At 40.2% G+C, this 144179-nt stretch overlaps 9 protein-coding genes and 1 long non-coding RNA gene across 10 annotated transcripts; all 10 read right to left on the bottom strand.

Moving 5' to 3' along the window:
* Window positions 1-12341: 12341 nt before the first annotated feature.
* LOC309709256 (uncharacterized protein) lies at window positions 12342-17342 on the bottom strand. Its single transcript, XM_082537810.1, has 10 exons — window positions 17256-17342; window positions 15947-16237; window positions 15630-15863; window positions 15420-15524; window positions 15095-15313; window positions 14512-14595; window positions 14259-14465; window positions 13626-13971; window positions 13473-13530; window positions 12342-12885 (listed from the first exon to the last, which is right to left on the bottom strand). Exons 1-10 carry the CDS (start codon window positions 17308-17310, stop codon window positions 12748-12750), a joined length of 1737 nt encoding a protein of 578 aa, XP_082393936.1. The 5' UTR covers window positions 17311-17342; the 3' UTR covers window positions 12342-12747.
* A 19195-nt stretch (window positions 17343-36537) lies between these two features.
* On the bottom strand, window positions 36538-42653 carry LOC309709434 (uncharacterized protein). The gene is made up of 9 exons (XM_082538055.1): window positions 42495-42653; window positions 41978-42283; window positions 41670-41903; window positions 41472-41576; window positions 41151-41363; window positions 40711-41052; window positions 37909-38242; window positions 37760-37817; window positions 36538-37646 (listed from the first exon to the last, which is right to left on the bottom strand). Exons 1-9 carry the CDS (start codon window positions 42616-42618, stop codon window positions 37413-37415), a joined length of 1950 nt encoding a protein of 649 aa, XP_082394181.1. The 5' UTR covers window positions 42619-42653; the 3' UTR covers window positions 36538-37412.
* Window positions 42654-54109: 11456 nt separating this feature from the next.
* LOC309707886 (uncharacterized protein) lies at window positions 54110-60244 on the bottom strand. The gene is made up of 5 exons (XM_082535453.1): window positions 59823-60244; window positions 59588-59645; window positions 59237-59370; window positions 59074-59131; window positions 54110-54345 (listed from the first exon to the last, which is right to left on the bottom strand). The coding sequence occupies exons 1-5, from the start codon at window positions 60152-60154 to the stop codon at window positions 54232-54234; spliced, it is 696 nt and encodes a 231-aa protein (XP_082391579.1). The 5' UTR covers window positions 60155-60244; the 3' UTR covers window positions 54110-54231.
* Window positions 60245-64412: 4168 nt separating this feature from the next.
* On the bottom strand, window positions 64413-72296 carry LOC309707885 (uncharacterized protein). The gene is made up of 5 exons (XM_082535452.1): window positions 72107-72296; window positions 71598-71903; window positions 71290-71523; window positions 64947-65051; window positions 64413-64792 (listed from the first exon to the last, which is right to left on the bottom strand). Exons 1-5 carry the CDS (start codon window positions 72159-72161, stop codon window positions 64554-64556), a joined length of 939 nt encoding a protein of 312 aa, XP_082391578.1. The 5' UTR covers window positions 72162-72296; the 3' UTR covers window positions 64413-64553.
* LOC309708651 (cell adhesion molecule CEACAM1-like) lies at window positions 69306-70831 on the bottom strand (the record flags this gene model as incomplete). The annotated part of the gene is made up of 5 exons (XM_082536883.1): window positions 70726-70831; window positions 70300-70641; window positions 69803-70139; window positions 69653-69710; window positions 69306-69539 (listed from the first exon to the last, which is right to left on the bottom strand). Exons 2-5 carry the CDS (start codon window positions 70532-70534, stop codon window positions 69306-69308), a joined length of 864 nt encoding a protein of 287 aa, XP_082393009.1. The 5' UTR covers window positions 70535-70641; window positions 70726-70831.
* A 6407-nt stretch (window positions 72297-78703) lies between the features above and the next one.
* On the bottom strand, window positions 78704-81602 carry LOC309709329 (uncharacterized protein). The gene is made up of 5 exons (XM_082537892.1): window positions 81270-81602; window positions 81130-81187; window positions 80779-80912; window positions 80623-80680; window positions 78704-79210 (listed from the first exon to the last, which is right to left on the bottom strand). Exons 1-5 carry the CDS (start codon window positions 81599-81601, stop codon window positions 79097-79099), a joined length of 696 nt encoding a protein of 231 aa, XP_082394018.1. The 5' UTR covers window position 81602; the 3' UTR covers window positions 78704-79096.
* A 789-nt stretch (window positions 81603-82391) lies between these two features.
* On the bottom strand, window positions 82392-84327 carry LOC309707884 (uncharacterized protein). Its single transcript, XM_082535451.1, has 5 exons — window positions 84118-84327; window positions 83678-83983; window positions 83370-83603; window positions 83176-83274; window positions 82392-83029 (listed from the first exon to the last, which is right to left on the bottom strand). The coding sequence occupies exons 1-5, from the start codon at window positions 84197-84199 to the stop codon at window positions 82788-82790; spliced, it is 963 nt and encodes a 320-aa protein (XP_082391577.1). The 5' UTR covers window positions 84200-84327; the 3' UTR covers window positions 82392-82787.
* A 21126-nt stretch (window positions 84328-105453) lies between these two features.
* On the bottom strand, window positions 105454-106104 carry LOC309709110. The gene is made up of 3 exons (XR_014277426.1): window positions 105871-106104; window positions 105640-105744; window positions 105454-105504 (listed from the first exon to the last, which is right to left on the bottom strand). It is a non-coding gene; the product is annotated as an uncharacterized lncRNA (long non-coding RNA).
* Window positions 106105-109635: 3531 nt separating this feature from the next.
* Window positions 109636-118701, bottom strand: LOC309708237 (uncharacterized protein). Its single transcript, XM_082536062.1, has 9 exons — window positions 118535-118701; window positions 112984-113265; window positions 112665-112898; window positions 112455-112559; window positions 111585-111788; window positions 111150-111482; window positions 110507-110825; window positions 110355-110412; window positions 109636-110193 (listed from the first exon to the last, which is right to left on the bottom strand). Exons 1-9 carry the CDS (start codon window positions 118587-118589, stop codon window positions 109987-109989), a joined length of 1797 nt encoding a protein of 598 aa, XP_082392188.1. The 5' UTR covers window positions 118590-118701; the 3' UTR covers window positions 109636-109986.
* A 352-nt stretch (window positions 118702-119053) lies between these two features.
* On the bottom strand, window positions 119054-127487 carry LOC309708238 (uncharacterized protein; the record flags this gene model as incomplete). The annotated part of the gene is made up of 4 exons (XM_082536063.1): window positions 119054-119584; window positions 126798-126902; window positions 126974-127207; window positions 127292-127487. 4 exons carry the CDS (start codon window positions 127485-127487, stop codon window positions 119562-119564), a joined length of 558 nt encoding a protein of 185 aa, XP_082392189.1. The 3' UTR covers window positions 119054-119561.
* Window positions 127488-144179: the final 16692 nt, after the last annotated feature.

Genomic DNA, 144179 nt, shown 5'->3' with positions numbered 1-144179 from the left:
TTCACCTCTCCTCACTATTTCCCCTGTTTAAGGGCACAACACAACCAGCCCATGATACCTTATCCAGTGGGACTGTGAAACACTATTGCATTTGAGGCATTTGGCCATCATTCTGGTACAAATGAATCTTGATTCATTTGTCCAAATATTTCATTTTTCCAGAACATTTTAGTAAATAAACATGAAATACTTGAAATAAACTCCGGATCTTTCTTTGCTTAATGTATCTTGCTATCAGATATCCAGTTCCCTTTTGAGCCTCTGAAAATGGGGGACCGTATAAATATGATTGTATTTCCTGAACCGTTTAAGTAATTCTTTTATTAAAATGCCTCAATTGAAGATGAAAGTTGTTACAAAAATTATTTCTTTGTCGAAAAACTCATTTGTATATAATTTTAAAACTATTATATTAAATCAAGCAAAATGCCAGTTTTTACTTTTGATATTTTAACTATAGTTATTTTTCATAGCATTTACATGCTTTTAATTAAGAACAAACTTTTCATTGTAAGGGAATATTTTAACATTGTTATATAACCGAGAAAGATCTGAATAGTTCTAGCGCTACTGCTCATATTGAAATATTAATGAGTAAAGTCTGCTGACTGAGGAGTTTAGATTTACCTGTGACAATCAAAAAGACTCCAGGCAAATCAGACTGTGTCCATCCTTCATGATCTTTGTTGAATCTGAATGTGTATCCTCCTGAGTCATTCTTCTTCAGGTTGTTGATGGTCAGGATGTGTTGGTTCTTCATGTTGTCCTGATACTCCACACCACCTGCAGCCTCAATCAGCTCTTCAACTTCCACTTTATCTTTTCTCCATTTTTTACTCCAACATTTAAACTCTGGCTTCATGTTGTCAGGATGTGAGTATTCACTTGTGATGTTGACTGAAGATCCTTCCAGAGCACAGATTCTCCTGCTGACATAATTCACTCTCCAGCAGTTTTTATCCTGAACACCTGACATATAGATGGAAGATTTAATGTTGTTTGATTGGTCTGTGTTTCATTATTAGTTGAAAAGAAAAACAGATTTGACACTTACAAACTTTTTTAGATTGAAGATGTGTGTGACCTTTAACTCCACAAGAGAATGTGTCTGTTGAAGAGTTATGAGTTGAAAAATGTTGATTCTCATGATAGTTTATTTTGTTGTGATACCACATGTAGACAGCTTGATGGTCAGTCAGATTACAGCTGTTGTTACAGGTCAGTGTGACAAATCCCAAGGTGGAAGAAGCTCTCTGAACATAAACCTCTGTCGATCGAAGATAAATACACTTCTCGTCACTATTTAGATATAATCATGCGGCTCATTTAAGTCACATAATTGTGCAGTTTAAACGAATATGATATAAAGGTTTGGAGAAGTGTTTATACAATTTGTTTGTGGAAACTTCACCTCTAGGGTATGTGATGGAGCACGGCTCATCCACTGATGTCTGATTATAAGAACACATGTTTCCATAAGCATAAGTGACACTGAAGCATGTCTGTGTGATGGAATCTGGACAAAAAGAAATGAGATTTAATATTTTTACTGAGGTTATTTTTACAGTTTTTTGCTGAAGGGTTTGTAGGGACTATAAACATCATGACTCACCCACAGAGACTTGAGGGGCTCTGAGATCCTCGTAGCCTTTGACAGCACAGGAGTATGTGACTGCTTCCTCACTGCTGAGCAGCTCTTGGTACCAGGGAGACCAGTCCTCATAGAGAAACTCTCTGTTCTTGTACCAGATGTAGGCTGCAGGCTTTTCAGTCAGAGGACAGCTGCTGCTGCACATCAGTGTTACTGTCTGTCCCTCTGTGGCAGGAATCACCTTTACCTGCAGCTCTGAGAGGATGATGGAGAACAACTTATACAATGATGTCATTTGGAAAGTAAGTAATAAGTAAAAGTCACTGTACCTGTAACTACTTGGAGAGTAATTCTGTTTAGCCAACAGTTTCCTGCACTGTCTGCAGTCTTCATACAGCAGTAAGCATTTGCATCACTCTCTCTTAGATCATTGATGGTTAAAGTTGGGATTTTCTCTTCAGACATGTTGTATGTTACACGTTGTCCATCCACAGAGAGCTCACTCTGAACATACTTGTAACCATCCCAGTCTATAGTGAACCATTTTCTGCTTGAAGTCAGATGTTGATGTGAGCAGTGCAGATCCACTGATGAACCTTTGAAAGCACATATCCTGGTTTCTCCTCCATTAACATCTTTAACAGAAGGGAGTTAATAAATGTTTTTATCTTATTAATATGTCTTTGTTATTAATTACTTAATAATTTTCAGTACTTTACATTAGAAACTAATCTAAACTAAAATTCCTCATCTGTAAATATTACAAGATCTTTTTCTTAAGTTAATATTAACTAACGATTTTTACATAAGAACTCATAAATAATCTCTGATACCTGAAATGTAAAAGATGAGACCCACAAGCAGACGACCAGCATCTCTCAACTCCATTGTTGTTTTAGTCCAGACTTTGAGCGTAAAGCTGACAGTAAAAGCTCAAACCAAAAGATACAAAGTGAGTCATCAGACAAACTAAGCAGTACTCTTTATCAGAGCGAGGGGTGGGCTGCTGGTTCATATTCTTTGGTTTCACATATCTTGCATCTTTGAAACTAAAAGTAAACTTGCTTCCTCTTCCTTTGAATCGTTTGCATCCTTAAATGCTTTGTTGTAGCATGAATATTATTTTAATCTACATCAGTTCAATTCCTCAATAATAATGCTTTTAATTTATTTACTTGCTGCATGCAGTTGTGTTTTGAATGCATTAAATATTCAGTTTATTAAATATAAGTTGTTGAACAGAAAGGTGTGGAGGTGATAAACTGCTGAGCATATCTCAGTATGACAATTTGTAATAAACACAGCTGGAGCGATTCAGACTTTAATCTACTGTGACTATATTTTGTTTTAAAAAATATGAAACAATGAGCTATGGGGAACAATTGATTAAAAATATCTGAAATGTGTTTGAACTCTCAGACTGAATTGTATTTTCCATTTCTATAAACATTTATTTATGAAGCACTTTTAACAGAAACTCATTTTCACTTTCCTATCGTTAATCACACAATAATATTCTGTAACTAATTGGACCTGAAAGTCGTGATCTATGAATCATACAGTATTAACTCATCCTGTCGTTCATAAGTAAAGTTACTCCTGTTCTTATATCAGGATTCATGTATATTATATATAAAAACACCCAGCACGCCCCTGCGGGCGGTTTATCCTTCAAGCTCGGGTCCTCTACCAGAGGCCTGGGAGCTTGAGGGTCCTGCGCAGTATCTTAGCTGTTCCCAGGACTGCGCTCTTCTGGACAGAGATCTCCGATGTTGTTCCCGGGATCTGCTGGAGCCACTCGCCTAGCTTGGGAGTCACCGCACCTAGTGCTCCGATTACCACGGGGACCACCGTTACCTTCACCCTCCACATCCTCTCGAGCTCTTCTCTGAGCCCTTGGTATTTCTCCAGCTTCTCGTGTTCCTTCTTCCTGATATTGCTGTCATTCCGAACCACTACATCGATCACTACGGCCGTCTTCTTCTGTTTGTCTACCACCACTATGTCCGGTTGGTTAGCCACCACCATTTTGTCCGTCTGTATCTGGAAGTCCCACAGGATCTTAGCTCGGTCATTCTCCACCACCCTTGGGGGCATCTCCCATTTTGACCTCGGGACTTCCAGGTTATACTCGGCACAGATGTTCCTGTACACTATGCCGGCCACTTGGTTATGGCGTTCCATGTATGCCTTGCCTGCTAGCATCTTGCACCCTGCTGTTATGTGCTGGATTGTCTCTGGGGCATCTTTACACAGCCTGCACCTGGGGTCTTGCCTGGTGTGATAGACCCCAGCCTCTATGGATCTTGTGCTCAGAGCTTGTTCTTGTGCTGCCATGATTAGTGCCTCTGTGCTGTCTTTCAGTCCAGCTTTGTCCAGCCACTGGTAGAATTTCTGGATATCAGCCACCTCCTCTATCTGCCGGTGGTACATACCATGCAGGGGCCTGTCCTTCCATGATGGTTCCTCGTCTCCCTCCTCTTTCTTGGGTTTCTGCTGCCTGAGGTATTCACTGAGCACTCGGTCAGTTGGGGCCATCTTCCCAATGTATTCTTGGATGTTCGTTGTCTCATCCTGGACTGTGGTGCTGACACTCACCAGTCCCCGGCCCCCTTCCTTCCGCTTAGCGTACAGCCTCAGGGTGCTGGACTTGGGGTGAAACCCTCCATGCATGGTAAGGAGCTTTCTTGTCTTTATGTCAGTGGCTTCTATCTCCTCCTTTGGCCAGCCTATTACCCCAGCAGGGTACCTGATCACGGGCAGGGCGTACGTGTTGATGGCCCGGATCTTGTTCTTACCATTCAGCTGACTCCTCAGGACTTGCCTGACCCTCTGCAGGTACTTGGTGGTTGCAGCTTTTCTAGTGGCCTCTTCATGGTTCCCATTCGCCTGCGGGATCCCCAAGTACTTGTAACTGTCCTCTATGTCTGCAATGTTGCCTTCTGGTAGTTCAATCCCCTCAGTTCTGACTACCTTCCCTCTCTTCGTTAATGATCTCATTAATATATATATATATATTAGAAAGAGGAGGGAGACGAGGAACCATCATGGAAGGACAGGCCCCTGCACGGTATGTACCACCGGCAGATAGAGGAGGTGGCTGATATCCAGAAATCCTACCAGTGGCTGGACAAAGCTGGACTGAAAGACAGCACAGAGGCACTAATCATGGCAGCACAAGAACAAGCTCTGAGTACAAGATCCATAGAGGCTGGGGTCTATCACACCAGGCAAGACCCCAGGTGCAGGCTGTGTAAAGATGCCCCAGAGACAATCCAGCACATAACAGCGGGGTGCAAGATGCTAGCAGGCAAGGCATACATGGAACGCCATAACCAAGTGGCCGGCATAGTGTACAGGAACATCTGTGCCGAGTATAACCTGGAAGTCCCGAGGTCAAAATGGGAGATGCCCCCAAGGGTGGTGGAGAATGACCGAGCTAAGATCCTGTGGGACTTCCAGATACAGACGGACAAAATGGTGGTGGCTAACCAACCGGACATAGTGGTGGTAGACAAACAGAAGAAGACGGCCGTAGTGATCGATGTAGCGGTTCCGAATGACAGCAATATCAGGAAGAAGGAACACGAGAAGCTGGAGAAATACCAAGGGCTCAGAGAAGAGCTCGAGAGGATGTGGAGGGTGAAGGTAACGGTGGTCCCCGTGGTAATCGGAGCACTAGGTGCGGTGACTCCCAAGCTAGGCGAGTGGCTCCAGCAGATCCCGGGAACAACATCAGAGATCTCTGTCCAGAAGAGCGCAGTCCTGGGAACAGCTAAGATACTGCGCAGGACCCTCAAGCTCCCAGGCCTCTGGTAGAGGACCCGAGCTTGAAGGATAAACCGCCCGCAGGGGCGTGCTTGGTGTTTTATATATATATATATATATGATTATGTAGCCTGTCTCTAGTTACTTTCTTTAAGGGTAACCATATGCAACCAGTGTTTGAGTTGTCTGATTGAATTGTATTCTGGCTTTGAAGAGGTGATATTAATGTTATTGTTGCAGCCCTGTAGTGGTTTAACTTGTCACTTGTCCTGTCGTATTCTTGTTCGTTTAATGTCACTGCTAAGTGTGGCTCCACAGTCAAAACGTCTGCCAGTCTTTAGCCTTTTTTAGCCGCACCCAGAAGGAAAAATAGGATTTGAACCATAGAGGTAAACACTGGTGACAAGAATTTTGTTTTAAATTCACTCTGTTTTTGTTTTTGTTTTTTGGTCTTACTGTGCTGCATGAAACACTATCATATATAAATAATTAACATATAAAAGTCATATATATCATGTATTACTTTTATAAAATAAGTACTTTACTTGTTGCTGTGTCAACTTTAAGATAAATCCAGACAATTTTGGGTGACTTCTTGAAGTTGGTTAGCAGTTCAGGCCATGTCCACCAGAGGACACCATTATAACTCTTCATCTCAGCAACATTTTCTATTGTTCTCTGCCTACTTCTTTTCAAGTTCACAGACAAGATAAGTTAGGTATAAATATCTGTAGTTATTTCACTATCTTATGTTGCAGATTTAAAAAAAATGGTTGATCTTTATTTTTGTTTAAATAATTGGGCCCCACAACGTAAAAGGACCCAATTTTACTTGTATTTGTTTTCTGTCATTTGCATACAGTTACAGTGGTGGATGCCCAAAGTTTGGAAAAATAAATTTAACATATATACAAATGATCCCTGTAAGCCAAACGCTCAGGCTTCAGACTTTATTGCCTTTGTTTTTCTTTTCTTTATTAAGGTTATCAGTTTCACTTCTCGAACAAATCGTAACAATTTGAATTTTTACAGGTAATTTTTAACAAATCATGGTCTACTTTCAAGTAGTCAGAGCCTTCAGTGAATTTTACAGTAAAACATAAATAACAGCTTCAATACTTCATATGTATTGTGTATGTATATTGTTCTATGCAGTATCTTCCATTACTGCTCCTAGAACTGCACGCTTCTGTACAGAGACCCTTGATGTTCTGCCTGGAATCTGCTGAAGCCACTCATCCTGATTTGGGGTGGCAGCTCCTCATGCTTCTATTACTACTAAGACAATTTGGACTTTACCTCCAGTTGGTCCTTAAGCCCCTGGTACTCCTTGATTTCATTGTGTTTCTGATTTCTGATCTTGCTGTTAGCTAGAATTGACACATTTATCCAACTATGGTCCTCTCGTCCTTGCAAACCACAAATTGGTCTGGTTAGTTATATATTATATATATCATATTATTATATTATGTTATATATATTCTGTATAATTTTGTCTTTATATGACCCTACACCCTCCTGAGAACCAGCTGTGGCGAGAATAAGGCACGGTGGGACCACGGAGTATCATTCGGATATGTACATCTCAACACAACACACCCAAACCCCTGAATCCCCGTGTTTTAACTAGGCGGGCGTGATTAAGGATGCCGTGCAGGTGCATCCGCCCTCCCTTCACGGCACCGCAGACCACGCCCCACCACACCAGCCTATTCATTTATGGCCTCTGTAATGGACATTTGTTTTTGGTCACATTCACAATATATGGAAACACAAGTCCATTTTATTTATAAAAAAATGTGTGAAAACAGAATGACAAGTTGCTAATACAATGACATGAGTGACATGTGTGATCACTCCAGCTTTACATGTTCTCTCCTCTGCCTGTTCCTGTAAAAATAGCAAAAATTAAAAAAAAAAAAAAAAAAAACCCTGACCCTAAGAGCAATCATGTGTCCCGTTGGTGCCATTCTAGATTGCTGGTCAGAAAGATTTCTGGTGCCAGTAAGCAAAGAGACAATGCCCCGAGATTCATTTTAATTATGCAACACCTTCAATTTGATGACAAGGGCACGCGGGCAGAACGGGTGAAAACAGATAAATTTGAGGCAATCTCTGACATCTGGACACGCTTCAATGAGAACTGTGCTAAGAGTTTCATTCCAGGAGAACACATGACCATAGATGAACAGCTTTTCCCTACCAAGGTTCGGTGTCCATTCACACAGTATATCGCAACCAAGCCAGACAAATTTGGGATCAAGTTCTGGATGGCCACGGATCTGGAGACCAAATATGTCTGCAGTGCATCTACTTGGGAAAGGACCCCAGTCGTCAGAAGGAAGAGAGGCTGGCAGAGAACGTGGTCATGAAACTAGTGGAGCTGTTTTTGGATGATGGGAGAAACGTCACAACGGACAATTCCTTCACTTCACTGTCGCTGTCGCACAGACTACTGCAGCGCAAAACAACGTTACTTGTGCCAAGTAACGTTGTTTTGTGGACTTTATTCACTGTGCCGGTGAATAAAGTCCGCCGTGAACTTCCTCAAATTGCAAAAGACACTGCACAGCGAGAGGAATTCTCCACTTCAGTGCTTAGAAGTGGCGGTGTCTCCTTCACAATTTATGGACCTAAAAAAACCAAGACTGTGTGTGTTCTTAGTTCCATGCACTAAGATGTGACGATCAGTGACGGCAGAAAGAGGAAACCCAAAGCAATAAGAAACTATAACCACATGAAGGTATGCGAATGTGTGTATAATTTTACATCAGTGCTACAATGTTTTCTGATGTGTGCTATACAGGCCTATAGAAAAAACATATACTCATGACTCTCTCTCTCTTCTTTTACAGTGTGGTGTAGACGTGTTGGACCAAATGGCACGCATGTATTCTGTAAGAGCAGCAACACGCAGGTGACCAGTAGCGGTTTTCTACAATATGCTGAACCTGGCGGTGGTGAATGCCTACATTTTGTATAAGGCATGCACAGGGCGGACAGGCAAAAGAAGATTGTTTCTGAGTCTTCTAGCTAAGGAACTTTGTTGCCGATTCAAGCAGCACAAGAAAATATTAGCACAGAGTGTGTGTGTGTGTGTGTGTGTGTGTGTGTGTGTGTGTGTGTGTGTGTGTGTGTGTGTGTGTATATACACCGTGTATACAGAAGGTAATCAAGGCCTTTTACAGCACAGGAGAACTTGTCTGTTGAATAGCTTTGAAATGAAAATTGTTGATTCTTGTAATTTCTGCTTTCTGAGATGATAAATATAGTTTTAATGAGTCACTTTGACATAATGTATGTAATTTTATTTTTGGTGTTTGGTGTTAAGAAAAAGGAGTAATTAAATATGGCTTGCTAATACATGTATTAATAAAGGTAATATGTGAGCTTTATATTTTTTGAAGAAAAATGAGATCAAACTAATATATTAGAGGTTTGGTGGAAGATGTTTGCTTATTTGTGAAAACTTCACCTCTGGGATATGTGATGGAGCACGGCTCATCTACTGATGTCTGCCTGTAAGAACATATTTTCCCTTTAGCATAGGTCACACTAAAGCAGGTTGCTGTGATGGAACCTAGAAACAAAGAAGTGATCCTGATTGTAATGATTTGCTGTATGACCCATTCTGTTTGTTTTGTAGCAACCATAAACATCATGACTCACCCACAGAGACTTCAGAGGCTCTGAGATCTTTGTAGCCTTTGACAGCACAGGAGTATGTGACTGCTTCCTCACTGCTGAGCAGCTCTTGGTAAAAGTGCGTTTGCATCACTCTCTCTCAGGTCATTGATGGTTAAAGTTGGGTTTTTCTCTTCAGACATGTTGTACGTTACACCAGGGCCGGCCCGTGGCATAGGCCGTATAGGCAAATGCTAAGGGCGCCGTCCATCAGGGGGCGCCACGCCAGTGCCACAAATGTTGAAAAAAAAAAAAGTTGGTACTATTATTTCTAAATACAAAAAATAATCCCACGTTAATTAAAATGCAAAGTAAAGCTTATTTAATAGAAATATTATTTGTTACAACATTACACTACACTGCTGATGTAGGGGGGCGCCACCTAAAATCTTGCCTAGGGCGCCAGATTGGTTAGGGCCGTTTCTGCGTTACACGTACAGAGAGCTCACTCTGAACTTACTTGTAACCATCCGAGTGTACAGTGAACCATTTTCTGCTTGAACTCAGATGTTGATGTGATCAGTGCAGATCCACTGATGGACCTCTGAGACCACAGTAATAGTAATTAATTAGTTAATTAATTAATTAATTAATCCAGCATAAATTCAGATTATTAATTTACTAAATATGTAATGAGTAAGTAACGTAAACCTTACTTAATAATCACTTATAGCTAAGATGTACAAGATGAAACCCAGAAAAGTTTAATGAGCATCTTTCAAAAGATTCATCTTCATCTTCGAAGCATAAAGTTCACAAAATCAAAGAAAGGGAAAAGAAAAGACATAAGAGTCAAAGAAGAAATCTCAGCCTTTTACTGGTGGGAATTTTAAATGTTGATTATCACCTTAGTAAATATACATTACTTTTTAAAAATTTGTGGTATGATTTTAACGGTTCTTCCTCTCAACTGATGTGGTAGTGATAGTCAGTTTTGCCAGGAGATGGCAGCGTAGCTTAAGTAAGTGTTGCTAAAACCAGTCGAGATATTCATGAATAAATTTAAGTGAAGCTTTGAGCTCCTTTTACCACTTAGCTGCAGGTGCATCTACGAAAAATATGAGTTTGAATTCTTTACTGGTAACTGGTCAAGGTGTGAGCTTTACCTCAAAGTCAAGGTCACCAGGAAGTTTAAAAAATAAATTAATACAGATTTTATACAGCTTATTCTTCTGTGATTTGTGAGTACAGAGGAAATGTATACTGACTGTGACAGCGTCATTTGGCTGTTGCATTCCTTCTCTTTTCTTTTTGTCTCGTTCCTCATTCTCACTCCAGCAGTTTCAAAAGGCATCCAAGTCACTGAAATTTTCCCTTAAGCTGTGCAATAAAAAGAACCTTTAATACAACCAGACCATCAAGAATATATTAGGTGCAGCTGAGATGATGGTGATGATGAACCAGTTCTGAGTCCTCTGAGTCTGGGATCAAGATTTTTACCTTCTGTTCCATCCACAATAATGTACAAAGTGATAATACCTAAAATAGAACATTTATTAGAACTGAACACATTTATTTGTGTCCAGTGAAAAGTTCCTGGATTTTAGTACGCCTGATTTCAGACAATTTACTGGTTTGCTTGCCTTTATATGAAGCTAAATCTGACAAAGTTTTGAGGCTTCCTCTTATTTGGTGTGAGAGAGCCTGACAGAGACAGAGTGTCTCAAGTTCAAGAGCTGCTAAGTCTTTAAATATCTTAGTTTCAGTTCCTATAAGGAACTGCATCATCGCAGAGGAATTTTGGCCAACCCTTCTTTACAGCATTGCTTCAGTTTGCAGACATGTTTTTATGCACATCCCTCTTAATGACTCAACACAGTTTTTCCATCAGGTTAAGGTAAATGGCCTGCATTTGTATAGCGCTTTTCTAGTCCATAGGACCCCAAAGCGCTTTACACTATTCAGTCATTCACCCATTCACACACACATTCACACACTGGCGATAGCAAGCTACATTGTAGCCACAGCTGCCCTGGGGCGCACTGACAGAGGCGAGGCTGCTGGACACAGGCGCCACCGGGCCCTCTGACCACCACCAGTAGGCAAACACAGGGTTAGTATCTTGCCCAAGGACATTTGGCATGCAGCCAGGATGCAGCCTGGGATCGAACCACCGACCTTCTGATTAGTGGCTGACCTGCTCTGCCACCTGAGCTACACCTTAGTCACACCTTAGCTATTAAGAGTGGCTCATGGTCAAAGTTCCCATTCATTTTACCTGAATCCCTGAATATCTCACTTCATAATCATTTATTTTCTTAATACATTAATTTCAACTTCCTGTGTCTCTTCCTCACTTTTTTATTGGGATTGTTGTCCCTACAAAAGCACCCCACTGTGACTGTGAGGGCTTGTTAGTAGTTGTTACTGATTGTACTGCTGACAGTGCAGTGACAGCAGCCCCAACAGCTAACATACCGATTCTTTTGATTTTACTATTTTTTCTTTTTGTTTTTTGTTTTCTCTTAACTTGTCAACTCTTATCCTTTCTCATTTCTTCAAAATTAAATTCTGTTCTTCAAGGTGCGTATCGCAGATACGTGAGGGCCCGGGTGCCTTAAGATATATGGCGTAGCAGCAGTTCAGCTGCCCAGTTCAGCCCTGGTGTCCTGGTTCTGTGTAGGCAAAACTGCCCATATCATCAGCCCTCGTTCAGTGTATATGACTTGTGTGCTTAATTAGTTTGAGATGCTCTCCAAATGTGGTGCTGTTCATTATTTGTATTGACCATATTTGTTCAGTCTTTTTCTAATTGCACTTAGATGAATATTAATATTTAACATGCTAACTGAGGCCTTTGGAGTCTTGTAGTTCCTGGGGGGATTTGCAGTTTCTCTGAGCCTTATGTGGTCTGACTGGGGTGAATTGTCTGGGACGTCTGCCCCTATGAAGATTGGCAACTGTTTTGAATGTTTTTCACTTGTCATCTTTGTTTCATCTTTCTCATTGTATAATGATGGACTTCAAATTGTGTGAAGAAAACACTTTAGTGTTAAAGAGTCCAAATCTGGTACTTAAATACAATTGAGAGGTCATACAGAACAAATAATGTCAAACAGTGAATCTGCTCTTTACTTAAATAGTTCATTCCTACCTGAAAGGCTGAACAAAGATTTTAATTTTGTGAGTCTTTCTCCAGACAAACTGCATTCAAAGCAGCTCAGTTAAACATGTGACATGGCTACATATTATTATATGTTCATCAAAAACCTGACAGTGCTGACAATGAAAGCAGAGACAGGGGACAGTGTTAGTGGTTATTTTGTGGTACAGACAAAAACCTAACAGAAGACAAACCTGCGGACACAATGGCTTTGATGTTTTTATTAGTGACACCCAAAGCACACAAAGTAATACAATGTCTAACAAAGTTATCAAAAATAGCACCCTTTAAGTGGGTGATCAGTAAATGCACACTCGTGGGCTTTTGGACATAGCAGAATTTTTAAACGGTTGCGTCATTTTTTGCAGGTTTTTGTGACAGACGTACATCATTACCAAATATGTTTTAATTCAAAAGCTTGAGAATTTCTACTTGAGCTTTTCAATTTCAATTGATTTCAATTTCTACTTATTTCTACCTTTATTTTATATTCCAGTGAAGAAAGTGTAACCCACAGACAGATCCAGATGCTGCAGTTTCTCTGCTGTGATGGTAAAGTAATATCACTGGAGTTGAAATCATCATGGTAACAAACGTTTCTTTATTGAGCATACAGTGGCTCAATGGTGGAGTAGAGGTCAGCTGTGTGGTTCTCACTGAAGTGCAGTCTGCTGTAGTGATGATCATCCTGCTCTGCTGACTGAGCTGAGATGTTTTCATACATGGAGTCAACGTTCATCTGAGGAGACGAGACAGTTCTTATAAATTTATAACAAACTGCATCAATAACTCATAGCTGGTTGTTTGTTGTTTGTTACATTGTCACTGTACTGCACTGTCACTGAGATTCTCAAATACAACCTGTCTGACAAACTGAAACAAGTTAAGAGACCTAACCCCCCCAAAAAACAACCTCTAAAGAACTTCAGGTCTCAATTGTGTCAATTAAGGTCAGAGGTCATGATATAACAATGAGAAACAGACGGGACAAAAATGGCAATGAACTCAAAAATTATTTTTCCTGTCAGTGGTAAACATCACGACTGTTCAATGTCCAATCAATTACAAATCTAGTTGAAGATGATATTAATGTAATGTGTGGTAAGGATTGCTGATGTATATCTGACTTATTTGATACAATGATGAACATGAACATCGGGTGTAGGTAGGGACACTGAAAAGAATGCTACAGTTGGTTACTCAGAAAAAGGCAGACATATAATAAGTTTAAGCTTTTTTCCAGAATAAATGATCGTGTGAGGAAAAAAGGAAAGATGAGGGGATGTTTTTCTAACACAGCAGAATTATTTGAATCTTATTTCGTACCTGCTGCACTGATTCTGACATTTCTCCTCTTGGAGACTGACTGGAAGTCTTCTTTTTTCTGTTGCATAAAAGAAACAAATCAGTGAATGGGTAAAACATTTCACATCACACTTTAAACATAACTGGTCTTAGAGATAACACAGTAACGTTCACCTGATCCACCAGCAGACAGTGAGAAGTATTAAAACCAGCAGAGCTGCAGAAACTCCTGCAGCTGCTGGTGTCCATGTTCCTGTGATACTTTGGACAGTGAGAGTCTTTGGAGCAGAGCTGATATCTTTGTTGGTTTTCACAGCACAGGAGTAGCTTCCTGCATCCTCCCTGCTGACTGGGTCTAGGATCAGATGTTTGTTCTGGTTCTCTCTCGGGGTCAGAGGTCGACTGTTCAAGTACCAAATGTAGTTTGTGTTGTCAGTCAGAGGACAGCTGGTGCTGCAGGTCAGTGTGACTCTCTGACCCTCTGTCACCACTGCAGAAGGACTCATCTTCACTCTCAGCTCTGAAAAACACTCAGACTAGTCAGTAAATGTAACACAAAGTAGTTCTCATTAAAGATAAAACAAGATTTGGTGCTTTTGGTTTTCACTAACTTCTGAAGAGTGCAAGAAGCAATAAAAGGCAAATATCTGTAGCCTTTTGACTAAATAAAATATTTCTTATCGCATCATCAGCTGAGGAAAATTCATGCATTTTCATCTTGTTAATTCAGCTGAAAGCATTGCAGAGGATTTTGTGTTGACTGTTATTTTTATTATTTTTATACGAAGAAAGACAAACCATAATTACCTGTGACAATCAGAGTAACTCCAGGAAAATCAGACTGTTTCACTTCTTCATTTCCTGTTGTGATGGTGAACCTGTATTCTGCTGAGTCATCTCTCTTCAGCTTCTTTAATCTGAGGATGTGTTGGTTCTTCATGCTGTCATCATACTCCACATGATCTGCATCCTCAGTCAGGTTCCTCCTGACGTCCTCCTCAGCATTTCTCTTGACTTTATTTAGACTGTATCTGCTCGTAGTCAGGATATGAGTATTTACTGGAGATGTTGACTGAAGATACTTCCAGAGCACAGATTCTGCTGTGGACATAATTCAAACTCCAGCAGGAATCATCACTAACACCTGAAATATCGATGAAGTAGACAGAAAGAGTTAATAACTGTCTGGCAAAACAGCTCAACTTTATCACAGACATAAATGATTTCCCTTGATTAGGAATTTTCAATCAATTTCTGTGCAAATATTTTATCAGGACCTATAAGATATACAGTATATTACTGATTCAAAAGAGCTGTCTTTAGGGAAAAAAAAGATCAGTGAATTGATTATTACAAAACCCATCTGAATAAGCACTGACAATTGCCAAACGTAACAGAGATTCACATCTCATACAATAATGAATCAAAACCCTGCAACGGCAGCCGAAAAATGCAAAAGAACAACATCTGTGACTGTTTCAAAAAAATCAAAACATTATCAGAAATTAAAAATGATGTTTAATGTGTCATCATTGTAGCATTAAAATTTACAGTGTTTCTGTTATTGTGGTCAGATATTCTAACAACAACACAGAATTAGAACAATACCAAGTACCAAGTGGAGAGACAATAAGTTTACTCACAGACGTCAGCAGAGCGCACATCCTCAAGACCTTTTACAGCACAAGACAAACTTTCTGGATGAGAGATGGAAAACTGAATTTGTTTTCCCTCCTGCACTGTAGGCTTTCTGGTCTCATACCACACAAAGGAAATCAGAGGCTCAGTCAGAAAACAGCTGCTGTTACAGGTCAGTCTGATGTGACCTCTGTGTTCAGCAGGAGTCCTCTGGACATGAATTTCTGTTGGGAGATGATGAACACATTTTCCACCAGTTCATCGCTGTCATGTCAAATAAATTAAGAAATAAAAATGAAGTTTCAAAGTGCAGTTTGTCCAGAACTTCACCTCTGGGATATGTGATGGAGCAGGACTCGTCCACTGATGTCTGCTGAGAAGAACACATTCTCCCTTTAGCATAGGTCACACTGAAGCAGGTCTCTGTGATGGAACCTGAGAAAAACCAACAACTTCCAGTAAATTCATTAGAGTCTGAAGAGTAAAGTGTTTGTGTTTAACATCTCATAACATGATGAGGAGGTGTCCATCATGACTCACCCACAGAGACTTGAGGGGCTCTGAGATGCTCGTAGCCTTTGACAGCACAGGAGTATGTGACTGCTTCCTCACTGCTGAGCAGCTCTTGGTACCAGGGAGACCAGTCCTCATAGAGAAACTCTCTGTTCTTGTACCAGATGTAGGCTGCAGGCTTTTCAGTCAGAGGACAGCTGCTGCTGCACATCAGTGTTACTGTCTGTCCCTCTGTGGCAGGAATCACCTTTACCTGCAGCTCTGAGAGGTCACATGACCAACATGAATACACTGATCATTCATAAACTCATTCATTTATGATGCATTTGTAAAAAGAACTGTACCTGTAACTAGGAGATGAATTCCACTTTGTTGGCACTTTGATCTGTCAGCAGTTTTAATGCAGCAGTAAAAATTTGCATCTCTCTCTGTCAGATTATTGATTGTTAGAGTGAAATTACTCTCTGCTGACATGCTGTACTTTACATGTGTTTCATCTGTGGAGAGTTCAATCTTGGAGACAGTCAAGTGTCCAGTGTACCAGCTATTTCTTGCAGTGGGATGTTGATGTGAGCAGGGCAGATTCACTGATGAACCTTTCAAGGCACAGATGCTGTTTTGTTTTCCCTGAACACCTTTAACACAACATGTGATTAGAAAACATGGTGAACATTTATGCTAACTTTCTTTTCTGTGCTAATCTGTGATGACAGCATGTTACACTGAAAAAAAGGGGATTGGTCATCTCTTGGATTTATGTAAGCATCTTGCGTGTATTTAACACAATTGCCTTATGCTTTAAAGTTAAGTGTAACTATATAGTGTAGAAACTACATGACATGTAGAGAGGGTAGATTAAATTGTTCATATCATGTTCGAGTGAACTAAGTCAGTAATATAGCGATGTTGAATCTTGCGACTTTCCTCCCACAGTTAAAAGTCAAAAGAGTTAGGTTAGGTTAATTGGTGAATCTAAATTACCCATGAATGTAAGTGAAAATTGTTGTTTGTCTCTATGTGATAGACTGGTGAGCTGTCCAGGGTGTACCCTGCCTCCTGTAACCTATCACTTCAGGGTTATGCCCCAGCCCCTCTGCAACCATGGATAAAGATAGGAGGAAGTTGTAGATCCATTTCATTTTTATGCTAACCAGACTCTAGACTTTGTTGAACATTATGTAATATGAAGACAGCATGTAGTATTTAAGTGACCAAGTAGTATTGGGGTAAATGTTATTGAATAGTGTTGAAATAAAATGACAACATTGCGAAGGATTAAAATATTCCAAAAGCTCACCTTACTTCATCTAAACATGTTTCAATCACGTTTTATCAACACAAAATGCACAGGTTTATTGAATATGAGTAAGTTGTGTTGATTTAACTCAGTTGTTTAAGTTTCTGCCAAAGCAAAACAGTTGTGTGCAACCAATGTCCACTATTGAATTAAGTAAACCCAATGTGGCCTTTTTTTCAGTGAGAAGGATCACAATCTGGTGCTTTTATACGCTGGAGAATTCAGAACACTAGAACAAGTAAAAATCCTGTTAACTGGGAATCTCCTGTTTTCTGAAATGAACTTTTTACATCTTTTATCTACATTCCTGACACATCATTACTTACTTGTCATGAAGAGAAACAAATTATTCCTACCTGAGAGACACAGAATGAAACCCATAAACAAACATCCAGTTTCTGGCAACAACATGGCTGCTGCAGATTTTTACTTCTAATCAGAAAAAGTTGGCTATATGAATATTTTCAAGGCCTGATTACTACCACTGCTCATATCTAACTTGATAAAATATCAGAAGCATTAATCAATCAACATCCATCTAAGAGGAAATGTTAAATTCAGAGTATTTCTGCAGACAAACTGCGTTCAGCTTTAACACAATCACTTCCTCATTTATCTATCATTTCTTCAGATACAAAGAGACATAGTGTAGAACTGATGTATTGCTGCAGGTATTCAACATCACACTGGATATATATTAATGCAATTCTTATAAATGTTTTACTCTATAGAACACATTGACTTTAATTATTTAAACTAAACTAAGTCTATAAAGCTGCAAATTTTGTAGAAATGATCCTGCTCTGCTGATTGAGCCGAGTTGTTTTTATACATAAGATGAGAAATCATCTGAGTAGACAAGACAGTTTTTATAAATTTATATTAAACCTGCTATCATCATACTCCACATGATCTGCAAACTCAGTCAGCTGTTCAGCTTCCCCCACAGCATTTCTCTTGACTTTAAAAGTGGAATTCTGATTCTTTGTACCAACATTTAGACTTTATCTGATTGTAGTCAGATAAGCTTTATTCTTCTACCTTATTCTAGTTGCTCCGACCATTGCTGGTTAACTACTCCCTCAGTTTTCAGCAGATTTTCACCATTCAAATTTTCAACTGTTCTGCTCTTTCTGCTAAAATGGCCTGTATTTATATGTGTATAGCGCTTTACTAGTCCCTAAGGACCCCAAAGCGCTTTACACAACCAGTCATCCACCCATTCACACACACGTTCACACACTGGTGATGGCAAGCTACATTGTAGCCACAGCTACACCTCTTTTCAGCAGAATTTTTACTTCTTTTCAGTACAAATCTCAATCTCTTCCGCTCTTTTCAGCTCAATTTTCTGTTTCTTCTGCTCTTTTCAGCAGAATTTTGAGCTTTTTCACCTTTTATCAGTGATAATTGTTTTTGTCATTATATCTTTGGTTGGCATCAGAACTGGTTTGGCTCAGTGGGATAAGCAGCCGCCTTGAGACCCGGGGGCGAAAGTTCGAATCCCACACGTGTTCGCCCGCTTGCATGTGCTCAGCTTTCTCGATAATCTTCACTGTACCCTTTCAAATGCAAGCAGTTTAGCTTTTACAACTCTTTTCAGCAGAAAGTTCTGCTTCCTCTGTTGTTTTCAGCAGTTTCCACTACAAACTAAACACAGTTGAACAGCAGCAAAATCACTTCCTTCTTTATTTCTTATGGTTCCTGTTGTTTGACTCTTTGTTGCAGTCTTGAATTCTTACTTCACATTTTAAAGTTTAAGTTGCTGTTTAGACTCTTTGCTTTCTCTTTATCTCTGTTTTAGAAATGAGCTCTCTGTAATGTAGGGCATGTGGGTTTCAGTATGAGTAGCTTTAGTCATCTCCCCCCACCTGTGTTTCCATCTGTTGCCTCCCCCTGTCTTGCTCTATGTTTGTGCACTGGACACTTTTGCTTCCTTGTCTCGTACATTTTGTCACGTGGTTCTCTTATTTGCTAATCATAACATGACTAGTTTTGTAAAGATTAGATTTTTAGTGAAGAGTGTCTGTCAGTATTCAGAGGACAGTGTTTCTCAGTCAGAACACATATGAAACCACAAGGACAAATTCAAACAGTAACCACATTTATTGCCGTAAATGTCATTACAATTTCTTTGGAAAGCTATGAGGGATGTAAAAGTGACTTCACGTGGTTTTGGGATATGGTGCATAAAAGAAATGTTGAGAAAATGTCACTCAGCTGTTCTCAAACACAAATTGTTGTGATCGTCATCTTTCAGTTGTGACATATGTTTCAATAGCATACATTTTATAACGGAAAAGTTCAAGAACAATTTCTGTTGTAATTTATGTTCCAGAGTATGAAAACCACTGGCAGATCCACCAAATGTGGTGTCGCTGCTGTGTTGTGGAAGCTATCAGAGAAAAGGGCCCTTTAAATCACTATGGTAACAAAGTTACTTTAGTGAGCAGGCAGTGGGTCAATATTGCAGTAGAGATCAGTTGTGTGGGTCATAGGTAGGTGCACTCTGCAATAATGAGTTGGGATGTTTTCATATATTGGATCAGGGTTCACCTGAGGAGGAAGACAAACAACATACTGTGTTATAGGTCATTTTTCTCCTCATTTAAATATTTTTACTTTATTTGCAGGTGATACTCTGACCAGCAGGTTTGTGAGGTGACAAAATATAAAGTATAAAATCTGTGAAATTCCTTTGCTATAACAATTATAAGTAAGTAAAGTAGAACAAACAAATAGATAAGTAGATTGTGTCGCTCATTAAAATGCAATAAGAAAAAAGAAATACATTGATAAAATGAATCTGAAATTAAAATGATTGAATTCAGATAAATAAAGTGTACATTTAAGCTGTGTTTATATATATTCATAACGGGGATGAACTTCACAGTAAAGTTAGGCTCTTGATGACTGCTTTCAACTGCTGTTTTTTCCAGGGTTGACTAGTTGTAGAGCATCCATTTTTAAAAATGAAAAAAATAAATAAAAAATAAAAACAATCAAACAAAAGTGTCAGAAGCCAATTCTAAACAACTGCAGATAGCAAGACCATCATTTCAAACAGCTGTATATAAGTGTAAGTATATTTTTTTCATGTGTGACCACTTTGCCTAGGCCTCGAGGAAGACCTAAACTGTCACCCTCAGATGAGAGGAAATTAGTTAGGATGTTCAGGAATAACCCAGAAACCACCAAAAATCAAGCCAGCCATAACCTGGAAACTGCTGGAACACTGTCCACAGTGAAAACATGTTTTACACTGTAATGGACTCAGAGGATACTGACAAGAAAGAGCTCCTGCCTCAAAATTAACCCCTTTAAGCTTAACCGAAAATTGTAGCTTCCCATATCTAAACGCCATTTTTTTTTTCTGGAGAACAATTTTGTCGTCAAATGAGACAAAAATTGAGCTATAAATAAAGCAGCCTTACATTAAGCTTTATAGCCTTTTCAAAGCCCCAGCCTCAACCCTATTGGAAATTTGTGGAGTATGCTTAAAAGCCAGGAACACGACAGGAATCCAACAAATGAAGATGAATTCCACTTATATAAAGATAAGTAGTCAAATATACAACCAGAAATATGCCAGACTGTTGTTGATCTTTACTAAAAATGTCTGGCTAAGCTGCAACCCGCTAAAGGACATTTGAACAAATATTATTGGGAGATATGTATCTATTTGAAGCTGTTTGTAAAATCTAAAGTCTAAAATAAATGCACTTAGGTGTTTTATAAACTTAATTAAAACACTTTATTCCTGCAATAATACCACGCTTGAAAAACAACAGTTGAAATCAATCATTAAAACCCCCAAATTGCTTTGACATTCATGCCCACAATAAATGTATATATACTTAAAATACCTGATTAAATGATAATTATTGCTAATTATGATAATGATTATAAATAAAAAAGTAAAATAGAATAGAGTTATGTGAACAAAAAATAAGGTTGACAATGGGGATTTTTTTTTTCCAATTTCAGCAGCATTGTTTGTGTCTTGTTTTGTACCTGCTGTTTGTTGCCCAGTGTTGCACTTCTTGAAGGCTGGTTTGAAATCCTCTTTTTTCTGATTTGTAAAAAAAGAGCAAATATATATATGTATATATATATACATACACACACACACACACACACACACACACACACACACACACACATGTGTATATATACACAACTAAAACAATATCAGATGAATACTATTGATCTGAATGAGATCACACTTTTGCTCACCTAACACACCAGCAGACAATGAAAGGTATTAAAACCAGCAGAGCAGCAGAAACTCCTGCAGCTGCTGGTGTCCATGTTCCTGTGATACTTTGGACAGTGAGAGTCTTTAGAGCAGAGCTGATATCTTTGTTGGTTTTCACAGCACAGGAGTAGCTTCCTGCATCCTCCCTGCTGACTGGGTCTAGGATCAGATGTTTGTTCTGGTTCTCTCTCGGGGTCAGAGGTCGACTGTTCAAGTACCAAATGTAGTTTGTGTTGTCAGTCTGAGGACAGCTGGTACTGCAGGTCAGTGTGACTCTCTGACCCTCTGTCACCACTGCAGAAGGACTCATCTTCACTCTCAGCTCTAAAAGCAAAAATTTAGGGTGAGTGTTATTTTTTTTCTGTGCAAACTTATATTTGTATTCCACTACTGTTTTTTTATGTGACTTTAAATGTTTTTCTATTAAACTAAAATATGAAAATATTTTGAAATGAGACCTTTATGTTGACAAAAAATAAATAAATTAAAAAAGCATGTTCAATTATCCAGACAATGTGTTGTTCCAAGTGTTTCCCTTCTGTTTCCACAGTCAGTCATGTCCCCATTACTATTTCCCTCTGGTCCCCATGTCAAGCCTGTGTTTATCATAATTCCTGTTTCATTTTGACAGCCCCTCATCCTGTGTTCATTGTGTTCAGTTTTGCTTCCCCCATCATAGGGGTCAGGAACCTTTAACACCCAAAGAGCCATTTGGACATGATTTCCACGCAAACAAAAACACTGGGAGCTGCAAATACTTTTTGACGTCTAAAATGAAGATAACACTGAATATATTGTTATTTTACCTGTATGCTTTGTGTAAACAACTAAGCTGTGTTGCTTAAATCTATGAAGTGCTACAGAGAAAATTACTTTTTTATTTATGTAATTAACACATTTTGAACTCTTAAGGAAATATAACAAAAGGAAAGACACCCAACTGAACTAAAATGATCCAGTAAACAAAAACTGTTGTCAGCCGCCACCCTTATATCTCCTTTGGGCTTTTGGAGCCTTGACCTGACTTTTAAAAAAATAATTTGAAAAACAGCACTATGCTGCTAAAAGATGAAAAATAGATATTTACAAAATTCAGCCTAAATATGTATTTTACCTGGTTAATGTGTGTGGCGGGGCGTGGTCTGCAGCGCCGCTGCAGGGGAGGCGGTTGCACCTGAGCGGCACCCGCGAGTGTGACGCTTATTTTGAGCAATCAAAAAATAATAGAATATAATTTTATATTTATATTTCAATATCACAATAATCTTCCAATTTAGAACTACAAGTTAAAAAAAAGAACTAACATTAATGAAATACACTTCAGCTAATTACTTAAAAAAATAATTTATTTTCCCAAACCACGCAGAGCCGCACTAAAAGGACTAAAGAACCGCATGCGGCTCCGGAGCCGCAGGTTGCCGACCCCTTCCCAATCCTGTTAGTCAGTATTAGATCGAGTCGTATTCAGCAAATAAAGTTTGCTTCCTTTGGTTTATTCCCCTATATTGTTTCTGAATCCTGTGTTTGGGTCCTGCCTTGGCTGCTGCACAGCTGTACATGACAGCTGTAGATCAAACAAAATAACAGTATCCAGGTTGATCAAACCTGAACCATAAACACCCAAAGTGAAAATTGCAACAGGCATGTGAATACATCTTATAGAAAGTAAAAGGCATTTCTCCTGCATAATAAGTACTATTTTCTACAATATTAAATGCAATTTTTCTGAAAACGTATGAATTCAGTTTTAAATACAGGCCTTTTCCTTGTAATGATGATTTGTAGTGTGACGTTGCCAATTTCACCCAAACTGAATATTTCTTCCACCTCTGCTCCTGTTCAGACATTAATAAGTAAAGTCTGCTGACTGAGGAGTTTAAATTTACCTGTGACAATCAAAAAGACTCCAGGCAGATCAGACTGTGTCCATCCTTCATGATCTTTGTTGAATCTGAATGTGTATCCTCCTGAGTCATTCTTCTTCAGGTTGTTGATGGTCAGGATGTGTTGGTTCTTCATGTTGTCCTGATACTCCACATGACCTGCAGCCTCAATCAGCTCTTCAACTTCCACTTTATCTTTTCTCCATTTTTTACTCCAACATTTGAACTCTGGCTTCATGTTATCAGGATGTGAGTATTCACTTGTGATGTTCACTGAAGATCCTTCCAGAGCACAGATTCTCCTGCTGACATAATTCACTCTCCAGCAGTTTTTATCCTGAACACCTGAAATATAGATGGAAGATTTAATGTTGTTTGATTTTTTTGTATTTCATTATTAGTTGGCAAAATATATTTAACACTTACAAGCTTCCTTAGATTGAAGACGTTTGTGGTCTTTAACTGCACAAGAGAATGTGTCTGTTGAAGAGTTATGAGTTGAAAAATGTTGATTCTCATGATAGTTTCTTTTGTTGTGATACCACATGTAGACAGCTTGATGGTCAGTCAGATTACAGCTGGTGCTGCAGGTCAGTGTGACAAACCCTGAAGTGGAAGAAATTCTTTGAACATAAACCTCTGTTGAGAAAGGATAAACAAACTTCTTGTCACTATATTTGATATAATCACACAACTTATTTAATCATATATTATTTAGTTAAATGAATATGACATAAACTTCACCTCTGGGGTATGTGATGGTGCACGGCTCATCCACTGATGTCTGTTTATAAGAACACATGTTTCCATAAGCATAAGTGAGACTGAAGCATGTCTGTGTGATGGAATCTGAACAAAAATGTTAAATATGTTAAATATTTGTACTGAGGTCATTTTCACAGGATTTAGCTGGAGAGTCTGTAGCAACAACAGTCATGACTCACCCACAGAGACTTGAGGGGCTCTGAGATGCTCGTAGCCTTTGACAGCACAGGAGTATGTGACTTCCTCACTGCTGAGCAGCTCTTGGTACCAGGGAGACCAGTCCTCATAGAGAAACTCTCTGTTCTTGTACCAGATGTAGGCTGCAGGCTTTTCAGTCAGAGGACAGCTGCTGCTGCACATCAGTGTTACTGTCTGTCCCTCTGTGGCAGGAATCACCTTTACCTGCAGCTCTGAGAGGATGATGGAGAACAACTTATACAATGATGTCATTTGGAAAGTAAGTAATAAGTAAAAGTCACTGTACCTGCAACAACTTGGAGAGTAATTCTGTTGAACCAACAGCGTCCTGGATTCTCTGCAGTCTTCATACAGCAGTAAGCGTTTGCATCACTCTCTCTTAGATCATTGATGGTTAAAGTTGGGTTTTTCTCTTCAGACATGTTGTATGTTACACGTTGTCCATCCACAGAGAGCTCACTCTGAACATACTTGTAACCATCCCAGTGTATAGTGAACCATTTTCTGTTTGAAGTCAGATGTTGATGTGAGCAGTGCAGATCCACTGATGAACCTTTGAAAGCACAGATCCTGGTTTCTCCTCCATTAACACCTTTAACACAAACTTTTATTAGCAAACGGATTTATTGTCTTATCACCTGTCGTTTTTTTCTATCCTTAGAATGTAAATAAGTAAATTATTTTTAGGTATCTTTTTACAAGGATGTATAAATAATTACTCATACCTGAAATGTAGAAGATGAAACAGAGGAACACATATCGAAAACCTGTCAGCAACATGTTGGTTGGAGACCAGCGTGGAAGCATAACGTTGACAATAAATATAAAAGTAGACGCGATTTACTCACATCTCAAAATCGCTTGAAAAACAGAAGGGCTCGCATGACTGTTTTATGTTCAGTGGTTTGGCACACAAAGCACCTTTGAAACTAGACATGAACGTCCTTCCTCTGTGGTTCTTTTGTTCTCTGCAGGAAGTGCAATGTGGTTTAGTTGTCTTACCCTTGAATATTTTAGATGTTCAGGTAACTTTCAGTTCTCAATAAAGTGTTAATATTATTCCCCTATATATATATTTATATATTTATGTGCTGTGTGGCTCCCACCTAATGGAGTGATGTGATATAATGAAACATTCAGTCCTAACTCATGTCAAAATGTTTATACAAACATTATTACAAGGCATGTTAAAATAAGAATAATAATAATGATGATGATATTATAAATCATAATAATAACAATAATAACAATGGTGGCCATTTTGAAAACATCAGCATTATTAAGGATCCATCTAGCTTGTTCTACTCTTTAGCAGTTTGTGGTCTGCCCAGCGTAGGTTGCTATTATCACAGCACATGATCTCAGCAGCAGTTTGTGCTGCTGAGATCATGGACATTTGGTTAGTGCAGGTTATGTTTCCCATAATATTCTGCACTGTTTCTTTATATTCTCTTTAAGTTAGCATGCAAAAAGACCAGTTTTGTTTTCTAGAAAGTGATTGTGATCACATGTTCTGTTTTGGCTACATTGTTACAGGTTAGTTGGCTGTGTACTGTCATACTGACATCTGTATTTGCAATTGTCATACTTTGTAAATCCAAAATTTCAATATAGTTTACATACACACATAAACACATAATGAATATGGACAAAATGTGTATGGTCTCAGCTGTCATGTGCAGGTATCCACATTCAAATTGGATAAAGGGTTTAGGAGTTTCAGCTCCCTAACATGTGACACCTTCTTATTAAATGGACCAAAGGTATTTGAACATATGACTCAAAGTGTTTTTACATGTTGAGGTTTGTTGATTTTATTATGACATATATATTCCTGTATACACTAGACATGTAATCATAGTTACTTTCATAAATTGTGTGTAATCACACACACATTTGCATTAGTTTTCCTTACTGGTAAACCTTAATCAAAATCTCAATCACCATTCTTTTCTCCTGACAGACAACCACCACATTCCTTGATGAGGAGCAGCTGTGCAGGATGTGAAACAAGGCTACCAACTGATTTTAAAATTCCCAATAAATAGTCAATAAATATTTAAACTTCTTGTGTGCAAATCCATGCTTAAAGTTCAGTGCTAAATAAAGTGCTTGATAAGGTGCTTTTAATAAAGTGAAAGGTGTGCTCTAAAGTGCTATACAGATAATATAATATAATTAAAGCTGCAAGCAGCGTTATGAGGGCCCTCGCACCCTGGCGTGTCGAGCCACGCCCAAAACCTAATACCAGCATGTCCGATCTGATGTGACATTGATGGATTTCATGCATTTAACCACCAGCTAACATTTCATCTTATTCAACCAGGATTATAGTCGTCCCACTAGGTGGCGCTCTAACCATTATGTACAAATGGCATAACAAACATATCCGAGCTCGAGTCTAATCATGCCTACGACCTTTGGGAGAGATTGGACATTGTGTTTTCGAGTGACAGCAGATTACTGCTTTTTGGCGAGTGATTGAAACTCCACATGCCGCCATGACCACCCCGTTTCCCTGAACGTAAAAAGCTTCGCAATTTAACATCACAAAGGTCTTTAGATTCCACACACAGGAAATTGCATCAATCTGATGAAATCCCTTGGAGGAGTTCGTCAAAGAACGGTGCCTGAAAAGAGGGGAAAATGTCGCCAAAATTACACATTCATTTTAAAATGGCTGACTTCCTGTTGGATTTGGGATTTTGCTCCAAGAGACTTTTTTTGTACATCTTGATCCCTCCTATAACCTTCCCAGATTTCAGACTCATACATAAAACACAGAGCAGGGGCTGATGATTTGAAAGTTTGTAGGGGGCGCTGTGGAGCCATTTTGCGCTATTCAAGGAAGGTGATCACATAACAACAAAGCCTTCGTCCCATTGGAGGTGTGTGGGCCCAATTTCAAGACTTTTTAAACTTTCCAAGCCCCTCAAACGCCACTTCATTGTTCACGGTGAACCGCGTTGCCACCAGGGTGCGCCGTTCAGTTTAAAGTCACAATTTTCACACTGAAGCATCATGAGCAACTGATGGTGATATTCACCGCTTTTGAGGTGGCCACGATGAACCTGTGAAAATCAGTACGACAAAATGAAAGACATGACATTTCCTGTTGCCACTAGGTGGCGTTCTGCGTATTCCTGACAATGAGCACATCAATCTATTCAGGGCGGGTCTGACACCATGCCTGTAAAGTCTGGTACTGATCAGACTGGATTTCATTGAGTTATACTAATTTGTTTCTTCATGGCAAGACATCAAAGTTCGCCATGCTGCAGGGTTCACACCCTTTCGCGAAAAGTCACAGTTTTCACTGTAACCCAAGATCAACTCCATAAGGCTTTCCTGGAGAAATTTGAGGCTGCAGATGTCACCCATCACAATACTGTACCCCAAAGTGTAAAAGCGCCACCTAGTTCCTACTAGGTGGCGCTGTCCTTGATGTCAAATATGGCAGTTGAAATATGTTCAGGGGTGGAGCCTTATCATATGTGTGCTCTTTGGTCCAGATCGGACAATGTATGAGGGAATGAGAGGCAATAAGATTTTCATGGCGAGTCATCGAAATTCGCCGTGGCGCCACCACCACACCGTATCACGAAAAATGAAAAGCTCCGCAATTTAACATGACCCAGGTATGTAGTTGACACTGACCAAACATGAAGCTTATACGACCAAATTCCAAGGAGGAGTTCGAAAACGTTCGAGGCATGGAAATGGCAAAATTAGAGCAAAAATGTCACCTTCACTTCTAAATTGCGGACTTCCTGTTGGGTTTGCATCAATGGGCCCACAGACTTTTTTGTTTGTCTTGGCATGATACACATGTGTGCCAAATTTCATACATGTACCTCAAACGATGTGGTTGTAGGGCTGCATTTAACAAAGAATAGGTGGCGCTCTAGAGCCATTTCCCAGTGCTCATATGTAAAACCATTAAAATACAAAATTTTTCACGAGACCTGGCATGTGTGCAAAATTTCATGAGTTTTTGAGCATGTTTAGGCCCTCAAAAAGGCCCTTGTTTTGCCTGAATAATAATAAGAAGAAACGGAGCAGATACAATAGGGCCTTCGCACTCTCGGTGCTCGGGCCCCAAATATAGTAAGGGAGTCCTCTTCCTTACACATATATACTCATATATACTATGCATACTCACAATGAAGTCTTTATATAGTGGAGTCACTGTATTAAGCAGTTAACCTGCATACTCAAATCACAGGACCCATATATTTAGGTTAAATATAGTTTAGTATTATGGCCAACTGTGATTAGTCCAACAAAGGGAAGTGCCAATTTAGCTTGGCACTGCTAAAGTATGTGCATATGTGGCACCCTGAGTATTTTGAGCATTAAGAACAAGTCTCAGATGTGTTCCTTATGTGTTCGTGCCCACCCCCCATCATCTTTGTTGTGACAATAGTTTGCATCATAACACAGAGCGAAAAGCTCATTTGCTCCCACCTGATGTGAAGTTAGGGCGATATTTAGTTTCGCCAGTAGGTGGCAGTGGCGGTTCAGCCAAACGGGTAACTGGCAAAATAATCCTTCACAAAAGTAACGCAGGCCAGTTATTACAATGGAAGCCGCCAGTAACACTGAATTGTTTTGCTGTGTTTCAGGTGAGAGCAATATACGAGAACTACATACATTTATGTAAAGTTGATACTTATTTAACATGTTTGGAGTGTAATTCTTGTTTATATGGTGTTTGATGTGAGCGAATAAGGGAGTTGTTTCACGTTATCTGTGGGTAATGCTAGTAACATTTGTGCGCTAGCTAAGTCATGTTAGCCTCCTGCATTAATCTCTGTAACCGTGTTGTTCCATGAGTAAGGTGAAAGGAAACAGTTAGCTGGTGTCAGTTAAAGTTATAGGAAATAGACCAGCCAGTACATGTTATGTTGTCTATTGTTTACTGGTCATTTTCTCTGTGTGTTAAGGGCTGATTAATACATGGCCATTACACGTAATGACACAAAAGTAACGCAGGCCAGTTATTACAATGGAAGCCGCCAGTAACACTGAATTGTTTTGCTGTGTTTCAGTGCAATAAATCTTCATGTGCACCTGAATGAACCCTGTCGTCCTCCAGTGTGTAACACATAGGACCCTTCTCATTATGCAGCTGCCTTTGACTGTGCAGCAGAAACATGCAGCTGTGCTTAACTGGACTGCTTCACGCCGTATGCAGCCCTTTAACCAGCTGTACAACTGAAGCATGTAGCTGTTTGGATAGCTGTAAAGCAAAGGCCTGCAGCCCTTTCTGGGGCCGTGACACAAATGCATACAGCTCTTTAAATGACGGTAAAGCCGAAGTGTACAGTCCTTTCAATATCCTTATAAGCAAATATACCTGGCCTTTGCAGGGCATGTACCTGGAATTCTGGTTCTTGCCTCAAACACCAGAAGCGAACAAGTAAACCCTCACTCAGCATGGATAGCAGTTTATGTCTGGCATGCACGCCCAACAAAATTCTTGAATGGATTAACTGATTAACTGCTTTTCTGCAGACTTTCAGACTCACTTTGGCCATGGAACTGTCAAAGTGACCCAGTGCAATGATGGATGACAGACTGGTTTGCAAGAAGTTATGGTGTAGGGTCGTGTATATCATAAGTGGAAGATGAAAAGAAAAAACAAAGGATGAAAGGTGTAACAGGGCGGCCCTTAGCGGCTGGAAACACAGTGAGATGGACCAAGGCAAGTGTAGTGGAACAAAAAGTATTTATTTGCTATACAGCTCTCCTTAACTCATCGAGCTTCTTCACAGCACAAATCCCCCCTCTCCAATGACAACTGGCAGCCTTAAATATGTTCAGCTGTCAGACTAACCCAGGGGTGGGCAATCTCAGGCTACGTCCACACGTACCCGGGTATTTTGGAAAATGCAGATTTTTCTATGCGTTTGCACCTTTCGTCCACACGTAAACGGCGTTTTCGGTCACTGAAAACGTAGATTCTAAAAACGCCTGCCAGGGTGGATATTTTCGAAAACTCAGTTTTTGCATTTACGTGTGGACGAGAAAAACTGAGAAAACGCAGCGTCAAAGGTGTGCGCTTTTTTTGACGTCACACTGTGCGCCACGTTATTGTTTTGATCAAATTAATTTCTACAGTACTGTTACTTATACTCTCTGCAGTGTTTAAATGCTTACATATGCATAAACAGTTACTGTCCCTCCACACATACAACTCGGTTCTGCTTCTATGCCCCATCTTTGTTTACTATTTCCCACCGAGGCTTCTAGACTTCTGATTGCCCAACATTTCTACACGGTTAGGAATATATCGCCACCTGTTGCTTTGGCATGTTCCTAGCAGCGTTTTCCTTCATTTCTGCGTTTACGTGTGGACGGGATTATTTTTTAAAATGAAAACGGAAAATCTCAGTTTTCAAAAATACCCATGTACGTGTGGACGTAGAGTTAGTCCACGAGGGCCGGTGTCCCTGCAGTAGTGATGGCCCGCTTGAAGCTGGTGCTCCGGAGCGTGTGTCGAAAAAAACAACACACTGGTTCAGAAGCACTGTGTCGAGGCTTGCTTCGTTTGGCAAAAGTCACGTGACCAGTGACGTCCGAAGCTTCATTACGCACGTAACTGCTTCGGTACCTGATTCAAACGGATATAAGGAAGTGAATCATCCACGGGATTCGTGGAGTGTGTTGATGGTGACAGAGAGCGAAGAGGTGACCATTCCACTGACAGATATGGAACCAGCAAGGAAGAGAGGACGTTCTGGCGTGTGGGAATATTTTGAGTTGATTTCGGTCAATCGGGTAGGTTTGCCAGCTTTGTGTTCTTGTTTGCCTCTGTTTTGCATTTGTTTATTTTGACTGAAAAGTTCACAAACCTTGTCTTTACACACACACACACACACACACACACACACACACACACACATATATATATATATATATATATATATATATATATATATATATATATATATATATAGCCTGGGCTTGAGGAGATCAGAGGTAAGGCACGTAAATTGGTAAGCTATTTCCGATCTAGCACAACAGCAAAGGAGAAGCTCTGCCAAATGCAGCAGCAGATGGGCAGATCACATCTAAAGCTCCTTCAGGAGGTTGATACCAGGTGGAACAGCACATACACCATGCTGCAGCGTCTGTATGAGGAGAGAGAGCCAGTTAGTGCTGCCCTTGTCTCAATGAGAACAGATCTCACACCTGTCACTGCTGAGGAGTACCACTCAGTTAAAGAGTGCCTGGAGGTGCTTTCTCCTTTTTACACAGCCACTACTGAACTTTCTGGAGAGCAGAGAGTATCTGGGTCCAAAGTCATTCCACTTGTCTGCATGCTGCGGTATGCAATTGCTAAAAAACAACCTCAAGTTCTGGATGACAAAGCCCGCCAGCTGTGCATGAACCTCACAAGAATGCTGGGTGAATGTTCGTCTCACTTGGAAACAATGAGTGTCATGACCATTGCTACCCTGCTTGATCCAAGATTCAAGGCTGTGGGGTTTTGCAGTCAGACCAATGCTCAAGCTGCAGTGAGACGTCTGACTGCAGAATGTGCCACCATCATTGAAAATGAAAAAGACCAGATCATGCCCGTCCCTCCTATCCCATCTACCTCGTCACAGCCAGAGCCAGCAACCAGTTCTGCAACTCAGTCAGGTATGGCTTTTGTTGACCTGAAGTCCATAACACAATGACAGGGTTCCAGCATATTCTAAAAATGTCTCAATAGTAAGAATATGCTTTAATATTCTCTCACGTCATCTTGGTGGCTGTCTATGTTCCCCCCTCTGCTAACCCCACAGCTGCATGTGACACTATCCACTCTGCCATAGCTCGGCTACAGACTCAGCACCCGAGTGCCTTTATTGTGATCTCGGGTGACTTCAACCATGTATCACTGGACAATACACTACCAACATTCAAACAATATGTGGACTGTCCCACCAGGGGAGAGAAAACTTTAGACTTACTGTATGCTAACGTCAAGGATGCATACAGCTCCTCCTCCCTCCCCCCACTTGGTAGGTCAGATCATAACCTGATTCACCTCACCCCCCGCTATGTGCCAATTGTGAGGAGGGAACCTGTGACCACCAGGACTGTTAGGAGGTGGTCAGAGGAGGCAATAGCGGAACTACAGGGCTGTTTCGAGGTGACCGACTGGGAAACACTCTGTGAGCCTCACGCCGAGGACATCAATGGGCTTACTGAGTGTATCACAGGCTACATAACTTTCTGCACCGACTCCATTGTTCCAGCTCAGACTGTTCATTGTTACCCAAATAACAAGCCGTGGGTGACTAAGGACATCAAAGCCCTCCTCAACAACAAGAAGAGGGCTTTCAGAGGGGGCAACAAAGAGGAGGTGAGGAAGGTCCAGGTGTTACTAAAGGACAAGATCAGAGAGGCTAAGGACAATTACAGGAGGAAGCTGGAGTGGAAACTCCAGCAGAACAGCATGAGAGAGGTGTGGAGGGGCATGAAGACCATCACTGGATTCAGGCCAACCAACAGCAGGGGAGCTGAGGGAGGTGAGAATAGAGCCGACGAGTTGAATCTGTTTTTCAATAGATTCGACACCACAGTGTCTGCTCCCACCCCCACAACCTCACCTGCAGTCAGCCTGGAATCCAGAGCCACACCACTGTGCCAGCCTCTCTCTTCACATGTTGCCTCCTGTGAGATTCCTGACACCCCTCCCCCACCCATCACCTTCACTCATTACCAGGTTGAGATGCAAATGAGGAGACTTCACTCAGGCAAGTCTGCTGGACCAGACGGAGTGAGTCCCCTTGTCCTCAAGACCTGTGCCCCCCAGCTGTGTGGAGTCTTTCATAAACTGTTTATGCAGAGTCTGAGTCTGCAGAGGGTCCCGGTGATGTGGAAGACATCATGCCTCGTCCCTGTACCAAAGACGCCTCGTCCCAGTGGCCCCCAGGATTACAGGCCCGTGGCACTGACCTCCCACATCATGAAGACCCTGGAAAGGCTCATCCTGGACCAGCTGCGACCCATAGTAAGACCACATCTGGATCCCCTTCAGTTCGCTTATCAGCCTCGTCTCGGAACAGAGGACGCCATCATCTACCTGCTCAATCGTGTCTACACCCATCTGGACCAGCCGGCGAGCACTGTGAGGGTCATGTTTTTTGACTTTTCCAGTGCTTTCAACACCATCAGGCCGACCCTCCTGGGTGATAAGTTAGCAGCGATGCAGGTGGATGCTTCTCTGGTGTCCTGGATTGTTGATTACCTGACAGGAAGACCACAATATGTACGTCTCCCACAGTGTGTGTCTGACAAGGTGATTAGCAACACAGGGGCACCACAGGGGACTGTCCTCTCCCCCTTCCTCTTCACCCTCTACACCACAGACTTCAGCCACTGCACAGAGACCTGCCATCTTCAGAAGTTTTCTGATGACTCTGCGGTGGTTGGATGCATCAGCAGGGATGATGAGACAGAGTACCGGGCTGTGGTCGACTCCTTTGTCACGTGGTGTGAGCAGAATCATCTGCAGCTCAACGTGGCAAAGACCAAGGAACTGATCGTGGACTTCAGGAAGACCAGGAAACACTTGACCCCTGTTTCAATCCAGGGGGTCAGTGTTGACATTGTGGAGGACTATAAATACCTTGGAGTACACATTGACAATAAACTGGACTGGGCTAAAAACACCACAGCACTTTACAGGAAGGGCCAGAGTCGTCTCTATTTTTTGAGGCGACTGAGGTCCTTCAACATCTGTCAGAAAATGCTGAGGATTTTCTATGAGTCTGTTGTGGCCAGTGCGATCCTCTATGCTGTTGCATGCTGGGGGAGCAGGCTGAGGGTCGCAGATGCCAACAGACTTAATAAACTGATCCGTAAGGCCAGCAATGTTGTGGGGATGGAGCTGGACTCCCTCAAGGTGGTGTCGGAGAGGCGGATGCTGTCCAAGATAAAGACAATGTTGGATAACACCTCCCACCCACTCCATGACATGTTGGTCAGTCACAGGAGCTCGTTCAGTGAGAGACTGAGATTACCGAAAAGCACCACTGAACGACACAGGAAATCATTCCTGCCTGTGGCCATCTCCCTGTACAACGCATCCACTTAACACACTGTTTGCTGCTACAGCTACACATGTTTCTTTTCCAACTATTTATTTATAAGTGACTTATGTATGTATGTATATATTGTACTATTCTTAGTTAGCGTATTGTCTGTCTTGTCTTAATGTTGGTTTAAAATGGAGCACTGTAACAAAAAATAATTTCCCCCAGGGATCAATAAAGTATTCTGATTCTGATTCTGATTCTGATTAATATCCCAAAGTTTCAATTCCGTTATTGGAAATATGTGACTATTAGACGTTTCTTAACAAAACGACAATCTGCTTGTCGAAATATAAATTTCATTAGATATCTTTAGTAACACTTACAGTTGAATATTCACATGTGATGTCATTTTAAAATACATCTGGAAATGTCAGTCTACAGAATGTGCAGCTATTTAATTCCGTTAGTCTTTCAGGTGAACAAAATCGGTTTTTATTTTGCTCTCTTCTGGCTACTGAGTCCTGTCTCAATATGCGTACTTGTGCATCCTTGCGTTCTCGTGTACTCGTGATACGTCATCAGTCGGAGACCAAGTACTGTTCCAATTCAAAGTATGCATCAAGCCGAGAACGCGAAAAAGTCCCGGATGTTTTCTCGCTCCGCCTGTTTTATCGAGCATGCATCGGTGGTGACTTGTGTGGACTTGGTACTAGAGATGGCACGATACCACTTTTTTATGTCCGATACCGATACCGATATCATAAATTTGGATATCTGCCGATACCGATATGAATCCGATATAGTGTTTTTTAATCAACAAAACTGTTTTTTAAAATATCTTGCTGCATTTTGCAAGTCTGCAAGTTCATACTCAAGTTTAAAACAACAACTACACTAAAGCTATTCTGTTATACCTGTATACAAAAAAATATTTCATAGTTCAGCAATACTGATCAATCTAATAAACTTAGACCTACACCATCCTCCCTATTCTGGTATTTTAAAGAGTACTTAGCGTAAATATTAAGCAACCTAACTAATAGGGTTCCAACTCCCAGCAACAACAAAAATAAATAAATAAAAAATAGGGAACCACCCCTCACGCGCCACCTCATGATGCTTAATCGACGTAATCAACCTTAATTTGATGCAGTGTGAAAAAAAATGCACAGAAATCAATTATTTTTCAAGAAATATTAAATAGATTCAACATGTTTCTTCAACAAAATTGCAGACTGCACAGATGGTACCTTCCCAAAGGAAAAAGTACTATAGCTTACTAGGGTATATATATTAGACTTAATAGTCACTATATACAGTAATTGACTTCTATTCATTTTACATCAAATTAAAACTTTGTGTGTCAGATAATTATTTATTAAAAGCTAGACATTTTAAATGAGAATAAGAAAGAAAAGTATGTCTTTGTGCCCCCTTTTCCCAGTTAATGCCCTATCGGCCCCCCTGGCTAAACTTTGCTAGATCCGCCCCTGCACAGTTACCAGCGTCAGCTACGTAGAAAAAGATCCTGGTGTAGAAAGTAATATTAAATAAATTCTAACAACAGCTTATCAAGCTTAAACGTGCTGCTGTTGTTCAGCCGCTGGTTTCCTCTTTCTGGTGCAAAGTGGGCCAAAAACAAAGACGGACTCGCGACAGAAAAGCCGATCAGCTGATCATTTAAGCAGTTTCACGATTGAAGTAGCAGCCGGAGAGCGAGAGGCAGTCGCTCGTTAAGCTTAACGTGGGAATGCTTTACAAACATTCAGAGATGGACTTACACACTTGCTTTACTTCTCTCGGGGATAACTTTGTCGGAGATGAAATGCCAGGTTGCTAGCGAAGCTCCAAATGCTATCCAGACCACCGACAGGTCCCGCATGCCACAGCCGCTCTATCACGTGATGCATACTGCTCCGACTGCTAACGTTCTGAGGTGAGTTACGGCGTGTTGCAAGTTTTGTGAGGTGCTTTCGTGATATTTAATGGATCGGATTACATTTTTTATTTTTCTCCGATATCCGATCCAGTCATTTAGGTCAGTATCGGACCGATACCGATACGTAATATCGGATCGGTCCATCTCTACTTGGTACAGCTAAATATCCCAGAATGCATTTCATCCAAAACTCAAACGCGGCAATGGCAGACGAGCAGGGCTGAAAACTTTTAAATATTTCTCTTGCTGGGTCACAAAATAAACTTTTAAGTTATTTTCAAGCAAGAATGTAGCTGTGTAAGCTTCAAATATCTGCTCGATTTATCAAGATATCATATATTTCCAAACGTGCTCTGACGTTTTCAGAGACGTCTGTGACCCGCCAGCTCCATAGCAGACAGTGAGGTCGAGGATCACTAGAGCCGGCGAGAACCGCGGACTCCTGGCACATAATTTTCAACCCCTACGCAGTCTTTTCGCTAGTCAGGTTAAACAAACCCCAGCAGCTGTCTATTGTACTAAAATAAAAATAAAGGCGTTCTAACATCTCACCTGCTTGTTTTTATTAAGACATACATGCACACTATTTTTATTAATAGAGATTTCGCTACTGAGGTTAAACATGATATATAAGTAACTTAGATCACTTCTAAATGTTAATGTTTGGTTTATTTCAGTGTTCAGTGGCAAGTCTGGTCTCGCCGAGAACGCGAGTACATACTTGCCAGTACAGTACAGTACCAGTGGCAAAAAGCAGTGCTAGGTGGTAATACGCTGTCTAACAGCTTGGATAGACTCCAGCCCCTCCTCAAAACTAAAATGGACGGATGGAGTATGCCGTCTGGAATAATATTATAAAATTGTCTAGGAACGAACTCAAACATCTAAAATCGTAAAAATGCTTCACATCAAAACTAGACTATCTAAAATCAACAAATGTAAAACTATACAAATGTGTTTAATATATAGCTCTGAATGAATTCTGCAATTTTGCATTGTGACAATATCACGGGCTATAATGCAGGGAGATTCGCAAACATGTCAGTGTCCTCTGCTATAACAGCACATCTATACACACGAGGGGCATCCCCACAGCAAACATTACAGCTGTTGTATCCCTTCTTTCTTGGAGCTATATTGTTTTTACACCCTCTCATTGTGTGTAATTGCTCTCAATGTCAGAAGAGGGAGACAAAAGGCAGATTAACTTTTACTATGATTGTTTTTTTTTTTTTTACATGACCATGAATTATTACATTAACACGAGTAACATACGAAGCCAATCAAACTGGCTAATCTAGTTGTGTTGAATACAGAAAAAAAATGTATAAATAATGTGAAATATAGATTCAAGTACAACACACAAAAATTTAAATGAGAGGTGCAGAGGTTTGTTAAAAGGCTTGTTCGCCGCAGTGTACGTCTGCAGGTCTTTAAGTGTCATCTGTTTCTGTTGAAATGACAACAGATTCTCCATCAGAGCTCGTTTCATGTCTAAACTTCACAGCAGCATAATCAGCATGCTGCTCTTCTCTTGGCTGAAGTGTCTCTATGGTGGAAAAAAGAGGATCTGTGTGGTTTTTGAAGAAGTGGACTTTGCTGTAGAGGACTTCATCCTCCACCTGTGGCTGAGCTAAGACGTCTTCACACGCAGGATCAGGATTTAGCTAAGAACAAAAAGCGATACATCATAATTCACTTAAAGATTTGACTCCTTTGACTCTGTAAGAAAGATCATTCAGTATGAAAATGTGTTTTCCAACTCCACAGTAATCTTTACCTCCACTATGTTGTTTGATGTTTCGTTTGTGGAAGACTGACTCGTAGTCCTCTTTTTTCTGGTTATTGAAAGTAATAAACAGAAAAAATAAGTGAGTTCATGCCAGAGATAAAATGTTGTCACTTTGAATCAAACACACTGTTGCTTACCTAATCAAAAAGAAGAAAAAGAGAACTATTGAAACCAGAACTATTACAGAAACTCCTCGTGTCCTTCCTGTGATACTTTGGACAGTGAGAGTCTTTGGAGCAGAGCTGATATCTTTGTTGGTTTTCACAGCACAGGAGTAGCTTCCTGCATCCTCCCTGCTGACTGGGTCTAGGATCAGATGTTTGTTCTGGTTCTCTCTCGGGGTCAGAGGTCGACTGTTCAAGTACCAAATGTAGTTTGTGTTGTCAGTCAGAGGACAGCTGGTGCTGCAGGTCAGTGTGACTCTCTGACCCTCTGTCACCACTGCAGAAGGACTCATCTTCACTCTCAGCTCTGAAACAGGAACATTAATAATGACAGATGTTATATGTTAAGATGAAACATTACACAATTGCAACATGTGCTAGAGACTGAATCTGAGTGAGTTAAGCCAAAAAGCAGACTCTTTAATCCCCCATGCACTGATAAAATCTAACATTGACTTAAGTTCTGTACTTTTATGACATTTACGAGGGAATAGTTGCTTTTTTAAACTCCACTCCATGTACAATGTATGACAGCCTGAGTTAATATTTACTTTAAGGTTTATCCTACCGTTGCATCCTGCCTGTCCAGTTGCTTCTTTTTTTGTGGGTCTCCGCCTTGACTTTTGTCTTCAGTAACTGAAACTTGCATTGTGCTTTGGGTCTTTATGTCATGATCTTTGGTTTTATACTCAGTGTTTTCTGTTTTGGACTCAGTAAATTTTCTGTCTGACTTCGTTCTAGTTTTAATTTAAACATTACATTTGCTTATGTTCAGTCGTCAATCTTGTGTTGTATTCAAGATTTCTTTGTTAGATATTCTCAAGTTTTTCCTGCCCTCCTATGTTCTCTTTGCCTCGTCTGTGTTTCTTTTATGTTTCCTATGTTTCCCATGTTTAGTCAGTTGTAACTTTGTGTTTAATTTGCCCTGTCTAGTTTGTGTTTCAGTCAGTGTTAGTCTCCTGATTTATTTTGATAGTTTTTTGTCCTGTGTGTAGTGTTCAGTTTTGCTTCCATTGTCATTGGGCTGACTTATTTGACCTGTGCATTGTTTTGCCCAGTTGTGTATTTCCTGTCAGCTAGTCAGTGTCTGTGTTTCAGTTAGTTTACTCAAGCTGTGCTCTGCTTCTAATTTTATTTCAATCTGAGACCCATCTCCACAGTGACATCTGCTGGCCAAATTGACTATCGCCACAAATTGATAATGCTGTTTTGTGAAACAAGGATGCAGACAAGCACAATTCTAAACAAAAATACTTATTAAACCAGACTGTCAATGATGGTGAATAACACATGTTTTGGAGAAATCCCCACACAAACATTGCAAATTGAGACTGTTAGAGACAGCTGCTGGCTTTGATCGTAATAAACAATAATTCGCTTTATAAAGTAAAACATATAGAGAAAAAGTTGCTGTATTTAATCTAATAATCACAAGTTTTCAGCTGTTTTTGTCTCAGTCAGCTTTGTTTTTTACTCACAGGACTCAAACTCTGGATGTGTTATCACCTTTTTAATTTTGTAGGAGGCTCCTAGCCGCCACCTGGCTCTGAGGGTATTGTTAACGAGTGACAGGAGAAGAGAGCAGGAGATCAACAGACAGATTGGTGCTGTGGCTGCAGTGATGCAGACCCTGCACCAGTCTGTTGTGGTAAAGAGAGAGCTGAGAGAGCTTAGCGAAGCTCTCAATTTACTATTAAAACTACGTCCCTACCCTCACCTATGGTCAGCAGCTGTGAGTAGTGACCAAAAGATTGAGATCCAGAAATGAGCTTCCTCTGAAGGGTGGCTGGCCTCTCCCTTAGAGATAGGGTGAGAAGTTCAGTCATCCGGGAGGGTCTCAGAGTACAGCCACTGCTCCTTCACATCGAAAGGAGCCAGTTGTCCCACCGGGAGGAGGCCCTGGAGCGGACCCAGGACACGCTGAAGAGATTACATCTCTTAGCTGGCCTGGGAACGCCTTGGTGTTCCCCTGGACAAGCTGGAGGAGGTGGCTGGATGGATGCATAGATGGATGGATGATGGATAAGAGTTTGTGTCAGGTAAGGTTTACACACAGTCAATCAACGCTAGAAGGGGGCGTAGCTTTAGCTTTTATTTTTAATAATTAAAAAACTACTTAAATGAAAATACTAAATGTCTTTTCCTTCTTTAAAAAAAAGTTAACATTCATCAAAATTTTATTGGTGAATTGTAACACTCCATTTCATGCACATCTTTAAACCATCCTCTGCTGAGTGACCTCTGAACCACGAAGAAACTTTCCTTAACTTTATACTGCTGTGAGTCAGAGCTGAAAACTGTTTTATTTTCTTCTTGAAAGCAGAGGTGTTTTTTTTTATATTTAACAGCAATCGAGAGCAAAAATATTGATGAAATAATATGAGTATTATTGATGAGTATTATTTTCTTTTATAAACAGAACCTGTAGTATCAAAACAGTAATTCAATAAATAGAAATAGCTCTGAAGCAGCAGGTATGCCACCTGTTGAAACTGTGGTGAAGGGCAGTTTGTCTGAACACCTTTGGACCCGACTGTATATAATATTAAAACTATTATGATTATCTACAATAGAAGCCAACTTTTACTTTTGATATTTTAACTAAAGTTATGTTTCATAAAATGCACATGATTTTAATTAAAAGCAAACTTTTTCATTGTAAGGGAATATTTTAACATTATTAAAGAACAAAGAAGGCTCTGAATATTTCTTCCACCTCTGCTCCTGTTCAGACATTAATAAGTAAAGTCTGCTGAGTGAGGAGTTTAGATTTACCTGTGACAATCAAAAAGACTCCAGGCAGATCAGACTGTGTCCATCTTTCATGATCTCTCTTGAATCTGAACGTGTATCCTCCTGAGTCATTCTTCTTCAGGTTGTTGATGGTCAGGATGTGTTGGTTCTTCATGTTGTCCTGATACTTCACATGACCTGCAGCCTCAATCAGCTCTTCAACTTCCACTTTATCTTTTCTCCATTTTTTACTCCAACATTTGAACTCTGGCTTCATGTTATCAGGATGTGAGTATTCACTTGTGATGTTGACTGAAGATCCTTCCAGAGCACAGATTCTCCTGCTGACATAATTCACTCTCCAGCAGTTTTTATCCTGAACACCTGAAATATAGATGGAAGATTTAAAGTTGTTTGATTGGTCTGTGTTTCAGCGCTTGAGTTCATTATTATATATAAAATAAAATATGTTTAACACTTACAAACTTCCTTAGATTGGAGATGTTTGTGAGCTTTAACTGTACAAGAGAATGTGCCTGTTGAAGATTTTTGAGTTGAATAATCTTGATTCTCATAATAGTTTTGTTTGTTGTGATACCACATGAAAACAGTTTGATCATCAGTCAGGTTACAGCTGGTGTTACAGGTCAGTGTGACAAACTCTGAGATGGAAGAAGCTCTTTGAACATGAACCTCTGTTGAAAAAGGATAAACACACTGCTTGTCACTATATTTGATATAATCATACATCTTATTTAAGACATATACATGTATTGTTGCAACAAATATGATATAAACTTCACCTCTGGGGTAGGTGATGGAGCACGGCTTATCCACTAATTTCTGTTTATAAGAACAAATGTTTCCATAAGCATAAGAGAGACTGAAGCATGTCTGTGTGATGGAATCTGAACAAAAAGACATGATGTTAAATATTTGTACTGAGGTCATTTTCACAGGGTTTAGCTGGAGAGTCTGTAGCAACAACAGTCATGACTCACCCACAGAAACTTCAGGGGCTCTGAGATGCTCGTAGCCTTTGACAGCACAGGAGTATGTGGCTGCTTCCTCACTGCTGAGCAGCTCTTGGTACCAGGGAGACCAGTCCTCATAGAGAAACTCTCTGTTCTTGTACCAGATGTAGGCTGCAGGCTTTTCAGTCAGAGGACAGCTGCTGCTGCACATCAGTGTTACTGTCTGTCCCTCTGTGGCAGGAATCACCTTTACCTGCAGCTCTGAGAGGATGATGGAGAACAACTTATACAAGGATGTCATTTGGAAAGTTATTAATGAGTAAAAGTCACTGTACCTGCAACAACTTGAAGAGTAATTCTGTTTAGCCAACAGAGTTGTGGTCTGTCTGTAGTATTCATACAGCAGTAAGCGTTTGCATCACTCTCTCTTAGATCATTGATGGTTAAAGTTGGGTTTTTCTCTTCAGACATGTTGTACGTTACACGTTGTCCATCCACAGAGAGCTCACTCTGAACAAACTTGTAACCATCCCAGTCTATAGTGAACCATTTTCTGTTTGAAGTCAGATGTTGATGTGAGCAGTGCAGATCCACTGATGAACCTTTGAAAGCACAGGTCCTGGTTTCTCTTCCATTAACACCTTTAACAAAAGGGAGTTAATAAATGTTTTTATCTTATTAATATGTCTTTGTTAGTAATCACTTAATAATTTTCAGTACTTTAAATTAGGAACTAATCTAATCTAAAATTTCTCATCTGTTAAAAAATTTCTCAACTTTTTTTAAACTTTTGACTTAAGTTAATATTAACTAATGATTTTTACATAAGAACTCATAAATAATTTCAGATACCTGAAATGTAAAAGATGAGACCCACAAGCAGACGACCAGCATCTCTCAACCCCATTGTTTTAGTCCAGACTTTGAGCATAAAGCTGACAGTAAAAGCTTGAACCATGAAGACAAAGTAAGTCATCGGTCAAACTAAACAGCACTCTTTGTCTGAGCGAAGGGTGAGGAGGGGGGAAGGGGGGGTGGCTGCTGTCTGCTACTCATGTTCTTTGGTTTCACATGTCGTGCATCTTTGAAACTAAAAGTAAACTTGCTTCCTCTTTCTTTAAATCTTTTGCATTCATTTTATGCTTTGTTAGCACGAGTGATATTTTAATTTGCATCAATTGATTTCCTATATAATGATTCTTTTGTTTTATTTACTTGATGCATGCAGTTGTGATTTGAATGTGTTAAATCTTCCGTTTATTAAATATATTGAAGTTGTTCAACAGGAAGTTGTGGAGGTGTTAAACTGCTGAGCATGTTTGAGTATAACAGTTTAAAATGTAAACACACAGCTGGAGTGATGTAGACATAATTCTATTGCCATTTTTATCTTTTCTTTTTCAAAATATTAAACAATGTGATATGGGAAACACGTTATTTAAAATATCCTTAACGAGTGTTTGAGCTCTCAGATTGAATTGTATTTTCCATTTCCATGAACGTTTCCTTTTACAGTACAGATCCTGGTTTTTGTGTAAAGCTGACAGTAAAACTTTCAACCAAAAGACAAAAAGAAATGCATTAGTCAAACTAAACACTCTTTCTCTGCAGACTGATGGGTGAGGGTGACAAACACCTTTTTTTTCTTTTCTTGTAAGAAGGAACTGGTTTCACACTTTGTACAGCTTTGACACTAAAACTGACTTTCTTCCTCTTTGTCTCTTGCCTTCTTGTATGCTTGTATGCATATCCATATGGAACCAGTGTTTGAGTTGTCTGATTGAATTGTATTCTGGCTTTGAAGAGTTAACCTTAATTTATTATTGTTGCTTCACTGTAGTGGTTGAACTTGTCACTTACTGCAGACTTGGTTATTCCTGTTTCTTTAATGTCACTGCTGAGTGTGGCTCAACAGTCAAAACTTGTGGAAGGCTTTAATCTTTTTTAGCCGCACCCAGAAAGGATAAATGGAATTCAACAAAATGAAATGAAACACTATCATACATAGTGGAGCCAGTTGAGGTGGTTTGGGCATCTGACAAGGATGCCACCTGGGCGCCTCCTGGGTGATGTGTTCTGGGCATCTCCCACCGGGAGGAGGCCCCGGGGACATGCCAGGACAAACTGGAGAGATTATATCTCTTGGGTTGCCTGAGAACACCTTGGTGTTTCCCCGGACAAGCTGGAGGAGGTGGCTGGGGAGAGGGAGGTCTGGGCTTGTCTGCTTAGGCTGCTGTCCCCCGGGGACCTGGCCTCGGATAAGCAGAACAAGATGGACGGATGGACTATCATATATTCTTTAATGAAAAATAAGTACTGTACTTGTTCCTGTGTCACCTTCAAGATGAAACTAGATAATTTTGGGGGACTTCTTGAAGTTGCTTAGCAGTTTAGGACATGTCCACCAGAGGACACCATTAGCTCTTCATCTCAGCAACATTTTGAATTGTTCTCTGCTACTTCTTGTCAAGTTCACAGTACAAGATAAGTGAGGTGCAAATATCTGCAGTTATTTCATTATCTTATGTTGCAAGTTTTCAGTACATTTTAAATGAGTATGTAAAAAATATTGGATCAGTAGTTATAGTGTAAATAATCAAGCTTAAAAGGAACCAATTTTACTTGTATTTATTTTCTATCATTTGTATACTGTTACAGTGGTGGATGCCCAAGATTTAAATAATAAATTCAACATGTATACAAATAATCCCTATAAGTCAAAAGCTCAGGTTTCGGCCTTTTTGCCTTGATTTTGGATAGTTTTTCTTGTCTCTAATCAGATTATCAGCTCCACTTCTTGAACAAATGCTAATAATTAGAATTTTTACAGGTAATATTTAACAAATCATGCTGTATTTTCAAGAAGTCAGTTCCTTCAGTGTGTTTTACAGTAAAATAGAAATAACAACTTTAATACTTCATGTATATTGCATATGTATATGGTTCTATGCAGTGTTTCCATTGCTGTTCCTAGGACTGCACTCTTCTGTACACTCTAAAAAGTAATTAATGGGATCTTTAGTCATTACTTACATATATATGTTGTTGTGAAATGAAAAATCAAGTTCATAAATACTGTTAGACTTCCTAATTAAAAATTTTTATTTTATTGAGTTCGGGTGACACATAAATTATGCCTCTTTACTCAATATATAATCGTGATTTGTCTGAATTTAAAATCTTCTTTTAATCAAAAAACAATATAATTTTAAGTTCTGTCGATGTAAAATACAACTTGATGACGTGTAAACAGCTCACAGTTCCCTTCTTCTACACAAGCGGACATATTCAACAGCACGTGTTCAAGGTTTATCAAGAGCTGTGTTCATCGCGAACGGTGAGTAATTTTATGCGAAATTACACATATCTGCAGTCGCTCTGGATTTTGTTAGTTTACTTTAAAACAACGACGTAACATACATAACATACATCTTAGCTTGCCCCCGCGTTTGTGTGTTTTAATATACACACAGCAGCTAATTCCGCGATAGCATAAATTGTTGGACTCTTTTTGGAAAATTTAACACTGACGTTACTCTAATGCAGACCACTGTAATTGTCTTATAATTTTTAAAAGATAGCGGACGTTGTTAGCCCCGGCGCAAACTACTATGCTAACGTAGCTAGCCAAGCTAAGTTGTGTTCACTGTGATTTTATTTTTGAAATGTGAAATTTATTTTTTGAAGGGAAGCTTTTTATGTTAGTAATTGTTAAGAAACGCTTCTAAATTTTCGTAACGTTACGGGGTGAAGTTCAACCCCATTGGCTTCTGCGCAGGAAGTGTGGTCGCCATTAGTCCGGTGTGTCTGTTGACCGCTAAGAGCGGTTCTTCACCGGCTGCTCGGCCTATTTTCACAGGTAAAAGACCAGACTTAAGTGCACTGTGCCGCATATGGTAGGCTAGTTAGCTGTCCCTAATTTTTGGGTACTTTCCGTGTTTTGTAGAGACGTAGAGGCGACGTGCATTGGCACTGGCTGTAACATTGATATGCCTCAATAAAGGTTGAAAGTAAGAAAAAAATCAATAGCGGGCCGCCATCTTGGTTGGGTCCCCATTCGCCACCAGTGCATTTTTTCTACTGAGGAATGTATTCACCCATGGTAAATAAGGAAAATGTTTAAATATTTTTCCAAACAGATAAGGCAAGAAAGGTCAATAATCCCACATATGGTTTCAGTAGTATGCCAGTTTTTGCAACACTAGGGTGCACAAAAATGACCATAGCTGCTGACTCAGCATTGATTCCAATTTGGTTTTGGAGAATGAAATGAAAACAGATCAAGTGGGATTATTGACATTGTAGCTTGTGTATAAAAAAGTTTGGTTTTTTTTCGTATTTACTGTCAGAAATGATTCTGTCCTGTCATGCCACACCTTATGTTTGCTTTTGTTGATTAAAAAAAAAAAAAAAAAAAAAAAATAAATATATATATATATATATATATATATATATATATATATATATATCCATCCATCTTCATCCGCTTTATCCGGGGCCGGGTCGCGGGGGCAGCAGCCTAAGCAAAGAGGCCCAGACCTCTCTCTCCCCAGCCACCTCCTCCAGCTTATCCGGGGGGATACCAAGGCGTTCCCAGGCCAGCCGAGAGATATAATCTCTCCAGTGTGTCCTGGGTCTGCCCCGGGGCCTCCTCCCGGTGGGACATGCCTGGAACACCTCACCCAGGAGGCGCCCAGGGGGCATCCTTGTCAGATGCCTGAACCACCTCAGCTGGCTCCCTTCGATGTGGAGCAGCAGCTGCTCTACTCTGAGCCCCTCCCGGATGGCCGAACTTCTCACCCTATCTCTAAGGGAGAGGCCAGCCACCCTTCGGAGGAAGCTCATATCTGCCGCTTGTATCCGCGATCTCATTCTTTCGGTCACTACCCACAGCTTGTGGCCATAGGTGAGGGTAGGGACGTAGATCGACCGGTAAATTGAGAGCTTCGCTTTTACACTCTCATATCTATCTATCTATCTATCTATCTATCTATCTATATATGTATATATATATGTATATATATATATATATATATATATATATATTTATTTATTTATTTATTTTTTTGAGTTAACACATTCCTCAGTAGAAATACATGCACTGGGGGCGAGTGGAGACCCCTCCAAGATCGCGGTCGGTGGGGATACATGCTCCAACAGACTGGCCCAGTCCATGTCACCTCTATGTATATTTGATCTATGGAAAGCCACGTTAGGCTTTCCAGCACCCAGTGTATTCAGGTCTATGTAGTTTTGAATGTTTGGTTCTAGCTCACACAGCTTTGACAGGTGAAACTTATTCACTGTATTGAAGACTCACAGGTGAAGTTGAAAATACCATCTTTTGTATTTTTGTGCAGGCACAACTTTCTGGTGTTATACACTGTCCTGGCGTTGCAGATCTAGGGGTTCCAGTTAAGACGTGGTCAGCCTTCTAAAGAAAGTGGGAATCTCACCGAAATATTCAGTTACTTTGCTGTGTTTCTTGCCAGGACAAAGGCTCAAACCATCATCTTCTCCTGGTATCGAATACCAAGGGACCTTCTGAAGTAAGCTTTAACAAGTAAGCTTGAATTGAGTAATTCAGAATCATGAAGTATGGATTGGCCTTGCAAAATCTGTAAATTTGCAACCTCCACTAAGGAAGAGCTGATGAAACATTATAGGTTACGCCATATCCCCAGTGTACAGCCTCTGCCATGTCCTTACCTAGATTGTTTTTGTTCATTTAAGTCATGGGGTAGCCTAAAATCACACATATCAAGGAAACACTCAACTCACTCAACAATGAGAACCTCTGAAATACTCAGTTTCTGTTGCCAGTTCTGTAATGTGGGCACATTTTTCACTGAAAAAGAGTATTTTGAACACCTTCTATTTTTTTCTATCATTCAGGACAACACAGTTTGCTGTTCGCTGCCTCATAGTCTATCTTGGAGAGAAGGAGGAGGATCTTTTCAAACAATACAGCGTAAGTACTTGAGTTGGTTTTTAATTTTTTGTTTAGTTTTGAATGCATGTCCCTGTTGGGTCTTTGTGTTTTGTTCATTGGATTTTCTGTTCAGGGTTGAGTATTTAAGTCATTCAGTGCCATAGACGTCTTTAGACGTCAAAATGAATCCGAACGCTCAGTGCCATAGACGCCTCTTGAGCTTTTTATTGAATTGAGAAGGTGGTGGAGTTGATTACATGGATAAAATCCCACCAGCATGACAGTCGGCTCTACTGAGAACGAGTATTATGGCGCGATTTTTGATCCAGCTCGTCATTTCGAGCTTGAGGTGTCTGCAGCCTGACGTCATGGTTTTTCTAGCGATTCCAGTGAACATGAACCGGATTTATCTGACCAGTATCTCCTGTTAGAAACTTCTGAAGGCAGCAGGGACCAGAATAATGAACGATTTGCTGCATAAAACGCACAGAAATTGTTGATAGACGAACCGATGGCCGGGTGGGGGGTGAACAGACTAAGTCGCGCACTCACTTGTGCACATGCGGGAGTAACACACACACACAGACTCTCTGAATCATAAATCAGTCGCTTTTTTCTTATATATTTTTCAAATGTTGAAATTGTCTATAAACAACTATTTTTATACAAAAAATAATCTGCCAAAAGTACATTTTTACAGGTGATTTTTTTACTTCATAGTAGTAAAACTTAGTTGAGATGTTGCATGAATCATTGAAACACGAAATATTTACATCAAAGTCACTGATCTGCTAGAAAAACCTATTTACACAAAGCGCTTTTGATCCAGAAACAGGTGTTTTGTCATGAAAGTTTCTCTTTTCTACTGCAGATTTCTAAATAACAGAGGTAGAAACATTTTTTTTTGCTGCTGAAAGAAGAGAGACTCATTTTTGTCATGGTGGTTTCAGAATTCACATAGTCATAGAACAAAATATTCTGTGAGCCTTCAAAATCAGTGAAAAAGCTAAATATCTCTGGAACTGAGGGGGGTATGAAATCTGAGAGTGGCTGGCACTGAATGAGTTAAGGGACATTCCAACCCTAAGTGAAGATATGTCTATTGCCATGTATAAGTGAGAAAAAAGCATTTCAGAATTACAATCCGAAGATGTTTATTGCCATTGTCATTGAACATAATTTGCTGAATAGAAACCTGTTTCCGTGATAAGGTGCAACATAAACACACAGGATAAAAAATTTTGTAGCCAGCGCAGTCATTTTCCTGATCTGGCAGCAGCTTTAGCAGAGCATAAACAATGGATGTGAATGGCAGGTACTAGCATTTTGTGTGCAAAAGTGATTAAAATCACTCAATGATACCAAGTATTCCTGGGGAGCTCAACAATCATGCTGACTGCAAATGAAAAGTATGAATTGACATGAAGGATTTTCAGGAGCCGATTTAGACTTTGGACTACATTACGACAAAGCACTGCTGTAAGCCTCCACATGGTTATAACACAGCAGTTGAAGCCACTGCCGACCAGTGTCTATAAACCAACATGCTATTTGTGCAATATTTCTTCAACAAATCAAAGACCCATCCATTGTTACTGCAGCTTACCATGCTTGTATAGTAGTGGCTGTGTGTGTTTGTTTATGGAAGCTGGAGGCTTTTCCAACTGTTGCGTTATATCCATGCACCATGCAGTGGATGTTTACAGCGGTGTTTGTCGTAACTGCAATGTAGTCTCAAGTCTAAATCAGCTTCTGCAAATCTTCCGTGTTACTTTTGCACTTTTCATTTGCCGTGAACATGATTACTGAGCTCCCAAGAAATATTTGTTTTCATTACTGTTTTCATTTTTGTTAGTCATTTTTTTATTTATTTTTTCACTTTTGCACACAACATGCTAGCACCTGCTATTCACTTCCATTTGTTACACCCCGGCCTAGGCAACCGGATTGCAACACGAAAAAAAGTAAAAATAAAGGAAAAAAAAAACACAAAAAAACCCCACTAAAGCTCACCACCAAAATCCCAAAACGAAAGTATCGACAAATCTATTTACAGCTATTTACAACAAACTATTTATTTACAACAAAACACCAAACTATTTACAACACGGGGGAGATCGCGACCATGACACACTGAAACACAGGGTTTAAATACATAGAGGGAGCAATCAGGATAATGGACAACAGGAGGGAAACACAGCTGGGGCAAATTAGAACTGACGAGACAGGGAAACGTAAACTGAAAACACTAAGATAACACAGACTTGGAAAAACAAAGTGGAAAAACAAAACTGTGAAAAACAAGACATTTTTTATTTTAAACGTTGGATTATGGTTTAATTTAGCTTTTAAAAATTACAGAATGACAAAGTAAAATCACTGAAAAACACAAACGACAACCTGTTTTGGCTTATTTTCCTACCTGTAGTAGTTCATTCCCTTATGCACGTCATCCTGAAGTGCTTGAGCTATGTATTTTATACATCCTAACATTTAATTTCTCCTACAAGGATGAGGAGGAGCTCAACGCAGACCTTGCAATGCAAATCATGAAGATTGCTATCATTGGTGATGGGCCTCCAACCATCATCGTTGAGGGATCCAAGATCCTGGAGAGGATTGATGTTGCCAGATCCTGTGCTTTGATGATGGGAGTAATCTACGCTCTGAACCTTACCTATCCCAAGCAGCTGAAATTTACCTTTGAGGTATTTCAAAAGCTATACCTTGAGCTTAATGGACAAAAAGCCAGCTCTAAAGTAATGAATCTTAAGTTTGGTATTTTCTAGAGCAGACTTGATAGACCATTCGTGAGTGAGTTTCACAAAAACCTTATTCCTGCATTTCTGGCACTACTTCATTGTGTTTTACTAAATTTTAAAGCGCTGTTCTTAAGTCTTCTGAGTTAATGGTTTGCTGTGTCTTAAATGCTGTTATTTGCACATTTTTAAGGAATGCGTTTAATTTCTCCCATGACCTGTGTTCTGAGGGTATTGGTGTGTTTTAAAGTTTGTGTAATGCCCTCTTTAGCTGGCCTTAATCTTGAGGGTGAAAAGTCAAATATGGAAGAGAATCAAGAATACTTTGTAAGAGTGCTGACAAAGTTGAATGAAAGAAGCTTTGCTCATTTTATGTTTAAATTAATGCATTTAATGTATAGCAGCCTGTCATCTTTTGTTTTGATTCACTGTCACATGTTAAAGTAAAAAAAAGAGGATTCAAGTAGTAGGTTTTATTACAATTTTAATACACAGTTCCTTAAGTTTCAGCGGGCAATTTGTGTTCTAGGAAACTGAAGCCCACAAATCTTGCACTTCGCACGCACGTTAAAGAATTGTGATGTTTGTTATTGTAATTAAATGGGTCTAACTCATTTGAATACATCTGTCTGAATTTCTATTCTTTCTGAGCACCAGGTACGAGTCCCTTAGCTGATGTCCAGGTATTTGGCATCACATCTGCCGCATTCAAACAAATACACACAACATCCATTTCTTTTTTCTGAAGGTCATGACACAAGCGCACACACAGCCCATGTTAAGGCTGACGTTCGTTTGGGAAAAAAAGTGATCGACAAGTTTCTAAGGTCTTAGAACCTTGACTTCTTTGTGGGCAGGCACCACCATGCATGAGCCTGCCTACGCGGTAGTCATGGTTATAAGACACAGCCAAATGATCAAGGTTGTATTTTGGAGCGAATTAGCCTGCTGGGAAACAGGTAAATGGCCTTACAGAATCTCCTGTGGGACCAAAAAATGACTACACTGTAACCAAAATATCATATTTGACCAACATAAATACTATTTATGAATCTTAAGTTAAGTTCATTTTAATTATAAATGTGTTTTATTTTGATCAAAAAGTTACTTCACCGTACATAAATATAATCTTGGATCAACTTGAATTCCTGTGTATTTGTTGACAATTATTAAGTTCATGTTACTCAGAATGTGGTTTTTTTTTTGTGGCCAAAAAGTAACTTCACTATACATAAAATTCACGTTGGATCAACTTAAATTTTTGTGTTCTAGTCGAAAATTATTAAGTTAATTTTACTTAAGAATGTTTTTAATTGTGGCCAAAAAAGCTACTTCACCATACTCAAAAATATTGCTTTGAATTAATGTTATTCTGCCAGAAGTTGGCTTAACTCAAAAATTCTAGTGGAAAACGTTAACATGCTTTTTTTATTTGAACCAATGTTTTACTTATTAGAGTGTACAGAAACCTCTGATGCTATGCCTGGAATCTGCTGAAGCCACTCTTCCCAGTTTGGGGTGGCAGCTCCTCATGTTCCTATTACCATTGAGACCACTTTGGACTTTACCTTCGTAATCTCCTCCAGTTGGTCCTTCAGCCCCTGGTACTCCACGATTTCACTGTGTTTCTGCTTTCTTACTGTTAGCTGTGATTGACACAATTATCACAACTGTGGTCTTCTGGTCCTTGTAAAACAGATCTTGGCTAACAGTGCTTCATTCCCATGGCAATTGTAGATGTTTTTAAATGTTTTACTGTTACTATGTAACGGTTATCGTATATAGTAGTAAAGTAATTAATATTTAAACAATGCCAGGACTGAAATACTATCTTCTGTCATGACTTAAGTTGCTAGTTGATCAAGTTACCAGTAAAATGATTGATCGCAGCCACAGATTCACAGTAAATACCCCAACAAGCTTTAATGCATCTATAATAAATTATTTGCTGATTTCTGTGCGTCACTTAAACTGTATCACTAGTACTGACCCATGCTCAGTGTAAAATTAAATCCTACCTGTCTGAGCAAAGTCTGGCTCCTTTAATCCTGGATGAGAAACTGTGTGTCTGTGCTGAACCATTAATAAAATCAGGTTTGAGTCAGGCCGCTTTCAGTGGACTCTTTCTCTGTTGAAAAAAAAGGTTGGTCTTAATTTCAGATGGTAATAATTTGAGTTTTTACAGGTAGTATTTAACAAATCAACTAGTGTGTACAGCATCTTTTACAAAAGAACCCCCCATAAATAACAACTTATGAATAAAATTACATAATTTTAAGACATGATACCAAGCTCATAATACAGTCCATTACACAGTATGAGGTGTATTATAGAGTTGATTAACAATATATTACTTTGTAATTATGCACTATTCTTGCTTTAATAGTACGCCTGAAACTGACTATTATATTGGCTGTTATAAATGAGGTTTTGATTTGAACTTTGCAACAACGGAAATTCTGATTCGGTAATTCAACATATTTTCCTTTTTTCTTCATTTTTAAAATGAGGCAGAACAAGCATTCACAAACATGTTGATGCCCTCAACTCCACTACGCAATTCTATCTGCTTGCTGTTGGGACAAAGAAGAGCACCATCCACATTTTTTTTATTGACCTGGACAAGCAGGTCATACCATGCAAGTCAGTCCCGTCTGCCGTTGGGACATTGACTTCCTGACAGACAGGAAGTCACATATGAGACTAGGGAAGAATGTCTCTGACTCACAGACAATCAGCACTGGCTCCCCTCAGGGTGGTGTTCTTTTTCCTCTGCTCTTCTCCCTATACACCAACTGCTGTACCTCCAACCCCCACTCTGTCAAGGTAATTAAGTTTGCAGATGACCGTTATTGGACTCATCTCGGACGGGGTGAGTCTGCTTACAGGATGGAGGCTGAATGTCTGGTGTCATGGTGCAGGCATAACAACCTGGTGTACTTCCTGAGTCAGCTAAAGAAATTCAACCTGCCAACATGGACTATGACGCAATTCTACACTGCAATCATCCAGTCCATCCTCACCTCCTCCATTGTGGTGTGGTATGCTGGAGCCACCACCAGGGAAAAACAGAGACTGCAGCATGTTGTGCACTCTGCTGACAAGGTGATTTGCTGCAGACTCCCATCTCTGCAGGACCTCTACACCTCCAGGACACTGGGGCGCACAACTGACCGGACAAGGTCTGTTTGACCTGCTTCCCTCAGGCAGCAAGCTTCGGTCCATTTGGACCAAAACCTCTCGCCATAAGAACAGTTTCTTCCCCTCTGCTGTTGGACTCATGAACAATAACCATAAGACTGTTCCCACCACTTGCTCTAATTCAAACACATGACCCCTGTATTGTGTTCTCTACACCTGTTGCAACTTTGCACTGATCATCACCTGTGTTCATCTATATATCAATCTGCTTAGCACTTTTTATTTTTATTTAAGTGTTTGTCTTAATGTATGTCTCACACAAAGTACCGCAGCAATTTCCTAATTTTGTAAATCTGCTCAATGTACTCTCTAGAAGTTTTCCATGATATTTATCTGTAGTGAGCTCAGGTTTAGAGACAAACCACATACCAGTACTTGTTTGAAATAGAATACATATGAACCCACACGGCTTAATTTGAACAGTCACAACATTTATTATGTTCTATGTTAAGAAAACGTCACTCAAACACAAGTAGTTGTTTTCTGCCATCTTTCAGTTGTGACATATGTTTCAATAACATGTATTTTATAACTAAAAAGTTCAAGATTAATTTATTCTGTAATTTGTGTTGCAGAGTATGAAAACCACTGGCAGATCCACCAAATGTGGTGTCCCTGCTGTGATACTGAAGTTAGTTCAGTCACTAAACCTATCAGAGAAAAAGGCCCTTTAAATCACTATGGTAACAAAGTTACTTTAGTAAGCAGGAAGTGTGTCAATATTGGAGCAGAGATCAGTTGTGTGGGTCATAGGTAGGTGCAATCTGCTATAACGGGCTGAGATGTTTTCATAAATGGGACCAGGGTTCACCTGAGGAGGAAGACAAACAACATACTGGGTTATAGGTCATTTTTCTCCTCTCCTACAAATTCCAAAGCACATACAAACTCCAAAGCACGTACAAACTCCAAAACACATTTCTAGCGTTAACTGAACTTCCAAAACAGAGCTACCTAGATCACTTATATTACACAATTGAAGGCATATGTGTATTGTTTGTGTATTTATACGCAAACGCTCATATATATTCAAATAATTTAAATAAATGTTCATTTACCTGTTACTACCACACACCAAATCTGGTCGTTGGTACTTCATGGCTTGTGTAGCCACTAGATAACAAAACCTCAACACTGCGCCAAGCATCCTGGAGCACTTCTGTTGTGTATTGTAGTTTTTACGTGCTTCAGGGTTTGTACGTGCTTCGGAGTTTGTACGTGCTATGGAGTTTTTACGTGTTTTGGAGTTTGTATGTGTTTTGGAGTTTGTACGTGCTTCGGGGTTTGTACATGCTTTGTCTCTAGTGGCCACACCGTAAATATACTTTTATTTATTCACTCCACATAAAATGTAATAAATAAATCATATAATACAAAAAGCAACTATTTTCAAATTTTAACTATTTAAATCTTCAGCTTTTTCCTTTTAAACAAATTCAAAGTGAAACAACACAAAACACTGCAAACCACAACACAATTAAATATAAATTTAAATATGAAAACAAAAAGAAGATGCACATTCTCTGTCATATGGGCCTGCATGGATAAACTTTCTGAATCCTTTATCATCCGCAACTGAAAATAGTTGTGGATGATTACTATACCTTTCTAATGTGACGTTGTTGTCCCCGCTCTGTTCCTGTGCTACTGCGAGTGTAACTACTGCCCCTCCCCCTTCTTTCCAGCGCAAAGCACAAGGCTCGTGTGCGGAGTGAAGCGGAAAAAAAGTGCGAGAGAGAGGGTGAGAGAAAGAAAAAAAAAAACAACAACCCATGGCTCCCAATAAGGAGCCGGATCACGTCGTTCACTTCAAAGAGTCGGCTCTAAGAGCTGTTTCGTTCGTGACCGACACATCACTAGTCTGAATGGACCATGTTCACCACCTCCATTGCCAAAGTCGCAAGTTGGTTGGTGCCTGTCGTGGTGGTAACAACTGACAGGCAAAGCAGAACGTGGCAATGGCTAAAGCAAAAACTCGAGTGTGGGAGTAGTTCGTAGAGGCCACGGAAAAAGACTTTCAGTCTGCCTAGAAGAGATTCTGGCAAACTGTCATGGGACTCAGAAGGGGAAAGCGGTGCTCTACCTCCCACGTAGCAAAATTGGTATGGCCCGGATCTGGCCCACACAATGTGCTTAAACACGGCCCACATACCTCAAAGAATGACGGCCCTTTGGTGGCCCAGATCAGATTTGCCAGAGGTGGCCCACTCATGGGCCAGAACAAGGCCAGTTGCAGGCACACTGGTGGTCCTGTGCTGGCCCATGTGTGGATTACTTCTGGCAAACCTGATCTGGGCCATATGTAAGTCGTGTGCAGCCAAAGTTGCAGACACACTGCTGGCCCTGTGCTGGCCCAGAACAGTTTAAACTCTGGCCCCAGATGTCAGCCTAATGTGTACCTTAATCAAGCCATGTAATAACAACATGTCCCGGAACATAATAGTGCAAAAGTAACATGACAAAACTCTGTTCAGACAGTGAATGGACTGATAGCCCTTTTTTCTACTCTCCCGGATTACATGCTGTATTCATCCAATCACACACTTTCTCTAAACTAAGTGCAAACTGGAGGAGCCAGGGATCAAACCACTAACATTCTGATCAGCAGGTGACCTGCTCTACCGCCTGAGCTACAGCTACCCAGTGGTGAATGTGAGTAAACCCTCACTAGGTTTTGGATAAAGTGTACACTCACAAACTTGTCAAACCTGCATTTGAAACGTTGGCTACCATAGCAGTATAGTATTGCAAGATGGCATTTGGGTCTTCTAACTAAAATAGGAAAATAGGAACATAAATAGTGCCATCATTGTCAGACCTAGCCCGCATCTGGTTGACATACATCCTGCCATGACACCAGTCAGTCAGAAGTACCAGCTTGATGCAGAATCCGGGCCAGACCTGTTTTCTATGAACCTGGGCCACAAAAACAAAACCACGATCGGGCCAGATATGGCATGCCATCACATAAACAGTGCATTCATTGCCAGACCTGACCCATATCTGGATGACATACCACTTAGCATGCCAGAAGTCAGCCAGCAGTGCCAGCTTGACACCAGATCCGGGCCAGACCTGTCTGCTATTTGGGCTGTACTGTGTATAGTGCAGATGGAGCACTGCTGACTATGACTGAGAAAATTGTCGGGTGGTGGAAGGAATACTTAGAGGACCTCCTTAATGGAGGAATCTGGGGATAAGGGGAACAATTCGCCTATCTCCGGGGGTCAGGTCACTGAGGCAATTAAACAACTCCTTGGTGCCAGAGCCCCTGGGGTGGATGAGGATTGCACTGAGTTCCTGAAGGCCATGGATGTTCTAGGGCTATCTTGGTTGACATGCCTCTACAATGTCGCGTGGAGATCAGGGGAGATACCTCTAGGTTGGCAGACCGCAGATCGGGATGGTGGTTCCCATCTTTAAGAAGGGGACTGTAGTGTGTTCCAACTATAGGGGGATCACACTCCTCAGCCTCCCTTGGAAAGTCTATGCCAAGGTGCTGAAAAGGAGAGTCTGGCAGATCCTGGCAGAGGGACACTGGACCAGCTCTTTATCCTCTCAAGGATACTTGAGGGTGCGTGGAAGTTTGCCCAACCAGTGTATATGTGCTTCGTGGACTTGGAGAAGGCATTCGACCGTGTCCCTCGGAGTGTTCTATGGGAGGTGTTTCCAGAGTATGGGGTGTCTGGCCCATTGCTACGTGCCATTTGATTCTTATAAAACCATTGCAAGAGCTTGGTCTGCATCGTCGGCAATAAGTCGGACTTGCCCTTCGTCACCAATTCTGTTTATAATTTTTATGGACAGAATTTTTAGGCGTAGCCAAGTGGGGGAAGGCTTTTACTTGGGTGGTCTAAGAATCTCATCTCTGCTTTTTGCAAATGATGTGGTTCTGTTGGCTTCATCGGGTGATGGCCTCCAGCTCGCACCAGAACAATGCAGAGCCAAGTGTGAAGTGGTGGGAATGAAAATCAATACCTCCAAACCTGAGGTTATGGTCCTCAGCCAGAAAAGGGTGGAGTGCCCACTGACTGTAAAAGTGAAGCTCTCAATTTACCGGTCGATCTACGCCCCTACCTTCACCTATGGTCAGAAGCTGTGGGTAGTGACCGAAAGAATAAGATCGCGGGTACAAGCAGCAGAAATGAGTTTCCTCTGAAGGGTGGCTGGCCTCTCTCTTAGAGATAGAATGACAAGTTCAGGCATTTGAGAGGGGTTCAGAGCAGATCTGCTGCTCCTCCACATCGAAAGGAACCAGTAGAGGTGGTTCAGGCATCTGATAAGGATGCCTCCTGGGCCTCTCCTGGGTGAGGTGTAAGATCCCGGATAAGTGGAAGAAGATGGATGGATGGATAAATGGAGACTAATTGATATGAGAGCATGAGGGTGGGAATGGATGTTTGTATCTGTGTGTGCCTGTATGTCTGTGTCTATATGTCAGGTTGGGCATCAGACGCCACCTCTCTGGGGACATCTCAGGCCCTCCAAGGTTTGGAGGCCTATCTCCCCCCACCACTTCCCCTGCCGGTGGCAGACGCCCTCAGACATCGGTGCGTTGGTGGTTCTTTGTGTCCGGGGATGGGCGCCCATGTACACACCGGCTCACTCCTTGGTGGCTGCTTGTCGGGGCCTGGAGCCTGGGGCTCGCTCGGGCCACTTCGGGGGTGGGGTGCCCTCAGCCTCTGGGGCTGGGTCACTCTGGCACAGCTTGCTGCCGGCGGAGCTCATGGGCACGTCACTGCAACCCCCCCCCCCCCCCCCCCCCCCCGGCTTCTGCTCCGCGGCTGCTGAGTGACCCCTCATCTGGGACTCTCCTCAGCTCTTTCTGGGATAGTGACGCGGCTGCCCCTCTGTTGGTCTTCCTTGGTCTCCCACACCCTCTAGCAGATCATTACATGAAGGAACCTTTTAAAAACAAGCGCGTTCATGCTCACAGGTGTACACACGGGTACTCACACACACAAACTACACCCTTTTTGGCTCCTACCTCAAAGCACACTGTGCGCTATCGATATTACGTGCTGCACAATAATGTTTAATATTTAGTATTTACTGTTATATTCCCATATCTCATCGTGATGTTTTTTATTGTATTGCTCTCGTTTTCTTCTGCTTGTTTTCTTTTTTCTTTCTCAACAGGTGATCCAGGTGATTGATATATGTATTTTTTTGTCTGCTTATTTAGTTGGTTTTTGTTTTTTTGCCCTTTATCCCCGTCCCTCTTCTCCGCAGTTTTTTTTCTCCCCCTCTTCCTTTCTCCCTTTTCTTTTCCTCATTCAAGTCTGTCCCGTATCTAGCAAGTGAAAATAAAAAATAAATAAAATAAACAATAAAAGGTGAATCAAATAGACCATTACGGCAAGACTGAGATGGTCAATTTGGTAAAGTAAATCCGTTGGGTATCTTTCCTCACCTTTAGACAATAATTCTGATGGCAAAAGAACCAAACGGGACAGGCAAAAAAAAGGAGACTAATTGATGATACATGAAGAAAATACCACAGAGGAGGGGATGTTTATATCTGAATTCTGTCCTCTACCTGCTCTTTATTGTCTGATGTTTCACTTCTTGGAAAGTGACTGGAAGTCGTCGTCATTCTAATTAAAAAAAAAAAGAAGAAAGAAATAATTTCCAAATCAACAAGAGATTTCAAATCATAGTTTGAATATGATGATTATAGCAAAAATAAAATGTGTATTTACTTAGTAGGCGATAACTCAATGATTGAGTAGGGGTCAATTTTGTTTTTCAAACTGCAACGCAGCCCGACATAGTAATGAGTATCCTGCTCTTCCGATTTAGCTGGAACATTTTTACCAATGAAATCAGGATAAATCTGTGGAGACAAGTAACAAATAGCTTCACATTTTATACATTTACATAAAGAGGTTATAATTCAGATGAAAGAGAACAGTGCAGTGGCTAAAATAACATGAGTTTGGGATACGGAGGAATGGATTAATGTGAAGAAAAACAAGGTGTTCAAGGGGCATTAAAAAAAAAAAAATTCAGCTGTTAATGCAGCAGAATGTTTTTTGTTTCTCATTTTGTACCTGCTGTTTGTTGCCCAGTGTTGCACTTCTTGAAGGCTGGTTTGAAATCCTCTTTTTTCTGATTTGTAAAAAAAGAGCAAATATATATATGTATTGTGTGTATATATGTATACACACACACACACACACACACACACATATATATATATATATATATATATATATATATATATATATATATATATATATATCAGATGAATACTATTGATCTGAGTGAGATAAACGTATTGCTCACCTAACACACCAGCAGACAATGACAGGTATTAAAAGGAGCAGAGCTGCAGAAACTCCTGCAGCTGCTGGTGTCCATGTTCCTGTGATACTTTGGACAGTGAGAGTCTTTGGAGCAGAGCTGATATCTTTGTTGGTTTTCACAGCACAGGAGTAGCTTCCTGCATCCTCCCTGCTGACTGGGTCTAGGATCAGATGTTTGTTCTGGTTCTCTCTCGGGGTCAGAGGTCGACTGTTCAAGTACCAAATGTAGTTTGTGTTGTCAGTCAGAGGACAGCTGGTACTGCAGGTCAGTGTGACTCTCTGACCCTCTGTCACCACTGCAAAGGGACTCATCTTCACTCTCAGCTCTGAAAGCAAGAAATCAGGGTAAGTGTTAATTTTTAGTCCAAACGTTTATTTCTGCACCACTACAGTTTTCCCTGATTTTTAATTGTCAAAATGAAGATATTTTGGAATTGAAATGAGACCTTTATGGTTTGGAAGTGCAGTTCTTGTGAATGCAAATATGCAAATAAAGAAAAGAAAAAAAGGATTCCATTACCCAGAAATGTTATTATTCCAAATTTAACAACAGTATTTTTGTTTCTTTTTTTCTGACCTTTTTTAAAGTAATGTATGCTCATGGATGTCAAGTATGGAATGCCAGGACTGCCATAATGAATTAATTAAATACACCATTAAATAATTAATTAAATGTGGCAATAATTAATTAAAATTGGAATTAATTAATTAAATAAATAGTTATGACACATGTAATTAATTAATTATTGACACATTTAATTAATTATGTATGTATTTCACATTTTAATTAATTATTGACACATTCAATTAATTATTGACACATTTAATTAATTATTTAATGATATATTTATTTATTTCATTTTGGCAGTCCTGGCGCCTGGCTCTCATCTTGAAATAATTTTATCTGTCAGCCTCACCCATCAAACCCAGGGGGCGGGGTTAACGCTGATCGAGTCAAAACCATTGCTTTGGCCTGGTGGCCATTGTTTCTAGCACACAACAACCGGCATGTGGAAGCTAACAGAACTGAACTTTGAAAAACCCTGTTTGTGTGTCACCAAATACCGTTTTAATATTTTTTTAGCAGAGAATGTAGTGGTTTAATCTTCATGTGTCTGGTCGGTTTGTCAAGATACAGCCTCTTTGCAAAAGTGCTGCGATGATTTCGGAGATGTCTGCCCAGTCTCACGGCAAAGCGTGGGATAGACCCGCTCGCCTCGCAAGCAATCGAGCTATTATTACCGCCGACAAAGTGCAGGCCCCGGTACACAGCTGTATTAACCCCCGCTGACTTCTTTTACTGAGGTTATATTTATCGATGTTTTATTTCCTGATGTTCTTATGTGTCCTACGTGTTTCAGTCGCCAATTCTGAATTATAACTAACATTAAAAACATGTTTAAGGAGGAGAGAGAGCAAATAAATCTGTTTAACATCTGATCTTTGGGTTTTTGTTCAGTAATCAGCGTGACCTGTGTATAAACACATAAAAGAGATAACGTTGGTGTTTCCGTCATGTAGTAACTGCTGGCTTTAACTGTACAAAGGTTGTTCGACACTATGAAACACATACAGACTTCATGATGTTCGGCTAATATTTTTATTGTGAATATTAATCATGCTGACCTCGCTCTGTACACCACGCAGCGAGGTCAGCATATCCACGATATCCTCAGCTCCATGAGTTAACACAGAGTTTCCCAGCTGACTATCTAACTTCCAACTATTCCAAAGACGTGAAAATATACAGCATAAAGAAAAGTGTAAGAGACCCAGCAGCAGATTAGAATAATAGTTATACATTTAATAAATCACCAAATGAATCCAAGAAACGAGCAAACCTGTTCCGACAATTTGAGTTTGTATTCCCTCAGCTGCAGACTCGCTGCTGTTTAAATGTTTGAAAAGGAAGATTAGATATAAAAAACGTCAAACATAGACTCAGTCTGCCTTCACATTTGATATAAGGCCAGCACGTATAGTGGATGTGTCCTGTTTTAAGATCATACATGTAAAATTGTTGTCTGACCTCCGTCGATCCAGCTGCTCAGAGTCCGTGGTTACCATGGTTACTGCATAAGCAACTATAATGTTAAAAGCGGGCACTGAGGAAACCTACCGGCAGCATGAGTGTTTATGTTTTTCATTGCAAAAGAACTGTCTGAATGGTTAACTGAAGTTAACTTGGATAAATTATAGTTAAAGAGTATCACAGATAACGCCTACGTGAGCTGTGTGACTGTTCACCACTACACTGAAATCAGCAGGCTATTACTGAAATACATGTGCTATATCATAAACTATTATATAAATAGGGAGGTCCTATTAACATGTTTAGTTTTAAAGGACACCTTCCTGCCTTTAGTCTCCCTCATGAGCAGTATTAGTTTTCTTCTAACATCCAGAAGTCTGCACGATGTGTTTCATAGTTTGTAACAAACCTTTGACAGGTAAACATAACATGACCGAAAAAGCAAAAAAAAAAAAAAAAAAGAGAGAGAGAAAAAAATCACATTCTAACAGACAGCTGGTGCTTAGAATACAGTTGAATAACTATTAAAAAACAGATGATATAATATTTCTGTCCAGGTTGCAGACTTCATGATGAACATGCCGTTGCAAACCCTGCTCCTCCCGGTGGAAATGTGCCTTCTCTTTCCTTTTAAAAGTCAGTTTAATCTCAAAATTCACTGTTAAATCCAAAACACACCAGATAAAGAAAAGCGAATAGTTCAGTCTAACACATGTGCCAGTGAACCATTAAACGTCTGTGAAACTATGCAGTTATGAAACGTAACTTTAACCTCAGCCAAACCGATTTGCTCAGTTGTAAATAAAACAGCGAAGTAAACGTGACCCGACAGACAGAAGCTGAGTGAATGAAGTCCAGCGTTTAACCACTGAGAGCTAAAACTCAGCTGAGGTTTCAAAGCTGTGTGCCGGTGATTGGACATCAGCCGCTGATGAAGCTGGTTCGCCTATAAAGTGCTCTGTAAGGAAACGAGCTCCAGCAGCTCTGCGCTCGGGGAAAACACTATATTTACTTATCTTGTGCAGAAAAATGCGCTGACATTGCGTTATGTCGAGCACCGGCTGCCCAGTTAAACTGTGACTATCACCAGGTAACGTAGGCGTGTTTCTTGAATTAGCAGCAGGTGTTAAACAGCTGACAGATGAGGAGGAGGATGCATGCAGGTAAACTGAGGGTCTGTTGAGCTGATCGCTGGTTTCGTGAGAAAAATGTCAGCTCATTCTTTATGTTACAGAAACACAAGACCAGGCGGAAAGAGACGATCGTTCGGTGAAAATGAGAATCTGCGAATGCAACATGTGGAACACGGAGAGTGGAATATGTAAACAAACCGGTTAACGTAACCCCCTCGGTGCGCTCTGCATGCTGACTGTTAGCAGAGCTAGTGAAATCTCTGAAAACATCTGAGCACAAACATGTTCTATGTTGACAACCTGACCAGACATACGTCGCGACATTCGCGGCTAAAACAGTGTTAAAAGTGTAGCTGGTGACAGAAAAACGGGGTATTTTAAAACTACACCACCACCATTGCTGCCTGTGATTTGATCTGCATTCTGGGATACCTGGCTGCCCCAAGTCTACACAAGCAATCGATTATCTAGGATCGACCTGTTTTGACTTACTTTGCACGGCAACCAATCAAATGTTAGAGAAGCTGCATGGGCAGCGTTAACCCCGCCTCCTGAGTTTGATGGGTGAGGCTGACAGATAAAATTAATTCAAGATGAGAGCCAGGCGCCAGGACTGCCAAAATGAAATAAATAAATATATCATTAAATAATTAATTAAATGTGTCAATAATTAATTAATTGCATGTGTCATAACTATTAATAAAATTAATAAATTCCAATTTTAATTAATTATTGCCACATTTAATTAATTATTTAATGGTGTATTTAATTAATTCATTATGGCAGTCCTGGCGTTCCATAGATCAAGATGTCATATGATGAAATGTGAGTCCTTGATGTAGCTTGAACAAAATAACAGAATCTAGGTTGTTCAAATAAAATCCATGAACACCAAAGCAAAAAATAAAATAGACACATGAATGCATGTTATAAAATAGTAAAACACATTTTTTTCTGCAAAATAAGTACTAATTAATACAATACTCTTCAAATTTGCAAAAAACTTAAGTGAATTCAGTTTCAATAGATAAATCCTAATTTTCTTGTAATGAGGTTTTGATTTGTAGCATCTTCACTTAAATCTGAATATTTCTTCCACCTCTGCTCCTGTTCAGACATTAATGAGTAAAGTCTGTTGAATAAGGAGTTTAGATTTACCTGTGACAATCAAAAAGACTCCAGGCAGATCAGACTGTGTCCATCTTTTATGATCTTTGTTGAATCTGAATGTGTATCCTCCTGAGTCATTCTTCTTCAGGTTGTTGATGGTCAGGATGTGTTGGTTCTTCATGGTGTCCTGATACTCCACACCACCTGCAGCCTCAATCAGCTCTTCAACTTCCACTTTATCTTTTCTCCATTTTTTACTCCAACATTTAAACTCTGGCTTCATGTTGTCAGGATGTGAGTATTCACTTGTGATGTTCACTGAAGATCCTTCCAGAGCACAGATTCTCCTGCTGACATAATTCACTCTCCAGCAGTTTTTATCCTGAACACCTGAAATATAGATGGAAGATTTAAAGTTGTTTGATTGGTCTGTGTTTCAGCGCTTGATAGTTTGACACTTACAAACTTCCTTAGATAGAAGATATTTGTGGTCTTTAACTGCACAAGACAATGTGCCAGTTGAAGAGTTATGAGTGGAATAATCTTGATTCTCATAATAGTTTCTTTTGTTGTGGTAACACATGTTGGCAGTTTGATGGTCAGTCAGGTTACAGCTGGTGTTACAGGTCAGTGTGACAAACCCTGATGTGGAAGAAGCTCTTTGAACATGAACCTCTGTTGAAAAGAATAAAAACACTTCTTGTTACTATGCATAGTTATATTTAAAGAGCTCATATAATTCATATAAAAGATAGTTATAAGAAATCTGAATTTAGAGGTTTGGTGGAGATGTGTTTAAACAGTGTGGATTTTTTTCTTTTTTTTTTACCTCTCGGATATGTGATGGAGCATGACTCATTCACTAATGTCTGATTGTGGGAAGACATGTTTCCATAAGCATAAGTCACACTGAAGCATGTTTGTGTGATGGACTCTGAACACAGAGAAATAATATTTAATATTTGTACTGAGAGAATTATTACAGGGCTTTGCATAATGTTTTGTAACAGAATGAGCATCATGACTCACCCACAGAGACTTCAGGGGCTCTGAGATGCTCATAGCCTTTGACAGCACAGGAGTATGTGACTGCTTCCTCACTGCTGAGCAGCTCTTGGTACCAGGGAGACCAGTCCTCATAGAGAAACTCTCTGTTCTTGTACCAGATGTAGGCTGCAGGCTTTTCAGTCAGAGGACAGCTGCTGCTGCACATCAGTGTTACTGTCTGTCCCTCTGTGGCAGGAATCACCTTTACCTGCAGCTCTGAGAGGATGATGGAGAACAACTTATACAATGATGTCATTTGGAAAGTTATTAATGAGTAAAAGTCACTGTACCTGCAACAACTTGAAGAGTAATTCTGTTGAGCCAACAGTGTCCTGGACTGTCTGTAGTCTTCATACAGCAGTAAGCGTTTGCATCACTCTCTCTTAGATCATTGATGGTTAAAGTTGGGTTTTTCTTATCAGAGATGTTGTACGTTACACGTTGTCCATCCACAGAGAGCTCACTCTGAACATAATTTCCCTTCCATTGGATAGTGAACCATTTTCTGCTTGAAGTCAGATGTTGATGTGAGCAGTGCAGATCCACTGATGAACCTTTGAGAGCACAGATCCTGGTTTCTCCTCCATTAACACCTTTAACAGAAACTTTTACTAGCAAATGTACTTATTGTCTTATCACAATTAACTGTGATTTTGTTCTTCCTACAAACCCAAATACCAAAAAGTTGGGACAGTATGGAAAACTGAGAAAAAATTAAAAGAAAATACTGATTTATAAATTTACTTTGATCTTTATTTCACTGCAGACGATATGAACACAAAATATTTCATGTTTTGTCCGGTCAACTTCCCTTCATTTGTAAATATACATTCTTTCCTGTCATTTGGACCTGCAACACATATCAAAAAAGGTTGAGGCAGGAGCAATTTTTGGCTCGTAATCAGGAAAATTGGTTAAATAATGATGTTATTTGAAAAAAGTGATGTCAACAGGTAATTGTAATTATGATTTGGTACAAAAACAGCATCCAAGAAAGGTCTAGTCCTTTAAGAGCAAAGATGTGCCAAGGACCGCCAGTTTGCCAACAAACAGTCTTGGACAAGTTACTTGAAAAACGTAATTAGTAACTAATTACTGAATACTTCTTTTTTGAAATGTGTTGCAAGAACCAAAATTGGAATGTGTTTTTATTTTGACAAAAATGATCAAATTAATGAGTAACACATTAAATAATGCTCTGTTGTATTGTTTTCAGTATAATACACAGCAAAGACAATTTAACAAAGTACTGTTTTCAGTTTGATTTTAATTAACATACTGTCCCAACTTTTTCTTATTTGAATTATTTTAGAATGTAAATTTAGTTTTTTCTATGTTTTTTATAAGGATGTATAAATGATTACTCATACCTGAAATGTAGAAGATGAAACAGACAAACACATTTTGAAAATCTGTCAGCAGCATGGTGGTCGGAGTCCAGCTTGCAAGCATAAAGCTGACAGTAGCAGACAATGAAAAGTAGACACAATTATCTCACAGGCTGTAACTGACGGAAAAATAGGAGGACTGACATGAATGTTTTATGTTCAGCGGTTTGGCACACAAAGCCCCTCTGTGCTAAACATGAATGCCCTTCCTCTTTGGTTCTTCTTTTGTCTGCAGGAAAAACAATATGGTTTAGCTGTCTTGCCCTGAACATTTTAGATGTTCAGGTAACTTTCAGTTAGTGTTTCTATTATTCCTCTACATTTATGTATATATGCTGTATATATTTATTATTTTTTCTAAAACTCTCCTGCTCAAACCTGATGGAGTGTAATAAAAATCATTTCACATTTGCCAAAAGTTAAATGATTCTCCTGTCAAAATGTTTATGCAAACATTATTACAAGGCACATTTACAGCCTGTTAAATAATAATGATAATAATAATAATAATAATGATGATAATACTGACCATTTTGAAAACATCACCATTATAAGACACCCGTATAGCTTGTTCTGCTCTTCAGCAGTTTGTGGTCTGCCCACCGCAGGCTGCCATTATCACAGCTCATGATCTCAGCAGCAGTCTGTGCTGCTGAGATCATGGACATTTGGTTAGCGCTTGCAGGTTATGTTTTCAGTAATATTTTCCACTGAACCCTATTATTCTCTTAAAGTTAGCTATGACTAGAGTTCTCTCTGCTAGAAACTGATTGCAATCACATCAGTGCACATGAAAATGTGTGTGTGTGTGTTGCAGATGAAGTGCCATGCCAACATTACATTTAATGTTCTGTTTCATGTACATTACACTCATTCTGTTTTTCAGTGGTCTGAACCTTATTCGAGAAGCTGGGTGAGGAGTTTACAAGTGAAAAGCTTTTGTCTCTGCTTGTCACCACAACTAAATTCATTTGTAAATCAGGTTAGTTGTCTGTATACTGTAATCTGTATTTGTAATTGCCATATTTTGTAAATCCAAATTTTCAACACAGTTTATACACACACACATCATATGTTTAAATATATACCAGTGGCAAAGGGAAGCGCTAAGTGGCAAAACTTACTAGTGACAATGTCCCAATAATACAGGAATAAACTATAAAATGAGGATACAATGAAAATGAAATGAATAATGAAATAAAAATCACTAACAGCAATCAAACATACATAGAGTGCTTCTGTGGTCACAACGGCCTGCCATGTTGTGGTTATTTGTTGATACTTGAGTGCAGAGCTTTTCCATATTATTCAGTTGGGTCAACTGAAACATTTTTTTATGCTGGTAATACCAGCGCATTCTGTTAAATTCAGAATTTAATTCAAAATCCTGCTCCTCACATACAAGGTCTTAAATAATCAGGCCCCGTCTTATCTTAACAACCTTGTATCACCCCATTAGAGCACTTCGCTCTCACACTGCAGGCTTACTTGTTGTTCCTAGAGTATTTAAAAGTAGAATGGGAGGCAGAGCCTTCAGTTTTCAGGCCCCTCTTCTGTGGAACCAGCTTGGATTCGGGAGACAGACACTATCTCTACTTTCAAGATTAGGCTTAAAACTTTCCTTTTTGCTAAAGCATATAGTTAGGGCTGGACCAGGTGACCCTGAATCCTCCCTTAGTTATGCTGCGATAGACATAGGCTGCTTGGGGGATTCCCATGATGCATTGAGTTTTTCCTTTTCAGTCACCTTTTTCACTCACTATGTGTTAACAGACCTCTCTGCATTGAATCATATCTGTTATTAATCTCTGTCTCTCTTCCACAGCATGTCTTTATCCCGTCTTCCTTCTCTCACCCCAACCGGTCGCAGCAGATGGCCCCGCCCCTCCCTGAGCCTGGTTTTTCCCTTCCACTGTCGCCAAAGTGCTTGCTTGATTGTTGGGTTTTTCTCTGTATGTATTATTGTAGGGTCTACCTTACAATGCAAAGCGCCTTGAGGCGACTGTTGTTGTGTTTTGGCGCTATATGAATAAAATTGAATTGAATTGAATACGCTGTCTGACAGCTTGGATAGGCTCCAGCCCCTCGTCGACCCTGAAATAGATACGCGGAAAAGAATGGCTGGATGGAATATGCTGTTTGCTATAAAATAGTCTACGAAAAAACTAAGACATTTAAAATAGTAGAAACGCTTCACATTAAAAATAGAAGATCTAAAGCAAACAAAAGTAAAACTGTACAAACGTGTTTGGAATACAGTTAGGAATAAAAGCAAAGGAAGCAAACAAAGTGAACCTAAATATTCTGCATTGTGACAAAATCAAGTCTATAATGCAGTGAGATTCCCAAACACTGTTTAACTTTCAAATAGTTATTCCGAAATTTTCAGTGTCCTGTGCGAAAACAGCACATATACACCCACGGGGAGCATCCCCATAGCAAAAATTACAGCTGTTGTATCCCTTCTTTCTTCAAGTTATATTGTTGAAGACCTTTGTATTGTGTGTAATTGCTCTCACCTGCTAAAAATGATTAAAATTAAAAATACATGGCAATAATATTTACATGACCATGAATTGTTCCATTCACCTGAGTATCATGTGAAGCTCATCAAATGCTTAAACTCACTGCATCAAATACAGAAAGAAGGTATAAATAATGTGAAATCAAGATTCAGTGCAGTGCACAAGATTTTAAATGTAGGCAGAGGGTTGTCATCAGGCTTGTTCACCGCAGTGTACGTCTGCAGGTCTTTAAGTGGGGTCTGTTTCTGTTGAAATGACAACAGATTCTTCATCAGAGCTCGTGTTATGTCTACACTTTACCACAGTGTAATCAGCATGCTGCTCTTCTCTTGGCTGAAGTGGCTCTATGGTGGAAAAAAGAGGATCTGTGTGGTTTTTGAAGAAGTGAACTTTGCTGTAGAGGACTTCATCCTCCACCTGTGGCTGAGCTAAGACGTCTTCACACACAGGATCAGGATTTAGCTGAGAACAAAGAGCGATACATCATAATTCACTTAAAGATTTGACTCCTTTGACTCTGTAAGACAGATCATTCAGTATGAAAATGTGTTTTCCAACTCTACAGTAATCTTTACCTCCACTATGTTGTTTGATGTTTCGTTTGTGGAAGACTGACTCATAGTCCTCTTTTTTCTGGTTATTGAAAGTAATAAACAGAAAAAATAAGTGAGTTCATGCTAGAGATAAAAATGTTGTCACTTTGAATCAAACACACTGTTGCTTACCTAATCAAAAATAAGAAAAAGAGAACTATTGAAACCAGAGCTATTACAGAAACTGCTGGTGTCCATGTTCCTCTGATACTTTGGACAGTGAGAGTCTTTGGAGCAGAGCTGATATCTTTGTTGGTTTTCACAGCACAGGAGTAGTTTCCTGCATCCTCCCTGCTGACTGGGTCTAGGATCAGATGTTTGTTCTGGTTCTCTCTCGGGGTCAGAGGTCGACTGTTCAAGTACCAAATGTAGTTTGTGTTGTCAGTCAGAGGACAGCTGGTACTGCAGGTCAGTGTGACTCTCTGACCCTCTGTCACCACTGCAAAAGGACTCATCTTCACTCTCAGCTCTGAAAGAGGAACATTTTTTTATTAAAAAACATAATATGTCAAGATATGAAACATTACACAATTGTAACATGGGGTAAAGAATAAACATGAGTGAGTGAAACCTAAAAGCAGACTCTTTTGTAATGAGTAAAGTCTGCTGAGTGAAGAGTTTAGATTTACCTGTGACAATCAAAAAGACTCCAGGCAGATCAGACTGTGTCCATCCTTCATGATCTTTGTTGAATCTGAATGTGTACCCTCCTGAGTCATTCTTCTTCAGGTTGTTGATGCTCAGGATGTGTTGGTTCTTCATGTTGTCCTGATATTCCACACCACCTGCAGCCTCAATCAGCTCTTCAACTTCCACTTTATCTTTTCTCCATTTTTTACTCCAACATTTAAACTCTGGCTTCATGTTGTCAGGATGTGAGTATTCACTTGTGATGTTGACTGAAGATCCTTCCAGAGCACAGATTCTCCTGCTGACATAATTCACTCTCCAGCAGTTTTTATCCTGAACACCTGAAATAAAGATGGAAGATTTAAAGTTGTTTGATTGGTCTGTGTTTCAGCGCTTGAGTTCATTATTAGATTGTTGACACTTACAAACTTCCTTGGATTGAAGACGTTTGTGAGCTTTAACTGCACAAGAGAATGTGTCTCTTGAAGAGTTAGCAACTGAATAATGTTGATTCTCATAATAGTTTTGTTTGTTGTGATACCACATGTAGACAGTTTGATCATCAGTCAGGTTACAGCTGGTGATGCAGGTAAGTGTGACAAACCCTGAGATGGAAGAAGCTCTGTGAACATGAACCCCTGCTGAAAAAGGATAAATACATTTCTTGACACTATATTTGATATAATCATACAGCTCAATAAATTCATATAAGTGTTGGTTTGACATAATATGACAAGATAGAGGTTAAGTGAAGATGTGTTTGTATGGTTTGGTTATGGAAATTTCACCTCTGGGATATGTGATAGAGCACGGCTCATTCACTAATGTCTGATTGTGCGAAGACATGTTTCCATAAGCATAAGTCACTCTGAAACATGTCTGTGTTATTGAATCTGGACAAAAAGACATGAGATTAAATATTTGTACTGAGACTATTTTTACAGGGGTTTGCTGAAGGGTTTGTAGGGACTATAAACATCATGACTCACCCACAGAGACTTCAGGGGCTCTGAGATGCTCGTAGCCTTTGACAGCACAGGAGTATGTGACTGCTTCCTCACTGCTGAGCAGCTCTTGGTACCAGGGAGACCAGTCCTCATAGAGAAACTCTCTGTTCTTGTACCAGATGTAGGCTGCAGGCTTTTCAGTCAGAGGACAGCTGCTGCTGCACATCAGTGTTACTGTCTGTCCCTCTGTGGCAGGAATCACCTTTACCTGCAGCTCTGAGAGGATGATGGAGAACAACTTATACAATGATGTCATTTGGAAAGTTATTAATGAGTAAAAGTCACTGTACCTGCAACAACATGAAGAGTAATTCTTTTGTACCAACAGCGTCCTGGACTGTCTGTAGTCTTCATACAGCAGTAAGCGTTTGCATCACTCTCTCTTAAATCATTGATGGTTAAAGTTGGGTTTTTCTCTTCAGAAATGTTGTACGTTACACGTTGTCCATCCACAGAGAGCTCACTCTGAATGTACTTATAACCATCCCAGTATATAGTGAACCATTTTTTGCTTGAAGTCAGATGTTGATGTGAGCAGTGCAGATCCACTGATGAACCTTTGAAAGCACAGATCCTGGTTTCTTCTCCAGTAACACCTTTAACAGAAGAGAGTTAAAAAAACCCATTTATTATCTTATTAATATGTCTTTATTATTAACCACTTAATAATTTTTAGTACTCCACATTAGGAGCTAGTCCAAACTAAATTTTCTCATCTGTAAATTTTACAATATCTTTGTACTTAAGTTAATATTAAGTAATGATTTTTACATAAGAACTCATAAATAATTTCAGATACCTGAAATGTAAAAGATGAGACCCACAAGCAGACGACCAGCATCTCTCAATTCCATTGTTGTTTTAGTCCAGACTTTGAGTAAAGCTGACAGTCAAAGCTGGAACCAAAAAAAGACAAAGTAAGTCATCAGTCAAACTAAGCAGCACTCTTTGTCTGAGCAAAGGGTGAGGGGGGACTGCTGGTTCATATTCTTTTGTTTCACACATCGTGCATTTTATTGGTGATATGACCAGCATCTATTTAAAGAGGAGTTTGTTGAGAGGCTCGAGTGGTTATTTCTAGATGTGTTGCTGGTGAGCATGACAAAACCTCTGTATAAGAAGGAAGAAAGAATATATTCAAAGCTTTGAAAAACGATTGAAGGCTCATGTGGTCGTCTTTTTTCCATCTGGTCCCCTTCACATTGCCTTGCTACCGCTACACTCCTCCCCGACCCTCAGAGCCAAACTTCACCCATGAGAGCTGACATTCTCAGAAACTACACTAAAGATACTACTTGTTATGTTACTTTCATTTTACTCTGCAAAATGATCTGAAACACACTGTCGCATAATTACCATTTAACAGTGTAAACCTACAGGCTACAGCCCGACACACCAACACAAATAAAAAAACAATGAGGACACACATGATCTTTCTCTTAGCAAAGACACTTCAAATCAATCATCACAGTGACTGTACTGTCAAAACATGAACAGGTAGAAACGGAGGCTAAAGTGTGACTGCTCATCAGTTTGTTACCTGTTGAAGTACAGCAGCGGCTCACTGGGATCAGCTTTAACAATACTCTGGGTTCTTGTTAGCTTAGCATTAGCATGGTGTCAGTGAGGATGCTTGCAAAAAGTCGAAGTTGTGTTAGCAGTATGATGCAATTGTTTACGAACAGTTCCAAGATATTGGACAACTGTGATTCCCATTCCTACACACGACCTATTTCATTATATGTTCATCAAACACCTGACAGTGCTGACAGTGAGAGCAGAGCCAGATGACGCTGTTAGTCATTATTTTGTGATACAGACAAAAAGTTACCAGAACAGAAACAGCACATTTTTTAAGAGGGTGATCAGTAAATGCACACACACGGGCTTTTGGACATAGCAGAATTTTTAAACAGTTTCCTTGTGTTTTGCAGGTGTTTTTTTTTTTAACACAGGTACGTCATTACCAAATATCTTTAAATTTAAAAGCTTAAGAATTTATACTTAAGCTTTGCAGTTTCAAATAAATTGTTTATTTTTACTATATTTTATATTAAAATAAAGCGAGTGTAACCCACTGACAGATCTAGAAGTTGCAGAGTCTGTGCTGTGATGGTAGAGTAATATCACTGGAGGTGAAATCACCATGGTAACAAGCTTTTCTTTATTGAGCACACAGTGGCTCGATGGTGGAGTAGAGGTCAGCTGTGTGGTCTTCACTGAAGTGCAGTCTGCTGTAGTGATGATCATCCTGCCCTGCTGACTGAGCTGAGATATTTTCATCAATGCGGTCAAGGTTCGTCTGAGGAGACGAGACAGTTATTATAAATTTATAATAAACTGCATCAAAAACTAACAGCTGGTTGTTTGTTATTGGTTACATTGTCACTTCAGTGACAGATCTTAAAATGGTAAAATGGCCTGTATTTGTATAGCGCTTTTCTAGTCCCTAAGGACCCCAAAGAGCTTTACACATCCAGTCATCCACCCATTCACACACAGGTGATGGCAAGCTACATTGTAGCCACAGCTGCCCTCGGGCGCACTGACAGAGGCGAGGCTGCCGGACACTGGCGCTACCGGGCCCTCTGACCACCAACAGTAGGCAACGGGTGAAGTGTCTTGCCCAACGACCGAGACTGTCCAAGCCGGGGCTCAAACTGGCAACCTTTCGATTACAAGGCGAACTCCCAACTCTTGAGCCACGATCTCCCCAAAAAACAACCTGTCTGACAAAGTGAAACAAGTTAAAATATCTCAGAAAACAACAGTCTAAAGAAAAAATGAGAAACAAAGTAATTTATATTTGTCAGGTCACAAAAGAACCCAGAACAAAATCTAAAGAACTGCATATCTCACTTGTCTCAATTAAGGTCAAAGTTCACGATTCATTAATAAGAAGCAGACTGGGCAAAAATGGCATCTGTCTGGGGCTGCTTTGCTGCTTCAGGATCTGGACAACTTGCTTCAATTAATTTAATCATGGATTCTGCTCATTACTAGAAAATCCTGAAGGAGAATGTTTTGCTATTGGTTTGTGGTGTGAAACTTAAGCATACATCTAAAGCTCAGAGGAAGAGAGTTCCAGAGTCTGGGGGCCACGGTGGCTAAAGCTCTGTCTGTAAAGCTCTGTAAAGGATCTGCTAGGGACAGGTTAGAAGTTCAATAATGTAAGCTAGTGTTTGTCTGTGAAGAGCTCTAAAAGTCAGAACCAGAATCTTAAAATGGACTCTGAATTCAATAGGGAGTCAAAGCAGCTGTATTAACAACAGTATGAGAAGATTTGGTCAGAAGCCTTGTTGCAGTGTTTTGAACAACCTGCAGACGTTTCAGGGAGTTTTTGCTCAGACATATAAACAATGAATTACAGTAATCTAAACGTGGCGAAAAGAATGCATGAATAACAAGCTCCAGTTCAGTGTGTGGAATAAAAAAAACATTCAGAAGGAAAATGATCTGGTGTGGGGGGTAACACTGAAAAGAATGCTTGCTGGCGGACATATAACAAGTGTAAGCTTTTTCCAGATAAATGATCATGTGAGAAAAAAGGACAGATGAGGGGAAGTTTGTCTAACACAGCAGAATTATTTGAATGTTGTTTTGCACCTGCTGCATTATATTTGAAGTTTCTCCTTTTTGAGACTGACTGGAAGTCCTCTTCTTTCTGTTTATTAAAAGGAATGAAAAATAAAATCTGGGATTTCAGAGCAGACTTTGAATGTATAGCTTTTGGACCAAACCAGGTGTTGCTTACCTAACACACCAGCAGACAGTGAGAAGTATTGAAACCAGCAGAGCTGCAGAAACTCCTGCGTGTAGCTGCTGTTTTTAATAGAAAAAGTTACCTTCTTATTATTATTTTTTATTTAGCCTAGTTGCTTTCTTTAAAATTTCCATATTCAAAAAGTGTTTGATTTCTGTGACTGAATTGTATTCTGTCACTGCTGAGTTTGGCTCAACAGTCAAAACGTCTGCCAGTCTTTAGCCTTTTTTGGCTAAAGAGGAGAAAATAGGATTTCAGCCATAGAGGAAAACACTGAAAAACCTTTAACTAGTATTTTGATTTATATTCAATCTGTTTTTTGTTTTTTTGTTTTTTTTTTTTTTTGGGGGGGGGGGGGGGGGGGGGTTGGTGTTATTGTGCTGCATGAAACACTATGATATATTCTTTAATGAAAAAATAAGTACTGCACTTGTTGTTTTTTAGCAGTTCAGGACATGTCGACCAGAGGACACCATTGTAGCTCTTGATCTCAGCAACTTTTTGAATTGTTCTCTGCCTACTTCTTGTCAATTTCACAGCACAAGATGATTGAGGTGCAAATATCTGTAATAATATCATTGTCTTATGTTGAAGGTTTTCAGGAAGTTTTTTTATTTTTATTTTTTATTTATTTCTTTTTTTTGGTTGATTAAGTAAAAAAAATATTGGATCAGTAAATATAGTGTAAATAAACAGGCCCCACAAGGACCTAATACTGTTACAGTGGTGGATGCACAAGTTTGAAATCATAAATTCAACATATATACAAATGATCCCTGTAAGTCAAAGGCTCAGGCTTCAGACTGACATATTTGGGCTATTATACATGAAAAAAAATCATATGTATATATATATATATATATATATATATATTAAAAGAATCCCCTCTCTGTGGGTGGTCTTTTATCCTTCAAGCTCAGGGTGTCTACCAGAGGCCAACAATCATTTGTTTTCTTTTCATATATAAAATGCACTCTATTTTAAAAATATTTGATACCTGTTTTATTCCTTTTATTACCATGTGGTCTTGTGTTTGGGGTGAGGGGTGTTGGTTAGCTGTTGATTTGAACATTGACGGGGAAAGCGTGTAACAATTACGTTTTAACAGATATTTTGATTTTTTTATTCAACTTATTTTGTTTTTTTTCCTTCATTTTTAACATACTCAGAGTGGAACAAGCATCCAGGAACATGTTGATGCCGTCAACCCCATTACACAACCCTATCTACGTGCTGCAGGGACAAAGAGGAACACCATCCGTGAGTTTCTTATTGTCCTGGACAAGCAGGTCAAACCATGCAAGTCAACCAGTTCACTTGGAGCATTTGATGATTTTTTCAAGGCTCTCTAACACTGTTTAGAGTTATTATTTTACACTTATGAAGATAACTTTGTTGAAGACCATTTAGAATAATGTGATAGGTTGGGATTCAGAGATTCTTTCATTGCTACCATATAATTTGCCTTATGAAGAATGTATTAATAACATGTTTCACAGTATCATTTATCAGTAATATTTCCTACAGGGTTTATATTGCATTGAATATGTCTGTCATCACATTGACCTTTCTATTTTTACAGGTTGAGTTCATTTTATACACAATGCATAAATGTGCTTGGTTAAGAGTTGATGTTCCATTCTAGAAGGTTTTAAGCTTCACTGGTGAGAGTGTCCAGATGATACATGCTGAGGGGAGATGAGAACATAGAAGGTTAATTGCATACATGCTTACAATACACATATTAATCTAGTAGCAGGTCTGAGCGAAGGCCTAAGCGTATTCTGCTTCAGTTTGAGACTGGCTGCAAAGTACTCTACTTACTAATTAATGACGAGGGTCCATTATTAGCTCTCAGAGATGCTAAGACCTGAAGTTATTACCTTAAAAGGCAAGTAATGTAGAAAAGAGAAGTTATATGTCGGTGTAAGGTCATATGTACGTGATGTACCCTTGTCTGCACGAATTGAACTTTTGCCCGTCTGTCACCATGTATTTTTGAACTGTATTGACGTAGGTGTGATATTTTGTCCTATAAAACCAGAACCCAATGTATTCTTGTCAGAGCAACCCATTCCGTATGCTGACGGTTGGTTGTTCTCCTGTGATAATAAAACTCATCGTTTGATTGCACTTTTCCGGAGTCTCCGTCGTTTGTTGTCTGGTCTAAAGTTGATCGATCTCGCAGCAAACACTACTGTTATACCCCCCTCGGAACTACCAAAAGTCTCCATACAGCTGTTATTCATACTACAAGAGTAGACAGTAAAAAAGTTTTAAAAAGGGTTTACAACTGATAATAATTCATATTAGTTGACATAAGCATAAAACAATGTGAATATGGTAAGAAATTTTTAAAAAGTTATTATTTTTCATGTTGTATTAATTGTTGTCATTTTATTCAAGAGACACTGGCTCTGTGTTGAAATTGACTCTTGTGGTGTTGCACTAACACTGCTCGTTTTTTCTGTGTAGAAGTTACTCCGTGCTGCCATGATGTACTTTCCATGATGTTTATCTGTAGTGAGCTCAAGTTCAGAGACAAACCACATAACAGTTCTTGTTCAAAGTGATATGTAAATCACCTTTTTACAGCTGCTGTTTCTGTCACTTCATAAAATTTCAAAAACATGAGTGAATGTCAAAAATAAATAGCAATTTTACAGGAAAGGTTGAAAACAGAATAGACAAAGTGTTTACTGTGAGTGTATCTGCTGAGAAACGACACACAGATTTAACAACAGCAAAATCACTTCATGATTTTATTATGGAAATTTTAACAATAACCTGCAAACACCACAGTGAGCATGATTTAAAGTGAGTTTAATAACATATTGCAATATGGAGAGAACCACTCCTGTCAAACACTAGGGTGATCTCTGAATTGTGGCCTCTGCCCTTACATGTTATATAACCCATCACAGACGCTGTTAAACAAAGAACATTCCATAGCATATCATATATCTCTATGCCATCAGCCCCATCCTTTAACCTCCTGCCTCACAGAGACAATTATGACCTTGTTTTCTGCTTGGCTGTCACCTCCCTAAGAGCAGGATGTCGGAGATCTTCAAGTATATAATGGACCTTCTGTGAAGGTGCAATAAAACTTGGGGCCCAGTTGTGATAAGATTCCACATGGATGCATACAATTGGTGTCAGGAGTGATCTGGCTATACTTAAGTGATATGATTAAATATGTTTGTAATACAACAGAAAAGAAATCTGCTTCCACAATTTCTAATGGTTCCTGTTGTTTGACTCTTTGTTGCAGTCTTAAATTCTTAGTTCATATTTTAAAGTTTAAGTTGCTATTTAGAGCGTCTGCTTTCTGTTTATCTCTGTTCTAGGAATGAGTCCTCTGTAATGTAGAGCATGTGGGTTTCAGTGTGAGTAGCTGTAGTCATCTCCCCCCACCTGTGTTTCCATCTGTTGCCTCCCCCTGTGTTGCTCTATGTTTGTTCACTGGACACTTTTGCTTTCTTGTCTCGTACATTTTGTCAAGGGATTACATTATTTGCTAATCATAACATGACTACTTTTCAAAAGAACAGATTTTTAGTGAAGAATGACCCTCTGTCAGTATTAAGAGGTCATCGTCTATCAGCCAGAATACATATGAAACCACAGGGCTGAATTTAAACAGTAGCCACATTTATTGCAATAAATGCCCATACAGTTTCTTTGGAAAGTTATGAGAGTTGCAAAAATATATAAAAAAAAACATATTATTAACAAAAGTTGATAATATGGTTTTTGATATTTCATGGTGCATTAAAAAACAGTCACTCAGCTGCACTCAAACTCAAGTTGCTGTTTTTTGTCATCTTTCAGTTGTGACATGTGTTTTAATAAAATACATTTTCTAACTGAAAAGTTCAACATTTATTTCTTCTGTAATTTATGTATGAAAACCACTGGCAGATCCACCAAATGTGGTGTCCCTGCTGTGATACTGAAATTAGCTCAGTCGCTAAACCTATCGGAGAAAAAGGCCCTTTAAATCACTATGGTAACAAAGTTACTTTAGTGAGCAGGCAGTGGGTCCATACTGGAGTAGACATCACTTGTGTGGCTCGTAGGTAGTTGCAGTCCGCTATAATGTGCTGGGAGGTTGTCATATATGGGGTCAGGGTTCACCTGAGGAGGACACACAACATACTGGGTTAAGCCCTTTCTTTCCAAGTGTAACTTAGAAAGTGTTATTCACGCCTTTATTACTTCACGTTTGGATTACTGCAATTCTCTTTTAGTAGAGGTTGGGCGTGGCACTTTGTCACGCTTGCAACTAATGCACAATGCTGCGGCACGATTTTTAAAGCAGAAGGAAATTCGACCACATCAATCCCGTTTTGGCCTCTCTACATTAGCTTCCAATTGAATCTAGGATCCATTTTAAAGTCTTTTCTTGGAAAGAAAAGTGTGAACCCACAGTTGATCTGCATAATCATGTGAGACAAGTTGTAAAAACGGGTGTGGGTCATTCTCCAGCAAGGCTTCGGGTGAAACCATTGTGAGACCTTGTGATCAAATGATGTGAGTGGGTGTTAAGGCTTCTCGGTTGGGACCTCTAAACTAGATTAGAGATCTCAATTTTGAAATGGCTTGCTAAATTTAGGAAAACATAGATATCAGATTACATTAATGTGCCACTGTACAACAGAATAGAAGCTAACATGTAGATTTGTATTTGAGTTTGTGCAGTTTGTGAGTTTGTGTGTACAGTGCAGGCCTGCAATAATGTTTGAGAAGAGAGAGCAGATGATTTTTGTTAAACAGACGTGTTCCACTATAGAGGTATTGCATGAAGTATGAGAGATATCTGTTCTTGTGACAATAAAACTCAATTAGTCTGTTAGAAAAGTTCACTACTGCCTGTCATGGAATGATTGATGACCTCTTCTCCATTATAATTTCAAATGTGTCAAAAACAGCTGGTCTCAGGTGAAGAAAGGAGGAGAGTTGTCAATTGATCACCACATGGTGCTGACTCGAATCAGGTGGTGGGGATGCTTGACAGGACTATACCAAACATAAAATGAGGTTACACTGGGAACAAACTCCCACCTCTGGCAGAATCCTGACAGCAATCCCACTAACATAGTATGAAAAAGATGAGCTACAAGTGGTGCAAAGTATCTTTCAAGTCGAGGTTGTGGAGCCACTACTCGCCCAAATCAAAAGGTACTAATTAGTACTAATTAGTCAGCAATAGTCTGACTAGGATACCTCCTACGTGGCTTCTTCCCACAGTGAGGATGCACTGGGGAACACCCAGGACCTGCTGGAGAGATGTGTGATGGCTAACCTGGGAATGCCAAAATGACCCACTGCTGCAAGAGCTAGCAGGGGATAGTTTGTTTACATGTCTGCCCTCTCTGTGACCCAACCCAACACAAATGGGAGAAAATAGATGTATGAATGGAGGAATTATGGATGGAAAAAAAGACGAGGACACAAGTTTAAGCACTGTTCTTGATAGATAACAAATGATTGAAGATATGAAGAAAAATAGAGGAGTTGATGTTTTACAATTGAATCCTGTCATGTACCTGCTCTTCATTGTTTGATGTTTCACTTCTTGCAAAGTCACTGGAAGTCGTCGTCATTCTAATTTAAAGAAAGGAAATAATTTTCAAATCAACAAGTGATTTCAAATCACAGTTTGAATATGATGAATAAAGCAAAAAAAAAGAAGGTGTATTTACTTAGCAGGCGATAACTCGATGGTTGAGTAGATGTCAGTGTTGTTTTTCAAACTGAAACGCAGCCTGACATAGTGAGGACCATCCTGCTCATCCGATTCAGCTGGAACGTTTTTATTTATGAAATCAGGAAAAATCTGCATGGACAAATAACATCACATTTTATTAATGTATATCTACATACATTTATATATAGAGGTTATAATTCACATGAAGGAGAACAATACAAAGGCTAAAAATACATGCTTTTGGGTTAAGCAGGAATAGATTTATATGAAGAAAAACAAGGTGTTCAAGCGGCTTGTTTTATTTCAGCTGTTATTGCAGAATAATTTTTTGTTTCCTGTTTGGTACCTGCTGTTTGTTGCCTAATGTTTCAGCTCTTGAAGGCTGGTTAGAAATCCTCTTTTTTCTGAACAGATAGAAAATATATATATAATTAAAGCCATATCAGAAGAACATATTGACCTGAATGAGATCAAAGCGTTACTCACCTAACACACCAGCAGACAGTGAGAAGTATTAAAACCAGCAGAGCTGCAGAAACTCCTGCAGCTGCTGGTGTCCATGTTCCTGTGATACTTTGGACAGTGAGAGTCTTTGGAGCAGAGCTGATCTCTTTGTTGGTTTTCACAGCACAGGAGTAGCTTCCTGCATCCTCCCTGCTGACTGGGTCTAGGATCAGATGTTTGTTCTGGTTCTCTCTCGGGGTCAGAGGTCGACTGTTCAAGTACCAAATGTAGTTTGTGTTGTCAGTCAGAGGACAGCTGGTACTGCAGGTCAGTGTGACTCTCTGACCCTCTGTCACCACTGCAGAAGGACTCATCTTCACTCTCAGCTCTGAAAGTAAAAAAAAAAAAAAAATCATTATTTATGCACCATTTTCATTGATTTTTAATTGTCAAACTGAAGACATTTTGGAATGGAAATGCGACATTTATGGTTTGGAAATGTGGTTCTTGTGAATGTAGATTTATAACAACAAACAAACAAACAAACAAAATTAGCCAGAAATGTTATTGTTCAAAATTCTTCTGACCTCATTTAAAGTTGACAGTTAAGTGATGTATGCTCCTAGATGTCAAAGCGTTAAATGCTGAAATGATGAGTAATTGCTTTATAGCTCAAACAAAATAACAGTATCCAGATTGTTCAAATAAAAAACAAACAAACACCAAAGTGAGAAATGGAAAAGACACATGAGTGCTTCTTCTAAAAAAGTAAAACATATTTTTTCCTTCATAATAAGAACTATTTTATACAATATGAAATGCATTTTTTTCTGAAAACTTGAATGATTTCAGTTTTAACCCTCTTGAGGCAGGCGTTGCAGATTTGCAACAGTTAAAAACTAACAACCTGATTAGCCCACATAGATATGTTATGAGTTTTTTTTACTCAGAAGTACCACTGCAGGACTTGGTTGTGCATTAGCAACAAAAAGTTTAATTTGAGCCTGAGAGGGTTAAGTGCATGACTTTTTCTTTGTAATGAGCATTTGCAGTGCAGCATTGACATGTTCACAGCATCTGAATATTTCTTCCACCTCTGCTCCTGTTCAGACATTAATGAGTAAAGTCTGCTGACTGAGGAGTTTAGATTTACCTGTGACAATCAAAAAGACTCCAGGCAGATCAGACTGTGTCCATCTTTCATGATCTTTCTTGAATCTGAATGTGTATCCTCCTGAGTCATTCTTCTTCAGGTTGTTGATGGTCAGGATGTGTTGGTTCTTCATGTTGTCCTGATACTCCACACGACCTGCAGCCTCAATCAGCTCTTCAACTTCCACTTTATCTTTTCTCCATTTTTTACTCCAACATTTAAACTCTGGCTTCATGTTATCAGGATGTGAGTATTCACTTGTGATGTTCACTGAAGATCCTTCCAGAGCACAGATTCTCCTGCTGACATAATTCACTCTCCAGCAGTTTTTATACTGAACACCTGAAATATAAATGGAAGATTTAGAGTTGTTTGATTGGTCTGTATTCCAGCGCTTGAGTTCATTATTAGTTGGCAACATAGATTTGAAACTTGCAAACTTCTGTAGATTGAAGATGTTCGTGGCCTTTAACTGCACAAGAGAATGTGCCTGTTGAAGAGTTATGAGTTGAATGATGTTGATTCTCATAATAGTTTATTTTGTTGTGATACCACATGTAGACAGTTTGATCATCAGTCAGGTTACAGCTGGTGTTACAGGTCAGTGTGACAAACACCGAGGTGAAAGAAGCTCTTTGAACATGAACCTCTGTAGAAAAGGGATAAACACACCTATTGTTACTATGTATAGATATATTCAAAGAGCTCATATAATACCTATAAATGATAGTTTCAACAAATCTGACTAGAATTGATATTAACTGGAGATGTGTTTGTAGAGTGTGGAATTTTTACCTCTGGGATATGTGATGGAGTGCCGCTCATTCACTGATGTCTCATTGTGGAAAGAAGTGTTTCCATAAGTCACACTGAAGCATATCTGTGTGATAGAATCTGGACAAAAAGAAATTAGATTTAATATTTGTACTGAGGCCATTTTTACAGATTTTTGCTGAAGGGTTTGTAGCACAATAAACATCATGACTCACCCACAGAGACTTGAGGGGCTCTGAGATGCTCGTAGCCTTTGACAGCACAGGAGTATGTGACTGCTTCCTCACTGCTGAGCAGCTCTTGGTACCAGGGAGACCAGTCCTCATAGAGAAACTCTCTGTTCTTGTACCAGATGTAGGCTGCAGGCTTTTCAGTCAGAGGACAGCTGCTGCTGCACATCAGTGTTACTGTCTGTCCCTCTGTGGCAGGAATCACCTTTACCTGCAGCTCTGAAAGGATGATGGAGAACAACTTATACAATGATGTCATTTGGAAAGTAATCAATGAGTAAAAGTCACTGTACCTGCAACAACTTGTAGACTAATTCTGTTGAGCCAACAGTTTCCTGCACTGTCTGTAGTCTCCATACAGCAGTAAGCGTTTGCATCACTCTCTCTTAGATCATTGATGGCTAAAGTTGGGTTTTTCTCTTCAGACATGTTGTATGTTACACGTTGTCCATCCACAGAGAGCTCACTCTGAACATACTTATAACCATCCCAGTATATAGTGAACCATTTTCTGCTTGAAGTCAGATGTTGATGTGAGCAGTGCAGATCCACTGATGAACCTTTGAAAGCACAGATCCTGGTTTCTCCTCCATTAACACCTTTAGCAGAAACTTTTATCAGGAATCGAATTCATTGTCTTATCATTTTTACGTCAGGTTTTTTTTTCTTTTCTTAGAATGTAAATAAAATTTTTGCTTTCTTTTCATAACAATGTATAAATAATTACTCATACCTGAAATGTAGAAGATGAAACAGACGAACAGATGTTGAAAATCTGTCAGCAACATGTTGGTTGAAGTCTTGTGTGCAAGCATAAAGTTGACAGTAAATATAAAAGTAGACAAGATTAACTCACAGGTTAAAATCGATTGAAAAACAGAAGGACTGACATGACTGTTTTTGTACAATGGTTTGGCACACAAAGCACCTTTGAAACTAAACATGAACGTCCTTCCTCTGTGGTTCTTTCGTTATCTGCAAGACGATCAATGTGGTTTTGCCGTCTTGCCCTGAATATTTTAGATGTTCAAGTAACTTTCAGTTTTCAACAAAGTGTTTATATTATTTCTCTACATTTATGTATGTATTTATAATTTTTTTCTAAAAGTCTCCTGCTCAAACCTGATGGAGTGTAAAAAAACAAAATGGTACAAGACTCAAATGATTCTCCTGTCAAAATACTCATACAAATGTTAATGCATGTTAACAGCCTCTTAAGATAATAAAGACAATGATAATAATAATAATAATAATAATAATACCAATGATGGACATTTTGAAAACATCACCATTATTGTGCACCAGTTTATCTTGTTCTGCTGTCTTACAGTTCCTGGCCTGCCCACTGTAGGCTGCCATTATCACAGCTCATGATCTCAGCAGCAGTCTGTGCTGCTGAGATCATGGACATTTGGTTAGTGCTTGCAGGTTATGTTTTCAGTAATATTTTCCACTGAACCCTATTATTATCTTTGAGTTAGCACGCAAAAGGACCACAGTTCTCTCTGCTAGAAACTGACTGCAGTCACAGCAGTGTACATACAAGTGTGTGTTTGCGTATGTTTGTGTGTATGTGTGTATGTGTGTGTTGCAAATGAAGTGCCATGTCAATGCTACGAAACATGTTCTGTTTCGGGTACATTACATTCATTCTGTTTTTAAGTGGAGAGGGTCTGAACCTTATTGGAGAAGCTGAGTGAGGAGGTTACATGTGAAAAGCTTATTGTCTGTACTTGTCACCATCGGAGGGGGAGCGTGTCATCTCCTACTACAGCTGCTCCCTCAGCAGACTGGAGAGGAACTATTTTGTCACCCGTCGAGAGCTGCTGGCCATCATTCTGGGTCTCCGCCATTTCAGACCATACCTCTACAGAAAGAAGTTTCTTCTGCGCACAGACCATGCGTCCCTCACTTGGCTGCTCAACTTTAAAGAACCGGAGGGACAGCTAGCCCGGTGGTTGGAGACGCTGCAGGATTACCACTTTGAGGTTCATCATCGGGCGGGACGTCTCCACACCAATGCAGATGCCCTTTCCTCCAGCTGGTTCATGGTGCGGCAGGGTCAGGACATCCTGGGACCCTTCCCCACCACTGACCAGGGGAACCGCTACGTTCCGGTTGCCCCGACCAGAGCGCTGTTACCACGGCTGAGTGTCGGGTCAATGAGATGTTTTGCCGGTTCGGGGTACCAGAGGAACTGCACAGTGACCAGGGCCGGAATTTCGAGGCAGTGTTGTTTAAGGAGGTCTGTCAGTGGATGGGTATGAGGAAGACCCGGACGGCACCCCTAGAGCGGTCCAGGAATCTACGAAATGCACTCCAGCGACCTTGATGTTTGGGCATGAGCTTTGTACCCCAGTACACTTGGTGTTCAGATCCTCCCGTGAGCAGGAAGGGGGCAGGGACCCTAGATTGGACTACCTCCAAAACCTCTGGGCCCGGCTACCGGAGGTGCACCAGTTGACCAGGCAGGCGCTCTGGGATGCAGACTTCCGGCAGAAGCGAGCTTATGATACCCGCTGAAAGGGGGAGGACTGTTGCCAGGTCAGCAGGTGTGGGCCTACAGCCCGGAGAGGAAGAAAGGGCTTTTCCCAAAACTGATGAGTCAGTGGGTTGGACCCTGCACTGTTCTCGAGGGGCTGTCCGATGTGGTCTAACGGAACAGGGTGGTCGTACTCCATCGTGATCGCCTGGCACCCTGTCAGCCCTTGAGTCCACCCATGGAGGGGTCAGGATCCCAGCTTCAATGGCAGGCCCCCGACCTGGCCTCAGAGACAGCTGGGGGACCAGCGGAACGTCCTTAATGACGTCATTGCCTTCCCCAACACCTCAGAGATTTTGCTATGGACATGCCGGTTGCTGGGGAGAGCTAACCACTCAGGTGGGTTGGGTGGCTTGTTGGGGGAGTGGGTAGTTATCTCCCATCATGCCTTGGGACATGTGCTGCTGTTAAGATGTTCTTGTTTTATTGTCTACAGTTACATGACTTTTAACTGTTCTCTTAACTGTTCTGCGGTACAAAGTCACTGTCATTGTTTGATGGAAAGAATGATTTATCATGAGTGAGTTCGGTTATGTGGTTATTGACGCTCGGAAGCACAGTGTAACACAAGCAAGTGTTTAATAGAGCTCCTCTTACCTGTTTGTTGTGGAACAGCAAGCTCAATAGCTGAGTGGTGCTTTGTTGCTAAGATTCATCTGCTCGCTACAATATAAATATATTTTGCCAAAATCTCAGATCAAAGCTCACAAAACTATTTCAACAACCACTAATGAGCAAAAACAGCAAATGACAGAAGGTAAACAGATTCCACACAAAGATGTAAAGCGCGGATTGTTCACCCAACGGCACGTACACGTCGGTGCTGAAAGCTGACATCAGAATCAGAATCAGAATACTTTATTGATCCCTGGGGGAAATTATTTTTTGTTACAGTGCTCCATTTTAAACCAACATTAAGACAAGACAGACAATACGCTAACTAAGAATAGTACAATATATACATATATATACATACATACATACATAAGTCACTTATAAATAAATATTTGGATAAGAAACATGTGTAGTTGTAGCAGCAAACAGTGTGTTAAGTGGATGCGTTGTACAGGGAGATGGCCACAGGCAGGAATGATTTCCTGTGTCGTTCAGTGGTGCTTTTCGGTAATCTCAGTCTCTCACTGAACGAGCTCCTGTGACTGACCAACATGTCATGGAGTGGGTGGGAGGTGTTATCCAACATTGTCTTTATCTTGGACAGCATCCGCCTCTCCGACACCACCTTGAGGGAGTCCAGCTCCATCCCTACAACATTGCTGGCCTTACGGATCAGTTTATTAAGTCTGTTGGCATCTGCGACCCTCAGCCTGCTCCCCCAGCATGCAACAGCATAGAGGATCGCACTGGCCACCACAGACTCATAGAAAATCCTCAGCATTTTCTGGCAGATGTTGAAGGACCTCAGTCGCCTCAAAAAATAGAGACGACTCTGGCCCTTCCTGTAAAGTGCTGTGGTGTTTTTAGCCCAGTCCAGTTTATTGTCAATGTGTACTCCAAGGTATTTATAGTCCTCCACAATGTCAACACTGACCCCCTGGATTGAAACAGGGGTCAAGTGTTTCCTGGTCTTCCTGAAGTCCACGATCAGTTCCTTGGTCTTTGCCACGTTGAGCTGCAGATGATTCTGCTCACACCACGTGACAAAGGAGTCGACCACAGCCCGGTACTCTGTCTCATCATCCCTGCTGATGCATCCAACCACCGCAGAGTCATCAGAAAACTTCTGAAGATGGCAGGTCTCTGTGCAGTGGCTGAAGTCTGTGGTGTAGAGGGTGAAGAGGAAGGGGGAGAGGACAGTCCCCTGTGGTGCCCCTGTGTTGCTAATCACCTTGTCAGACACACACTGTGGGAGACGTACATATTGTGGTCTTCCTGTCAGGTAATCAACAATCCAGGACACCAGAGAAGCATCCACCTGCATTGCTGCTAACTTATCACCCAGGAGGGTCGGCCTGATGGTGTTGAAAGCACTGGAAAAGTCAAAAAACATGACCCTCACAGTGCTCGCCGGCTGGTCCAGATGGGTGTAGACACGATTGAGCAGGTAGATGATGGCGTCCTCTGTTCCGAGACGAGGCTGATAAGCGAACTGAAGGGGATCCAGATGTGGTCTTACTATGGGTCGCAGCTGGTCCAGGATGAGCCTTTCCAGGGTCTTCATGATGTGGGAGGTCAGTGCCACGGGCCTGTAATCCTGGGGGCCACTGGGACGAGGCGTCTTTGGTACAGGGACGAGGCATGATGTCTTCCACATCACCGGGACCCTCTGCAGACTCAGACTCAGCATAAACAGTTTATGAAAGACTCCACACAGCTGGGGGGCACAGGCCTTGAGGACAAGGGGACTCACTCCGTCTGGTCCAGCAGACTTGCCTGAGTGAAGTCTCCTCATTTGCATCTCAACCTGGTATTGAGTGAAGGTGATGGGTGGGGGAGGGGTGTCAGGAATCTCACAGGAGGCAACATGTGAAGAGAGAGGCTGGCACAGTGGTGTGGCTCTGGATTCCAGGCTGACTGCAGGTGAGGTTGTGGGGGTGGGAGCAGACACTGTGGTGTCGAATCTATTGAAAAACAGATTCAACTCGTCGGCTCTATTCTCACCTCCCTCAGCTCCCCTGCTGTTGGTTGGCCTGAATCCAGTGATGGTCTTCATGCCCCTCCACACCTCTCTCATGCTGTTCTGCTGGAGTTTCCACTCCAGCTTCCTCCTGTAATTGTCCTTAGCCTCTCTGATCTTGTCCTTTAGTAACACCTGGACCTTCCTCACCTCCTCTTTGTTGCCCCCTCTGAAAGCCCTCTTCTTGTTGTTGAGGAGGGCTTTGATGTCCTTAGTCACCCACGGCTTGTTATTTGGGTAACAATGAACAGTCTGAGCTGGAACAATGGAGTCGGTGCAGAAAGTTATGTAGTCTGTGATACACTCAGTAAGCCCATTGATGTCCTCGGCGTGAGGCTCACAGAGTGTTTCCCAGTCGGTCACCTCGAAACAGCCCTGTAGTTCCGCTATTGCCTCCTCTGACCACCTCCTAACAGTCCTGGTGGTCACAGGTTCCCTCCTCACAATTGGCACATAGCGGGGGGTGAGGTGAATCAGGTTATGATCTGACCTACCAAGTGGGGGGAGGGAGGAGGAGCTGTATGCATCCTTGACGTTAGCATACAGTAAGTCTAAAGTTTTCTCTCCCCTGGTGGGACAGTCCACATATTGTTTGAATGTTGGTAGTGTATTGTCCAGTGATACATGGTTGAAGTCACCCGAGATCACAATAAAGGCACTCGGGTGCTGAGTCTGTAGCCGAGCTATGGCAGAGTGGATAGTGTCACATGCAGCTGTGGGGTTAGCAGAGGGGGGAACATAAACAGCCACCAAGATGACGTGAGAGAATTCCCTGGGTAAATAATACGGCCTGAGTCCAACAGCACACAGTTCAGTGTCCGGGCAACAAATCCTTTCTTTGATTGTTATGTTGGCAGGGTTACACCACCGGTTGTTAACTAAAACAGCAAGCCCACCTCCTTTACGCTTACCGCTAGCGATGCTGTCCCTGTCCGCCCGAACAGTGTGGAAGCCTTCCACGGAAGCATTCTCATCGGGAATGACCTGGTGCAGCCATGATTCGGTGAAACACATCAGGCTACACTCTCGGTATTCCCTCTGACTCCGTACCAGTGCTGAGAGCTCGTCGATTTTACTTGCCAACGATCGCACATTTCCCATCACGATAGACGGCAGACACGGTTTAAACCTCCTCCTCGCTTCGAGCCTCCGCTGTCTCACCGTCACCTTTTTTCTTCTCTTCTGTCCTTGACCTCTGCATCCCCGATGTGTTTTCCTCCAAATTTCAGCTGGTACTTCTGCGGGCACTTCTGCGGGCCTGGCCAGCGAGCCGGCCGGCATCAGGGCGATCAGCTGATCTCTGGAGTAAACAGTCCGTGCGTGTAGATGTGCCGCGGTCCCGTTCCATGATAAAAGTAACAGTTCCACGGCCACCAGAAGAACAAAAACTCTCTCAATCCACATGATTGAGTAAGAGATAGAAAACGGAGGAAAATACAAGTCAGAAAAAAAAAAAGAATACGTAAGAAAAAAAGAGCTAAACTAAGAGAAAAGCAGGAGCGACTGTAACAGGCTGCACGCTGGTTGGCGCATGCGCACTTAAATGTCTCACAGATCTCACAGATTCTGAATCTGCAGGTTTGGTCATTCTCTGACCAAAATTCCCTGAATCAGCAGCAAAAGAAGATCAAAACTACGCTTCATATTTGATAAACATCATCATGAATTCCCTCTAACTTTTGCTGTTTTGCTTCCTCCACGATGAAATCACACTTCCTGCACAACTCACTCTCTCTCAAAGACCAGTTTCCCATCAAAAATCTGTTTTCTGCATTATTTGCTTGCTCATTACGCAACAGTCCGCCGTTGTGTACAGACTGGTGAGCTGTTTTGTTCTGTTTTTTAAAAAATGACACCAAGAAACCTGCCTTTGTGCTTTTCAATACTGAATAAATGTAAACTTTTGAGAATGACGCCAAAATTGCAAAAGGCTTAGCTGTGTCTCTAATAAAACCTCTGTAACTTTGCTCTGCTTCATTTCAGCAGCATCAGGCAATGTTCATATGTTGATTGATGGTTTTCTTTCATTTTTGATCTACTGCAGAATATTTTGAAGGTTATCTGCTATAAGAAGATGTTTTTCTGTGTTTTATCCTCAGTTACTTTGACACAAAAGCATCTGCTGTGATGCTTACACATCTGATGAAGTCTCACAAGTGTCAGCTTTGTTTTTATACATAGATATAAAAACATAGATATGTACTGATAAATGATGAGAAATATAATATTTCTGATGGAGTCAAAATTGAATCAAATCAAATACCCAGCAGCATTTAAGACCCTTTCATTGTGTGTAATTGCTCTCACTGTCAGAAGAGGGAGACAAAAGGCAGTTGACCTGCTAAAATGAAATAAAAAAATAAAAATACATTACCATTCGCTGAATCTAAGCTGAGAATATAGCCACGTAAACTTCAAAATTAATCGTGCTACTTCTATAATCAGTGATATCATCAATAAATGTTTCTAAACTGGATCCACTAACAGCCATTCATGCCCATATGAATATTGCCTCCACCACGTTCAGCAGAAAGCTGTTCCTTTCTGCAGGCTTTTCTGTTCCCACTGTCTGTAGTCTTCATACAGCAATAAGCGTTTGGATCACTCTCTCTTAGATCATTGATGGTTAAAGTTGGGTTTTTCCCTTCAAACATGTTGTACGGTACATTTTGTCCATCCACAGAGAGCTCACTCTGAACATAATTTCCTTTGCAGTCTATTGTGAACCATTTTCTGCTTGAAGTCAGATGTTGACGTGAGCAGTTTAGAACCACTGATGAACCTTTGAAAGCACAAATTCTGAGTTGTGCATTTGGTGGAAGTTTTAAAATAATCTGCAAACATCCGGTAGGCATTATTTGAAGTGGGTTTAAGTACATATTGTTATATGGAGAAACTCTGGTCAAACACCTAAGCAGTCTCTGAAGATGGGTGCGGTTCACTCATGTCTTCTATGGCTTGACCAAACTAACAGAACAAGAAATTCCAAAACATCACATGAGTCTATACCTTCAGTTCAGCTCATCCTTTGAAAACCTTCCCTTTGAGAGCGAAAGAGAGAAAATTATGACCATGTTTTCTACTTAGACATTGCCTAAAGATTTACATCCCAAATCCTTCCTCCTTATTCCCTGAGATAAGGACACAGAGTCTCACTACCTGTTTTACATCTCACATGAACTTACAATCGCCCCACTGTGTTTGTGATAGGGCACAAAGACACATTTGTAGTGTCTATTCTACATGCATATAACTAAGTGAGAAAGTGATATTACCATTACTAAAGTGACCAATATATAAGAAAAGAAATTTGCCACCACATGCTCCATTAACACCTTGAACAGAAACTTTGATTAGCAAACAGCTTCATTATCCTACTATTATTATCTCTCTTTATTCAAAGATTAATGATAGAAAAGTCACAATCTTAAATACTTGACTTTAGGAATTAATATGAACTCAGATTCCTCAAATTTAAACTATACAATCTGTAATTTTTTTTCAAATATTTCTTCTTAGATAAAGTTATTTACAATTATTATATAAGGACTCATAAATAATCACTAATACCTGAGATATAAAAGATGATACCGCCAAAATACCAAAATCACTGCCTGTGTCATCATGATAATTTTTGTATCAATAAGTATCAACTCTGCTGCATGCAGTTATGTTTAAATTCATTAAACATTCATTTGAGATGCTTGAATTGGTTGAGCAGAAAGCTGAGGAGGTCTTAAAACTGTTGTCCGTATCTGATGATGATGGTTTAAAGTCCAAACTTTAATGATCAAAAGCTCGAGTGATGTCGACTTTAATCTGCTCTTAAGTTAAAATTTTATTGTATTTATATTTTAATGCAGAGAAAGATGATTTTTTGTGTTTGTTTTACTTTGTGCCTTTTGTTTTGTTTAACATATCTATAATTACTCTTTGAGCTCTCTAATTGAATTGTATTCTGGGTTTGAAGAGTTAACATTAACGTTGTTTTGCTGGCCTCTGGTGGTTTAACTCGTCAACTTATTGCAGCAAATTACAACCTCATGCACTCCTGACCCTTCGATATGCCTGCTGGGTGTGGCTTATCGTTCCAGCCTTAGTGCTTTCATTAGTAAACAGCTTTGTTATCTTTCTTTATTATCTCTCTTTTTGAGCGTTCATTAATTAATCTCTGAAAAATCTGAAGTACTGTACATCAGGAATAAATATGACCTCAGTGTCCTCAACATCATGATTGTTGTAGTCCAGGCCTTAAGCCTAAAGCTAAAAGTAAAAGCTTGAACCATAAAAGAGACAAAGTAAGTCATCGGTCAAACTGAACAGTCCTCTTTGTCAGAGTGAAGGTGAGGGGGACGGAATGACTGCTGTTTCATGTTGACTGGTTTCACACTTTAAGCAGCTTTGAAACTAAAACTAAACTTCCTTCCTCTTCCTTTGAATCTTCTTTGTACTTGTATTGTGTGTGTCCGGCCTGAAAAACATTTAAAGGAAAATACAAATACCTTCTGTATCATCACACACACACTTGTGCTGTATACACTTGCATGGAATATTCATATTCATATAACTCTACAAAAAGTAATTTCCAGAAACTTAAAAGTGGACACACCTTAACTCACAAACTGACCTAATTACAAAGACATAGCTTTTATAGTGGTTTGGCCTAACCATTTACACACAAAACAAAAACACAGTAACATCAACTAAGCACAAAATAACACAAGTAAACCTAAACCACTCCTGTTCCTGATAAGCACATGGTTGGTCCTTCTGAGCAGGCATTTTGAGTCCTCAGCCACGCCTTTTGCCCAGACAGGAAACAACCACCAACCAAAACAAGATAACTCAAAGAAAGAGAAACATAATTAATATAACAGAAAACATTTTCATAATATCAGTGTTAGGTTTAACCAAATGATTAATGAATTATATTAAAGAAGAAAACTGCAAAACAAACTAATAAAGTGAACAAATGGCCTGATTTACCCATGTGTGGCTGATGCCATCACAGCTGCATCAAAAACAGTGACATATTCTCTGATTTAAATAAATACATAAATAAACACTTGGTGACCTGTCAGATATGAACTGACACAATTTCAGAGTCCTTCTTTAACTTGTGAAGCAGTTGGGGACATGTCCACCAGAGGGCACCATTATTATAGTTCTTGATCTCAGAAGCTGGTTATTTAATGCAAAAGTCAATGTTGTTTAGAGATTTCACCACTTTTTTACTGAGCCATCCTTCAGGTATAAGTAAAATCTTTCTATTTTTTTTTCTATTTTTCTCTGACTACCCATTGTCAAGACAACTCACGATAACTGGGGTTATTTGAATCATTATGATATGCCAGGTTTTTACTAACTCGTTTGTATACTGTTACAACTTGATTTTACAAATTGTTTCTACTCTTTGATCTGTTTATCAGCTCCACAAAAAAAAGTTTTCACAGGTTAGATGAATCAAATAAAACACTGCATTTTTAAAAAGTCAATACTTTGAGTGTATTTTATAACAAGAGAAACATAAAATCAACATTACATAAGTAGTGAGTAAGTAATTGATATTTTTCCACATTTTCCCAAATGTATAATATTTCAATTACACAGTATTCCCCAGGGAATGAGTTTTGCAGTGACAGCTCCTGACACATATAGGGACCAATTTGGGACCTTCCACCTCTCCTGCAGTTTTGCCTTCTGCCCCTGAGACTTCTTGAGTTTGTTGGGTTCCTGCTCTCTGATCTTGCCATTAATTGACAAACATCTAACAACTGTGGTCCTCTGTCCTTGTAAACTACCACTTTGTCTTGTTGGCTGGCAAGAGTTAGAGGTTTACAGGACAGCTGAATGATCTATTTTAATTAGCAGCACAAACTGTTGCAGGACCCCAAATGAGGAAATCATGGATCAAAAAAAAGGAAAAAGTATAAGTAGACTGGGGAAACAAAGACTGGGGAAATTCAATTGTTTTATTACAAACATTCCTAAAAATCATTCCCACACTGTCTGAAGCTCCTTTTAAAGTAGCAGTGCACTGTGAATGAAGGCAATTCTACAAGAAGGTCACCAAACATTATTAGAGCTGTGATGGAAAATTTTAAGTGTTTTGACCTTTTTGACCTTGTGTTAAATTAATATGGCTGAATAGAAGGCTCAAAAATATCTTGTTTTGTCTTCATATAACCCTCGATTAAGATATACTTGTGTTCTGTGAACACAGCAGGTAGATAACTTGTTCCTATAAATGATGAATTAACAACAAGTTGTTAATTCATTTTTCAAACACCAAATTAAAATCTCACAAAGACAACTTATTTATAGTGTGCAGATCAATTTATATCATATTTCCATAACAATCTGGTGTCAGTGTAGTGGGATCCCTTGGCTGATCTAAAGCTAGCATGGTGGTGATGTCTTATCATGTAAGGCAGCCTTTCCAACCTCAAATCTCACATAGTTGTTAGATGAGACCAAACATGATGACAGCGAACACCTCTGTTGGAATGGCTATGAATGGACCATGTTGTCCAGTAAAAGAAGAAATTTGGGATAAAAAGTATAAAAAAAAAATTGCTGGTGAATGTAAGATGCCTTATTACAGAAGTGAGAACGTCTCCACTTTTCCACTTCTGTACATAAAAGCTTTCTTCTCACTTTCACCTTTAAAACAGGAAAAGTGTGTTTTGTGCCTTCTGGCTGAAAACACAGTATCAGTGAATACATCGCCATGCACAACATGAGAATGTGTAAGTACAATAAAAGATTACAAACATTTCCCGAAACTACCTCAAAGTAACTACATACAGTAAAATTACTTACAGTGTAATTTATGTTTCCTTTCCATCTCTTTGTTAGAGGTCTGTCTTGTGGTTTATGTCTCTGTGTTCTCTAGTTGTTCTGTCTCCCCTGTCAGCTGTATCCCCTTGTCAAGTTCCCGTCTCTGTGTTATGTTTCCTGTTTTACTTTGAAAGTCTGTGTCTCATGTAAATGCATCTGGTTTTGCTTCCTTTGTCTCGTTAGGCCTGATTTGCCCCAGCTGTGTTTCCCTCCTGTTACCCATTCCCTGATTGCTCCCTCTGTGTATTTAAGCCCTGTGTTTCTCTGTCTGTGTTGTGATCTACTGTTTATGATGCTGTGTGGGCTGGCTGTTTGCCAGAGTTTGTTTTTGGAGTCTGAGTTTTGTTACCGTTTTTGAGTTCCTGTCTGTCTCCGGAGTCTGCACTTTGGGTTAGTGATGGGTAAATGAGGCCTCGTGAAGCGTTTCAGCACATTCCCCAAATTGTATCGATACTGTGTCGACACATTGTTGCTGTTTTGCTCCATACTGACACCTGCTGGACCTTAAATATCATTGCAGGCAACTTACTTGAGACTCACAACAGACACGGATTCAAATACCTAGTCATACTTGTATATACTGTAAGGTATTGTACTTTCCATGGAATCATTTTATATGTTTTACATTGCAAACATTGCAGACATCATTAAAATGGAAGTATTGTGAATATAATATTACCCATTTAAATGTAATTGACTCAGAGTTTATAAATTTCTATTCAGAAAAATAAGTATATCCAATGTTTTTGCATTCAGTCTACTGCGTTTTTTGGGGGGTTTTTTTTACACCATTTCCCCAGCTTTGGAAATCTCACAGGCACAGATGAAGCTGGGGTACAAAAACTGTAAAGCCAGGTGGAAAAGGTTCAGATAAGATGTCTTCCTATTCCCCCAGTACGTTAAAGGATCCTGTGATCTTGGAATGTTTCTCTCCGACACTCTCCACAATACTAAGGGGTTGGCAGTCCTTTATAATAAAATTCAGGACTGCCTGGCCCAGAACAGTGTTCAGACTGGTTAAGCTGTTCAGTGTCAATATAGGCCGACCTGTGTTCATTATCGGTGTGATTGTTTCCTCATTTTCATGTTTGGCTCTGTAATGCCTAAACACTGAGGAGGTGCTTGTGTTTATGTAAAAAGCTCCGCAGAACAGATGCGACATTTAACCTGCATAAAATGAAATAAGTAATTTACACTGCAAGTCACATTATTGTTTTTCCTGTTCTGATAGATTACACTGAAACAAAGACAGACAAACTATTTGCAGTTAAAAGATCAAAATGATCCCACACAGCAGAAACTTTTCTTTCGGGCTCCATTTTGTTATGGAGAGATGTGTATTTATTTATTTTTTTTTATCTTTGCGAGAGTAATTTTTTGTTTTTTTTGGTGGCGACTCGTTCCGTTGACAGATGCGGACGCGATACCTTCTAAACACAGTTTGGCGCGTTGGCAATGAGCGATACAGCAGCTGTATCGATCATGTGACTTTTCTTAAAGCGACGCCCGCAACGATACAGGCTTCACTCTGTGAGCTTGATACAAGCGTCGGTGTGTCAGTGTTGCTGGACCCATCACTACTTTGGGTCCTTTTCCTGCCTGCACAAAGCCATTCCTTAACAGAAGATCGTGACCAGAACATGGACCCCGCAGACTCTCTTTCCTCTGAGTTCAACGCCAAGATGATGCGAATGGTGAGTCTGCTTGACTGCATTGCCCAGTCACAGGATTTACGGACTATGGCAGTTGGGCTAAGCACAGTAGATGCTATCATTAGGCATAACCCTCAGCTTACTCAGTTTGCTAAGGACACTAAGTTGGCTGGCACCATTACTGCCTGGAGAGAGCAAGTTAGGGCTGGTGAGCTTGCTCTCTCACTCACTAAATCTTCCCCATCGCTGATTCAGCAAGACACACACTCTCCACCTGCCTCTACGCTGCCATGGACTTCCTCTCCTTCCACACGCCAGCCGGGACCTTGTTCACCTGTCCATTCACCAGCCTCTTTCCTGGCAGCTATGTGGTCGGAGGATCAGGAGGAGGTCTCCATTTCTTCACCGGTTCCTGTTTTCTCATCCTGAAGGAAACGGCGCCCTTGCCACGGCCACTCCTCTCCCCAGTCATCTGTTCTGCAACCTGGTCCTGCTGAAGGGTCCGAGGGGCACGTCCGGCCTTCATCTGTTCCCGCTGGTGGTTCTGGAGAACCTCACCTGCCTTTGTTTGCCTCCGCTGGACGGTCCGAGGGGCCTGTCCAGCAACAGCAACCTGCCTCTGCTGGAGGGTCCGAGGGGCCCGTCCAGCCTTCTGCCTCCTCGTCTGGTGCAGCCTCCGAGTATTCCTCCTCGTCTGGTGCAGCCTCAGCTACAGCTTCAGCTCTGCCTGGTCCTGCCCGGCCTGCCCGTCCTCGTCCTGCTCGTCCTCGTCCTGCCCGGCCACTTTCCAGGTCGTTGGCTGGACATCATTGCTGTCGTGGTCGGCCTCCGGATCTGCTCCGTCACGGTCGCTGGCTTCACGGTCGACCTCCTGAGCCGTTTTCTGGACTCTTGGGCCGTCGACCTCTGGGCCATTTTCTGGAGTCTTGGGCCGTCGACCTCCGGGCCGCCCCCCGAGCTGCCCCCCGAGCTGCCCGGGTTTGGGCTGTTGCGCTGTCGACCTCCGGGCCGGCCCCCTGAACTGTTTTTGGGAGTGGTTTCCGGGCCGCCTGCACCTTTTGTGGGCCTTTTTGTTTGGTTATTTTCTGGGCTCCAGTGTTTTCTGTTTTTGATCTCTAGGTTGTGTTTGATTTGTTTGGTTTGGTTTGTTATTTTTGCATGAATAATGCTAAACATTATTCATGCAACAATATTCTGTAGTTCACATTAGCAATTAATCTGATTTCAAAGTTTATAAATCATCTAAAATCATATAGTTAATTAATTTGCTATCATAGTCCGAAAGAACGAGATCGCGGATACAAGCGGCAGAAATGAGCTTCCTCCGAAGGGTCGCTGGCCTCTCCCTTAGAGATAGGGTGAGAAGTTCGGCCATCCGGGAGGGGCTCAGAGTAGAGCAGCTGCTGCTCCACATCGAAAGGAGCCAGCTGAGGTGGTTCGGGCATCTGACAAGGATGCCCCCTGGGCGCCTCCTGGGTGAGGTGTTCCAGGCATGTCCCACCAGGAGGAGGCCCCGGGGCAGACCCAGGACACGCTGGAGAGGTTATATCTCTCGGCTGGCCTGGGAACGCCTTGGTATTCCCCCAGATAAGCTGGAGGAGGTGGCTGGGGAGAGGGAGGTCTGGGCCTCTTTGCTTAGGCTGCTGCCCCCGCGACCCGGCCCCGGACAAAGCGGATGAAGATGGATGGATGGATGGATGGAGTCTTGTACTGGGTGTGGATATATGCAGGTGCTGGTTCGAAAGTGTCAGACTTTAGCACTTTTGAATCACACTCAGAGGTGTAAACACATCTTCAACCACAGGGATAAACACGGTTTAAATACTTTGAGTACGAATTGTGTTTTAAATTCACTCTTGTTTTTTGTGGCCTCAAATGCTGTGACATGTGGTTTCACTGATGAAAAATAAGCACAATATGAACCCAGACAATTCTGGGGGCATTTTTAAAACTTTGTTAAAAGGTATAACCTTCTCTCTAGCTCAGAGGAGACGATTGTCACCAAATGCTTGTTTAACACAGCAGTCTATGCTGCTGAGGGATTTGACCATCTTTGCTGAGCCATTCTGCAGGTATGAGGAACATTTTCATGTACTCTGCTAACCCATTGTCAGCTCTGTGCAGCAGAAGAAAACTGAGCTGTAAATGTTGTTAGTTGTCTGTCTTTTGAGGTTATGTGGCAGATTTTTACTAGAAGAGAAATTTAGTGATCACAGCTGATCAGTATTTAATGTAAATCAGGTCAGTTTTTTTGCACTTGCTGTCATTTCTCCATACTGTTACAACGGCAGATGGTTGTAATGAATTTAATAAGGTTCACATATGTACATACTAGTACTTACAACTGAATTCAGGGTTCGATTAAGAACTGACTCTTTTCTTTTATTATATTTATTTTTTATTTTACAGTGAAGACAGGTGAGTTTATTCCTATATTTTTAAGTCATCATCAGGACTCTTGGTCTTGGGGTTGCTGGCAGTGTTGCAGCACCCCCTGCAGCAAATGGCAGACATCACAACACCCACTCACAGGTGCAAAAAAAAGTAACAAAAAACAATATTAACAATAATTGAAAAAAGATATATAAACTGTTGAAATACTTCAAAAATCACTTCTTTCATTATTTTTCTCAGAAATGTGGGATTTGGGAAGTTTTTTCATAAAAAGGATCATGTTCAAATAACATTACATACTAGACACCGGCTATCACAATGGCATAAACACATTGTTTTTTGTTGTTATATATTATAGTGTCATTTAAAAAAAGAACAAAAGAAGACCATCAAATTAACGAGCTTCATCTCTTTAGAAATACTTGGAATTGTCCCAGTGCTGGCCTCTTTAATGTATCATTCTCCACCTTGGATTGGAAACATGGACCATCAGACTCACCTGTCCCTGATGAATGTCCTAACAGAAGGTTTTAACACTTTAGTCATCAGATCAATAAATTGTGAAGGAATCTGTCGCCTAAACTTCGGAGTGCCAAGCTACATCACAAATTGTTCAGTAATTTCACAGTCCTACCTTTGTTACAAAAGAATATTTGGATATTTGTGAAAAATTTTCGTTTGGGTCAGGTAAAATATTATCCATATGTGAAATGCACTATACACAGGTACACACACACACAGGTCTTTATCACCAGGTTCCACATTTATTTACAATTTTCCCCGGTTATGACTGAACACAGTCTGACAGCTGTCGGTCCCAGCCGATTTCCCTCTCCCTCCGCTCCTCTCCGTCTCACTATAAAAAGGGAAGGAAACCATTATCAGTCCAAATCGCCATCAGCTGTTCTCACCGGCATCTCCAGCACCGCCCCGTTGAGCCCACTGCACCACTCCTCCCCTGCAGCCGCGCCCGGGACCACACCTCCGCCACACCATATTTTTGATAGGTTCTTGTCAGTCGTGCACAAATAGGTTTATGTATGCCTTGACTGCTGCTTGTTAAAAACCACATAGTTGGAAGGCTAATATGCTTTTTAATGGTTACATAATGAATTTGCTTATCTGCGTGTCTTCCTAACAGGTAAGGGTTAATTATTGTCACATCTGTGTTAAAATATTGTGTCTAAGACCGTATACTTTTCTCAACAATGCAGACCAGTTGAGTTCAGTTTTGTCTGTTTTCTCTTGTCCTCTGTGTGTTGGGAAATAGTAGATAGTTACATGACTTACATACTTTAGTTATACTAGAAAGTAAAGAGACAAATTGAATACTACATACACGTTATACCTTATACCCTGCAAGATACAAGCAGGCAAGACCTCAGGTGCAAACTGTGCACCTGAGGTTTTGCCTGGTGTGGTTGACCCCAGCCTCTATCAATCTTGTGCTTAAAACTTGTTCCTTTGCTCCTATGATTAGTGCCTCTCTGCTGTTTTTCCAGCCAGGTATTATCCAGCCATTGGTAGGATTTTTCAGTGTCAGCACTTCTTCTATCTGCCGATGATATATGCTTTGCAGGAGCCTTTCCGTCTGTGATAGTTCTTGTTCTTGCTCTTTCTCAGGTTTCCGCTGCCTTAGGGATTCACTAAGCATGTGAACTGTGGACTGTGGCCATCTCCTGATGTACTCATAGATCGTTGTTGTTTCATCCTGGATAATGGTTTTGACGTTCACTTGTCCTTGAAGAGAGAGAGAGAGATTGAGAGGGGGGGGGATGTACCTGTGGTTCTACTGAAGCCTCTTCCAGTTCTGAGGGCAACAGCTCATAACACTACACCACTGGGACCTCTTTGGGCTTCACCTTTCGCATCTGATCTACTAACGTGTTGGTTTTTTTCACAGGGAGTGCTCTGGAGGAAACGTTGGTAGAGGAAGCTGCCATCCACACAGAGAAGGCAGCAGTGACCAGACAGCACTTGGACCCACTGCAGGTAGTCGGGCATAGGTGCATAGATCTAGGTGTTGCAGAGGTTGCTGTCTGGGAAATGGTCAGCTGGGTGAGTGATGCCATTTGCCAAATCCACACTATTCAAAACAAAAGGAGCAAATGGTGTATTTTTCTTTATGGAGATGTTTGAGGAGACAGCAACACCATTCAAGTGGTCAATGGAGGAATGGACTGTGCACTTGATGCCTCTTCTGAAGGGGTAGCCCAGATCGACAAATAGACAAAGCAGATGCCAACATGGCTTGACTGTGGCCAAGGGCGAAAAAATAGGCGAGGCAGTCCCTAATGCTGGGTGGGTACAACCAGAGGTTTATCCTGAACTCTGTGGCTCTAACCAGTCCCCTGACTGGAAAATTGGCTTAGATCTGGTTCAGTGGACAGACTGATGGCAAGTCACATATGAGAGGCTGAAGCAAGCACTCTGGAAATTGTCAGAGCATGAACGTCACTATAACTCTGTGGAAAAAGAGTGTTTGGTCAGCTCTTCGCGTTATTACGTGCTGGGGTGCCCATTCATCGTCTGTTCAGACCATGCGATGTTGTAAAGGTTCAACCACATTTTAAAAAACATTTTAGGTAGTACAGATGCTGGGGGCACAGATGGCTATGGCTGACTTCCTCTGTTGGCGGCATGAAGGTATGGCAGCCGGGTGCGGTTTGTGGCTGGCTGTCAGAGGGAGAGGAAGGGCAGTGTTGGAGCAGCAACACTGGGAAGAATGGCACACCTGTCATGTATTTGTGCATTTTTTTTTTCTCTCCCCATAGAAGTTGTGAGCAAGCGGAGGAGACAGATATATTTTTAATAAAAACTTTTCATGGCGGGCAGTATAACGGTGGAGGTACGTAAAGTGATGGAGCTATTTTGTGGTCCAGAAGAAGAGAGAAAAATGCCAGCACGATGACTTTAATGTTTCATCGGTTCAGTTTTACAGACATTTTGCCAAAGCTCTAAACCATCCAGTACAGTAGTTCAGCTTGCATGTGCATATAATTTGAAGTTGTGTTGTATTTTGCAGGACATGTACAACACATTTCATCAGCTGCAGCATTTCTATTTTTCTAAACACTACTACTTTTCTTACTCTTGTATTTTATTTTCCACTATGATGTATGATTTTTACTCTCTACTTATCAGTTGTGGTGTCCCTTCTGTGATAGTTCATTATTATCCCAATCAGTGAATGCTCCCTTTAAATGATTTTTTTAGTTAAATCACAACGATTCGATGCTGCAGTAGATATTAGTTTCAATTTCGTCGACTTCTGCTTCCTTGGCATAGAGCTCAGCTTCGCTGGCATGAAGATCAGCTTCTTTGGAGTAGAAATCTTGTTGATGTTGAGTATTAACCTGCATTCTGCTGTAATGAGCTGAGATGTTTTCATAAATGGGACCAGGGTGCATCTACAGAAAGAAGACAAATGATATGAGCACTGGGTTATTTAACACTAAGGATTCAGTTTTTGCCTCATTCAAATAAAGAAATTACTTTTTTTGCAAATGTTGTACATTTTGCAAAAAGTTTTGATGTATGATATCTATCAGATTTAAATAGTTTAGTTTTTTCCTTTCATTCTTTGTATGCAGTAAAACACAGCAATTTTTAAAATTGAAACAAAAAGGAGTACATTTTTTGATTTATTATTGTCATTAATCGAGCTAAAAGTATTTCTTATTATTCAATTAATCAATGGAATAATTGATGAAATACTGAATTACTAAAATAACCAATAGCTGCAGCCCTAATGGCTAGCATTTTGTGCAGAGGATGGTCAGGATTTTTTATGGATAACAGTTCAGTGGTCTCCTCCCCAAAAGAGCTTTAGATGTGTGCAGATGCAGCTGATGATACTGTGTCATAATGTGAATGTGTTTTAGTCACATAAAAAATACAACTGTTGAGTAGAAACATGATCGAGGTAGGTGGTGAGCTCCAGTGACAAAAAGGCTACAAGAGGTTAGGATGTAAGTGAGAAAAAAAAGCATGATGAGTGATTTTAAAGTTTTTCTGTGATGGAGAATAAATTATTATTCCTGTGAAGAGAAAATGAGAGGTTTTTTTAACCTGTTTATTATCTGAAGTTTCTTGTCTTGGAGACTGACTGGAAGTCCTCTTTTTTCTATTGCACAAAAAGAAATAAATAAAATGTTAAAACATTTGGTAAATGTAGTGATTTTTAGATAGCGTTTCTCTGCACTCCTGGAGTACTCAAAGCGCTCTATACAACATGCCACATTCACTCTATGCTTTCTCACTAGCATACACATTCATACTCTGATGGATGCATCGGAGAGCAAGTGGTGGTTAGTATCTTGCCCAAGGATATTTGGCATGCAGACTGAGGGAGCCAAAAATCAAACCACCAACCTTTTGATCAACAGATGACCTGCTCTAACTCCTGAGCTACCGTTTAACCATGACAGGTATGACAGATGAGACAGTGTAGCTTACCTCCTGCACCAGTAGACAGTGAGAGGTATTAAAAGGAGCAGAGCTGCAGAAACTCCTGCAGCTGCTGGTGTCCATGTTCCTGTGATACTTTGGACAGTGAGAGTCTTTGGAGCAGAGCTGATATCTTTGTTGGTTTTCACAGCACAGGAGTAGCTTCCTGCATCCTCCCTGCTGACTGGGTCTAGGATCAGATGTTTGTTCTGGTTCTCTCTCGGGGTCAGAGGTCGACTGTTCAAGTACCAAATGTAGTTTGTGTTGTCAGTCAGAGGACAGCTGGTACTGCAGGTCAGTGTGACTCTCTGACCCTCTGTCACCACTGCAGAAGGACTCATCTTCACTCTCAGCTCTGAAAGAAGAACATACAATAATAATAATTATTATTATTATTAGACTCCAGACTCCGTCAGTGTCATTTTTAAATCATGTTTAGTGAGTAATGCCATGTTTTAAGTGAAAAAAGCTCAGTTCTTCATTTCTGTGACATTTTACAGGGATTGTTTGCTTTATTTCATTGTATTTGTCTGACAACTGGGGTTATTAATTTCTTTTCAGCTATTCATGCCATTATTGTTACTGTTCTAGGTTACGTGTGGGTTATATAGATGTTTTCTTAATATTCCACCTTGTGATATTTGCTCAATCCAACATGAAACTTGAATAACTATCATTTTCTTAATTTCTGTGAACAGGAAAATGAATTTTTGTGTGTATTTGATATATAGCAAAGTGCTCATTAGAAAATATTTGATCAGGATTATAAAATAGTTTTATATATTTTAAAAGTCAAAAATAATGTTTTTTTCACTTGATCTGACTGTACAAAAAAAAAAAAATACACCGAAAGGGTGAATTTTTCTATAAAAGGAAAATGTCTGTTTGCTTTTGATTCTTGCTCTGTAATGGAATATTTTCACAATCCTGTTAATGAGTAAAGTCTGCTGAGTGAAGAGTTTAGATTTACCTGTGACAATCAAAAATACTCCAGGCAGATCAGACTGTGTCCATCCTTCATGATCTCTCTTGAATCTGAATGTGTATCCTCCTGAGTCATTCTTCTTCAGGTTGTTGATGGTCAGGATGTGTTGGTTCTTCATGTTGTCCTGATACTCCACACCACCTGCAGCCTCAATCAGCCTTTTAACTTCCTCATCACCACTTCTCAGTTTTTTACTCCAACATTTAAACTCTGGCTTCATGTTATCAGGATGTGAGTATTCACTTGTGATGTTGACTGAAGATCCTTCCAGAGCACAGATTCTCCTGCTGACATAATTCACTCTCCAGCAGTTTTTATCCTGAACACCTGAAATATAGATGGATTATGAAATGACTGACTGGTCTATATTTCAGGATGTCAGTGAATCAATAATTTTTTTTAACACATACAAACTTCTGTAGATTGAAGACGTTTGTGGCTTTTAACTGCACAAGAAAATGTGCCTCTTGAAGAGTTTTGAACTGAATAATGTTGATTCTCATAATAGCTTTGTTTGTTGTGGTACCAGAGGTAGATAGTCTGAGGGTCTGTCAGGTTACATCTTGTACTACAAGCCAGTGTAACAAACCCAGAAATGGAAGAAGTCCTTTGAACATGAAGCTCTGTTGATAAAAGATAAATACACTTCCCGTTACTGTGCATAGATACATTCATAAAGTTTATATAATTCATACAAATGTTGGACTCAACAAATCTGACATGTGAGTTTTGGTGGTGTTATTTTTGTACCACTTCACCTCTGGGATATGTGATGGAGCACGGCTCATCCACTGGTGTCTGTTTATAAGAACACATGTCTCCATAAGCATAAGTCACACTGAAGCAGGTTGCTGTGATGGAATCTGAAGAAAAAGTAATGCAATTAAATATTTGTAAGAAGATTATTTTTATATTTAGAATTGAGATTTCTGTTCATATTGAATTTATTTATTGTCAAATAATATAGCAGAATAAGCATCATGACTCACCCACAGAGACTTGAGGGGCTCTGAGATGCTCGTAGCCTTTGACAGCACAGGAGTATGTGACTGCTTCCTCACTGCTGAGCAGCTCTTGGTACCAGGGAGACCAGTCCTCATAGAGAAACTCTCTGTTCTTGTACCAGATGTAGGCTGCAGGCTTTTCAGTCAGAGGACAGCTGCTGCTGCACATCAGTGTTACTGTCTGTCCCTCTGTGGCAGGAATCACCTTTACCTGCAGCTCTGAAAGGATGATGGAGAACAACTTATACAATGATGTCATTTGGAAAGTAATTCATGAGTAAAAGTCACTGTACCTGCAACAACTTGAAGAGTAATTCTGTTGAGCCAACAGAGTTGTGGACTGTCGGTAGTCTTCATACAGCAGTAAGCGTTTGCATCACTCTCTCTTAGATCATTGACGGTTAAAGTTGGGTTTTTCTTATCAGAGATGTTGTACGTTACACGTTGTCCATCCACAGAGAGCTCACTCTGAACATAATTTCCCTTCCATTGGACAGTGAACCATTTTCTGCTTGAAGTCAGATGTTGATGTGAGCAGTGCAGATCCACTGATGAACCTTTGAGAGCACAGATCCTGGTTTCTCCTCCATTAACACCTTAAACAGAAACTTTCTTTAGAAAAAAACCTTTCAGTCAAAAAGAGAGAGATATTCTGTAGTTTACATTAGGAACTAATCTGAACTCAAAGTTGTCATCTATAAATCATGTAGTAGGATTAGCTATGGTTACTTTCATTCTTAAATAGGGACAAATAAATAATCACTGATACCTGTGATGTAAATGATGACACCCACAAAGAGACGACAAGCATTCCTGAGCGGCATGATTGTTGTAGTCCAGACTTTAACGTTTAACATTGACAGTGAAAGCTTGAATAAAAAAAAAAAAAAAAGTAAGTCATCGGTCACCTAAGCTGTTCTCCTTTTCAGAGTGAAAGGTTAGGGGGGGAAGATTGACTGTTGTTTCATATTCAGTGGTTTCACATCTTGTGCAGCTTTGAGGCTAATACCAAACTTCCTTCCTTTTCCTTTCAATCTTTTGTCGACTCTGCTGTGTGCACTTGTATTTTAAATAAATGTGCAATAAATAGTCACCTCAGGTGCTTTAAGCTGTTCAGAAGAAAGCTGTGTGTTGAAGCTTTTGTCCATATCTAATTATGGTGGTTTATGGTTTGTGATGAATACAAACGACTGTGGTGATCAAGAAACCCCAGATTCAAGCTCACTGTGCAACATGAACTGCTGTGGAGATGCAGACTTTTTTTTTATACTGGTTACACATGGGTGCTGGGTGTGGCCTAAAAGTGACAGCTTTTACCACATTTGAGCAACACTCAGAAGTGACAACAGGTCTTCAACCACAGAGATAAACACTGTAAATTTTTAAATGAAAATTGTGTTCAACATTCACTCTTGTTGTTTCCTGCCTCAGATTCTGTGATTTATTGTTTGAATGCTGAAAAACAAGCACAATTTCAGATTCCTTTAGCACCTTCTCTCTTGTTCTGTTGTTTAGTAATTTGAGACCAGAAGGGACCATAATTACTGCTCATTGTGTCAGCAACTCCATGTTTAATGCAACAGTCTTGATGCTGAGGGATCTGATCATCTTTTCTGAGCCATTCTGCACACGTTGGTAACATTTTCTATTGTTCTCTGCTTAACCTTCAACAAGTGAGGACTGTAAATGTCATTACTCAATTATGTTATGTGCCAAGTTTTCACCAATCTTTTTATATTTTACACTCAGGGACAATTGATTTTAATGATTGCTGAGCACTAAGAATTGTAATACTTTTGGTTTTACTGTCATATTTTTACTGTTACTATCAAGTGAGGGTGTGTGCCAAGCAACGAGAGAACCCAAAATGCAGGACTTGGCAGACAGGCTTAACTAAACTCAAACAGCTTTATTGCCAGAGCTCAGGAACAAAAACCTAAACTGAAAACTTGAACAGAGGGAAATTTGAATAGACTTGAAAAGACATGAGGCTATGGGGGAAAGAGACACTGCTGGGAAAACAAGGTGCAAGTGAACAGAATCAATTAATGAAAACGAGCAAAGAAAAACTGAACACAACACACACAGGGCAAAAGACTATCAAAATAAAACAGGAAACCAACACTTAGACTGAGACTAACACCTGATTTTGACAGGCCAAAGTAAACACAAAGACAAACTCACTAAACATGGACACAGAAACGTAGATGAGGCATAGACAACACAGGAGGACCAGAAAAACTTGAGAATAACAAAGAAAACGATGAATACAAAATCAGAATGAAAACCTAACCAAAGCAAAGGTAATATTTAAACTAAAAACTACAAATGGTAGTGATATTTCCCAAACAGAAAACACTGGGTACAAAACCCAGTATCGTGACAGTTATAGCATTAATGCTCGTAATAAACATGGATAAAGTTCCAAATAATAACACCTTTAACAGAAACTTTCATTAGAAAACAGCTTCATTATCTCATCCATCTTTTTTACCTTTCTATCAATAATATGTTGGCATCTGTGACCCTCATCCTGCTGTCCCAGCATGCAACAGCAAAGAGGATGGCACTGACCACAACAGACTCAGAGAAAATCCTGAGCGTTGTCCGATACGTGTTAAAAGATCTCAGCTGCTTCAGAAAATAGATACGACTCGGGCCCTTCCTGCAGAATGCAGTGATGCTTTTAACGCAGTCCGGTTTATTTTCTGATACGAGTGTGTTGCTGATCTCTGTGGAAGACACAAAGTGTTGAAGACGCAGATATTGTGGCCTTCCTGTCAGGTAATCCACAATCCAGGACACAAGAGAGGCATCCACATGCATCAGTTTATCAGCCAGGAAGGTTGGCCTGATGGTATGAACTGGAAAAGTCGAAAAATATAACCTTCACAGTGCTTGGACACAATTTATCAGGTAGATGATGGAAACCTCAACTCCAAGGCAACACTTGGAGCTGAAGCAGATTCTGATGCAGTTATTATAGTTAACTAAAACTTAGCTAAGAACTAAAAGCAGATGTGAAAAACAAAAGAAAAAAATTGTTCGCAAAGTTACTCTTTAAAAAAAATGTGGTTTGAAATTCACTCTTGTTTTTTGCTGTCTCAGACAATTCTGGGGGGCTACTCTACTGTTTTTTTGTTTTTTTTTTCGTCTGTTTGTCTGTTTTGCAGTTAGAGACACGTCCACTAGATGACAATATTATCATATCTCATGATACAGTAATGCTGAAGGATCTAATACTGTTTGCTGAGTTATCCTGCTGGTATTGGTAACATTTTCTGTTGTTGTCTGCCTACCTGTTATCAAGTCGGAGCCTTTCTGTGGAGTTTGCATGTTCTTTCCATGTTTGCATGGGTTCTCTAAACTTTTTTCGGAATTACTCAGTATTTCAGGACACTTTTCTTCTCTCCTAAGAGATCTTGAATTATTACTCATTTATTCCATCGCACCTACCAATAAGTATTTTTACATAATAATTACATCCTAAGTCACGGGCTGTATCAACACTGTCACCTAACTGTGTGATGTTTTTGAACATTCTGATAACAAATAGTTTCTTTAAGAGACAATAATAGAAGGGAAAATGGGTCATTCAAGCATCAAACATTCAAAAACTTTACAGAAAAACCTGAAGAAATAAGAGACAAATGATTATTCAGATAAATCTTCACACTATAGCTGAAAGAATTAAACTACTACAGCTCATTTTTTTTATATTTATTAATACTCATAAAGGTTATTGATTTATGTTAAGCCGTTATCAGTTCATGTATGGTTCAGGGAAAAAAGAAATGATGACTTTAAGTTTTAACTGTTCAGTTTGAAAGCTCTAAACCACGCAGAAAGCAACAACACAAAGCTCACAAGTTTGCATGTTTTACAAAGTTAGCAATAATATTTTTACATTGTCTTATACTTTGTACACAACACATGCATTTCATGATCAAACATCTTTAAATTGAAACCCACAAGCATTTCTACTTTTCTACTCATTTCTACTGTATTCTACGTGCCATTTTAGAGTGTGGTTGTTTTACACTCTGTACACAACAGCTGTGGCGCTTTTTTGAGTTTTTTTTCTGTTTAAAAGGCAGTGACTCAGTATTGGATGTTAGAGTATAGATCAGCTGTATTGGAATAGAGTTCAGCTTGATTGGGATAGACTTTGCCTTCATTGCAGTAGAGGTCACCTTGATTGGAGTCAAGTTCTCCTTCATTGGAATAGAGATGAGCTGGTTGGTGTGTATTGACAGGCATTCTGCTGTAGTGAGCTGAGACGTTTTCATATATGGGATTATGGCTAACCTGAGGAGACCAAAAACATAACCTCCCATATGGTACACATTTTACACCATATGGAAGGTTAAGACATTGGTGAGATAAACAAGACAAAAAAATCTATCCACACAAAGGATAAATGATCAAGTAAAAGAAAAACAGGATTGTGGATGCACTGTGTTGTGTACCTGCTGTTTGTTGTCTGATATTTCACTCTTTGGAGAATGACTAGAAGCCCTCTTTTTTCTGAGTGTCAAACATGAAAGGATATGACTGAATAACAGATTTCAAATCAGAGTTTGAACATGACTGATCTTAAAGAGAACACAGTGATGCTCACCTCCGGCAGCAGAACACAGTGAGAAGTATTATTATTATTAACAGGAGAGCTGCAAAACCTCCTGCAGCTGCTGGTAGCCATTGAGCTGTGGTGTTATCCTTGTTAGTTTTAACACCACAGGAATAATTTCTTATATTCTCCCTGCTGACTGGGTCTAGGATCAGATGTTTGTTGTGGGTCTCTGTCATGTTCAGATGTCGACTGTTGAAGTACCAAATGTAGTTTGTGTTGTCAGTCAGAGGACAGCTGGTGCTGCAGGTCAGTGTGACTCTCTGACCCTCTGTCACCACTGCAGAAGGACTCATCTTCACTCTCAGCTCTGAAAGAGGAACATTACTAAATAATTAAAAACTATAAATCTCATAAAAAAATTTCCCAATGACCTTTTTTTTAATATAGGATAGCATTTTGATGGGTAATGTGATACAGGTCAATGTGGAACGCAAAGGACCGTCAACAGTTTTACAAGAAGCACTTCTTAGACCAGCTAAAATGTGATGATCAGTGAAATTTTGCTGATAACACTTTTACATTCAGTATTGTTTGCTCAGGTTTACATGAGGCTTTTTAGGCTTTTTAGTGTAAAACATTGAGGCTCTTACATGAATGAAACATCTTAGGTCATCTTGTTAGGAGACTTTACCTGTGACAATCAAAAAGACTCCAGGCAGTTTCAGTTCTTTATCATTTCCTTTCAGGATGAAGGTGTATTCTCCTGAGTCATTCTTCTTCAGGTTTTTGATGGTCAGGGTGTGTTGGTTCTTCATGTTGTCCTGATACTCCACACGACCTGAAGGCTCAATCGGTTTTTCAAGTTCCTTATCACCTGTTTTCCATTTTTTACTCCAACATTTAAACTCTGGTTTCATGTTATCAGGATGTGAGTATTTACTGATAATGTTCACTGAAGATCCTTCCAGAGCACAGATTCTCCTGCTGACATAATTCACTGTCCAGCAGTTTTTATCCTGAACACCTGAAATATAGATGGACGATTTAAAGTTGACTGTGGTGTCTGCATGTTGAGATAACAGCTTGTTATTAATTAACAGAATTAACAGTTTTCTTTGATACTCACAGACGTCATCAGATTGAAGATGCTCATGACCTTTAATTGCACAGTAAAAGTTGTTTTTCAAAGAACTTGGAGTTGAAATGCTTCTTATATTTTCCCTATAAAGTTTTCCATTTTCATTCCACACATAGACAGTTTGAGGGTCGATCAGAGGACATGAGGTGCTACAGGTCAGTGTGTTCCCAGGTGTCTTTACAACATGTACCACTGAAGAGATGATAAATACAGTTTCGTCAGTCACTATGTTATTATGCATATTTTATACGTGTATGTATGTCAGTTACATGGTTTTGTGTATGGGAGCAGATTTGTAGAGGTGAGTTCAAAGAACGGTACTTGAACTCACTTCTCTTTTCATTATAAGAGAGGAGTCTGTGTACTCATTCTGTCTTTTCCTCATCAGGGACGTTTTCAGTTTAACACATTTTCATTGACTGCATCCACACACTTCAATAATAATCTTGGCATTCTACTTTTTTCACCCAAAGCATAATGTAATTCACGTGTGACCTGATGGCTGTCAGTGCTACCCCTCAGCTTCTTAGTAGATGTACCTGTGCTGTTAATGTGAAAATCCTACTTGAATCCATTCCTGAATTATTGCAATCACAAAATTTTCAGAAAACTAGAACTTTGACCTTGACCTCGAGGTCAGTGTCAAGGAGATTCAAAATCATCAAAGATTTTTAGTACATGTGCCTTTTGTAGCAATTTGGAAATCCTACTCATTCTCGCATTCACAAATCTCTGTGTCCATGCCAACTGCCAATAACATCTTTTAACCCTTCAGCCTTTTTACAGCTGAGGGGTTAAAAAAGTGAATATAGAAACAGTGCATTTCAGAGATCAGTAAGAAGACGTGTTTGTGTTCACCTCTGGGAAATGTGATGGAACAAGGCTCATGTTCTGATCCCTGCTGATAAGGACACATTTCGCTTTTAGTGTACGTCACATTGAAGCATGTTGATGTGATGGAATCTGGATGAAAAAAATATTAGAGTATTGAGTATGTTTACTCAGAATTATTTGACTTAGTTTATTTAGAGTAGTTTATTTTGTAACACACTGAACATCATGACTCACCCACAGAGACTTGAGGGGCTCTGAGATGCTCGTAGCCTTTGACAGCACAGGAGTATGTGGCTGCTTCCTCACTGCTGAGCAGCTCTTGGTACCAGGGAGACCAGTCCTCATAGAGAAACTCTCTGTTCTTGTACCAGATGTAGGCTGCAGGCTTTTCAGTCAGAGGACAGCTGCTGCTGCACATCAGTGTTACTGTCTGTCCCTCTGTGGCAGGAATCACCTTTACCTGCAGCTCTGAGTAGATTGTTAATAGAAAAATTATCAATACATTGATTATTCATAGATGAGTTCTTAACGCATTTGATAAAAACCACTGTACCTGCAACACTGAGAGAAATTCCCCTTTGGTCACAGTCTGATTTGTCAGCAGGTTCTCTGCAGCAGTAAATGTTTGCATCATTCTCTGCTAGATTGTTGACTGTCAGAGTCAAGTTACTATCTGCTGACATGCTGTACTTTCCATCTGCAGATGTCTCAATCTTGAAGCCCCCCCTGTGTACACTGTACCAGTTCATGCTTGATGTTGGATGTTGATGTGAGCAGGACAGATTCACTGATGAACCTTTCAAGGCACAGATGCTGTTTGTTTGTCCCTGAACACCTTTAACACAACATTTGATTAACAAGCATCTGTGCAGATTTACACAATTTCTATAACATTGATCTCTATACCAACAAGTCATGGCAGTTGTACAGTGATAATGCAAATGATTAACTTGTACTTTAATGACCTCATCAAGATAGAATTAGTGAAAGTCCCTTCAACTAAAAGCTATTATCCTGTTTTATCTAATCTTTTTGTGACTTTGCACAGTCTGGCTACACCTGAAATGTTTTGCAGTCTTAAATTGAACAAAATATATCCTCCCTGAGAGATGGAGAACAAAGATCCAAAACAAACATCTGGCTTCTGAAAAACACAACTGCTTTAAATTTCAGCTTTTAGTCAGAATGTTTGATTGTTTGATCTTCTAAATACTCCAGATGCTGTTTGGGTAAAATAAAGGAGGTGAAATTCAGAAGTGTCCTGCTTAAAAGAGAGATGCCAATTAGAGAATGGACAGAGAGATAAAGGCAAATGTGTAGACAGAGTGCATGCAACACCATATATACCAGTCAAAAGTTTGGACAGAATGGCTCTAAATCCCTGAAATGTCTCTGTACATATAACGCGTTAACGGGTTAACCGCGCTAACATGTTGTCGCTGTGCAGCTCCACACATGGGGCATATATATATATATATATATATATATATATATATATATATATATATATATATATATATATATATATATATATATATATATATATATATATATATATATATATGTATATGTATATGTATATGTATATACAGCAGCTGGATAGCGTAGTGGTTAAACTACACGCCTTTGGAACAGAGGATCGCAAGTTCGATTCCTGCCTGGGGCGTCTGTATCCAGTAAGGGTCCTAAGGCTAGACCCCCTATGCTAAGCAAGCCTACCGCAGACATGAGCGAGACAGATAAATATGAAGGCATGCCGGCTCGGACGTCGCCCGGATCAACAAGGTCCGCGTCAGGTGTTGAGGAACCAGGGCACCCTGACGAAAAGTGGGCTACTGGAACAAGAAGGCATCGGTGGGCAAGGGACGAAAACAGGGCGTTGTTGGAATGCTACTACGCAAGTAACCCCGGCGGAAGGGGCTACATGAATAGGATGAGGGACCTATGGATTCTTCGATACCCAACATCCACAATGACGGCGAAACAACTAGTAGCTCAGTGTTCCAACATTCGAAAGAAGGGACTGCTCTCACAGCTAGAGATTGACGAGGTACAACACAAATGCTACGGCAAGGAGGAGTCAGGACGCCAGGTCAGGGGGGAGATATCATCACCCCCACCCGAGATTGGGAACATAGCCCCAAGTGCGATAGGAGAAGGATCGTTGAGTGCGAGAGGAACTGACCTGAAAAATAGGATCATGGCCAAGCTTGAAACCTGGATCCCCCGTAGCCGGTTACCAAGATTACGTGAAGTACCCTCAGAAGGTCTGCTAGATGATGTTAATGCAGCACTACGGGCAATACCTACAACCACGATTACCGACACTAACAAGCTGATCTACAATACGGCAGCAGTGATCAGTGAGATGCTTGGCTACAAGTTGAACAGCCACAAGGGGCAGTACCCTCCATGGAGAAGGAGGCTAGAGGGCAAGATCAAAGTAGCACGGAGGGAGGTTAGCCAACTAACAGAGTTGCAGAAAGGTGCGACAAATAAGGTGCCTAAGAAATACAGCAAGCTGTCCATACCTGAGGCCTTGGAAACTGCCAAGCAAAGACTCACAGCCTTGGCCAGCCGCTTGAGGAGGTACACCAGAGAGATAGAAGGCAGGAGAATAAACCAGCTGTTCTCCACAGAACCAGCAAAGGTGTACTCTCAGTGGCAAGGGAACAATAAGAGAACAGCACCACCAAGGCTGGAGACGGAGCAATACTGGAAGAGCATATGGGAGAAGGATGCAACCCATAACGGCAATGCTCAGTGGCTAGAGGATCTGAGGGCAGACCACAGCGACCTCCCTGAACAGGGTCCAGTAACCATCACAGTGGCAGATATCCAAGAAAGGGTCTCCAGTATGAAGAGTTGGACAGCACCAGGGCCCGACATGGTTCACGCCTACTGGCTGAAGAAGCTGACTGCACTCCACGAGCGTCTGGCAGCACAAATGAACCAGCTGCTAGTTAACGAGAGACACCCGGAATGGCTAACTGAAGGCCGGACGGTCCTGATCCCCAAGGACCCCAAGAAGGGACCGGTCCCCTCCAACTACCGACCAATAACCTGCCTCAGTACTACATGGAAGCTCCTGTCAGGCATCATATCGGCTAAGATGAACAGGCACATGGGTCAATACATGAGCGGGACACAGAAAGGAATTGGCAAGAATACCAGAGGTGCAAAACACCAGCTACTGGTAGACAGAACAATCAGCCGAGACTGCAAGACCAGACTGACCAACCTGTGCACTGCCTGGATTGATTACAAGAAGGCCTATGACTCAATGCCCCACAGCTGGATACTGGAATGCCTAGAATTGTACAAGATCAATGGGACCCTAAGAGCCTTCATCAGGAACTCAATGGGGATGTGGCGTACAACACTAGAGGCCAACTCCAAGCCCATAGCACAAGTTACCATCAAGTGCGGGATCTACCAAGGAGATGCTCTGTCCCCACTGCTGTTCTGCATAGGCCTGAACCCCCTCAGTGAGATCATTAACAAGACTGGCTACGGATACCGACTACGGAACGGAGCAGTTGTCAGCCACCTCCTGTACATGGATGACATCAAGCTGTATGCCAAGAGTGAACGAGACATCGATTCACTGATCCACACTACCAGGCTATACAGCAATGACATTGGAATGTCGTTCGGACTGGAGAAGTGTAGTCGGATGGTAACAAAGAGAGGGAAGGTAGTCAGAACTGAGGGGATTGAACTACCAGAAGGCAACATTGCAGACATAGAGGACAGTTACAAGTACCTGGGGATCCCGCAGGCAAATGGGAACCATGAAGAGGCCGCTAGAAAGGCTGCAACCACCAAGTACCTGCAGAGGGTCAGGCAAGTCCTGAGGAGTCAGCTGAATGGTAAGAACAAGATCCGGGCCATCAACACATACGCCCTGCCCGTGATCAGGTACCCTGCTGGGGTAATAGGCTGGCCAAAGGAGGAGATAGAAGCCACTGACATAAAGACAAGAAAGCTCCTGACCATGCATGGAGGGTTTCACCCCAAGTCCAGCACCCTGAGGCTGTACGCTAAGCGGAAGGAAGGGGGCCGGGGACTGGTGAGTGTCAGCACCACAGTCCAGGATGAGACAAGGAACATCCAAGAATACATTGGGAAGATGGCCCCAACTGACCGAGTGCTCAGTGAATACCTCAGGCAGCAGAAACCCAAGAAAGAGGAGGGAGACGAGGAACCATCATGGAAGGACAGGCCCCTGCACGGTATGTACCACCGGCAGATAGAGGAGGTGGCTGATATCCAGAAATCCTACCAGTGGCTGGACAAAGCTGGACTGAAAGACAGCACAGAGGCACTAATCATGGCAGCACAAGAACAAGCTCTGAGTACAAGATCCATAGAGGCTGGGGTCTATCACACCAGGCAAGACCCCAGGTGCAGGCTGTGTAAAGATGCCCCAGAGACAATCCAGCACATAACAGCAGGGTGCAAGATGCTAGCAGGCAAGGCATACATGGAACGCCATAACCAAGTGGCCGGCATAGTGTACAGGAACATCTGTGCCGAGTATAACCTAGAAGTCCCGAGGTCAAAATGGGAGATGCCCCCAAGGGTGGTGGAGAATGACCGAGCTAAGATCCTGTGGGACTTCCAGATACAGACGGACAAAATGGTGGTGGCTAACCAACCGGACATAGTGGTGGTAGACAAACAGAAGAAGACGGCCGTAGTGATCGATGTAGCGGTTCCGAATGACAGCAATATCAGGAAGAAGGAACACGAGAAGCTGGAGAAATACCAAGGGCTCAGAGAAGAGCTCGAGAGGATGTGGAGGGTGAAGGTAACGGTGGTCCCCGTGGTAATCGGAGCACTAGGTGCGGTGACTCCCAAGCTAGGCGAGTGGCTCCAGCAGATCCCGGGAATAACATCGGAGATCTCTGTCCAGAAGAGCGCAGTCCTGGGAACAGCTAAGATACTGCGCAGGACCCTCAAGCTCCCAGGCCTCTGGTAGAGGACCCGAGCTTGAAGGATAAACCGCCCGCAGGGGCGTGCTGGGTGTTTTTTTTTATATATATATATATATATATATGTATATATATATATATATATATATATATATATATATATATATATATATGTGTGTGTGTGTGTGTGTGTGTGTGTGTGTGTTAGGGGCTGTCAACGTTAACACATTAATATGTCATTGCAATATCATAATGACATATTAATGTGCTAACGTTGACATCCCCTAACACACAAACACACACACACATATATATATATATATATATATATATATATATATATGTGTGTGTGTGTGTGTGTGTGTGTGTGTGTGTGTGTGTGTGTGTGTGTGTGTGTGTGTGTTTGTGTGTTAGGGGCTGTCAACGTTAACACATTAATGTGTGTGTGTGTGTGTGTGTGTGTGTGTGTGTGTGTGTGTGTGTGTGTTTGTGTGTTAGGGGCTGTCAACGTTAACACATTAATATGTCATTATGATATTGCAATGACATATTAATGTGTTAACGTTGACAGCTCTAATGCCACAATGGAACGTAACAGTTCTTGCTTTTTATTTTCTCTTTTTCTCACAGTTTTAAGCTTCTACATGGTTGCCACTGGTAGAAGACCACAGTTTGGGTTACAGTAGTTCTCCAGCACATTTTAAAATGTGCTGATCATATGTTTTTAATTGTAACACAGAGTGATCATTTACTGATATGAATTTGACACAAGCTTGGAATGAGAGACTTATCTCACTATGGCCCAAACCCAGTACTTCAAAGCACTGATGCAAAGGAACATTTAGTACATCAATTTTTAGAAACTAGCAGCTTTCATAAAACTGCAGTATTTGATAGAATGGAAAGGTAAACAATCTGATAAACCAGCTGTAACAAATACAAAAACAGGCTATTTTTTCTGTGGTGACTGTGAAAGGACAGGAGGACTGACCTTATAGAGTAAAAAAAAAAAATCGTTATTATGGCTTAAAATAAACAACAGTAAAAAAAACAACCTCAAATATCTACAACCATAAACTGTTACCTATGCATTAATGCAGCATTTACACTGATACATACAAAGTGGACAATGAATTAAGGGATCAGGGAAAACAGAATCTTTCCTACCTGAGAGACAGAGAACAAAAACCCAGAACAAACATTCAGCTTCTGTGAAGAACATGTCTGTTGCAGATTGTGCTGTCGTATCAGAAAGTGGATTTATAAGCTTTCAAAAAACTCAGCTGCTATTATATTAGAGAGTGAATGCTTAAAACCAGAAGTCATCTTCTTAAAACTACGAAGTCTGATGACAGAATGGACAAAGAAGTTAGGGCAAATGTGCTTGCATGCAACACCTTCAGATCACTTCCTCTTGTGGAAAGACGAAACCTCAACCAAAGTGTCAAAGTGTCATTTCCAGCTGTGAAACACTGTGAAATGGTTTTTTTTGTCTGTTTGTTTTTTAATGTTTCCATGTTGTCAGAGTCAGAACAGGTACATGTGGTTTGGTTGTCATTTTGTGGTCCAGATAAAACTAAGAAGAAATCCCACAGACACAGACACTTTGAACTTTTAATGTTCAATTCAAAAGCATCTCAAGCTCACACACATGAAAACTTTATGAAACAACAGGTTTTTGTCTTTTAGTACAACATTTGGAATTAGTGCGTTTACTGCCAAATATTTCTAAAGTCAGGAGTCAGCCATGTTTTTTCTTTTCAACTGATTTTTATTATGTGTTTTATGCAGAGTTTAAAAACAGATACACCAGTTGTGATGCTGAAGTCATACAAAAGTCACTCAACTACAGAGGAAATATATGGTGACAAACTTTATTGAGCAGAAAGTTGGAGTAGAGCCTGCTGTTCCAAAACCAGGATGGAAACAACTTCCTCTCTGAGGGTGTGTGTAGCTACTGAATGAGTGGATGTTTGCACTGCTTCTCTTTTCAGAATTGCTTTCTTGAGAGGGTAAGAGAAGTCTACAGGGCTGTTGTTTTTCTTTGAGACGAAGATGTTCAGGTTTTGGTTGAGAGAGGTGTGGTATTGAATTACTTGTTGGCAGCTGTCTCTCCGTTGTTTGTATCCTCTGTGTGGATCTGTTGCCCACCTCCTTAATTCCAGATGAACAGATCATCTTGGTTGCAAAGACATCAGACTCCAACACGTTCAGTCTCTTTAAAGACAGATATTTATACATATGAATGACCCTTTGAAAGACATTTCAGTGTCTAAAAGAATTAAATATGGCAATGATTTGTGTACTATTATTGTCCCAGCTCAGTTACACATGTTGTGCTTTGACAGCAGTGCTCATACTGCCTGCCTAAATAACAGTGGACAATGGAACAAGTGAGTTGCAGGCTCAGGCCAGTGGTTCAAGGAAGCAGTAGAAGGCTGGTGACAGTGGTTATTGTAAGCAATGATCTGCAGGTTGTGATGCAAATGAACACCTAGTCACAGATAGTGCTGTAGATAGCAACCAGCAAACAGCTCTCCATGGTGGTGTGAAAATGGACTTGTAAACAGTGCAGGAGGATGACGAAGTGAAATGCAGAAGCTGTGGCAAAAGGGAAAGAGAAGTGGAGGCAAATCAAAGCAGTGGACAGGCAAGGTGAATGAAAACTGAAGCTGTAAATCAAAGCAAGATTTCAGGTTATTTGAATGCTGTAAAAGAAGAAGAAATGTTCGAGGATGTTTTGTTGTTACAGTTCTCAGTTCTCAAAGAATGATGATCAGCGGGCATATTACTTACAGAAGACCAATTACTTTTTCCGTGAACCCATTGAAAGACAGTCTTTAGAAATCACAGACAATCCCTGATGGAGATATATTCATATATTGTGTTTTAAAGATAAGGAGAGTATAGGAGAATAGAAACTTTAAATGCGATAAAGGTGAGCAATGTTACATGAGCTCAGTACAGAAAAAGACATTGCTGTGCTCCTTCTACAGGAAATGGCTTATTAGATAATGAAGTTGAATGGGGCATGAGTAAGAGAGGACGGTACTTTCTAAATCTTGTTACAAATCTTAGTGCAGATGTAGCAGTTTTATTTCCTCAGCACCTTCAGTTATCACACGTTATCAAATCCAACTTAATAGTTCACTAATTCAGTTCAGTTATATTGATATAGCAACAAATCACAACTAAATGTGCCTCAAGGTACTTTATAGTGTAAGAGCAAGCACATGGCAACAGTGGGAAGGAAAAACAGGAAGAAACCTCCAGCAGAACCAGGCTCAGGGAGGGTGGAGCCATATGCTGTGACCAGTTAGGGGTGGGGGCAGTGGGACAGGACAGAAGCCACACTACAGAAGAGAACCAGAGATTAATGATTAAACGCAGCCTGGTGTATCAACTCTTAGGAAGTGAGAAGAGGTGAGTGAAGAAAAAAGTGTATCATGGGACACCATGAAAACAATTCATCTGATTTCCAGTGATTCAAATTGTCATTTTAATGCAGTAATGTAAGTTTTTACAACTTGACAAAATGTTGTCTCTGTTGAATGTGTTTACAGATACAACAAAATGCCCTGCTTTTCTAAATGTATCAAATGGGGAAAATTCAAAAAAATGTCCTATGCAGTGTATTGAATGCCTAACATCTAACAACTCGTGCAATAACTCATTCTTTCAAAAACACAGGAAGTCTCTGCAAGCTAATCAAGGCCATGGTGCACGTGTGAATGCTGCACAATGGAAGAAGTGTGGCATGCAAAGATGAGAAAAATGTTATCTTATGCATCAGCATCAGCCATGTGAGAAAGTCCTGCTGTTTACAAAAAGTGCACCCAAAACGGACTGGCAGATGAAACAAACAGAAAAGACAGTCTAACCACAGATAATTTAACAGAAAGGAACACCAGAAATTTAAAACTGTAAAAGCAGAAATACATGATGAACAATCAAAGAAGAGAAAAACTGACAGAGAGGCATTTGTATTTATACACATTAGAAACAGTTAGAGTAAAGCAAAGAATAGCATGGCAGGAAACAGAAAAACAGACGATGCACTCTTACAGAGATGCTTTGGTTCATGCATTCTTGCTGTTTCTGTTTCATGCAGGTTTTATGAATGCAGACAGCAAAATGCGAATGTGAAACATATGAAAATATGAATTCATTAGTAAAGCTGGAATACCACAAATTTTATCAGTCACAAAAGTGAAAACAGTTTGATCTGAGTACAACAGCTTAGCCTCCAATCTTATAAAACTGGACAGACTTTGGATATTTTCCTTAAAGCTGAGATGTTGATCATAAATAATGCCCAGGTTTCAATCAGATTGTTTTGTGTATGTCATTATTTGTTCAAAGTAGGGAGTGTGTGTGTTTGGGGGGTGTTAAGTTAAGTTGTAAGATGATAATAGCAGACACCTGTGTACTTACGTATGTATGTCTTATTATAGATACTCTCAATTAAAATGTTTTTCATAAGGACAGGCAAAGCAGCATTGTTTGTTTTTTGTTTTGTTTTTTACCCAAAATCAGATGTTTATATAATAAATGTTTGCCTTTCATTATCTTAAACAGCTGCTCATTAAGTAAAAGTAAAAGTAACTTAGCAATGGGGCAGTAGTTATGGACTAAGCCAGACACAGAACCACGAAGGAGGGAGGAATGGGGATTCAAGGAATAACACAAACCAGACTAAAACCAAGAACAGAAATAAACAAGAGAATTAAAACCTGAAAATACAAATACAGTATAAAGAAATACACCAGAATAGGCTGCTCCAAGAAAGCACCCTTAACCAGAAACCCTTAACACTCTCCAAGAAAACCCTGAATGCAACACCCATAAAACTAAGAAACAAGACAAATGTAAATATAATATATGCAGAATATAGAATCATGAAACAAAGATAATTAAAAATACAAAACTAGAAAAACATCCCAAAACTCCTAAACCAAGACCCAGGGACCATGTTTAGCCAGATTAGTTCATTAATTTTTATATGGCCTGACTTTGTGAATATGTGCTCTGACTGACGTCCATACAATCGTTTAAATTGCGCTTAAAAACTCACTTGCTTAATCTAGCCTTTGAAGCAAGTTAGTTCAGACTTCCACCTGGTCTGCATTTGTGCTACATAACTGTAACTGTTGCTGTAACTATAACTGTTTTCGTTGTCTTTTGTTGTAACCTGCATTGTGGCACTTTTGTGAAGCACTTTGATGGACATAGGTCCTTTTTAAATGTGCTATACAAATAAACATTAATTGATTGATTGATTGATGTATTCCTAATGACTCTTTTAGGGTGCGCCTAGAACCTTAGCAGGCCTTTTGGACTGCAATTCATTTGTCAAATAGAGACAAAGCAGACAGGGCATACACCGGTATGTCAAATTCCTGGCCAGCATGTCAGATTATGTTAAAATGGCATTTAGTTCGTGTTCATTGGTTTTACATATCATGCAGGTTTCAAACTGAACCCAAACTTCCTTCCTCTTTAAATAATTTATGCATTTATAAACTATAGCTGTCTGAACAAGTTAGTATTTTACATTTGAAAAATTATAAAATACTAACTGAAAAACTATAAAAATTTTATGTCTGCTGCCCTCTAGTGGTTGAACTCTTCACCTTGCAGCAGTGACATGCAGCCTTGTTCACTCAACACCTTTCACTCAAGAATTGTGCTTTTAAATCAGTCTTGCTGTTTACTAAATCTCACTTTGCATAGAACACATTCTTTCGGGTAACCAATGAAAAATCAGCACATGCTGACTTCACAACGTCACTATGAATCCAAACAATTTGGTGGACTCCTAATTGCAGGAGCCCTCTTCACTCTTTCTGCTCTTTAGCAGTTAGAGACATGGCCACGAGATGGAGCCATTATCATAACTCATCATTTCAACAACTGCTTGTGCTCTCAATATAACAGTCTCTACTGTTGAGGGATGATTTAATCACCTGCTCTGAGGTTCATGCAGGTAGTGGTAATATTGTATCCTGTTACTCTGTTTCACTTTGTAAATGTGTTTTACACATTCTTTTTTTTTTTTTTTTTACAAAGATTGCAGTTGTTTCTTCTGGATGATAATTCATCTGAGCTCAGTTCATGAAATGGTTAAAATGCAACAAAAAACATCTGAATATATTTCTTGCCCAAGTGTGTGTCTGTGCGTGTTTGTGTGTGTGTGTAACAGGTTACAGTTTTGGCTTGTTTAGTGCCCAGCCATAACATTGCGAAGAAACAAGAAGTGTCTGCTAGTTACTGCAAGTGTCACATACACAGATTCTAGGTCTGACGAACAGTCTCAGTTGTGGGCAAAAGACAAAAACCAGTAAAATTCTAAAATGTGTTTCAGTACTCTAAATGCTAAGATCAACAGGAAACAGTGGAACCAATATATCGTTGACACTTAAAAACTTTTCTTGAGTATTGATATCTCAAAATAGTTTAATTTGTGTGATACCACATGTATGCAGTTTGATTGTCAGTCAGGTTACAGCTGGTGCTACAAATCACAATGTTGAAGAAGCTCTTTGAATGTGAACCTCTTTTGATACGAGATGAATACACTTCGTGTTACTCATGAAACATTGAAAGAACTTATATGATTGACCAAAATATAAGTTTCAATAAATACAAACAAATGGTTTTATAGTTTGTTTGTGAAAACCTTCCCTGTGGGATATGTGATGGAGGACGGCTTATCCACTGATGCTTGTTTGTAAGAACGCATGATTGTATAAGCATAAGTCACACTGTAGCACCTTTGAAATGGAATCTGGACAAAAATAAATGAAATGAAATATTTGTATCCAGATCATTTTTTTATAATAATACTGTAATATACTAATAATACTGTGTGTACAGTGTCTGTCAGACATGATTTATATATAACTCACTCACTTACTGCACATAATGTCCTCTTTGTTTAATAATCACTCACTGTATATACTGTTCTCTCTGTTTTCGCACAGGTAACATTTCACTGCGTGTTGTACTTGTATAACTATGCACGTGACAAATAAAGAATCTTGAATCTTGTGGTGTGGGAAATCTTGAGTGATCCTTATGGGCAGAAATCTGTGCCATCAGAAACTGAATTTGAATAAGTTCAATTTGAATTTGAATTGCTCAGATTGAATCTGAATTGTAACTTGAATAAATGCTTTTGAAAACTGAATTTGAATTAGTCTAATTTGAAATTGAATTTATGGTTTGAAAATGATCATCACTAAATTGAAATTGAATTTTATATTTTGAAAATGAATTAATTTGCTTTGAAACTGCATTTTATCCTTTAAAAATTCAGCTCTCGAATAATTTCAGTTTCACTTCTCACCATTCAGTTTCAGTTCTACAATTCAATTTCAGTTCCAAAATTCAGTTTTTTGGAACTTACATCCGGTTCCGGTTCAAGCGCAAATTAATAGAACTACGTTTTACTAGCGAACCGAAAGTGTTACTGACGGGAATCTACAGCGTCTTGAGCTGAATTAAGACTTCAGAAGTCATTCGTCATGTCGAATGACCAGCGGATAAACTCTCAGGTTGGTAATAAATGTATTACATGTATAAGAACAAGCGTCATGTTAACAAATGATAGCCGTACAGTAGAGCTGGGCGATATAAGATTTTTTCATATCACGATATGTTTTTTTCATTTCAGGCGATAACGATATCTATCACGATATAAGCCAAATAACTATATTTGTAAGATTTAAATGTGCCGTTGCTCACAAGTAAAATGTGAAATAATCAGCAGCTTGTTTTTATTTAAATATTTATTTCCCATAATAAGTTCATCCATTAAGCGGACGCGAATGGATGGATGAAGTTCAACAGGGTAGATGTTGGAACATGAGACTTTTTCAGATAAATAAACATGAGACTTTTTCAGATAAATAAAGGCAAATATTGCAAACTACACAAAAGGCAGCCGCTAAACCGTTTAAGTTTCAAAATAGAACAAATGAAACAGACTAAATTATCAATTCCACTTAGAAACAAAATATTAATTCTAAAAATAAATCTTAGTTTGTTTTACAGAAGAACAGACAAAACTGACTAACTTTTGTCAATATCAAATAAACTGAGAACTAAAAGGAAATTCTCAATCTCTCCTTGTTGTATAGCTTAGCTTTTCAAACAGTTTTAACAGTTACTTTAGTCTGACAAAAGCCGAATGACGAATTAGCGCTTCCAGTCAGAGACTGAGGCTACGTCCACACGTACACGGGTATTTTTGAAAACGGAGATTTTCCGTTTTCGTTTTAAAAAATAATCCCGTCCACACATAAAGGCAGAAATGAAGGAAAACGCTGCTATGAACATGCCAAAGCAGCAGGTGGCGCTAGATTCCTAACCATGCAGAAATGTTGGCCAATCAGAAGTCTAGAAGCCTCGTTGGGAAAAAGTAAACAAAGCTGGGGCACAGAAGCAGAACCGAGTCGTATGTGTGGAGGGACAGTAACTGTGTGTATATGTAAGCATTTAAACACTGCAGAGAGTAGAATTAACAGTAACAGTATTGTAGAAATTCATTTCACCGAAACAATAACGTGGCGCAGTGTGACGCATGCACCAGTTTATTGTATTTCCAGACTTGCTTTCGGCACAATTTACAGTGCACGCTACTCTGTTTTTTGTCAGACTTGAAATAGCCGAAATACCTTCACACTACGGAACTTCTACGGCTCTTCCGTTCGACAATCTCTCCGGCATTGGAACCATCATCTGTTTTCTCTTCGGTCACGCTCGGTTGATTTTTCTAGTCGGCACACTCATTTCCTCCATTACCCGGGCAGTACGGTGGCTGGCTGCTTCCCAAACAAATACACATGTGCGGCTTGGCCCTTGTGCTGTACGTAACAAGTCACGCGATGTGACGCTGCGGCTGTGATTGGTTCGGTTCTGCGCTACTTAATTTGGATTGGCTGACCTTTTTTTTTTTTTTTTATTTTTTTTAAGAGGACAAGAGCGGCGAGGTCTATCGCAATAGTTTAATTTCTCTATCGAGTAAAAGTTATATCGCGATACATATCGTTATCGTTCTATCGCCCAGCTCTACCGTACAGTAACTGTTATGCTTATTGTAGCTGTTAGCTAAAAACGCTCATTTAGCTTAGTTTGCCTTTCATCAGTCACTACATTATTAATATGCATATTTTATACCCTGCTATTTCTTTACTATTTTTCTCAATTACCATAGTTTTGTGTACATGCTCTGTCTTCTCCTAAGGAAAAGCCTCGCTTTGCTTTGTTTAATTTTATATCTTGCACCCATTTCCATTATACATGTCTTCAAACATAGTTTAATGTGATTAAATACATATGTGATTCAGTTAATTAAATCATGTTTAAAAAGTGAATATACAAACAGTGTACTTCAGAGATCAGTAAGAAGATGTGTTTGTGTGTTCACCTCTGGGAAATGTGATGGAACAAGGCTCATGTTCTGATCCCTGCTGATAAGGACACATTTCGCTTTTAGTGTACGTCACATTGAAGCATGTTGGTGTGATGAAATCTAGATGAAATGAAATATTAGAGTACTGAGTATGTTTACTGAGAATCATTTGACTGAACATCATGACTCACCCACAGAGACTTGAGGGGCTCTGAGATCCTCGTAACCTTTGACAGCACAGGAGTATGTGACTGCTTCCTCACTGCTGAGCAGCTCTTGGTACCAGGGAGACCAGTCCTCATAGAGAAACTCTCTGTTCTTGTACCAGATGTAGGCTGCAGGCTTTTCAGTCAGAGGACAGCTGCTGCTGCACATCAGTGTTACTGTCTGTCCCTCTGTGGCAGGAATCACCTTTACCTGCAGCTCTGAGAGGATCATTAATTGAAATAATATCAATACATTGATTATTCATAGATGAGTTCTTAACGCGTTTGATAAAACCACTGTACCTGCAACACTGAGAGAAATTCCCCTTTGGCCACAGTCTGATTTGTCAGCAGGTTCTCTGCAGCAGTAAATGTTTGCATCATTCTCTGCTAGATTGTTGACTGTCAGAGTCAAGTTACTATCTGCTGACATGCTGTACTTTCCATCTGCAGATGTCTCAATCTTGAAGCCCCCCCTGTGTACACTGTACCAGTTCATGCTTGATGTTGGATGTTGATGTGAGCAGGACTGATTCACTGATGAACCTTTCAAGGCACAGATGCTGTTTGTTTGTCCCTGAACACCTTTAACACAACATTTGATTAACAAGCATCTGTGCAGATTTACACAATTTCTATAACATTCATATGTTATTCTGACAATATAAGTTTCATGCATTTTTCCATGCAGCACTCTGAAAATTGCTAATATATTGCAACGTTATCAGAGAACCATCAAATGTTTTGTTGCAAAAAGTCACAGGGTCAAGAAATGTATTAAAAACAGACCACCAAAGATTTGAGAAGAATCAAACGTGTTATTTTCCATTGATTTCATATTAACTGGAAAATTATAGTACTTCTTCTTCTGACCAAAACCCTCTCCGAACATTGTCTGGGAGGTTCCGGGTGCTGCTGCAGAAAACATTTGATCATTGAGAAATCAAATAACCAACAATCTTCAACTTGAAAGTAAATTCAGTGTTTTGGTCAATGACTTTTTTTTATGTCAAAAACATTTATTTATACATTTAAAGTTTTAAAGTTGTTTGTTTTGTCATTCTCACTTCATTGGCTGAAAATAAACAAAGGAAATGGGGAAATATTCATTTTTCATTTAGTTGCATAATAATTCTGCACACTAATAGTTACCAACAAATATGAAAATCTCACTTTTACTTTCTTAAATATCCTGATTAGGCGCTGTAGTTGTTCGAGAATAATCATTTACGAAGCTATGTGAGCCAAGCCGGGAGTGAGTTAGTGTGGGTTAAACCCAGTGATTCATGGCACTGAAGCAAGGCCACGTTTAGTACATAATTCTGAGAAACTAGCAGCTTATGTAATAAAAAAGTGTACTTTTTAGAAACAAGTGGCTGTGAAAGGACAGGAAGACCAGAAAAGATGATCTTACGGAATACAGCAAAATTCCTTCTTTTAGCATAAACTAAACAACAGCAAATGTTCATTTTACATGTCTCAAATATCTACAACTGTAAAATGTTACCTATGCATTAATGCAACATTAACATACATATAAGTGGACATTGAATTAAGGGATCTGGTAAAACAGAATCTTTCCTACCTGAGAGAGAGAGAACAAAAACCCAGAACAAACATTCAGCTTCTGTGAAGAACATGGCTGTTGCAGACTTCACTGTCTAATCAGAAAGTTGACTAATGAGCTTTCAAAACCCTCAGCTGCTGTCTTATTAAAGAATGATTGCTTAAAAGCAGAAGTCATCTTCTTAAAACTACAAAGTCTTATGACCAAATGGACATGGAAATTACGGCAAATATGTGTGCATGCAACACCTTCAGATCACTTCCTCCTCCTATCAAATTAGTGCAGCAGCTATTCATATATGACATATAACAGCACGACAAAACATCTGTGTGTTGCTTTTGTTATTTTGAGATAAAAGCATCTTAAGCTCACCCACATGAAAACTTCCTTTGAGAAGCAGTATTATATTTTTCTTCTTGCTTTTACCACAATATTTTGAGATCACATATTTCACTATCAAGCATTTCCTCTTTTTGGCTCATTTTTATAATGTGTTTTATTCAGAGATTAAAAACTACTTACAGATACACCAGCTACTGATGTTATACTAAAACCTAGTGAGGAATACTGCCTTTTAATGTCTGTTTATTTGCTTTTCTTTATCAGGCTCAGATTTGGAGTAGAGATTCATCTTTGTGGTTCTCAGTGGAGTGGAGACTGAAGTGCAGTCTGTTCTACCAATGGTCACCCCGAGTTAGCTCATCTTTAGCTCATCTTTCCATCCCGTTATAAGGAATCTTATGCATAAGTTTAATAAGGAAGATCTCAGGTCTCACATCTGTCTGCTCCCAGGTGTTGCCGGCTAATTCTAAGCTTCACGTCACTTCTACTTTCCCAGGTGAGAAGCTGTTTGGTGACATCACTGATGTTGTCCAATCATTTTTCTCCCAGCCTTCATCAGACAAAGTAGCACTCATGCCACATACTTTAAATCTCACTGCGCGTCTGTCACTCTCCTTTGCAGACGCCTTTGTGCAACCCACCTTCTCCACATCACCGCCTCTCATCACTCAGGCTGTATTCAAGCCTCTATATTAATCCCCACCCTCACCGGGAGTCCTGCTCTAATCCCTATCACTGCTGGGATCAACGGGCCATCGGAGTCTAACTGCCAAATACCTCTATCTAAATTCTGTACATTAATAAATCATGGTCATTTCTTTCTTATGATCCTTCCGTACTGAATTATAGCTATGTTTCTGTGCCAAATCAAACATACTGATCCTTCCTCTGTTTCTGTTTTACTCCTTGACAATATGTTGTCTCTGCTGGTGTGATTACAGATACAAAGTATCCTGTTTCTCTCAATGTATCAAATGGGGGGGGGGAATCAAATGCAGTGTAAATGAACAACTCACAGATAGCATTACTCAACCCTGTATTAATTCAATTTTTTGTTTATTTCTCTTTTTAAAGAAACATGAAGTCTCTGCAAGAGAAGTAAGGGCATGATACATGTGTGAATGCTGAACAATGAAAGAAGTATGACATGCAAAGATCAGGAAGGTGTCATATTATGCATCAACACCAGACATGTTAGAAATGACTGCTGTGTAAAAAAAAATGTGCACCCAAAACACAAAAAGCACTGGCAGATGAAACAAGCAGAAAAGACTGTAACTGTAAAAGCAGAAATACACGATGAAAAAGCGAAGAAGAGAAAAACTGACAGAGAGAGGCATTTCTATTTATACACATTAACAGTTACAGTAGAGCAAAGAATAGCATGGCAGGAAATACAAAAACAGACGATGGACTCTTACAGAGATGCTTCTCTCCATGCATTCTTGCTGTTTCTGTTTCATGCAGGCTTTATGAATGCAGACAGCAAAATGAAGGGTGAAAATGTGAAACATATGAAAATATGAATTCATTAATAAGGCTGGAATACCAAATGTTTCATCAGTAACAAAAGTGAAAACAGCTTGATCTGAGTACAACAGCTTAGCCTCCAATCTTATAAAACTGGACAGACTTTAGATATTCAGGTGAAAAAACTAAGATGTTGATCATAAACCAGGTTTCTAGCTGTTTTGTGTCTGTTATTATTTGTTCAAAGTAGGGAGTGTGTGTGTTGGGGAGGCTTTAAGATAAGTTGTAAGACGATAATAGGAGACACCTGTGTATTTATTACTTATATGTACTTATTATGGATTACAGCACTCTCAATAAAAATGTTGTTCATAAGCACAGGCAAAGCATCACTGGGGTTTTTGCTAAAGTCAGTGTTCATTAAGCACTTCCTCAATAATTTTTGAAAGTAGAAGTAATTTGGAGATAGGGCAGTAGCTATAGGGTCCAAATAAAATATTTGAGGAACTTCTTGTTTTTCTTCTTGAGTCTTTGGCAGATGTGGCACAAACAAAGACACTGTGAAAACTATAAATATGATGAAGTAATCTGAGTTGACCTTGCCTTTTAACCTTTCAAAAGCTGCACAATCACAGGAAAGGTCACAAAGAAAGATGCAGCTGTGATGAAGTGTCAGTGAGACCGAATCAGTCAAACACCCCAGAAAAAGACATTTCAGTTTGATTGACATATGTGAAGTTTTGTGATATGCTTGGTTGATGGATGAATATCTTACTTCATAGCTTATTCCCTGTTTTGGCTGTTTGGCATACAAGAGAGGGACCCAAAACACTGGACTCAGAGGACAAGAATTAAACCCAAAAGCACCGAACATGATGACTTTGGAGGAAGTTAAACTACACACAAGACACAGAAGAACAGTCACCAAAATAAAAGAGGACGTGAGTATGTTTATGGCCTGGCTTTGTGCATATGTATGAGCTCTTACTGATGTGTCCCTTATGACTCTTTGAGGATGCGCCTATAATCTTAGCAAGCCTTGAAAACTTAAAAATGACCCCACATATTTTCTAATGTAGTTCATTTTTCTCCAAGACAATACCTGTTGGTATCAAAGTTAACTGTAATATTTTAAAATTCTATTTCATCTTAATATTACACACTTTATTATTTCTTTTGTACAGTCGTTGTTTCAGCTAAAAAAAATATAAGGGGGTGGTAGACAAGGAGTACAAAACTCAAGTGTAGCAGTAAACATAATTTATTTACAATAAAACAAGCACAGGGCATTAAAAAAGGATAAAAACTAAAAACAAGCTAAATGTCCCACTTATATATTATATGTACAGGTGAAACAGTCTTTAAAAAGATGCTCTAGCACCAACACCAACCATCACCGAAATCGCTCTTTTCACCGAATGTGTCTCGCTGGCATTTAGGCACATGGCCACCAGATGGCGCCATTATCATAACTCGTATCAACAACAGCTTCTGCAATTTATGCAACAGTCCACTCTACAGAGGGTTTGAATCACCTGTTCTGAGGGCTCATTCAGGTATTAATAATACTGTCTCCTGTTCTCTGAATTCATGCTGTAATTTCACATATGTTGATATGATTTAGGAGCAAAGTTGTCTCTTTTGGATGTTAATTCATCTGCTCACAGTGCATGAAATGGGAGAAAATCCTCATGTTTACATCAGAATCTGTTTGTCGCTCATGTTTATGTATATGTATGTGAGTGTGTGTGTGTGTTTAAAGCTGATTATAGTTACAGCGTTGTCTAGCATAATTTACAGCCATAACACTGTGAAGAAACAGGAAATGTCTCCAAGTGAGACAAGGCCATACTCTATGTGTGTGTGTGTGTGTGTGTGTGTGTGTGTGTGTGTGTGTGTGTGTGTGTGTGTGTGTGTGTGGCATGTTCAGTATATGAGAACTGAGCCATACAAAGATGATCTGCATGTGTGAAAACTTCTGATTCTGTGGTTATGCTATTTTACATTTTTTCATTGTATTTATTGTTCTCTAATTGATTTATCTCTTAATTAAAAAACAGCGTCCTCTCCACTGAGCCGGAGTAAAAAGCCACAAACACACACAACTCACAAGCTTTAAAGCAGGGGTGTCAAACATAAGGCCCAGGGTCCAGCATAGACTTGCCAAAGACTCCAATCCGGACCACTGGACGGCTTTGAGCGCATGAATTCATGACTCTTAACTGTAGGTTTTACAGTTTGACTGATTAGTTTAGAAATTATTCAGACGTTATATCTTTGCAGGTGGTCTCCTCACTACAGGAGTTCACTCTGCAGCTGGGGAGAGGTGGAGAATGAACTCAACCTGGGTGTCTATTGTCTTGTGTAGTTTGGGAGTTAATTGGATGATGGGGTGGGTGCAGTTTTCTCTGGTGAGGAGTCGGGTGGGCTGCCCCGGACTCTGTGGGGCTGGGCGGTGCTGCAGCTGCGGGCCCTGGTCCGGATGGGCCTGGGCCCCCTTGCCCTGGTGGGTTCCGGAGTGTGGGGGTGCCTACTGGGGTCAGCGGAGGAGCTGGCCCCAGGGAGGGGCCACTTGCCCCTCCCTTTCTTCCCTCCCCATCCTCAGCTGCCTCCCTATTCCCGCTCTACCACACCCACCCACACACGCAGGGCTTGGGGTGCAGGTATCTCACCAGGGTGCAGGGGAGGCACTCCCCCTCTGTCCCCTTCTGGCCGCCTGTGCCTCAGTTTTATTCTGCAACCTAGACATCCACATTACTCACACTCTCACATAACACATACATATAGGGCCTTGGGGGTGGGCACATTTTACAGCATCCAGAGGATGGTCGGTGTACTCCAACCCACCTCTGGCGCTGGTGCCCTACCCTCAATTTTAAATGCATTTAGACACTAAGGGTTTTCGGGAAGAGCCGTGCTGCTCTCTGAGAGGAAGCTAGTACCATGCTCTCCTGTGTTTTAAATGCACTTTAGAACAGCACACAGCAACACTACATATGAGCGGGCGTAGGGAGGTTTGAGGTCTTCACTCACCCCGGTTCTGTTAGCCGTCAGGGCTGGGGGGCTGGGAGGAGGTGCTGGCCGTCTCCTTTGGGGCTCTACTCAGCTCTTCCCAGGAGGGTGGCACGGTTCCCCCCCCTTTGGTGGTCCTCCTCGGGTCCTTGTACTCTGGGGCCTCTGGATATCTGGGGCCTGGATCTCCTCTATACCTGCTTTATACCCTGGTGGACGGGGCTGTGGCTCCCCACACTCCCTAGCAGATCGTTACATGGAGAAACCTTTGGAATACAAGCATGCTGATCCACACAGGTATGCACACAGGTGTACACACGGGTGTTCACAGACGCGGACTACACCTTTCTTGGCTGCTGCCTCAAAGCACATTGTGCGCTGTCTATCTTGCGTGCTGCACAATATCGTTTATTATTTAGTATCTACTGTTAGCTAGTTTATTGTGATGGTGCTGTTTTTTTATTATGTTGCTCTTTGTTGTTTGCTTTCTCTTCTGTTTTTTTTCTCCATACAGGTGATCCAGGTGTTTTGTTTGGGTTTTTTTTTTGGTTTTTTTTGTTTTTTTTCTCTCTTCCCCCCCTTCTCACCGTCTCTTCTCCCCTCTGGTTTTGTTTCTCTCCCTCTCTTTCTTTCATTCTTTCTCCCTGTCCTATCCCCCAGTCATGTCTGTCCCGTTTGTAGCAACTGAAAATAAAATAAATTCATAATTATAATAAAGGTCAATCAAATGGACCAATATGGCAAGGCCATGATGATCCACTTGGTAAAATAAATCCGCTTGGCATCTTTCTTGGCCTTAAGACAACAATTCTGATGGCTAAAGATCCAAACGGGACACAAAAAAAAAAAAGAAAGAAATTATTCAGACGTATCATCAAGCTTTGATAGTTAAATGCTCAGCCAGGTCCCCGTGCCAAATACACCCAGACAGATAAATTAGACAAACCAGAAGTTAGTGCTTCTTGATAGCAGCCTCAGAACTTTTATAACCTCTCAGTTTCACTGTGGCTCAGGCCTGTTAAGCACTTGTCTCTGTATTGCGCAGGATTTTTAATGACTTCTTCACAGTTATGTCGAGGATAATAATAAGAGCTGATGAAAATGAGGGCAGAGCCAGGCTACTTCATGTCTCAGCACAAGTGGGAATCTGTCTTTCTGCCATCACCTGCTAGCAAATTGGCAAGCAGGTAGTAACAACACTGTATAATTAACACATAAACACACTCAAGTATGCCTGAGTTTTGTTCACTGTGCCAAAAATTTATTTTGGCATTGGCTTAGGATTTTTTTTTTGTCTTACTTGATGTAACAGTAGCTTCATGCTTTATTAAAAAAAATAATTGTAGCTTCACATGTCTTTCATCTCCATAAGAATGATGTTTTAATGGATGATAAAAACTCTGATAAAGTCTTAAACTAAAATAATGTTAAATATTTGATGATAACTGTAAATTTGCTTTAGTTATTAAGAGTCCATATAATGTGGTACAAAAAAGTCAGAATTAATAAAACAAATTGCTCACCCTTTCTGTCCATGCAGATTTTTATTTTATTTTAATATACATGGGATTTGTTGGTATCATTGGGATCATTGTCCTATTTCGTGGTCGTAGGTCAAACGTTTAATGAGATGGTCTCACATAAATATTTTGGTACACAAAGTTCATGGTTGACTCAATAACTACAAGGTGCCGCAGTTCTGCGGTTACAGGGCAAACCCAAATCATGACCTTTCCTTCACTGTGCATGACACTTGGTATGAGGTGTATGTGCTGAGATCCTGTGTATGGTTTCGGCCATGGTGCATCAGAAGAACATCTGAAGTTAAAACAGCATTAAATAGTATTATTTTACTATTGTTTTAACATTTGTCTCTTCCTTCATCTAGGGTGTGATGAAGCGTCATGAATGTGTTGAATCTTTCCGGTCAATGGTTTCGCCAAAAGAAAGATCACATGAAGCACCCTGACATCTGCTGGTCAATCGATGTACACCAGGAGTGCTGTGATATTACATGTGGGCTACACGCCAGTGGATATGTATGGTCTATGTACCATATGATGTTCTGTAGAATATATATATATATATTTGGGGTGCAACGATACACAAAATTCACGGTTCGGTTCGGTTCGATACTTTGGTGTCACGGTTCGATATTTTTTCGATACAAAAAAAATGTTCAAGCATTTTTAATTTGTCATTTATTAAAATTATAAATATATATTTTAACTCAAAAGTACAGTTTTTAAATTTAACCCTAACCCTTGTGCGTGTTTTTTATTTTGACAGCGAATGCACACCTGCGGACCACTTATGTGCAGCCCTGGTTATTTAGCTCGTCATATTGCAGCCACAGAAATTATTTTGTCCATGAAACCATAAAGCTGCACTTTCTTTTTGCCTTATAGTCTGATTTGTCATAACTTCTCCGTTTTGTGGTAAACTTTTCTTTGGCTGTCACTTCTTCACCCTGACCTGTCTTATTTGGCTCAGCAGAACTGAAATGCTTTTACACACGCACTCACATAAGCTCAGCGATTCTCTGCGCGATCAACCTCTCACATGTTTAAGCTTGCTGCGGGAGATTTCACTTGTCATGTTTCCATAGTAAGCTAACGATTAATAAGACGATGTCAGAGGAATTGGTGCACAAATTATCATCACTCACAGATCAGTGCTGTCGCTCTCTATACACAGTTCGCACGATTGCAAAGTGAAAGCAAAAAAACAAGCGCAAATTCAAACGCGACTTCAATATGTCACATATTGACAGTGGCTCACCGATGCCAATGACATAATTACCCAGCTACATTTCTGAAAGAATGCAAAAGCATTGACATATATTTTTCCTACAATAGCCCGACAGGCAGGGAAGAGATAGAATTTTGGTAGCCCGTCTGAAAAAAATCGCTAGCTCCGGGACGTCGGGCTAGCGATTTTGCGAGCCCTGTATCTGATTGAGGAATCACTCATCTTTGGAAAAGAGAGTTTATACAGAGAAATGTCTCTTTCCAAAATAAAAGCTATACTATCCGCTTCTTCTGGGCTATATTCTCAGCAGCATAAGGAGAATCATGTGCTAACAGCTGTCTAAATGACTCGGCTAAAGTTAGTAGCATGCTTGTTGTTTTTGTCTTTGCACTAGGATGATGTCGGTGTAAATGTGCAGTCATATTCGTTGTGTTACCACTAGTGCTTTCAGGTTAATCTCGTTGAAATGACCTTAACGCCACAACACGGCAAATCTCCGTTAACGAGCTACCGCCGATCGCCCCGTGCATGGGGCTAGACGGCCAACACGTTAACGAGCTAACTGCGCTAACACACTAGTTCACACCAATGTAATTGAGCATTGCATGGCACATCCAACATACTGTTTTACTTTAGTCCATGACTCGCTTACCTTCAGGGTCATACGTCACATGAAAACCAAAATAATTCCAAACGCCAGATCTGAATGAGAGTGGGGGAGGTCCATGTTAAAAGGAGAGCTTAACTTCTGTCTCGCTAGCTTGCCCTGCGCTCTTCCTTCTGACGATGCTGTCTGTGTTGAGCGCTCAGTGGATCTGCGCTGGACAGTGCAGCCTAGGCGGAGTAGTCGAACACAGATTCACTGAGCGCTCAACACAGACAGCATCGTCAGAAGGAAAATTGATAAAATAAATTACAAATGTTGTATTGTTCGATACATATGCGTACCGAACCGAAAGCACTGTATCGAACGGTTCAATATCGATACGAATATCGTTGCACCCCTAATATATATATATATATATATATATATATATATATATATATATATATATATATATATATATATACACCCAGCACGCCCCTGCGGGCGGTTTATCCTTCAAGCTCGGGTCCTCTACCAGAGGCCTGGGAGCTTGAATAACCGCACCTAGTGCTCCGATTACCATGGGGACCACTGTTACCTTCACCCTCCACATCCTCTCGAGCTCTTCTCTGACCCCTTGGTATTTCTCCAGCTTCTCGTGTTCCTTCTTCCTGATATTGCTGTCATTCGGAACCGCTACATCCGCTACATATATATATATATATATATATATATATATATATATATATATATATATATATATATATATATATATATATATATATATATATACATATATATATATACATATATATATATACATATATATATATACATATATATATATACATATATGTATATATATATATATATATATATATATATACAGTGGGGAAAAAAAGTATTTAGTCAGCCACCGATTGTGCAAGTTCCCCCACTTAAAATGATGACAGAGGTCAGTAATTTGCACCAGAGGTACACTTCAACTGTGAGAGACAGAATGTGAAAAAAAAATCCATGAATTCACATGGTAGGATTTGTAAAGAATTTATTCGTAAATCAGGGTGGAAAATAAGTATTTGGTCACCTCAAACATGGAAAATCTCTGGCTCTCACAGACCTGTAACGTCTTCTGTAAGAAGCTTTTCTGTCCCCCACTCGTTACCTGTATGAATGGCACCTGTTTGAACTCATCATCTGTATAAAAGACACCTGTCCACATCCTCAAACAGTCAGACTCCAAACTCCGCCATGGCCAAGACCAAAGAGCTTTCGAAGGACACCAGGAAAAGTATTGTAGACCTGCACCAGACTGGGAAGAGTGAATCTACAATAGGCAAGCAGCTTGGTGTGAAAAAATCAACTGTGGGAGCAATCATCAGAAAATGGAAGACATACAAGACCACTGATAATCTCCCTCGATCTGGGGCTCCACGCAAGATCTCATCCCGTGGGGTCAAAATGATCATGAGAACGGTGAGCAAAGATCCCAGAACCACACGGGGGGACCTGGTGAATGACCTGCAGAGAGCTGGGACCAAAGTAACAAAGGTCACCATCAGTAACACACTACAACGGCAGGGAATCAAATCCCGCAGTGCCAGACGTGTTCCGCTGCTGAAGCCAGTGCATGTCCAGGCCCGTCTGAAGTTTGCCAGAGAGCACATGGATGATACAGCAGAGGATTGGGAGAATGTCATGTGGTCAGATGAAACCAAAGTAGAACTTTTTGGTATAAACTCAACTCGTCGTGTTTGGAGGAAGAAGAATACTGAGTTGCATCCCAAGAACACCATACCTACTGTGAAGCATGGGGGTGGAAACATCATGCTATGGGGCTGTTTTTCTGCCAAGGGGACAGGACGACTGATCCGTGTTAAGGACAGAATGAATGGGGCCATGTATCGTGAGATTTTGAGCCAAAACCTCCTTCCATCAGTGAGAACTTTGAAGATGAAACGAGGCTGGGTCTTCCAACATGACAATGATCCAGAACACACCGCCCGGGCAACAAAGGAGTGGCTCCGTAAGAAGCATTTGAAAGTCCTGGAGTGGCCTAGCCAGTCTCCAGACCTCAACCCCATAGAAAATCTGTGGCGGGAGTTGAAAGTCCGTGTTGCTCGGCGACAGCCCCAAAACATCACTGCTCTCGAGAAGATCTGCATGGAGGAATGGGCCAAAATACCAGCTACTGTGTGTGCAAACCTGGTAAAGACCTATAGTAAACGTTTGACCTCTGTTATTGCCAACAAAGGTTATGTTACAAAGTATTGAGTTGTATTTTTGTTATTGACCAAATACTTATTTTCCACCCTGATTTACGAATAAATTCTTTACAAATCCTACCATGTGAATTCATGGATTTTTTTTTTCATATTCTGTCTCTCACAGTTGAAGTGTACCTCTGGTGCAAATTACTGACCTCTGTCATCATTTTAGGTGGGGGAACTTGCACAATCGGTGGCTGACTAAATACTTTTTTGCCCCACTGTATATATATATGTATATGTATATATATATATATATATATATATATATATATATATATATATATATATATATATATACAATATATATATATATATAAAATGCTCCCTAACTGCTGATAATTTTTGATGGCACCATCATGTGCTTACAATCTCCTTGCAAGCTCATGATGATTCTCAGAATCAGCTCAGATCCAGTTCTGTCATGGTCCGGGTGTGTGCCAGTGTGTCTCCCTCCGAGCCGGCGTCTCCACCCCTGGGAGGGGCCTCAGTGTTTTTGCTGATCGCTTACATCTGTGGGTAATTAGCCGGGGACTCATAAGGCCAGCGTTCTCAATCTCTCTTCGCCAGATTCTCTGCTAACATCAGTCAGTGCAGGCCACCACCATAATTCCCTACGTGTTTTTGTGAATCACCTTGCCTCACTATATGTTTGTTTTTTGTGCGCCTCTTCTTAGCTACACCTAACTGTCAACCCCTGTCGAAGAGCTTCTACTTGGATGCTGGACCTTCTGGCAGTCCCTCAGGCTATTACCAAAATTACCTACCTGCCTCTCTGCCTCCACGCCAGGAGTTTTTTGGATTTACACACCCGGACTACTCACCCCTCTATGTCATCTCCGACCTCCGTTGGCAAGTACGCAGTACGAAGGAGGATTCTGAGCCAACAATATATTCATATGCCTCCTTATCTGTGTTTTGAACATTTGCATTCTGTTACAGTGACCCCGACCTTTTCCTGGACCCTATGTGACTTGCTTTCCAGTCCAATCCCTGGAATAGCTGTCCTCTCTGACCCGGACCAGATCGTTACTTAGTTTAACGTCTACTCTCACCTTTTGTTTATGAATATTTTGTGTAAACATTAAACATTATTCTTAAAACATACTTACGAGCTGTTCGGCGTTTTGCGTTTGAGTCCTGTCACTCGTCTGAAACGGTCTCGGCCGTAACAAGTTCACACAAATAAATAATTCCCGTGTGTTTTTGAAAGCTTGAATCATGAATCATAACGAGGCAGTCACATCATTTCAGAGGAGCCTCTTTTGTCTTTCGTCATGTGATATTCTGAAGAACTATATGGACCTCAACATGGGCTTCATTTGGACACGCCCCCTTAAGTGTAACTAACCGGTACAATGATAACAGCAGGAGGAGAATGCAAACTTGATTTGTTTTTTGCAGATAAAATCAAAAAGTCAGTCTATTGATCCGCTATTCTGTAGTCGATCAGGAGGTACTTTATAGGTACAGAAATGTCCAATAATATCCATAACAAAATTATCATACAGTCCGAAATTCTGCTCTCCAGTCAGCTATGAAGTGCTTGTTAAGCAATGCATTGTAACCATTGCAGTGTTTGTGTAGGGGCATGCATGTAGATCTACAAATAATGCAATTACAATCATAATAATTAAAGATAGTCAGCCTACTTTTATTTAAATTTTATTGTCATGTTAGATGAGAAAATGTTGAAAATCTGAATAGATTGTAAACTCTGCAGTCCTGGCAATGAAATTCTTTACATAATTTCAGCGTGCAGGAAATTTTTGGATGGGCCAGTAATCAAATCATGATGATGCACTGCAGCCAAACTGCTTTCTGCACTAACACAATAACATTATAAAAGTCAGAGCAGTCAAAACAAGAAACCTACTGCCCATGCTGAAAATCCTCCCCACAACATGCACAGAGTCAGAAGGCTACAGAAGGGTATCCTGTATGTGTCTTTTTTTAAGAACCTAAAGAAACCTGATGTGTCACTCTGACACCTCAGCAGCTTTGATAAAAAAAAAAAAGTTATTTGACACCACAGGGAAGGAAATGTTACAGCTGCTTTGAGAAGCTTATTTTTCATAATTTTGACCAACTTTTTACTCCTTAAATCATTTTCCCTTTATTTGTTTTCCAACAACACTCACACAGGAAAACCCTTCTGTTCCCAGTCTGTTCCCAGTCTGTTCCCACTATGTCTATTCTTGCTGCTTATTGCAAAGCGTCTGTGTCCACGTCCTGATTCGGAGTTAATTCGATGTTTCCTCCTTCATCTGGAACCTAGTTTGACCTTCGGAGCGATGCCATGATGTCACCTTAATTTGAGTGTGTGTATCACATGTGAGCACAAAAGCACACACACACCGCAAAAAACACCAGCTCTGCTACTTCCCTCCAAAACCCCTTCTTTACACAGCGTAGCATTGTTTCCGAGCCAAAATTACCACATCAGCAGCACTCCAAATACACCCCACATCCTTCGCTCCCAACCTGGCGACAATGAGAGAGAAATCCTTCTTTTGGAAGAGGAGAGACGGGGATTTCTTCTCTCCCCAGTTCCCAGCGTGGTAATAGCTGCTGTGAGAGCTTTACTAATTGGTTTCTTAATCTTTTGAAATGGGTAAAATAAAGTATCAGAGAGGGTGAGAGAGGCTGAAAATGAGAATGATAAAAAAGAGAGAGGCTCATGTGCTCGTGTCTTTTTTAAATGTGTGTTGTTTACAGTTTGTCTTACTCTGGAACGGTGTATGTGAACACACAAAGTGCAAGTGTACAGTATGTGTGTGGTCTGTGTGTGTGCATGAATGCCGGCCTGACCGTGTATGTTTGTGTGTGTGTGTGTGTGTGTGTGTGTGTGTGTGTGTGTGTGTGTGTGTGTGTGCACGGGGGGGAGGGGGGGCAATACTTCCTGATGATTCATCAGTGGAAAACACAATTAACTCCCTCACTGCCTCCCAATTATTTCCGTAGAGGAGATTAAAGCCTCCCAACTGAGACGATGAACAATCGAGGACACACAATCATCTGAATCAAATGTTCCACTGGTCAGACCGTCCAGCGGAGTCTGTTTTCACATTGTGGACTCATAGCTTCCCTACCAGCTGTCAGCTGGGATAAGCCTGTCAATCCAAATGAACCGCTTCTTGCTTTCTTTTTCTTTCTTTTTTTGGTCACTCTAAACCAGCTGTGCCAATTACAGTTATGTTGATCATCACCTTACATACATAAATCAATTGGCCAACATTATTATGGGAGGTGATAGAATTGGAGGAAGAGGAAAAGGGAAGAGGTGTGAACCCTCTGCAGCTGGCTGGATGTGGCAGATAGTCTGTATCAGGACACATTAGGGAAAAAAGTTCTAAATGGGTTGAATTATAACATATGTTAAAAGTAATCATTAGTTTTGTCCCTTATTTCTCTTTCAGATTGTTTGTCCTCTTTATCCTTAAAGGGTACACATGTCAGGATTGTTGTAATTGTTATTATTCTGAGTGATTTGCCATCTTTATTGTTTGATTTAAAATCAACAGTAGTGATGTACAGAGGCAAGAATTTATATGTAATGCTAACAGAATAAATACTGTGTACAGTGTGTTCTGAAAAGATGACACATGCTCTATGTTATCACGTTATCACTAATATATGAGGTGTGATTAAAATCCGAGACTCAAAAGAGCCTTTTAATTTAACTTTACCTGATCTTTAACTGGACCAGTTCATGTCTAAGGTAATCTTCTTCAATTCAATTTCAATTCAATTTTATTTATATAGCGCCAAATCACAACAAAAGTCGCCTCAAGGCGCTTCATATGCCCATGCAATCTTTAGCATCTGAGTTATTTTTTTGGTCTCTCAGTGAAAGTCCCACTCACTACTTTGCGCTTGTGCCTCTGCAGTATACAATAGATCTTATTTTCTTATTAATAGATCCTAATTTAAATTTTGTGGGGTGGCCAGTGGACCCTAGGCCCCCCATTTGTGGTTCCCCTGCCCTCACCTTGTCAAAATCCCAACTTGATATTCATTTTTAGGTAGCAGAAGAACTCACAGTGGCTGAGCAGATGAGCTGTGGCAGCAAAACAGTTCAAGAGGACGTCATACCACCACAAAGTGGTACTGACAATCTGAGCTGATGTGGCCTTGGACAAATTGAAAAGTGTTGAAAACGGCAGGATCATCGATAGGAGCCCAGCTCTTCTTACAATGAGGGCGACGATTCCTTACCTGGACTCTCCTTTGAAATTCATTTTGGAAATCATAACTTCCACAGCCCCCGTCCTCCTACAGACTAAAGATCAGAGTCATCAGATAACAGTTACATTGTTATCATCGCACATCTCAAAAGCCAGCACCTGTGACGCTACAGAAGTGCACTGGCACACGTGGCATGACGCACAGTGTAATTCCCTCTAAAAAAAAAAAAAAAAAAAAAATGAAAACAGTTTATGAATTTGATATGTTCACTTTGGACTATTTTTTAAAATTTACATGATTTTCAAATCACTGCATTATGTTTATATTCAAAATCTCCTATGGCTACAGTACTTATGAAATCCTGAGCTCATCTCAAGGAGTTTATCCTGTTATGCATTTTTCCCTTTGTACCCTTTAAACTGTCATCATGATGCTTTCTGATAGTTTTGTAACATTTCATCTCACTATCTCTAAACATTTAGCCAGCACAAAAACTGATTTGATGCAACACATAAATATTGGCCACCATCGATCACATTTTGCATTAACCAGGTCAGTCAACAAGGCCGACACACTAATAGCAACAATTGGTCAATACATCAGTGAACCAGTATATTTTGCACAGGATCTTTTTTGGAACATTTTGCAGGAATGGCAATGTAATAATCGAAGAGAAATTGATAAAGTGATGCAAAGATAATTGTGAAATTATGTGAAATTAAAATTTGCCTTGAGTCTAATATCCACCACAGGAGGGTGAGGGTCAGAAGGCTCAGACAGAGCATCATAAAATCTTCGCTGATCCTCTGAGTCATGCAGAATTTGCATGCTCACACAATAATCACTGAAGAAACAGCTGAACTGTTTTTTTTTTCAGTTTTCTTTAAGCAAAACACAAGAAGTGTAGCAATAAGATCATAAATAGACTATTTTGATTGTACATGTAACTCAGAATTCAATACATGCTAATCCTAGAGTGCAATATAATACTTGCGTGTGAAATCCCAC

Source organism: Aulonocara stuartgranti (genome assembly GCF_965226115.1).
Source record: "Aulonocara stuartgranti genome assembly, chromosome: 6".
NCBI classification, from domain to species: Eukaryota; Metazoa; Chordata; class Actinopteri; order Cichliformes; family Cichlidae; genus Aulonocara; species Aulonocara stuartgranti.
This window is presented reverse-complemented; position numbering and strand designations above follow the sequence as displayed.

Coding starts and splice junctions, on each gene's coding strand:
- LOC309709256 (XM_082537810.1), bottom strand. CDS start 17,310: ATGTTGTTGCCAGAAACTGGATGTTTGTTTATGGGTTTCATTCTGTGT. Junction 16,238..17,255: donor TTTCATTCTGTGTCTCTCAG/GTAGGAATAATT, acceptor GTTGTGTTAAAG/GTGTTCAGGGAAAACAAAAC. Junction 14,596..15,094: donor TGTGCGCTCTGCTGACGTCT/GTGAGTAAACTT, acceptor TCGATATTTCAG/GTGTTAGTGATGATTCCTGC.
- LOC309709434 (XM_082538055.1), bottom strand. CDS start 42,618: ATGACTTACTTTGTCTTCATGGTTCAAGCTTTTACTGTCAGCTTTATG. Junction 41,364..41,471: donor CTCCATCACCTACCCCAGAG/GTGAAGTTTATA, acceptor CTTTTTCAACAG/AGGTTCATGTTCAAAGAGCT. Junction 38,243..40,710: donor AGTCTTTTTGATTGTCACAG/GTAAATCTAAAC, acceptor TTCCTGTTTCAG/AGCTGAGAGTGAAGATGAGT.
- LOC309707886 (XM_082535453.1), bottom strand. CDS start 60,154: ATGAGTCCCTTTGCAGTGGTGACAGAGGGTCAGAGAGTCACACTGACC. Junction 59,646..59,822: donor ATTGTCTGCTGGTGTGTTAG/GTGAGCAATACG, acceptor TTTACAAATCAG/AAAAAAGAGGATTTCAAACC. Junction 59,371..59,587: donor CACTGGGCAACAAACAGCAG/GTACAAAATGAG, acceptor TTGTCTCCACAG/ATTTATCCTGATTTCATTGG.
- LOC309707885 (XM_082535452.1), bottom strand. CDS start 72,161: ATGGAATTGAGAGATGCTGGTCGTCTGCTTGTGGGTCTCATCTTTTAC. Junction 71,904..72,106: donor TCTCATCTTTTACATTTCAG/GTATCTGAAATT, acceptor CTTCTGTTAAAG/GTGTTACTGGAGAAGAAACC. Junction 71,524..71,597: donor TACTCTTCATGTTGTTGCAG/GTACAGTGACTT, acceptor TCATCCTCTCAG/AGCTGCAGGTAAAGGTGATT.
- LOC309709329 (XM_082537892.1), bottom strand. CDS start 81,601: ATGAGTCCTTCTGCAGTGGTGACAGAGGGTCAGAGAGTCACACTGACC. Junction 80,913..81,129: donor CATTAGGCAACAAACAGCAG/GTACCAAACAGG, acceptor TTGTCCATGCAG/ATTTTTCCTGATTTCATAAA. Junction 79,211..80,622: donor CATCAAACAATGAAGAGCAG/GTACATGACAGG, acceptor TGTCCTCCTCAG/GTGAACCCTGACCCCATATA.
- LOC309707884 (XM_082535451.1), bottom strand. CDS start 84,199: ATGCTTGCACACAAGACTTCAACCAACATGTTGCTGACAGATTTTCAA. Junction 83,604..83,677: donor TAGTCTACAAGTTGTTGCAG/GTACAGTGACTT, acceptor TCATCCTTTCAG/AGCTGCAGGTAAAGGTGATT. Junction 83,275..83,369: donor AGCCCCTCAAGTCTCTGTGG/GTGAGTCATGAT, acceptor CTTTTTGTCCAG/ATTCTATCACACAGATATGC.
- LOC309708237 (XM_082536062.1), bottom strand. CDS start 118,589: ATGTTCTTCACAGAAGCTGAATGTTTGTTCTGGGTTTTTGTTCTCTGT. Junction 111,483..111,584: donor TCTTCAATCTGATGACGTCT/GTGAGTATCAAA, acceptor TCTATATTTCAG/GTGTTCAGGATAAAAACTGC. Junction 110,194..110,354: donor TATCAGACAACAAACAGCAG/GTACACAACACA, acceptor TGGTCTCCTCAG/GTTAGCCATAATCCCATATA.